Raw genomic sequence first — 142,467 nt, 5'->3', positions numbered from 1 at the left:
GGGGGGGGGGACTAGAGTATAGTAGGTAGATGGATGGATATTTTTATTCCCTATAACAATCCCCACTGCTGCTGCCGAAGGCAGTATTACTCACATTGTCTACAGAAAGTGACCTGTGTGTGTGCGTGTGTGTGTGTGTGTGCGTGTGCGTGTGCGTGTGCGTGTGCGTGTGTGTGTGTGTGTGTGTGTGTGTGTGTGTGCGTGTGTGTGTGTGTGTGTGTTGCACTGGAGTTGAGTCAGAGCATTACATCAACGTGCGTGTCACTGGCAATCAGTGGGCACTGTGACAGACGTTAACCACTTTCAGCCTGGCGTTCGTCCCTATTTTGGGCTTTCAAAGAAAATGTACCCGAAAAAAAGCAAAACTCTGACATGAGACACGCTCGTCATCCACTGCTGATGATGTGAGGAGATGAGCTGATAAGAGAGAACTGTGTGTGTGTGTGTGTGTGTGTGTGTGTGTGTGTGCTTGTATTACTATACTTGCGAGGACCAAGTATAGTAGAATTTGAAGAAATCTACATTGTGAGGACCGTTTTCCTGGTCCTCACAAGACAAATGGTTGTTTTATAGTTAAAAAAAACATTTTTAGAGATACCTTTACAATTAGAAAAACATTCAGGTTAGGATTAGACATTTAGAAGGCTAGGTTTAGGGATTGGAATTAGAGTTAAACATGATTTATACTTAGTTGCGCGCCAGTGTCATGCACTGAAAAACAGCCGATCTATAAGCCCACAACGCGTCGCAGCGCGACGCGTTGTGAGCTTATAGATCTGCTGTTTTTCGGCTTTAGGCTTACGGTTAAAAATGGCAAAATAATATATATTTTTTAAATTACATTCATAAAATGGCTGTCCTAAAGCGTTGATGTACTCTCAAGTATAGTAATACAAACGTGTGTGTGTGTGTGTGTGTGTGTGTCCATCCCACAGTGCCCGTGGCAGACATCAAGGCTGTGGTCACTGGAAAAGACTGTCCCCACATGAAGGAGAAGGGAGCCTTGAAGCAGAACAAGGTACGTGGTGTGATTGATTGATTTTTTTATTAGGCAAAAAGAATGTAAAACAACACAGTTACATTTATAATACTTTTGTCTAAAAGGTCCGACCAAAAAAAGTCCTTGCGGACTTGTTTCCGTGGTATTCATTTCATAGGCATATATAGTAGCAACCAAACAGTTGAAATATCGACATAAAAATACAGAGAAAAAATACCACTATGTACAAAAAAAAGCATGAAAAAAAAAAAAAAGAAATATATATATATATATATATATATATATATATATACAAAAAAGGGGAGGGGGGTCGTCTGTCTACCGGGAAACTGGTACTACCTCCTCTTTTGGTGTGTGTGTGTGTGTGTGTGTGTGTGTGTGTGTGTGTGTGTGTGTGTGTGTGTGTGTGTGTGTGTGTGTGTGTGTGTGTGTGTGTGTGCGTGTGCGCGTGTGTTGTTTACAGCATGACCATAGAGCCCAAGCCATCTAGTACAGGCCGGGTGTGTATGCATGTACTGTATGTGTATATGTATTAATATGTATGTCCCTTCAAAAGCAGACCAATCACAGATCATCATGACCAGTGAAGTGAGATGTTGTGAAAGTTGGGATGTAGTTTAAAATCTGTAAAAAAAAAAAAAAAAGATAATACAAAAAATGATAATACATTTAGCAAATCTCCTAGTTACACAGCTCCTTGGGAAGCACTTCAGTTGTTATTGGTGAAGTAGAGTAGGTATACAGAGATGGTTTCAGAGCCTGTGTGCGTGCTTGTGCAGCGCTGCCGTCCCGTTTGTGTTGTAATCACCTGCAGGTGCTCATGGAGACAGACAGACAGACAGACAGACAGACAGACAGACAGGCAGGCAGGCAGGCAGGCAGGCAGGCAGGCAGACAGACAGACAGACAGACAGACAGTACAGCTGGTGGCCAGTGACTTTGACCAGTTTCACTTTCAAAACCTTTGCATCATGCACGTCACACAAACAGAATGCGATGCGTTTTGCTGATGTAACACGTTTGTTCATAATAGAGTCCTATATCCACCATTTATAATCCACATTATCGAAACACCATTGGTGTTGTGTGTGTGCTGGATTGGAACCGACATCATCTCGGGTCACGGGCTCCATGCAGGAGGCGTGTGGAAGGAACATGGCCAAAGTGTCACTACACACCTACTGGACATTACACACACATAGTCAGGTGTAGAAGCGACCGGGCACCGCTTAACCATTAAGACCTGGAACGCATCTGTGTCACTGTAGATTTCTTTGGCTATTCAAAAATAGCAGATCTACAAGCTCATAGCGCGGCACCGAGTGCCGCACTATGAGCTTGTGGATCTGCTATTTTTGTAAAATCGTGAAAATGTGTGCAAATCTTTGAATATATATATATATATATTTTTTTAAAGCGTTAGGATTTAGAATTTTTCAGGTCTTAATGGGTTAGAAAAAATCCAAGTAACACATGAGTGTAACCAGAAAGAACAAGCCCTTTGCCTCTGTGTATGCAAGCATGTCTTTCCTTCCCTACCTTCCCTCTCCTCCTTCCCTGTCCTCCTTCCCTCCCTCCATTCCTCTCCTTGCTCCCCTCGTCTCCTGATCTCCTCTGAACCGCGGGCCTCCAGGCTGACACACTGATATATTGGATCATGTATAAATAGCCCGCAAGACAAAGGAGCGTGACTCCTCCCTGGGTCTGTACCTTTATTACTCTGTCGATAAACGCGGGATCTAGAAGAATGGCCTGGGTGTGTGTGTGTGTGTGTGTGTGTGGGGGGGGGGGTCTGTGTGGGCCGGCTTTTTCGAGCTGTACGGCCGTGAATGGAAACAAAAGGCAGATTTCATTAAGCCAAGTGTTACAGGGGCGCTCAAAGTCACCTCTATGGGGGCTCCGAGCAGAGCCGGGAACGTTTGCTGTATTTGAGAGAGGATATACAGTAGTCTCTGAGCAAAATCCTGAGTGGTAATTTAACTTTAGGAGCCCTTAACTCTTTGACTGCCAGAGTGATGGTGTAATATTGTCACTCACTGCCAGCGAAAAAGAGCGATTTTACTGTACTGCCTTTGAAAAATCATAGAATATAGACCGGTAACGCATCTGTGTGACATTTTTAGATTTCTTTGGCTGTTAAAAAATAGCAAATCTACAAGCTCATAGCGCCGGACTCGGTGCCGCGCTAGGAGCTTGTAGAAAATCTTGAAAATATCTTGAATATATACATTTTTAACTCAAATCTGCTTTGCTTTTGGGGTCTCGGGAACTAAATATGTTGAGATGGGGGTCCGCGGCCAAATACATATCATTTTGGGGGTCCTTGACTTGAAAAAAAGTTTGAGAACCACTGATATTATTGCAACATAGGTTTTTTCAAAAAACTGTTAGGATTTGGAAGACATTTGTAGAATCCCCAGAAGCAAAGATTTGAGTTAAAATGTTCACTTTAAAAAATGTATATTCAAAGATTTGCACAAATTTTCAAAACATTTAAAAAAATAGCTGATCTACAAGCTCATAGCAGAGTCCTGCACGGGTCCAATTTTGAGAACCCGCGCCCTGTCAATAATCAGATCCGTAGACCGACCCGTCACCCGTGATTATTTCAAAATACGAACCAGACCCGCCCGCCCGTCAAATAAATGACCCGTTGTCCGCCCGTTGAACCGTGATTGCATGCAGAGTAAAATGTAAATCCTATTGAAAAGTGTGTTGAAAAAGATAGCAGCCTTCAACAACAGCGCTACATTCAGTCAGGTTCGTACAGAAATCAAGTGAAGACGGAGGAGCGAGCTTAAGCCACGCGCGCGAACACGCATCTACGCAGCACACATGTGTCGTTGTTTATCTGACACATGCGTCGTCAGATGGTTTTAATTTGAAGGTTTAACAGGATGTTCAATGTGTTTTCGTGAGTTAAGGTAACTGACCAGCGTGCTCCATGCAGTTGTGCTGTGTAAAGTTACACAAGTGATGTTGTTTGGGCGGAAACTGTGCTCACTGATTTTCACAATAAAATGATACCCGCCCGCGATTAGTTCAGTACCGCCCGTCCCCGTACCCGTGATCTTATCAAAGTACAATTTTCACCCGTCAAACGCGGGTACCCGTTGGGTATCCGCGGGTACCCGGCCCGTTGCAGGGCTCGGTGCCGCGCTATGAGCTTGTGTATCTGCTATTTTTCAATAGCCAAAGAAATCTTAATCACACATATGCGTTCCGGGTCTTAATGGGTTAAAAAAAGTTTTGGACCAAGATACTGCCTGCACAATAATTCTCACATTGCATGCAGGTGTGCATTATCGTGGCGGTACCGCACGGTATCTCTGCCATATGGAGAGCGTCGCCTCAAAGCACCTCAGGTGTTTGTCTCCGTCTCCCCGTCTCCCCGAACATGGCAGACGTTCCCCCTTCGTCTGCGGGAACGCGAAGCCCCTTCCCTCCCCTGTGATTTGATGAAAGTGAATAATATGTATGGCTGACAGGAGAGGCAGGGAAGGATTCTATTAGCACGGTGTGGTGCATCAGCTGTGTTTGTGTCGAATCAATCAGGGATGGATGTGTCCCGCAACCGTCTCTTTTCCTAGCACTCTCCTCCCGTCTCTCCATTTATTTAGTTTTTTTTTTACTGTTTATTTGTTCTTTTTTTTTGCACAGTGTGGTCATGTGTTTATTTTATTTTTTCAATAATTGAGGAAAAGCTGCATAATGGAGTGCACGATACACAACGACACAACACAACCAAATCGCAGTAACTCCCATTCACTCAGTCGACTCAACTCAACTTTCCACCCGCTTAAAAACCCTTGAAATTGCACTCAGGTGAAATGTTTGAGGTGCCAGGAGGTGAAAAGATACTTGAGTAAATGTGCAAGGGATATTCAATGGGGAGCAGGTCATTATTGAGAAATAAACCTCTTCAGGGTGATTAACTAATCACCCTCCCCATTGATTATCCCACTTATTACAGTATATGGCTACTAAATAAAGAAATGAGTAAATTGACCCAAAAGTAACAACAAAACAAAGGATTTCATTGCTTACGGTAATGAAAGTAATCCGTTAATTTATGCCAGGTGCGTCTAGTGCAACGTGACGCCTCGGCAAACAACGGGAAGTGTTGATCAAACAGAATAAATATTCGGTTGAGAGCAATGTTTAGCTGTAAATGACATTGGCCACAATTCACTAAGACATTTACGACCATATTTTGATCTTACCGGCATTTAAGACAACATTTTGCATGAAGAAAATTGTCTTAAATGCCGGTAAGATCAAAATATGGTCGTAAATGGCTTAGTGAATCGGGGGCCATTGTGTGTTACGTTGGATACGGCATAAAATCAAGCAGCGCAGATTGATATGATGTTATCTGTTTAAGAAAGTAGGTAGCTGATATATTGCACTTTTACCTTAGCGCTAGGTATGCTCTTAGTTGCTTTTTTTTAAAAGAGAATGCACTTAAGACTTCCGGTGATTAGTAGCTTCCTTGCCTACCTATGTTGAATGCACTTATTGTAAGTCGCTTTGCATAAAAGCATCTGCTAGATGACCTTAATGTAATGTAACTTCTCTCTCTCTCTCTCTCTCTCTCTCTCTCTCTCTCTCTCTCTCTCTCTCTCTCTCTCTCTCTCTCTCTCTCTCTCTCTCTCTCCAGGAGGTGTTAGAGTTGGCCTTCTCTGTCCTCTACGAGTCCGACGAGTATTTAAACTTCATCGCTCCTGACAAGCATGAGGTGATTGTTACGACTAGAGACCACTCAATACATAATCGTTGTTGTCGGGCAGAAATGTAACCTCTTATCTCCATATTCTAACTTTTTCTTTTGTAAATTAACGCCCTACTTGATCACACTACAGCGTCACACAAAAGCATCAAAATTAGCAGATCCACAAGCGACGCGTTTCGAGCTCGTGGATCTGCTTCTTTTGATGCTTTTTAATTTGAATCCTGAAAAGTCAAGAGTTTTGTAACACACATTCTTGAAAAGCTGTGTTTGGGACAGCTGATTCGTTCATAAACGCAAAGGACTTTTTGTTTTATTTGTTGACGATGTTGGACAGAAAGCTTTAAGTTGAACAGCTCTGTGTACTCCCAGATAAATGTGCATTTTAATCCATTAAGACTGGGAACGCATCTGTGTCTTTTAAGATTTCTTTGGCTATTAAAACAAATTAGCAGATCTACAAGCTCATATAGCACGGCACCGAGTGCCGTGCTATATGAGCTTGTACATCTGTTATTTTTTTTTTTAATTGTGAAAATGAGTGCAAATCTTTAGTTTGTATATATATATTTTTTTAAAGCGAACATTTGTAACTCAAATCTTCGCTTTTGGGGTTCTACAAATGTCTTCTAAATCCTAACTGTTTTTTGAAAAAAACGTATGTTATAATCAGTGGTTCTCAAACTTTTTCATGTCAAGGACCACTCAAAATTATATGTATTTGTCCGATTGTGTCCAAAAATGTTCAAAAATACTGCATATAATCAAAGATTTGCACACATCTTCACGATTTTTCCAAAATAGCAGATCTACGAGCTTGTAGATCTGCTATTTTGGATAGCCAGTATAAAATAATGGTTGAAGTGGTTACACCGATGCGTTCCCGGTTTCTTAATGGGTTAAGTGTACCAAAACATTCATTGTGTTCTGTCTGTCTGTCTGTCTGTCTGTCTGTCTGTCTGTCTGCCTGCCTGTCTGTCTCTCTCCCTGCAGTACTGTGTGTGGACGGACGGTCTGAACGCCCTCCTCGGCAAGGAGATGACCAGCGAGCTGACCAAGTCCGACATGGACACCCTGCTCTCCATGGAGATGAAGCTCCGCCTCTTAGACCTAGAGAACATCCAGATCCCCGAGGCCCCGCCCCCTATTCCCAAAGAGCCAAGCAACTATGACTTTGTCTACGACTGTAACTAAAGCCCCTCCCACCACCCACCCCCTCCGACCAATCACGATCCCCCTTATGTACCCCACCACCACCACCACCGTCACCTACTGTACTCCACAAGGACCAATTTATCTTTCTTATTAAGAACTGGAATGACAAAAGAATAGTTACGAAAAAAATAAAACTCCTTTGTTGAAAAATGAACTGTTATAAAACGATGTATTCACCCCCCTTTTTGCTTCACGCTAGACTTTTTTATGCCGAAAAAAAAGAAGAAAAGAAATGGGGGGGGGGGTGTTTTTAATACACCGTTTGTCGACGTTTTGGTCCGGGGGCCCACCAGAGGTCCAAATTAATGGACCCTTCACGGGTCTGTAACTGTTGAGAGTGTACAAATTGAACTTTAAAAAAAATATTCTCAGTGTTAGTTTAACTCTGAGAGCGTACCCTGTAAGGGTCCATTTGGTTCCATTTGCACGTTCTCAGAGTTACAGACCTGTAGAGGGTCCATCCGGTCTGCCCCCTGGTGGTTAAGCCTGGAATCCAGACTGATTCGTTGCATTCAGCGGATTTGTTTTTTTCTCACTTTGCTTCTCAGTCCGGAAATCATGCTATTTCCAAGGGGCGGTAGGACCAGGACGGGGCCTCTGATTGGTCTGTGGTGCGGGGGGAGGCGGGACCAGTGGCTTCCAATGTAAAAAAAATTCCAGTCACTTCCTGACTTGCCTGCGTAATCGGTGACGTTTTGGAAAATCCGGCTCAAACAGGATGACAGCCAGACGGAGAAGCAAAGTGAGAAAGAAAAAGAAACGCTGAACGAGCGCCTCCGTCTGGATTCCAGGCTATACCCTTACGGGTCCATTTGGTTCCATTTGTGCTGCTCTCAGAGTTACAGACCCGTAAAATGTCCATCCGGCCCCCCCCCTCCCTGGTGGTGGTCCCCCCACCCAGACTTGGATGTTAAGAAACAGTGTTTTGATAGGTTGGATGCACTCGAGGCGCTCGGGGGGAGTGGGGGGGGGGGGCAGACCGCCGCGTGGGCGTGGCTGCAGCGCTGCGGACCCCTTTGCCACGTCATTCCGATGCCATTGGATGGAGGGCAGGGAGAGGGGGACCAAGGAAGTGTATACGTTCGTCTTTTCGTCATTCTCTTTTCCCCACATCGTGTGTACGGCCGTCACGGATCTCCAAACCCGCTCCTCCTCCTCCTCCTCCTCCTCGTTCGCCTGAGGTTCGCCTGCTGTTTGTTGCGCTCGCTTTGACGGTCGACAAAGAAGGGGGGGAAGAGAAAAAAACAATTTAATAAATAAAATAGACTGCTTAGAGATTCTGTTTGATTTCAGCTTTTTTCTGGTTCTGTCCTAATTTTTTGTTTTTATGTTTATTTTATTATTACAGTCCCTTCAGGCTGTTTCTGTTGGAAGGGATGAGGGAGGGGAGGCGAGTGGAGAAGTAATGGGGAGTGTTTTTTTGTTTTGTTTTTTGCTGCAGGGGGGCAGATTGTCATTTCATGCATACTGTAAGTCTTCATCTCTCTGGCAATTTTCTTGTAAGTCTTCACACTTATTTTGCGGCAGCTTATAGATGGTCTCCCCGAAAGGAACGCAGGGAAATGAGGGGTGGTTTCGAGAGAGAGCCAGTTGTACAAGTACACACCTTTTTTTTTGTTTTTTTTTGTAAACACCGGTGGTTTTCAATCTGGGCTCAAATGTAGCTAATATAGCGTCTAAATCAGTTTAACCACGTTTAACCCATTCAATCCGGGAACACATCTCTGTCATTTTTAGATTTCTTTGGCTATTCAAAAATAGCAGATCTACAAGCTCATAGCGCGGCACTCGGTGCCGCGCTATGAGCTTGTAGATCTGCTATTTTTGAAGAAATCGTGAAAAGTTGTGCAAATCTTTGCGTATATGTATTTGTAAAGCGAACAAATACATATCGATCTAAAGGGTCCTTGACATGAAAACGTTTGCGAACCACTGCTCTGCTACACACGTACCGGTCCCTGCGTCCCGCTGTGTCCCCCACGCTGCGTCCCCACACATACCCAAGACTGTTAAAATAAGTGTGTCCACCTCTAAGACGATCAGGCACTGTAATACAGTAGTTCTCAAACTTTTTCATTAAAATGTTTGCTTTAAAAAGATATGTATTCGAAGACTTGGCACAAAATGTTCCCGGTTTTTGAATAGCCAAAGTATAAAATAATGGTTAAAATGGTTAAGAGAAGACCCCACTTTTTTGGAAACCACTGCTGTAACAAACAGGGAAACTGCCTTTTCCTGCTGTTTCTCCTTAATGTTGATATTATTGTCGCACACAGCTGCTTTGTGCGTTATTGTACACGCATACGTACACACACACTGGCTTTGCCAAAAAAAACTAAACAAAACCTGTAGAAACGTCACCCTAACACACCCACACACACACACACGCACACGCACACACACACACACACACACACACACACACACACACACACACACACACACACACACACACACACACACTCTATTCCCCATTATGATTATCTCCCCTCGTATTGACTGCTGTACACGACATTCCAAAGCAATATTTGAGCTTTCTTTTTGTTCTCCTTTTTTTGTATTTTTTTTGTTCGCTTGTCATTTGAAAAATGGAATTGAGTGTTTTATTTTTTATTTTATTGTGATACTGCCAACTGCTGAGTAGTCAGTATTATAGAGGTAAAGGGAAACTGTTTTTTTTTTTTTGTGTGTTCCGGATTATATGGCCACAAAATTGAAGGTTTATATATTGTTTTCTCTCTTTTTCTTTCTTATAATTTAAAAGCAGATCATGGATGTTTCTATAGTATGATTTCGTATATATATATTTTTTCCCCTCCCTATTTAATGCCTTCAGATGTTTGTCTTTAGGTTTTTTCAAAGCCCCTCAAACTGCTGTTTACATTAAAGATTTAATGACCATACTGCTTTTCTCTGGCCATGTGTTTCTTTCAGAAAAAACAATTGTTCCCCCAAAAACCTGTTAAGAGCACGTTTCAGGCAATTTAAAGTTGATTGGTGGTGACTTTTTTGTGATTTTTTTTTCCCGTTTCGGTAGTGACGAAAAGTGACGAGTGACGAAAACAGAAAAAAAATTGTTCCCCCAAAAACCTGTTAGGAGCACGTTTCAGGCAATTTAAAGCTGATTGGTAGTGATTTTTTTGTGATTTTTTTTTTCCCGTTTCGGTAGTGACGAAAAGTGACGAGTGACGAAAACAGAAAAAAAATTGTTCCCCCAAAAACCTGTTAGGAGCACGTTTCAGGCAATTTAAAGCTGATTGGTAGTGATTTTTTTGTGAATTTTTGTTTCCGTTTCGGTAGTGACGAAAAGTGACGAGTGACGAAAACAGAAAAAAAATTGTTCCCCCAAAAACCTGTTAGGAGCACGTTTCAGGCAATTTAAAGCTGATTGGTAGTGATTTTTTTGTGATTTTTTTTTTTCGTTTCGGTAGTGACGAAAAGTGACGAGTGACGAAAACAGAAAAAAGATTGTTCCCCCAAAAACCTGTTAGGAGTACGTTTCAGGCAATTTAAAGCTGATTGGTAGTGACTTTTTTGTGAATTTTCTTTTCCGTTTCGGTAGTGACGAAAAGTGACGAGTGACGAAAACAGAAAATAAATTGTTCCCCCAAAAACCTGTTAGGAGCACGTTTCAGGCCATTTAAAGCTGATTGGTGGTGACTTTTTTGTGATTTTTTTTTTTCCGTTTCGGTAGTGACGCTAACGAAACGAAAAAAAAAATGTTCCCCCAAAAACCTGTTAGGAGCACGTTTCAGGCAATTTAAAGCTGATTGGTAGTGATTTTTTTGTGATTTTTTTTTTCCGTTTCGGTAGTGACGAAAAGTGACGAGTGACGAAAACAGAAAAAAAATTGTTCCCCCAAAAACCTGTTAGGAGCACGTTTCAGGCAATTTAAAGCTGATTGGTAGTGATTTTTTTGTGATTTTTTTTTTCCCGTTTCGGTAGTGACGAAAAGTGACGAGTGACGAAAACAGAAAAAAAAATGTTCCCCCAAAAACCTGTTAGGAGCACGTTTCAGGCAATTTAAAGCTGATTGGTAGTGATTTTTTTGTGAATTTTTGTTTCCGTTTCGGTAGTGACGAAAAGTGACGAGTGACGAAAACAGAAAAAAAATTGTTCCCCCAAAAACCTGTTAGGAGCACGTTTCAGGCAATTTAAAGCTGATTGGTAGTGATTTTTTTGTGATTTTTTTTTTTCGTTTCGGTAGTGACGAAAAGTGACGAAAACAGAAAAAAGATTGTTCCCCCAAAAACCTGTTAGGAGTACGTTTCAGGCAATTTAAAGCTGATTGGTAGTGACTTTTTTGTGAATTTTCTTTTCCGTTTCGGTAGTGACGAAAAGTGACGAGTGACGAAAACAGAAAATAAATTGTTCCCCCAAAAACCTGTTAGGAGCACGTTTCAGGCAATTTAAAGCTGATTGGTAGTGACTTTTTTGTGAATTTTCTTTTCCGTTTCGGTAGTGACGAAAAGTGACGAGTGACGAAAACAGAAAATAAATTGTTCCCCCAAAAACCTGTTAGGAGCACGTTTCAGGCTATTTAAAGCTGATTGGTGGTGACTTTTTTGTGATTTTTTTTTTCCGTTTCGGTAGTGACGCTAACGAAACGAAAAAAAAAATGTTCCCCCAAAAACCTGTTAGGAGCACGTTTCAGGCAATTTAAAGCTGATTGGTAGTGATTTTTTTGTGATTTTTTTTTTCCGTTTCGGTAGTGACGAAAAGTGACGAGTGACGAAAACAGAAAAAAAATTGTTCCCCCAAAAACCTGTTAGGAGCACGTTTCAGGCAATTTAAAGCTGATTGGTAGTGATTTTTTTGTGATTTTTTTTTTCCCGTTTCGGTAGTGACGAAAAGTGACGAGTGACGAAAACAGAAAAAAAATTGTTCCCCCAAAAACCTGTTAGGAGCACGTTTCAGGCAATTTAAAGCTGATTGGTAGTGATTTTTTTGTGAATTTTTGTTTCCGTTTCGGTAGTGACGAAAAGTGACGAGTGACGAAAACAGAAAAAAAATTGTTCCCCCAAAAACCTGTTAGGAGCACGTTTCAGGCAATTTAAAGCTGATTGGTAGTGATTTTTTTGTGATTTTTTTTTTTCGTTTCGGTAGTGACGAAAAGTGACGAGTGACGAAAACAGAAAAAAGATTGTTCCCCCAAAAACCTGTTAGGAGTACGTTTCAGGCAATTTAAAGCTGATTGGTAGTGACTTTTTTGTGAATTTTCTTTTCCGTTTCGGTAGTGACGAAAAGTGACGAGTGACGAAAACAGAAAATAAATTGTTCCCCCAAAAACCTGTTAGGAGCACGTTTCAGGCTATTTAAAGCTGATTGGTGGTGACTTTTTTGTGATTTTTTTTTTCCGTTTCGGTAGTGACGCTAACGAAACGAGAAAAAAAATGTTCCCCCAAAAACCTGTTAGGAGCACGTTTCAGGCAATTTAAAGCTGATTGGTAGTGATTTTTTTGTGATTTTTTTTTTCCGTTTCGGTAGTGACGAAAAGTGACGAGTGACGAAAACAGAAAAAAAAAATGTTCCCCCAAAAACCTGTTAGGAGCACGTTTCAGGCAATTTAAAGCTGATTGGTGGTGATTTTTTTGTGAATTTTTTTTCCCGTTTCGGTAGTGACGAAAAGTGACGAGTGACGAAAACGGAAAAAAAATTGTTCCCCCAAAAACCTGTTAGGAGCACGTTTCAGGCAATTTAAAGCTGATTGGTAGTGATTTTTTTGTGATTTTTTTTTTCCGTTTAGGTATTGACGAAAAGTGACGAGTGACGAAAACGGAAAAAAAAATGTTCCTTCAAAAACCTATTAGGAGCACGTTTCAGGCAATTTAAAGCTGATTGGTAGTGATTTTTTTGTGATTTTTTTTCCCGTTTCGGTAGTGACGAAAAGTGACGAGTGACGAAAACGGAAAAAAAAATGTTCCCCCAAAAACCTGTTAGGAGCACGTTTCAGGCAATTTAAAGCTGATTGGTAGTGATTTTTTTTTTCCGTTTCGGTATTGACGAAAAGTGACGAGTGACGAAAACGGAAAAAAAATTGTTCCTTCAAAAACCTATTAGGAGCACGTTTCAGGCAATTTAAAGCTGATTGGTAGTGATTTTTTTGTGAATTTTTTTTTCCGTTTCGGTAGTGACGAAAAGTGACGAGTGACGAAAACGGAAAAAAAATTGTTCCCCCAAAAACCTGTTAGGAGCACGTTTCAGGCAATTTAAAGCTGATTGGTAGTGATTTTTTTGTGATTTTTTTTTCCCGTTTCGGTAGTGACGAAAAGTGACGAGTGACGAAAACAGAAAAAAAATTGTTCCCCCAAAAACCTGTTAGGAGCACGTTTCAGGCAATTTAAAGCTGATTGGTAGTGATTTTTTTGTGATTTTTTTTTTCCGTTTTGGTAGTGACGAAAAGTGACGAGTGACGAAAACAGAAAAAAGATTGTTCCCCCAAAAACCTGTTAGGAGCACGTTTCAGGCAATTTAAAGCTGATTGGTAGTGATTTTTTTGTGATTTTTTTTTTTTCGTTTCGGTAGTGACGAAAAGTGACGAGTGACGAAAACAGAAAAAAAGATTGTTCCCCCAAAAACCTGTTAGGAGTACGTTTCAGGCAATTTAAAGCTGATTGGTAGTGACTTTTTTGTGAATTTTCTTTTCCGTTTCGGTAGTGACGAAAAGTGACGAGTGACGAAAACAGAAAAGAAATTGTTCCCCCAAAAACCTGTTAGGAGCACGTTTCAGGCTATTTAAAGCTGATTGGTGGTGACTTTTTTGTGATTTTTTTTTTCCGTTTCGGTAGTGACGCTAACGAAACGAAAAAAAAATTGTTCCCCCAAAAACCTGTTAGGAGCACGTTTCAGGCAATTTAAAGCTGATTGGTAGTGATTTTTTTGTGATTTTTTTTTTCCGTTTCGGTAGTGACGAAAAGTGACGAGTGACGAAAACAGAAAAAAAAATGTTCCCCCAAAAACCTGTTAGGAGCACGTTTCAGGCAATTTAAAGCTGATTGGTAGTGATTTTTTTGTGAATTTTTTTTCCCGTTTCGGTAGTGACGCTAACGAAACGAAGAAAAAATTGTTCCCCCAAAAACCTGTTAGGAGCACGTTTCAGGCAATTTAAAGCTGATTGGTAGTGATTTTTTTGTGATTTTTTTTTTCCGTTTCGGTAGTGACGAAAAGTGACGAGTGACGAAAACAGAAAAAAATTGTTCCCCCAAAATCCTGTTAGGAGCACGTTTAAGGCAATTTAAAGCTGATTGGTAGTGATTTTTTTGTGAATTTTTTTTTCCGTTTCGGTAGTGACGAAAAGTGACGAGTGACGAAAACGGAAAAAAAATTGTTCCCCCAAAAACCTGTTAGGAGCACGTTTCAGGCAATTTAAAGCTGATTGGTAGTGATTTTTTTGTGATTTTTTTTTTCCGTTTAGGTATTGACGAAAAGTGACGAGTGACGAAAACGGAAAAAAAAATGTTCCTTCAAAAACCTATTAGGAGCACGTTTCAGGCAATTTAAAGCTGATTGGTAGTGATTTTTTTGTGATTTTTTTTCCCGTTTCGGTAGTGACGAAAAGTGACGAGTGACGAAAACGGAAAAAAAAATGTTCCCCCAAAAACCTGTTAGGAGCACGTTTCAGGCAATTTAAAGCTGATTGGTAGTGATTTTTTTTTTCCGTTTCGGTATTGACGAAAAGTGACGAGTGACGAAAACGAAAAAAAAAATGTTCCTTCAAAAACCTATTAGGAGCACGTTTCAGGCAATTTAAAGCTGATTGGTAGTGATTTTTTTGTGAATTTTTTTTTCCGTTTCGGTAGTGACGAAAAGTGACGAGTGACGAAAACGGAAAAAAAAATGTTCCCCCAAAAACCTGTTAGGAGCACGTTTCAGGCAATTTAAAGCTGATTGGTAGTGATTTTTTTGTGAATTTTTTTCCCGTTTCGGTAGTGACGAAAAGTGACGAGTGACGAAAACAGAAAAAAAATTGTTCCCCCAAAAACCTGTTAGGAGCACGTTTCAGGCAATTTAAAGCTGATTGGTAGTGATTTTTTTGTGATTTTTTTTTTCCGTTGTGGTAGTGACGAAAAGTGACGAGTGACGAAAACGGAAAAAAAATTGTTCCCCCAAAAACCTGTTAGGAGCACGTTTCAGGCAATTTAAAGCTGATTGGTAGTGATTTTTTTGTGATTTTTTTTCCCGTTTCGGTAGTGACGAAAAGTGACGAGTGACGAAAACAGAAAAAAAATTGTTCCCCCAAAAACCTGTTAGGAGCACGTTTCAGGCAATTTAAAGCTGATTGGTAGTGATTTTTTTGTGATTTTTTTTCCCCGTTTCGGTAGTGACGCTAACGAAACGAGAAAAAAAATTGTTCCCCCAAAAACCTGCTAGGAGCACGTTTCATGCAATTTAAAGCTGATTGGTAGTGATTTTTTTGTGAATTTTTTTTTCCGTTTCGGTAGTGACGAAAAGTGACGAGTGACTAAATCAGAAAAAAAAATGTTCCCCCAAAAACCTGTTAGGAGCACGTTTCAGGCAATTTAAAGCTGATTGGTAGTGATTTTTTTGTGATTTTTTTTTTCCGTTTCGGTAGTGACGAAAAGTGACGAGTGACGAAAACAGAAAAAAAATTGTTCCCCCAAAAACCTGTTAGGAGCACGTTTCAGGCAATTTAAAGCTGATTGGTAGTGATTTTTTTGTGAATTTTCTTTTCCGTTTCGGTAGTGACGAAAAGTGACGAGTGACGAAAACAGAAAAAAAAATTGTTCCCCCAAAAACCTGTTAGGAGCACGTTTCAGGCAATTTAAAGCTGATTGGTAGTGATTTTTTTGTGATTTCTTTTTTCCGTTTCGGTAGTGACGAAAAGTGACGAGTGACGAAAACAGAAAAAACATTGTTCCCCAAAAACCTGTTAGGAGCACGTTTCAGGCAATTTAAAGCTGATTGGTAGTGATTTTTTTGTGATTTTTTTTTCCCGTTTCGGTAGTGACGCTAACGAAACGAGAAAAAAAATTGTTCCCCCAAAAACCTGTTAGGAGCACGTTTCAGGCAATTTAAAGCTGATTGGTAGTGATTTTTTTGTGATTTTTTTTTTTCGTTTCGGTAGTGACGAAAAGTGACGAGTGACGAAAACAGAAAAAAAATTGTTCCCCCAAAAACCTGTTAGGAGCACGTTTCAGGCAATTTAAAGCTGATTGGTAGTGATTTTTTTGTGAATTTTTTTTTCCGTTTCGGTAGTGACGAAAAGTGACGAGTGACTAAATCAGAAAAAAAATGTTCCCCCAAAAACCTGTTAGGAGCACGTTTCAGGCAATTTAAAGCTGATTGGTAGTGATTTTTTTGTGATTCTTTTTTTCCGTTTCGGTAGTGACGAAAAGTGACGAGTGACGAAAACAGAAAAAAAATTGTTCCCCCAAAAACCTGTTAGGAGCACGTTTCAGGCAATTTAAAGCTGATTGGTAGTGATTTTTTTGTGAATTTTTTTTTCCGTTTCGGTAGTGACGAAAAGTGACGAGTGACTAAATCAGAAAAAAAATGTTCCCCCAAAAACCTGTTAGGAGCACGTTTCAGGCAATTTAAAGCTGATTGGTAGTGATTTTTTTGTGAATTTTTTTTCCCGTTTCGGTAGTGACGCTAACGAAACGAGAAAAAAAAATGCTGTTAGGAGCACGTTTCAGGCAATTTAAAGCTGATTGGTAGTGATTTTTTTGTGATTTTTTTTTTTCGTTTCGGTAGTGACGAAAAGTGACGAGTGACGAAAACAGAAAAAAAATTGTTCCCCCAAAAACCTGTTAGGAGCACGTTTCAGGCAATTTAAAGCTGATTGGTAGTGATTTTTTTGTGAATTTTTTTTTCCGTTTCGGTAGTGACGAAAAGTGACGAGTGACTAAATCAGAAAAAAAATGTTCCCCCAAAAACCTGTTAGGAGCACGTTTCAGGCAATTTAAAGCTGATTGGTAGTGATTTTTTTGTGATTCTTTTTTTCCGTTTCGGTAGTGACGAAAAGTGACGAGTGACGAAAACAGAAAAAAAATTGTTCCCCCAAAAACCTGTTAGGAGCACGTTTCAGGCAATTTAAAGCTGATTGGTAGTGATTTTTTTGTGATTTTTTTTTTTCGTTTCGGTAGTGACGAAAAGTGACGAGTGACTAAATCAGAAAAAAAATATTCCCCCAAAAACCTGTTAGGAGCACGTTTCAGGCAATTTAAAGCTGATTGGTAGTGATTTTTTTGTGATTTTTTTTCCCCGTTTCGGTAGTGACGCTAACGAAACGAGTGACGAAAACAGAAAAAAAATTGTTCCCCCAAAAACCTGTTAGGAGCACGTTTCAGGCTATTTAAAGCTGATTGGTAGTGATTTTTTTGTGAATTTTTTTTTCCGTTTCGGTAGTGACGAAAAGTGACGAGTGACTAAATCAGAAAAAAAATGTTCCCCCAAAAACCTGTTAGGAGCACGTTTCAGGCAATTTAAAGCTGATTGGTAGTGATTTTTTTGTGATTCTTTTTTTCCGTTTCGGTAGTGACGAAAAGTGACGAGTGACGAAAACAGAAAAAAAATTGTTCCCCCAAAAACCTGTTAGGAGCACGTTTCAGGCAATTTAAAGCTGATTGGTAGTGATTTTTTTGTGAATTTTTTTTTCCGTTTCGGTAGTGACGAAAAGTGACGAGTGACTAAATCAGAAAAAAAATGTTCCCCCAAAAACCTGTTAGGAGCACGTTTCAGGCAATTTAAAGCTGATTGGTAGTGATTTTTTTGTGAATTTTTTTTCCCGTTTCGGTAGTGACGCTAACGAAACGAGAAAAAAAAATGTTCCCCCAAAAACCTGTTAGGAGCACGTTTCAGGCAATTTAAAGCTGATTGGTAGTGATTTTTTTGTGATTTTTTTTTTTCGTTTCGGTAGTGACGAAAAGTGACGAGTGACGAAAACAGAAAAAAAATTGTTCCCCCAAAAACCTGTTAGGAGCACGTTTCAGGCAATTTAAAGCTGATTGGTAGTGATTTTTTTGTGAATTTTTGTTTCCGTTTCGGTAGTGACGAAAAGTGACGAGTGACTAAATCAGAAAAAAAATGTTCCCCCAAAAACCTGTTAGGAGCACGTTTCAGGCAATTTAAAGCTGATTGGTAGTGATTTTTTTGTGATTCTTTTTTTCCGTTTCGGTAGTGACGAAAAGTGACGAGTGACGAAAACAGAAAAAAAAATGTTCCCCCAAAAACCTGTTAGGAGCACGTTTCAGGCAATTTAAAGCTGATTGGTAGTGATTTTTTTGTGAATTTTTTTCCCTGTTTCGGTAGTGACGAAAAGTGACGAGTGACGAAAACAGAAAAAAAATTGTTCCCCCAAAAACCTGTTAGGAGCACGTTTCAGGCAATTTAAAGCTGATTGGTAGTGATTTTTTTGTGATTTTTTTTTTCCGTTTCGGTAGTGACGAAAAGTGACGAGTGACGAAAACAGAAAAAAGATTGTTCCCCCAAAAACCTGTTAGGAGCACGTTTCAGGCAATTTAAAGCTGATTGGTAGTGATTTTTTTGTGAATTTTTTTTTCCGTTTCGGTAGTGACGAAAAGTGACGAGTGACGAAAACAGAAAAAAAAATTGTTCCCCCAAAAACCTGTTAGGAGCACGTTTCAGGCAATTTAAAGCTGATTGGTAGTGATTTTTTTGTGATTTTTTTTTTCCGTTTCGGTAGTGACGAAAAGTGACGAGTGACGAAAACAGAAAAGAAATTGTTCCCCCAAAAACCTGTTAGGAGCACGTTTCAGGCAATTTAAAGCTGATTGGTAGTGATTTTTTTGTGATTTTTTTTCCCGTTTCGGTACTGACGAAAAGTGACGAGTGACGAAAACAGAAAAAAAATTGTTCCTGCTGCGAGGCGTTGTGAGCTTGTAGATCGGCTATATTTTGGCAAAGAGGTATAGGTGTAGAGGGAAAAAAGAGCGGCAAAAGTTTAGCTGAAACACAATTTTATACAATATAGAGGGGGTCCCTGCTTCATCTCTCTCTCAGCTAGGGGGTCCTTGATCTGAAAACGTTGAAGACCCCTGAGTTATGGAAAACCAAAGGATATACAGTGACGTATGGGTACCAGTGACTGTAAAAGGATAGCCAATTATGCAGCAAGGTGCCCGGCTGTCCCTAGTGCCCAACAACCCTGTATCCCCAGTGACAGCTGTGATGGGTGCACTGGTTGAGAGGAGCACCGTGAACATACTGTAATATCATATGCGATGGCAGATTCGTCTGGTTCCAGTCTACCGTAAACACCTTGTGTTTCAGATCCTTTTGGGAGGCCAAGCGAGAGCCTGCATGAGAGAGTCTCCGAGAGCTCTCGTTTAAGGTATAATAAATACATTGATTCATTCCACTCTACCCTCTGTTGGAATTATTTCCTTTATACTGAAGTAGAGTTAATATTTCCATAGCAAGCATCAAGCAAAAAAAAAAAAAAAACCTATCACACAAAGATTTGGAGGCCCCCCCTGTAGTAACCCTGAGAACCCCCTGGGGGTCCCGCCGTCCGGACCCCCTGTTGAAGACCCCTGCAGTAACCCATGGCCTCAGTGATGTGACAGTCAACTGGGCAGGACCTCGGTACCTCCTAGGTTTGTTGTGTCAAAGTGTCCTTGAGCAAGACACTGAACCCACTGAACTGCTTCTGATGAGCAGGTTCAGGTTTGCATGATTTCCTCAGACAGTTGTTTACCCTGCAGTCTGCTGTCCTCCAAGGCTCTGACTGTTTGGATTCAGACACAGCGGGATGCTTCACCATCTCTCTGATAACAGGAAGTGAGTGTGTGTGTGTGTGTCTGTGTGTGTGTGTGTGTGTGTGTGTGTGTGTGTGTGTGTGTGTGTGTGTGTGTGTGTGTGTGTGTGTGTGTGTGTGTGTGTGTGTGTGTGTGTGTGTGTGTGTGTGTGTGTGTGCGTGCGTGCGTGCGTGCGTGCGTGCGTGCGTGCGTGCGTGCGTGCGTGCGTGCGTGCGTGCGTGCGTGCGTGCGTGCGTTTCTTTGTGTGTGTGTGTGTGTTTGGATTACTATACTTGTGAGGACCAAATATGGCCACAAGTAGTAGGATTGGAGAACATTGTGAGAACCATTTTCCTGGTCCTCGTTGTTTTATGATTTAAAAACAGTTGGGAGGCTTAACATTTGGAAAAGGTTCAGGATGGGGTTAGGATTATTATTAGACATTTAGAGGTTAGGTTTAGAAGTTATAAATGGTACATTTATATAGTGCTTTTATCCAAAGCGCTTTGGTAGCACTTTACAATAATGACCCGTTATAAAGCATTTATAAACGCTTATAAGTAGTTTTTAGACTATTAACAAATCATTAACAACCTGTTTGTTGACATTTGTAAATGATTACTAAAACCTTTATAACTACAGTTACAAATCATTTGTAAAGTATTAGTAAGTAGTGAACTATTCATGAATAAGCCATTTATATACATCTGTAAAAGATTATTAAATAATTTGTAACGACCCATTCTAAAGCATTTATAAACGTTTATAAGCAGTTTGTAGACTAGTAACAAATCATTAACAACCTGTTTATTGACATTCGTAAATGATTACTAAAACCTTTATAACTACGGTTACAAATCATCTATAAAGGTATTAGTAACTATTCATGAATAAGCCATGTATAATACATCTGTAAATGATTATTAAATCATTTGTAACTGATGTTACATAATATATACAAGCTATTGGTAGCTTGTTCATGTTTAACATATGCTTTGTTAAACATTCCTAAAGTATCTATAAATCCTTAGTACATGTTATTATGTGCCCTATAGTAAAGTGAAGACAGTTCATCATTTACAACTGTCTGTTAATGTGTTTGTTCATGTTTAACATGCTTTGTAAAACATTCCTAAAATATCTATAAATCCTTTGTACATGTTATTATGTGCCCTACAGTAAAGTGAAGACAGTTCATCATTTATGACTGTCTGTTAATGTGGACTTTCTCCTTACCTGTTGCAAACTACCTGGCTTTCATGAATGCAGACACCAAACAATTACTAGAATTATCATTCATGTTAAGCAAATGATGCGTAAGACATTCGTAAAGAGTATGTAAACCATTTGCAGACGTTATCATGAGCCTGAGCCTAGTTGCTTCTTTTGGGCTTGTTTTCATAGACCTGTCCGCTTGTTTCTTTTGCAAAATCTGGCAACACACTGATTACCTGCATTACACCTGCAGTAGCCTACTAGGGAGGAAGTGAACAGTGATGCAGTTGCAGACTGAACAGAAATATGTCTAATTCATGTTTTATGTGTTTTAACTGTCTTGTTGCAGGTGATCGAGGTAACATAAAATGGCTAATCTTACACACATGAAGTAGCATTATGACTAGGGGGTATTTTGATGGTGGCTGTTTGTATCCACAATGTTTGTTTTGATGTGTAGGCTAGTAATGTCCTCCATGCTTAGCAGTTTAGCTTAGCAGCTAAAGCTAACTTGCACTGGGAGGTGGTGACTGCAGAGGCTCCAAGCTGCTACTCTGTGATTCTGTTGTGATTAATTTCTTTGTTTAAATGTCAGTGTGTGTGCTGTGGCCAAGAGTTGCTACATTTTATATCTTAATAAATTGTTGTATACTTGTATACTATATAACGTTACTTTTGCCACTTTTTGATGTCACATGTTTTACTAATCACTGTTAAACATGAAATAATAATGCATAGTCTTCACTTTACAACAAGGCCCATGATAACGTTAGCAAATGGTCAACACACTCTTTACGAATGTCTTACGAATCATATATTAAACATGAAAGATAATTCTTGTAATTGTTTGGCATCTGCATTCATGAAAGCCAGGTAGTTTGCAACAGGTAAGGAGAAAGTCACATTAACAGACAGTTGTAAATGATGAACTGTCTTCACTTTACTATAGGGCACATAATAACATGTACTAAGGATTTATAGATATTTTACTCTACTCAGAGTCATAAGTTTACAAAATGTACTAAAGTACAGTGAACGTCTGTGCGGTTTGTCTTCATCACTGAAAATAACGTACATGTAAACTGATATAAAACTGCTGTCATGTGCAGTTGGGGTGAAGAAACACAACCATTTCACTCCTAATAATACCTATTTGATTTGACATCCTGACTTGCTGCTGTAGCTGAGGCTTGAACCTGTTACCTGCGGCTCACTAGTCAGTGACTCTATCCATTCACCTACAGCTGTTTCCTTGGAATCTGTGGTTCTGAAACGTTTTGTTGTCAACCCCCCAAATTGACATGTATTTGGGCAGTGGACCCCAATGTGAAAAGATGTAGTGTCAGGGCCCCCCACGAAAAATTTATATTTATGCTGTAACACATTTTTTTAAAGTTATTTGTCTTGTTTGTTGTTCAAGTCAAAGCACCAGGAAGGCTGTACTTGTCAGCCATCTGTTAGCTCAATGGGTTGAGACGCAGTATTCATGATCCAGAGGCCATGAGTTCAAATCCCATTGATGTCTTTCCTATGATTCTTTCCTTTGCAGACTGGCTTCCAGAAGATCAACTGAAAACTACCAGGAAGGCTGTACTTGTCAGCCATCTGTTAGCTCAATGGGTTGAGACGCAGTATTCATGATCCAGAGGCCATGAGTTCAAATCCCATTGATGTCTTTCCTATGATTCTTTCCTTTGCAGACTGGCTTCCAGAAGATCAACTGAAAACTACCAGGAAGGCTGTACTTGTCAGCCATCTGTTAGCTCAATGGGTTGAGACGCAGTATTCATGATCCAGAGGCCATGAGTTCAAATCCCATTGATGTCTTTCCTATGATTCTTTCCTTTGCAGACTGGCTTCCAGAAGATCAACTGAAAACTACCAGGAAGGCTGTACTTGTCAGCCATCTGTTAGCTCAATGGGTTGAGACGCAGTATACATGATCCAGAGACCATGAGTTCAAATCCCACTGGTGTCTTTACTGTGATGCTTTCCTTTGCAGACTAACTTCTAGAAAAACAAGTTAAAACCACCAGGAAACCTGTAACTCTCAGCCAACAGCTTAGCTCAACTGGGAGAGCGTCTGTCCAATAACATGACTTGACTTGACTTGAGTGGGTTCGATTCCCACTCGAGTCAAGTGTCCCCGGTAACTTGGGGCAACGGATAAATTGACTGATATCCTTAGTGATGCTTCCCTTTGCAGACTAACTTCTAGAAAAACAAGTTAAAACCACCAGAAAACCTGTAACTCTCAGCCAACAGCATAGCTCAACTGGTAGAGCGTCTGTCCAATAACATGACTTGACTTGACTTGAGTGGGTTCGATTCCCACTCGAGTCAAGTGTCCCGGTAACTTGGGGCAACGGATAAATTGACTGATATCCTTAGTGATGATTCCCTTTTTTTTTTTTTTTTTTTCAAAAAAATCAGTCAATTTATCCGTTGCCCCAAGTTACCAGGGACACTTGACTCGAGTGGGAATCGAACCCACTCAAGTCAAGTCAAGTCAAGTCATGTTATTGGACAGACGCTCTACCAGTCGAGCTATGCTGTTGGCTGAGAGTTACAGGTTTCCTGGTGGTTTTAACTTGTTTTCTAGAAGTTAGTCTGCAAAGGGAAGCATCACTAAGGATATCAGTCAATTTATCCGTTGCCCCAAGTTACCAGGGACACTTGACTCGAGTGGGAATCGAACCCACTCAAGTCAAGTCAAGTCATGTTATTGGACAGACGCTCTACCAGTTGAGCTATGCTGTTGGCTGAGAGTTACAGGTTTTCTGGTGGTTTTAACTTGTTTTTATAGAAGTAAGTCTGCAAAGGGAAGCATCACTAAGGATATCAGTCAATTTATCCGTTGCCCCAAGTTACTGGGGACACTTGACTCGAGTGGGAATCGAACCCACTCAAGTCAAGTCAAGTCATGTTATTGGACAGACGCTCTACCAGTTGAGCTAAGCTGTTGGCTGAAAGTTACAGGTTTCCTGGTGGTTTTAACTTGTTTTTCTAGAAGTTAGTCTGCAAAGGAAAGCATCACAGTAAAGACACCAGTGGGATTTGAACTCATGGTCTCTGGATCATGTATACTGCGTCTCAACCCATTGAGCTAACAGATGGCTGACAAGTACAGCCTTCCTGGTAGTTTTCAGTTGATCTTCTGGAAGCCAGTCTGCAAAGGAAAGAATCATAGGAAAGACATCAATGGGATTTGAACTCATGGCCTCTGGATCATGAATACTGCGTCTCAACCCATTGAGCTAACAGATGGCTGACAAGTACAGCCTTCCTGGTAGTTTTCAGTTGATCTTCTGGAAGCCAGTCTGCAAAGGAAAGAATCATAGGAAAGACATCAATGGGATTTGAACTCATGGCCTCTGGATCATGAATACTGCGTCTCAACCCATTGAGCTAACAGATGGCTTACAAGTACAGCCTTCCTGGTAGTTTTCAGTTGATCTTCTGGAAGCCAGTCTGCAAAGGAAAGAATCATAGGAAAGACATCAATGGGATTTGAACTCATGGCCTCTGGATCATGTATACTGAGTCTCAACCCATTGAGCTAACAGTTGGATGACAAATATAGCCTTCCTGGTAGTTTTCAGTTGATCTTCTGAAAGCCAGTCTGCAAAGGAAAGAATCATAGGAAAGACATCAATGGGATTTGAACTCATGGCCTCTGGATCATGAATACTGCGTCTCAACCCATTGAGCTAACAGATGGCTGACAAGTACAGCCTTCCTGGTGCTTTGACTTGAACAACAAACAAGACAAATAACTTTAAAAAAATGTGTTACAGCATAAATATAAATCTTTTTCGTGGGGGGCCCTGACACTACATCTTTTCACATTGGGGTCCACTGCCCAAATACATGTCAATTTGGGGGGTTGACAACAAAACGTTTCAGAACCACAGATTCCAAGGAAACAGCTGTAGGTGAATGGATAGAGTCACTGACTAGTGAGCCGCAGGTAACAGGTTCAAGCCTCAGCTACAGCAGCAAGTCAGGATGTCAAATCAAATAGGTATTATTAGGAGTGAAATGGTTGTGTTTCTTCACCCCAACTGCACATGACAGCAGTTTTATATCAGTTTACATGTACGTTATTTTCAGTGATGAAGACAAACCGCACAGACGTTCACTGTACTTTAGTACATTTTGTAAACTTATGACTCTGAGTAGAGTAAAATATCTATAAATCCTTAGTACATGTTATTATGTGCCCTATAGTAAAGTGAAGACAGTTCATCATTTACAACTGTCTGTTAATGTGACTTTCTCCTTACCTGTTGCAAACTACCTGGCTTTCATGAATGCAGATGCCAAACAATTACTAGAATTATCTTTCATGTTTAATATATGATTCGTAAGACATTCGTAAAGAGTGTGTTGACCATTTGCTAACGTTATCATGGGCCTTGTTGTAAAGTGAAGACTATGCATTATTATTTCATGTTTAACAGTGATTAGTAAAACATGTGACATCAAAAAGTGGCAAAAGTAACGTTATATAGTATACAAGTATACAACAATTTATTAAGATATAAAATGTAGCAACTCTTGGCCACAGCACACACACTGACATTTAAACAAAGAAATTAATCACAACAGAATCACAGAGTAGCAGCTTGGAGCCTCTGCAGTCACCACCTCCCAGTGCAAGTTAGCTTTAGCTGCTAAGCTAAACTGCTAAGCATGGAGGACATTACTAGCCTACACATCAAAACAAACATTGTGGATACAAACAGCCACCATCAAAATACCCCCTAGTCATAATGCTACTTCATGTGTGTAAGATTAGCCATTTTATGTTACCTCGATCACCTGCAACAAGACAGTTAAAACACATAAAACATGAATTAGACATATTTCTGTCCAGTCTGCAACTGCATCACTGTTCACTTCCTCCCTAGTAGGCTACTGCAGGTGTAATGCAGGTAATCAGTGTGTTGCCAGATTTTGCAAAAGAAACAAGCGGACAGGTCTATGAAAACAAGCCCAAAAGAAGCAACTAGGCTCAGGCTCATGATAACGTCTGCAAATGGTTTACATACTCTTTACGAATGTCTTACGCATCATTTGCTTAACATGAATGATAATTCTAGTAATTGTTTGGTGTCTGCATTCATGAAAGCCAGGTAGTTTGCAACAGGTAAGGAGAAAGTCCACATTAACAGACAGTCATAAATGATGAACTGTCTTCACTTTACTGTAGGGCACATAATAACATGTACAAAGGATTTATAGATATTTTAGGAATGTTTTACAAAGCATGTTAAACATGAACAAACACATTAACAGACAGTTGTAAATGATGAACTGTCTTCACTTTACTATAGGGCACATAATAACATGTACTAAGGATTTATAGATACTTTAGGAATGTTTAACAAAGCATATGTTAAACATGAACAAGCTACCAATAGCTTGTATATATTATGTAACATCAGTTACAAATGATTTAATAATCATTTACAGATGTATTATACATGGCTTATTCATGAATAGTTACTAATACCTTTATAGATGATTTGTAACCGTAGTTATAAAGGTTTTAGTAATCATTTATGAATGTCAATAAACAGGTTGTTAATGATTTGTTACTAGTCTACAAACTGCTTATAAACGTTTATAAATGCTTTAGAATGGGTCGTTACAAATTATTTAATAATCTTTTACAGATGTATATAAATGGCTTATTCATGAATAGTTCACTACTTACTAATACTTTACAAATGATTTGTAACTGTAGTTATAAAGGTTTTAGTAATCATTTACAAATGTCAACAAACAGGTTGTTAATGATTTGTTAATAGTCTACAAACTACTTATAAGCGTTTATAAATGCTTTATAACGGGTCATTATTGTAAAGTGCTACCAAAGCGCTTTGGATAAAAGCACTATATAAATGTACCATTTATAACTTCTAAACCTAACCTCTAAATGTCTAATAATAATCCTAACCCCATCCTGAACCTTTTCCAAATGTTAAGCCTCCCAACTGTTTTTAAATCATAAAACAACGAGGACCAGGAAAATGGTTCTCACAATGTTCTCCAATCCTACTACTTGTGGCCATATTTGGTCCTCACAAGTATAGTAATCCAAACACACACACACAGACACACACACGCATACAAACACGCACGCACGCACGCACGCACGCACGCACGCACGCACGCAACACACACACACACACACACACACACACACACACACACACACACACACACACACACACACACACACACACACACACACACACACACACACACACACACACACACACACACACACACACACACACACACACACACACACACACTCTCTCTTCCTGTTATCAGAGAGATGGTGAAGCATCCCGCTGTGTCTGAATCCAAACAGTATGTCTTAAGTTTTCAACTACAGTTCCTCAAACAGTGCTGTATTATGACCACAGATCCTCTATGATTAACTGAATTAAGTTTTAGAAAATACCACTTCGCACTCATGGCATGCAGCATATCAATCAAAACAATGATCAATTATAGGCCGAGCTCCATACTTCGTTTTGAGGTATTCTAGTGACTCAGGGATAACAAATTACATAAATTCAACCACTTAAATGTAATGCATTTATTGCAACAACCAACCAAGAGTGTTGCAAACGGCTGAGTTTGTAACAAAATGAGGAAACTCACACAAACAAAGAACGTTTAAATTATTTTATTAAAACTAACTTAACCCCATATGGGTAACTGGTGAGCCTCAGGGCTCAATACTAGTGTATTTTCTGTTTTGTGTTATTATGAGGAAAGTTTTGACTGAAAATAGCCGATCGACAAGCTCACAACGTGTCGCAGTGAGCTTGTCGATCGGCTATTGTCTGCTAAAGCTATACCCACAATACGGATACTGGGGTGGATAACAGTGCTTAAAGGGCAAGACCACTTTGGTAGAGGTTTGGGTTGTGTAGTTACCTTGCCATGATGCATCTCCAAAGGTGGGCAAGAAATCTAAAATAATTGCTCCATTGATAATAAAAAAATATGCTCCTCATTGAATTAAATTGTAGGCTGAAACAGCTCTCAAAGCCACTCTTTTAGCACAAACGAACGCAAATAAAGTTGATTCAGACTATATAGAACATCACCAAACCCAGTACCGTTTGTTTTTTAAATAAAAATGCTAACATCCTGTTGATTTTGCTATTTTTATTAAAAAGAACTCGGACTGGATCCGCGGATCTGGATCTTCAAATAGTAAAATCAACAGGAAGTTGACATTTTTATTTAAAAAAAAAAACAGTACTGGGTTTGGTGATGTTCTATATTGACTGAATCAGCTTTGTTTGTGTTCGTTTACGTGCTAAAAGAGTGACTTTGAGAGACGTTTCACCGTACAATGTCAATGAGGAGCATATTTTGAATGATCAATTTCTATTCAATTATTATACAGCAATTATTTTAGATTTCTTGTTCACCTTCGGAGTTACATCATTACAAGGTAACGGCTGGAGTGCTCCCAGTGAGCTTCACGGTGAGAAAGAGAACAAGAATGAAGTCCAGCCACCTCTTTTATAGAGGACAATCCAGGTGGGCCAGATCTCCAATGATGACACACTCCGCCCTCCAATCATTCTGACACACATGACACATGGTTAGTAACCATGACAACCACACCAGTCACCCTGACAACTCCTCCAAGGAACAGGCCATATGGTGTAGTTGGCAGGGCTTTATTGAAGAAAAGGTGACATTAAAAACAAACAATTAGACAAATAATCAGACATTGATGATGATAATGAAGTGTAAGTCCAGAGCTCGATGAATGTTAGGGACCAAAAAAAAAGTCACTATAAAGTACTACCAATCAACTTTAAATTGCCTGAAACGTACTCCTAACAGGTTTTTGGGGGAACAATTTTGGCCTCCACACTTAGTGATTTTTTCGGATTTAACTTTGTTTCGGTAGTGACACAATGGTGTCACTACCGAAACGAAAAAAAAAAATTACTAAGTCCAGAGTTCGATGAATGTTAGGGACCCAAAAAAAAGTCAATACAAAGTACTACCAATCAACTTTAAATTGCCTGAAACGTACTCCTAACAGGTTTTTGGGGGAACAATTTTTTTTTCGTTTCGGTAGTGACACCATTGTGTCACTACCGAAACGGAAAAAAAATTACTAAGTCCAGAGCTCGATGAATGTTAGGGACCAAAAAAAAAGTCACTACCAATCAACTTTAAATTGCCTGAAACGTACTCCTAACAAGTTTTTGGGGGAACAATTTTTTTCCCGTTTCGGTAGTGACACTACCGAAACGGAAAATAAATTACTAAGTCCAGAGCTCGATGAATGTTAGGGACCAAAAAAAAAGTCACTACCAATCAACTTTAAATTGCCTGAAACGTACTCCTAACAGGTTTTTGGGGGAACAATTTTTTTTTCGTTTCGGTAGTGTCACTACCGAAACGGAAAAAAATTACTAAGTCCAGAGCTCGATGAATGTTAGGGACCAAAAAAAAAGTCACTAACAATCAACTTTAAATTGCCTGAAACGTACTCCTAACAGGTTTTTGGGGGAACAATTTTTTTTTCGTTTCGGTAGTGTCACTACCGAAACGGAAAAAAAATTACTCAGTCCAGAGCTCGATGAATGTTAGGGACCAAAAAAAAAGTCACTACCAATCAACTTTATATTGCCTGAAACGTACTCCTGACAGGTTTTTGGGGGATCAATTTTTTTTTCGTTTCGTAGTGACACCATTGTGTCACTACCGAAACGGAAAAGAAATTACTAAGTCCAGAGCTCGATGAATGTTAGGGACCAAAAAAAAAGTCACTACCAATCAACTTTAAATTGCCTGAAACGTACTCCTAACAGGTTTTTGGGGGAACAATTTTTTTTTCGTTTCGGTAGTGACACCATTGTGTCACTACCGAAACGGAAAATAAATTACTAAGTCCAGAGCTCGATGAATGTTAGGGACCAAAAAAAAAGCCACTACCAATGAGACATTTGTAGAATGGGCTTCAGGTCTTAATGGGTTAAGTGCTGGAAGGCAAGAAGGCAACAGCTTGTTACCAAGTCATCCATCAGGAAGCTGGTGAAATTCTCACAGAAAACTCCAAGGGTTCACTGGTGAAGACATCAGGTTCAAATTACTCTGTTATGTTTGTACTTTACCTTGTAAGGACCAGAACGGGGGTGAACCTTTCAAAAATATTCCAAGGGCTCTAGGCTCATATGAGCCTCATGCCATACATACATGGCTTATACAGTAGATTAAATTCTTAATAAATATTGGCTATTACAGTGTAAAGTATGCCGTTTAACATAAATAACGATTATTAATATGTTAAAGCTGCACTAGGTAACTTTCCTCTTCTATCCCGGATTTGAACCTGGTTTCCTGCGCAAGTGCTGATATTTTTTTTACCATTGAGCTAATAGAGCCTGCCTGCTTGCTCAGGGGATAAATTGAATCTTGACCATTTCAAAATTGGTGTCAGATCCTGTGTCTAGGTGAGACATGACCTTTGACACGATCTAAATGTCTCAATAAGAGCAGGGAGATCAATCAAAGTTATATTATCATACTCTACCATACAGATTGGACAAAGACATATGAAGATAATAGGGTTAATATAATTTGCACTGAAGTGACATAATGTAATTAAACATTAACTAGTGCAGTGTCTGTTCGGGGCACTCACTTTGGGTACTCAGCAATACACCCGTTAAGTGTGAAGTGAGCGTATAAACGATTGACATATATGAAGTAAGAATAATTAATTTAGTCCCCACTCCTTTGGGGTATCAAGTGTCTTGCCCAGGGAACACATGGTCCAGGGGTCGAACCTTCTTATACCCAGACAGCCTCTCCACCCACTCAGCTATGGCCACACAGTCATACATTTATACATTAATACAATGGTTCCCAAACCTTTTCTGATCCAGAAAAGGTTGTGAACCGCTGTTACAGGAGGTACAGTAAGCAGCCTCAGGCATCAATCACATCCAACATTTAGCCAAGGTTGTTGTAATTACATAGATTAAATGTACTGTCATCACCAACTAATATATGAATGGATATACTGTACATCTATCACCAATTCATATACAGTATCAATGTATATATGTACAGACTATCAACAGTGAATATGAACATGAATATTATGTACAGTATCCACATGCCTTCTGGGTAATATATGTACAGTCTATTAAAAAAAGCAATGCATATATGACTTAACATAAAGTAACACTAGTTAGGAAAGAGGGTTAATATAAAAGATGAAGTTTAATCATAATCATCACCATAACATGAATTAGAAAAAACTGCAAAAACTATTTACAAGCAATATTTACAGACTGTTTGTTTAAACTTTTTTTAATTTTTTTTTTTTTTTAATTTACCCTGGGTAGTAGCTGAGCACAAGTGCTCATTTTCAGCAACGCCCTGCACATAAAAACACACAGACAGACAGACAGACAGACACATTAAAACCTGGGAGCTGACTAGTACAACCACAGTCTTATACTGTTGGCCACTACGCAGCTCCACTGGAGCAGTTGGTGTTCAGTGCCTTGCTCAAGGGCACTTCAGCGGTGTTGGGGAAGTGGTGAACATTCACTTCACCACCCAGATTTTTCCTGCCGGTCCGGGGATTCGAACCGGCAACCTTCCGGCAACGAGGGCGCTCCTCTAAGCTTTAGGCCACTATACCCTCTATAAAGTTAACTACCGGGATTAAGACCACTATAATAAAAGGTGTATGTCTTGTAAGATATTACATGTACTTAAAGGACGACTTCACCCGTTTTCAACCTATCTTCATATAATAGATCCTCACTAATGCTCCTCATAAAATTGTGTCATTTTTTTGTGTCTGTGGGCACTTAAGAAACCCGTCTACCAGTGACATAATTGTTAGGATTTGTTTAATTATCAACACGAGAACAATGGCTTCCATTATAGCATGCTAACTTTCCAGGAATAGAAAGCCTGTAGTTTCTATTACCTTGGATTCCCCATTGATGATATCACTGGTAGGCGGGTTTCTGAACTGTCCACAGCCCTCCTCTGACACACAGACTGAGTAAACAAAAATGGTGCCATATTATAATGAGCATTAGTGAGGACCAATTATATAAAGATTGAAAATGGGTGAAGTCGTCCTTTAAGATTAAATAGTCAAGTTACCAAGTAGATATCGTATCTACTCATACCACCACAATTCATTTCCAAATTGGTAAGCTAACAATGGCTCTCAATGTCTGTTACCATGACAGTAGGAGGACCGTCATTGTTTTGTTAAGAGACAATACAGTTTCATATTTAAAAAAAGATTGTTGCTCTTCCAAACCGACATAGGCTGACTGTTCTGTACAGCAGATAAAAATAAAATCTCCTGAACCCCGCTTCTGCTCTCCTTTCTTCCCCCTCACAAGTACTCCCCTTCACTTCCTGATGGCAGTTTTCCCAGTAACTTCAGGCGTTTGTCCAGTGAGTCTTGATACAACTCGTCCAGCACTAAATAACGGCTGTGGCTCTCCTTTAATGTTTGTCTCAGTGTTGTCATCTCTCTGTTCTTCTCCCCCAGCTGTCTGTTAAACTCTCTCTGCATCTTTGTGTTTGAGATCATGATGTTCCTCTGGATCTCAGGCAGGAGAACCTTCATCAGGTTTCTCTCTGCTTCCACTCTGGCCTCTGCTTCGTAGGTCTCTCTCATCTCCTCTATGTCCTGTGTGTGTCTCTCTTCCCTCTCTCTCCTCTCATTCTCTCTCTTTGCTCTAAACCTATCAAGCTTTCCCTCCATCTCCTCTCTTCTCTCAGACTCCCTTCTCAGCTCTCCTTCCAGCTCTCTTTTCTTCTCTTCATCCCTCTCCTCCTTCATTTGTCTCTCTAGTTCACTCGTTCGATGGTCGATCTTCCTGATGTCTCCCTCATGCTCTTGGATGGATCCCTCTATCTTCCTCAGAGAGTCCTTAAGCTCCTTCTCAAACCTCTCCCTCATCTCCTGCTCCTCCATGTGTCTCCTCTCCTCCAAGTCTCTCTGAATCTTTCTCTCCATCTCTCTGACCTGGGCCTCTGCCTCCTGGTAGGTCTGAGTGTTGTAGAAGCTCTCTGTGTTTCGTGCCACCATGCTCTCCATCTTCTCCAGCAGCTGTGAAACCTGACCAGCATTGCTGCTGTCTGTAATGTTGAGGACGTGGCATCTGTTCCCACATTTATCTACAAGCTGCTGATGTTCCTGACTGCCTGCTTGGAGAAACTTCTCAACATTCTGCTTCTTCACACTGTCAGTGTGGATAATGATGACAATGCTGTGTTCCCAGCAGCTCTCTCCAAACGCCTCCTGCATCTTCTCCATCATCCCTCTCACCTCTCCTTCAGAGGACTCTGCTGGTATGACCAGGAGGAAGGCATGGGGACCCGGGGCAGACAGACGTACACACAGCCCCACATCCTGCCTTGTGTCCTCCAGTGAGCGTCCAGAGAAGTCTGGAGCGTCCACCAGCACCAACCGTCTCCCACAGACGTCACCCTCTCTCCTCCTACTCCTCTGGCTCAGTTCAGAGGAGCTGGCCTCAGCACCAAACACCTCCCTGCCCAGGATGGTGTTTCCTACTGCGTTCCTCACAGCTACAGTCCTCCCCAGTAGCACCAGTCTCAGCTCAGACACAGAGGGAGACACTGGTGAGTCAACAATGTTGTCTGCTGCCACTGAAACACAACACAATGGAAGAATAGAGTGAAAATGTCACATCATAAGCGTTGTTCAGAGACTATGTGCATAGTGTTAAAGATTCAATTGCTGTCCTGGTTCTGGTCATCTTCAGACATGTTTGATAACCCTTACCCGGCCTTAATTTTGTAATACTATAAATGAATCAATCAAGTAATTAGTAAAGAAGCGGTTGGTGACATTTCTTGTCAGAGGAAACACATGGTAATCTACACCACCAGACCAACAGTGGGGGACTTGGCAGCAACAGGGAACACAATGCAGATTTGAGAATTGGTAATTACAACATTGGAAGAGAAAATGTGAACAAATAGCAAGAGAAAAAGACTGTAGACATATTCCACTGTCTCTCAACCCATTTAGGGTGGGAACACCTATACCTTTCAAGACGGGAACCCTTTTTGGGGTTCTTGTTGCTATGTACAGTATATAGCATCATACATTTTGTGTAATTCTTGAACAAATATTTGAAATTTTCTAGAAAGCTTAGGTGGTGTTTATGATGGTTAGCTTAATGTTGGTTATATATTTTTCTTTATTCACTATGTTTAAACCTTGTGCACTAATTTCACCTAAACGTTTGTGAAAGCAGCATAGACTCACTATCTGGAGCTCGAGCCTTACTGCGTCTCCTCTTCCTCACTGGTAGAGAGGAGTCTTCATCTGTGGTCTCTCCACCCACTGCAACACAACACAGACACCAATCAAACAGTCCAGGTGGATTAAATACCAAGGAGAGTGAAAGAGCTTTAGCCATGTTCTATAGCTACACAATCTGCACATATATATGCTCTAATCTGTGATGTCATGATGAGATGCTATGGTGTGGTTCTGACATCAAATAGAAAGACTTGCACTGTTTGACCATTCACAATTACCTTCTTTTCTTTTGTGTTACTCTTTACTGGTAATGTTCATGTGTTTTTACACCCTTGACAGTCTTAAGGTCTGACTATACTTCTATAAGGTCTGACTACACTTCTACACTGACTACACTTGAGATTATACTACAATTTGGTGAGAAGATGTTTACTGTAGTTTTACTCTAGGCCTATCTTGTGTCAGTTATTTCTGTGCATTCCTGTTATACTCTGACGGCCAGAAATTCAAATACATTTCCTCAAAAAAGCTTTGAGAAGTATTTTTTATTAACCGTTTTTATTCTGCTCGGGTGTATTAGATATTACAAACCTGGCAACGAACATCACGTCGATTTCAAGTCCTTTATCGTCACATAATATAATACAGCAGGTATAGTGATGAATATCCTTTCATTATCTCCTCAAACAGAGCGTCTATTTTTCTTTTCTAACACATTAGCAGTCAGTGGGCTTGTTCGCATATAAAGTACACACAATCACACAATCTGAGATGCACAGACATGAGCTGGTGATGACATTTACATCATTATGTAGATTTCCTATTTCTTGTCAATAGAACAAGTAGAAGCATAGAAAGTTAAGAGTTTCATTTATAACACATTTTAAAGGCAGGATATGAAACTGAATGCATGACCAGAATGAATAGTGTAACATAATGAAGTTCAACAGAGATGGAAAGAGTAACATGGACTCACAGTTTGGAGGAAGATATCCCATACTGCGTGTCCTCCTCAGTGGAAGAGTGGAGTCTGTGTTCTCTCCATCCTCTGCAACACAACATAAATAGTCAATGTATTGGCAATAGTAAGAAAAAAAGAAAGGGGCTACTGGGCTATTAAATGACACTGGATGTAGTTTACAGTACATTTGCACTTTTGATTACTAACTTTGTGGAGGAATGTTGATGCTCCATCTCCTGATTGGTAGCTTGGGGCCTGCTGTAGAGGTAAACCCACTCTCTATAAGACAAGACAACTATTTATCAACTTACTAATGTTGACGACACACATAAAGGAAATATATTTCAGATTACTGACCAGTCTTTTTGTCTGACTCAGTCCTCAGTTTCTCTAATTCAGTCTTCAGATCACAGATCTGCTGAGCTGCAATGACAGGTTGAAGATATACTTCTTATATTGTATATGATTCATTATTTAATGAACCACTGATAAAAATAATCAGGAGAGATGAATTTGTTTTAAAAATCCAATCCTCACTAAGCTGTTTGTTTTCAGTGATGACATCATCCCATTCCTTTTTCATCGTCTTCAGCTCTTCATCTTTCTGATTCAGTTGCTGGTCTCTTTCTACCAGTAGTTTACTACTTGTTTTCTGTTGAATGTCTGTTTCTGTTAGTAGTTTATTACTTCTATCCAATTCTTGGACTTTTTCTGTCTGTAGTTTATCCAATTCTTGGACTTTTTCGGTCAGTAATGTATTACTTTTCTTCAGTTCTTTGTCTTCTTCTGACAGTCGTTTATTACTTCTATCCAATTCTTGGACATTTTGTGTCAGTAATGTATTACTTTCCTTCAGTTTTTTGTCTTCTTCTGTTAGTAGTTTATTACTTCTATCCAATTCTTGGACAGTTTGTGTCAGTAATGTATTACTTTTCTTCAGTTTTTTGTCTTCTTCTGTTAGTAGTTTATTACTTCTATCCAATTCTTGGACAGTTTGTGTCAGTAATGTATTACTTTCCTTCAGTTTTTTGTCTTCTTCTGTTAGTAGTTTATTACTTCTATCCAATTCTTGGACAGTTTGTGTCAGTAATGTATTACTTTCCTTCAGTTCTTTGTCTTCTTCTGACAGTAGTTTATTACTTCTATCCAATTCTTGGACAGTTTGTGTCAGTAATGTATTACTTTTCTTTAGTTCTTTGTCTTCTTCTGACAGTAGTTTATTACTTCTATCCAATTCTTGGACAGTTTGTGTCAGTAATTTATTACTTTCCTTCAGTTGTTTGTCTTCTTCTGTTAGTAGTTTATTACTTCTATCCAATTCTTGGACAGTTTGTGTCAGTAATGTATTACTTTTCTTCAGTTCTTTGTCTTCTTCTGACAGTAGTTTATTACTTCTATCCAATTCTTGGACATTTTGTGTCAGTAATGTATTACTTTCCTTCAGTTTTTTGTCTTCTTCTGTTAGTAGTTTATTACTTCTATCCAATTCTTGGACAGTTTGTGTCAGTAATGTATTACTTTTCTTCAGTTCTTTGTCTTCTTCTGACAGTAGTTTATTACTTCTATCCAATTCTTGGACATTTTGTGTCAGTAATGTATTACTTTTCTTCAGTTCTTTGTCTTCTTCTGACAGTAGTTTATTACTTCTATCCAATTCTTGGACAGTTTGTGTCAGTAATGTATTACTTTTCTTCAGTTCTTTGTCTTCTTCTGACAGTAGTTTATTACTTCTATCCAATTCTTGGACAGTTTGTGTCAGTAATGTATTACTTTTCTTCAGTTCTTTGTCTTCTTCTGACAGTAGTTTATTACTTCTATCCAATTCTTGGACATTTTGTGTCAGTAATGTATTACTTTTCTTCAGTTTTTTGTCTTCTTCTGTTAGTAGTTTATTACTTCTATCCAATTCTTGGACATTTTGTGTCAGTAATGTATTATTTTTCTTCAGTTCTTGGTATTTCTGGCAGGTCAGTAGGAACTTCTGATCGTGGGTCATATGCAGGAACAGTTGTCTCTGATCCTGGGTCATATCCTCGGCCAAATCCAGTTGTGTCGCTTTTGTAGAACATAAAGAACACACATAAGTTTAAAGGAACCACAGACATCTTCAATGTGTGTGTGTGTGTGTGTGTGTGTGTGTGTGTGTGTGTGTGTGTGTGTGTGTGTGTGTGTGTGTGTGTGTGTGTGTGTGTGTGTGTGTGTGTGTGTGTGTGTGTGTGTGTGTGTGTGTGTGTGTGTGTGTGTGTGTGTGTGTGCTTGTATAACTCAACTTGTGAGGGCCAAACATCCCCACAAGTATAATATGATTTGAGTTATAGACATTGTGAGGACCATTTTCCAGGAGAAAATAAAATGGTTGTTTTATGGTCATAAAATATTTTTTAGAGTAGGCATACAATTAGGAAAAGATTATAGGTTTTGTTTAAGGTTAGGATTAGACATTTAGAGGTTAAGTTTAGGGGTTTAAGATTTAAATGTAATCGCACGCCGGTGTCGTGCACTGAAAATCACCAATGTACAAGCTCACTAAGTGTCACAGCACAACACGTTGTGAGCTTGAAGATTTGATATTTTCGGCTTTGCGGTTAAACATGATTGTGTAAAATCACTGTCCTAAAACCTTTATTGTCCTCACAAGTATAGCAATACAAACGTGTGTGTGTGTGTGTGTGTGTGTGTGTGTGTGTGTGTGTGTGTGTGTGTGTGTGTGTGTGTGTGTGTGTGTATAATTGTTTCATTGATAAATGTACAGTATAATAAAGTTGAATGTATAGTTTTCGTTAAGTCTATTGTTATCCTACTTACCAAACACATGAGCTGAATCCTTTCTTCTATTCTTCTGCTCTGCTGTCTCCTTGCTGAGATAAGCTTCAGCTACAGCTTTAGCTCGAACTACATAAAGAGAGTTAAACTGTGTTTTAATAACAACTATTCATCATGTTATACTGACTGGATAATAAATACATTTAACATTAAATCAACTTCAGTCTTGAATACATGTACATGAAGAAAAACAGGCGTGCAAGAATCTGAACACATCAGATAAAAACAGACGTTGTATACCTATTGTAAATATTATTATATTATAGTATTATATACATTACTATTATGTAAATATAAGCTGAATTACTGATTTGTGTGCATAATTATGTCACTCTCCTCCCATGGGTCCTGGGCTGAGACTTCAACATAACTCAACTAAATAAATAAATACAGAAGTGCCATAATGTTAATTTACATCTAATTATAGGATGGGGAATGACTGATTTAAGCAGTCATACCTGCCTGAGTCTAATTGTACTCAGAGCTATAGGTGTAACTAAGGATAAATCAGTCATCTCCACAAACATTCAGAGAGAGACACTGTCCAGACAGAAGTTATCATCTGCTCTCCACTGTAACAGATGTTTCGTTTCCTTGTGGCTTTGTACCACAGTACAGTCAACACTAAAGACACAGCCAGCAGCATGTATCTCCGCGAAGGTATTCAAAATATACGAAGGGGTCCTTGGGGCCAAAAAGCACTGTTTATTCACACTGGGTGAGTTGTTGAGATTATTTTTTTCTTGCACAGACTTTCATTTTCTGTTAGATAACAACCGACTTCATAGAAGACTGTTGTGATATCTGATCATGCCTGTGACCTTTGAACTCTCTCTTGCAGGACAATTTAACCAATCCAGATCCCATTGGCCTTTTGAAACACTCCTACTCTAAGACGATGACTTTGTCAACTTTGTATCAGGTCAGATACATTTCTTCATAACACTAATGTCACACCAGGTGTTTCAGCCTATGAGAGATGTTTACATATTCTATTAGAGGACAAATTATATCATACTATAGTTTCTGAAGCAACGCATGAAATGCACTGCTCTTATTACAAGGCTAAATAATGAATTCCCTCCAGATATCTCTTAATTCTGAAGGTTATTTGATACACTGGTTGGTATAACAATCAGAATCTATGTTATTAAAATGCAATCATACTCTATCTGAGTCAGTTATTCAGCTCGTGCCAAATTGTCAGGACCAGAGAAGGGTGCATATCTGGTACAGTGGTGAGATGGATTGGATTATGCTGAATATTGTCTATGGGTGTGTTGCAGGTGGATTCAATCATGGTCAATCAAATGATCACTTTGTATTACAGTGCATTGTGCATTTACACAGTGTTATGGAAGAAGAGGCCTAGACATTTCTCCCAAGAGCAAACTGATATAACATAAAATTAGTTTGGGGTTAGTGATGTCTGGCGATGAGCCAAAGAGAAACTGTCAGTTTGTGTAATAATCTATCTAGTTGACTAATCAGTAAAACTTTTATGAAGGAGAAACCTATATGGATATATGCCTTCAATATTCTGTGTGAGTCATGATGATGCAGTTTTGTTGGACAAATCTTTGACCTTGTTGACACCACAATTGCTGGATGCTGCTGATTTGTAAACCACACCCCCTGCTGCACCTCTCCTCCCACACAGTGTACAGTGATTGAATGCCCAAAACACCAAATACAGGCAGTGGTTAAGAACTCAGAGCCACTGCAAAATGGGGAATGGTCAATTCATCTGAAGTCAGTGCAACTGTTCACAGTGCTCGTGCTCCAAAATAAAGCCCTTAAACCCACCCTTACTCCATTGGAGTCATTTTTTTCTGCATGAGCCTCTCTTCTTCTAACTTTGAATTCTTTCATACCCATTTCTTCAAAATCCACACTCTCTGTGGTTCCTGTTGTTCAGGCCACACACACACACACACACACACACACACACACACACACACACACACACACACACACACACACACACACACACACACACACACACACACTCACACACACACACACACACACACACACACACACACACACACACACGTTTCCACTGAGTAGCCACAGTATTTATTGCATCACTCATGCCACTATTCTCTGCCTGCTGATCAGACCAGTTCAACTCTAGTCTAGCTCGCTTCAACCTGTTATTCGGAACCTGTAATTCTGCCTGTTTATGACCTCTGCCTGTATCTGGATTTTACCCTTATGCGACACGTTGTGAGCTTGTCGATCAACTATTTTCTGTGAAAGCCTTCCCCACGATAAGGATGCTGAGGTTTAAGTGGTTAAATAACCTAGACATGACATAGAAGTATTAAATAAATGAATCTGCTATCTTATAATTGTGTATGATAATCTGTCAATAATATAAATCAGCTTGGCTGTTAACTTAAATGACACTATTTTGTACTGTTTGGACCAGGACCGGACCCACAGACCACGGCTAGCCTTACCCCTCTTGGACCAGGCACCATGCAGACTGCCCCCTCAGAACTCTGACCCACGCTCCCCCTTTGACTATGTCTCTGTCTGGTCCCTTTGCCCCCGGTTGCTTCTCCCCCCCAGCCTTTGTTCAATAAAACCCGTAAACCTGTTTAAATAAATAATAATGTGAAAAGGTCTTGTAGGTTTTGTATTTAAACTAAAAACATTAGTAGGCTACAAGAGGTGATTTGGGAATCTCATGACCTTAAATGTTTTAGACCTGAAACAATATAAGATACAATGGCTGTTTAGAAAATAATATATTTTGTACATAAAGATGACAGATTATTATTATTAATTTAATTGTTTAAACTACTTAAACTCTATGGTTGGTTAAAACTGCAAACATTAGTACAAGAGGTGATTTGGGAAGCTCATGACCTTAATAACAACTTATATTTGTATTCATATGCAAATTACAACATCCTTGTATTAAAATGTTAGACTTGAAACATCAAGCAATGTAAAATACAATGGACATTCACTGTGCAGACTTATTAGATCCATTTAAAATAATTTGTATTCTATTATCGTGAGAACTTATTAATATGAAAACACATCAGAGAACATGAAGTAGAATATGTTTGATACTCACCCCAATCTTCATATTCATGATGCATAAAAAAAAAAACACATTTGTTTAGAAAACTGATATTTTATACATAAAGATGACAGAGTGTTTTCTTATAAGTTGTTAAATAACCTGGAATAAGAAATGTAATTAGTAAATAAATGAGTCTGTGAGTTTGTACATCAGCTATTTTTAATGAAGATATTTGGTATAGAGGGGAAAAGTGATCCAAGTACAGAGTTAACTAAGGTCTGTTTCACTAAGTATAGAGGGTTTAATTGGTTAAGACTCCTTCAGTTTGTATTCTGCTGATGATAAGATGACAGATTATTATTATTATTATTTCCATTGTTTAACTATTTTAACCCTATATGGTTGACCGGGGTCTCTCAGGGCTCTATACTAGTGTCTTTTCTGTTTTCTGAGGGGAAAGCTTTCGCTGAAAATAGCTGATCGACAAGCTATCTCAATCTGCTATCTCATAATTGTGTATGATATTCTGTCAATAATATGAATCAGTTTGGCTGTTAACTTAAATGACACTATTTTGTACTGCAGTGGTTCTCAACCTGTGGGTCAGGACCCCCAGGTGGGTCCCCATATTATTTTGGGGGTTCCCCAGATGATTAGCTTAATGTGCAACATTGTCTTCTCACTCAACAGTAAACAAACCAACATACAGTATAAGAGTATACAGGGTATCTTCACATTTCTAAAGTGACAATTTAAGGACTTTTAAGACCTTTTTAATACCTCTAAAATGAAAAGGGAAAAAAAGAACATTAGGCTACTGTGTGAAAAGTAATCAACAAACTATTCTATTAAACATAAAGGCCAAATGGTCAAATATTACCAAAGAACGATGCAAACATTGTAGAAATAGCCGATCTACATGCTCACAACGCAAGGCATTGTGAGCTTGTAGATCAGCTATTTTCACAATATTTACCTGTGGAACCGAGTCAATTAAAATTGAATGCCTCAACTCCCACAATTCCAAGAGCTTGTCAGGGTGGGGGGTCCCCAATTCAAATATGATTATTTGGGGGGTCCCCAATTCAAATATGATTATTTGAGGGGTCCCCAGTTCAAATATGATTATTTTGGGGGGTCCCCAGCTCAAATATGATTATTTTGGGGGGGTCCCCAGCTCAAATATGACTATTTTGTGGGGTCTTGACCTGAAAAGGTTGAGAACCACTGTTGTACAGTAGATGGTATGCAGTAAGGTCTGCTACTGTTTCTGTTCATCTTTAGATAGTGTTTATCTGTAACATTTACAAACAGGTCAACTCTTCAACACATTAACACATAGACACAACATGTAGATCAAATATGTGAAGTGATTAAATGTCAGCTTAACCACTTGAACCCCAGCATCCCTATTCTGAGGGGAAAGTTTGTGAAAAAGAGCTGATCTACAAGCTCACAACGCATCACGATGCGTTGTGAGCTTGTAGATCAGCTATTTTTGCAAAGAGATGAGTGTAGGCTGGGGGAAAAGGGCATACCTAGTTTAGAGGGTTTAAAATATCAATAAAGTAATTGTTTTCTACGGTATGTATAGTAAAACCATCCTCTGTCAAGATGATAAAAAGTCTTCTGATTGTGAGATCATTATTGTTAACGTTTTGATTTTTACACTCATCTTTTAATTATTATCATTACAAACTAATAAAATAACCTTTGTTGTAAGTGATCTACTTGTAGATCAGCTATTTTCACAATATTTATCTAATGAACTACTAATAGACTTTTAGATCCATTCAATTTGTGTTCTATTTCTGTGAGAACGTGATATTAATCTGAAAACACATCAGAGAACATGAAGTAGAATAATGTTTGATACTCACCAGTCACTTCATATTCATAATGCATGAAAAGAAAAAGAAAAACACATTTGTTTAGAAAACTGATATTTTATACGCAAAGATGACCGAGTGTTTTCTTATAAATCATTAAATAACCTGTAATAATAAATTAAATTATTAAATAAATTAATCGGTGAGGTTGTACATCGACTATTTTCAATGAAAATATTTGGTATAGAGGAGAAAAGTGGTCCAAGTACAGAGTTAACTCAGGTCTGTTTCACTAAGTATAGAGGGTTTCATTGGTTAAGACTCCTTCAGTTTGTATTCTGCTATGGTGAAAACTTGATGTCAATCTGAAAACATATTGGAGGCCATGAAGTAGAATTGATTTAATACTCACATCGCGCTAATTCACGTTCACATTCATCATTCATGAAAAGAGAAAACACATGGTTGGAATGGTTAGAAAACTGACACTTCACAAACAGAAAGATTACTAATAATTAGCAAATTGTTAAGGAACCTGAAATATGGAATGCAATAATAGAATGGGTTAAATTAATCGACTATCTCAATTATTTTACAAAGTAATATCTTGCTTCATTAATCATAATGATTCAGCATTCTAATTACAACATTCTAATTTCATTTGTGAAGTGACTACATGTCAGCTTAGAGATACCATTCTACACTATAGTATATATTAAGAGTGAAACATTTTCATCTGTTATGATAGATTGGTTTATAGTAAATTGATCAGTTTCATACAAAAAATTAAAGTGTTCAGTACTTGAATAAATCTATTGTCTGATGTCAAGAGTTTTTGCTATTCATGTCAACTGTTTCTGCAGTCCATGCCATTTATTATTAACCAGCCTTGTGGGCACCAACTTGTCATATTTTTAATGTTTGCACAAAACGTTCACCTCCACACTACTCAGGAATCAAGTTTATCCTCCAAAATAATCTTCTGATTCATTCATTTAATCTTCCTCAGTATGCCATCATTTATAGACCCCTTAACAGACGACGTCACACTGATAAGAACCAGTATGCGTGCAACCAGTATGCGCTAAATGAAACCCATTCTATCAGGTCTCGCCAGGGACATGCCACACTAGCCAACACACAAGAGGGGGTTGGGGTGTGCTGAAACTAGCGCACCCCGAAACAACAGGTTGGAAATTGATTGCGTGAAACAATCACCTGCGCATCCAGTCTCAATGTTAGTAAACAATTAATTGGTCTATATCTGGTATTAACATGCATTCTTGTTTTTGTATATGTTAACCCTTTAAGACCGGGAAAGCATCTCTGTCATTTTAAGATTGTTTTGGCTATTCAAAAATAGCAGATATACAAGCTCATAGCGTGGCACCGAGTCCTGCGCTATGAGCTTGTAGATCTACTATTTAAAAAAAAACTTGTGAACATTTGTGCAAATCCTTGAATATGTATTTTTCTTTAAGCAAACATTTTTAACTCTGTTACAACTTCTGGGGGTCCCTGGGACAAAATATTTTGAGATGGGGGTCCACAGCCAAATACATTCTGCATAATGAGTACTTTACATATTGAGTACTTTTACTTTTGGTACTTTAAGTACATTTCAATACCAATACTTTTGTACTTTTACTCAGGTAGATTTTGAATTCCGGACTTTTATTTGTAACAGAGTATTTCTACTTTGCAGAATTGATACTTTTAAAGTTAACACTTATGGCCGTTATATGAAAGCACAGTGTAATTTATACATGGAGAAATAAACATGATTACATAATTATATATACATATCGTTGCTGTCGGGCAGAAACCTTGTATCTCCGTATTTTAACTTTTATGTTTGTTATTTCGTAAGAATGCCTTACTGCATCATACTACAATGTCACACAACAATTGCAAAAATAGCCGATCTACAAGCTCACAACCCGTCGCACCGTGACACGCTTGCAGATCGACTATTTTTGCTATGTGGTCAAGTTTGGGGTTTTATATTTGATGAAGAGTATTAACAATAGCTTGTGACTAATTAATTATAATTAACTTATTAACTAATTAATTATAGCTTGTGACTAAATAATAACTACATTAGATCCTTTAGAACACAGTCATGTTAGTTTTTTCCCATTTCCTGAAAAGTAACAGTTTTGGACATACAGTACAAGGTTTCCACCTGACATCTACAATATCACGGTTAATGATAATTAATGATGTGAGTTTGTGCATCGGCTACTTTTAATGAAGATATTTGGTATAGAGAAGATAAGTGGTCCAAGTACAGAGTTAACTCAGGTCTGGTTCACTAAGTATAGAGGGTTTCATTGGTTAAGACTCCTTCAGTTTGTATTCTGCTATGGTGAAAACTTGATGTCAATCTGAAAACATATTGGAGGCCATGAAGTAGAATTGATTTAATACTCACATCCAGCTAGTTCACGTTCACATTCATCATTCATGAAAAGAGAAAACACATGGTTGGAATTGTTAGAAAACGGATACTTCACAAACAGAAAGATTACTAATAATTAGCAAATTGTTAAGGAACCTGGAATATGAAATGCAAAAATAGAATGGGTTAAATTAATCAACTATCTCAATTATTTTACAAAGTAATAGCTTGCTTCATTAATCATAATGATTCAGCATTCTAATTACAACATTCTAATTTCATTTGTGAAGTGACTAAATGTCAGCTTAGAGATTCAATTCTACACTATAGTATATATTAAGAGTGAAACATTTCATCTGCTATGACAGATTGGTTTATAGTAAAATGATCAGTTTTATAGTAAAAAAAAAAGTGTTCAGTACTTGAATCAATCTATTGTCTGATGTCAAGATGATTTGCTATTCGTGTCATCTGTTTCTGCAGTTCTGGCCATTTATTATTAACCAACCTTGTGGGCACCAACTTGTCATATTTTTAATGTTTGCACAAAACGTTCACCTCCACACTACTCAGGAATCAACTTTATCCTCCATAATAATCTTCTGATTCATTCATTTAATCTTCCTCATTATGCCATCATTTATATCTGGTATTAACATGAATTCTGTATCTGTACATGTTAACCCTTTAAGACCGGGAACCAATCTCTGTCATTTTAAGGTTGTTTTGGCAGATATACAAGCTCATAGGGCGGCACCGAGTGCCGCGCTATGAGCTTGTAGATCTGCATGTTTTGAAAAAACGTGAACATTTGTGCAAATATTTGAATATGTATTCTTTTTAAGCAAACATTTTTAACTCCGTTACAACTTCTAGGGGTCCCTGGAACAAAATATTTCGAGGTGGGGGTCCATGGCCAAATACATATCATTTTGGGTGGTCCTTGACATAAATGTTTGCTTTAAAAAACCTATATATTGAAAGATTTGCAGAAATTTTCACGAAAAATAAATAAATATATATATATAAAAAAATGGCAAATCTACAAGTTCATAGCGCGGCACTCGGTGCCGCGCTATGAACTTGTACATCTGCTATTTTTGAATAGAAATCTGAAAGTGACACAAATAAGTTCCCGGTCTTAATGGGTTAAGGGAGAGCACATGTTAGTGTAATATGTAAACACATAGGATGGATTGTGATGATTGGAATGTAATCACATGTCAGACCACATCAGAAACTGCTCTGACACACAGAGTGATGTGAGTGGGACGTAATGAGTCCAAGAAAATATGTGTTGTTGTTCCTGAGGTTGTGTGTATGCATTTGTCTTTAACACTTTATTTATAGTTTGTGGATACAATAATTATAATATGTTTTATTTAATGATCATGTGTGAGCCTAACTACCATTTAACTGGGTCTGGAAGATCCTATAGCACAGTGTCATACAAACATACATGAGAGATTAACATGATCACATTATTGTAGGATACATGGTTACATTCTGAGCTGAATCTATGTTCTGCCACGTAGACCTGTAAGCTACACTATGTAACTTTCATGGTGAATAAATTGTTATTTTGACCAATCTGTATGGTAGAGTATGTTAATACAATATAACTGGTGGTTATAAACACAATGGTGGTGGTTGTATTTGGTCTCCCTGCTCTTCTGTTGAGAAATGGTTAAGGTCTGACTTACTGGTAGACATGTGGTACTGCATGAAGGTCAAAATTCAATCTCTCTCCTGTGTAAGAAGACATGCTCTATTAGCTCTGTGGTAAAAATGTCAGCACTTGTACAGGTGACCTGGGTTTGAATCTCGGATAAGACATGAAAGTTACAGAGTGCAGCTTTAATGTATCCTTTAATATGATTGGATGACTTGTCATCAATGAAGTCATCATCAGGTGTGAACTGGAGCCAAATCACACTGTGATCATTATGTTTATGATCAAAATGCCTCAAATCAAATCAGAAAGACCAATAAGCTATCAGAAAGTGACTATATGGAAAATAATGAAGACTTAGATTACAGTAAACACTTATAGACATTATATGAAAGCACAGTGTAATTTATACATGGAGAGATAAACATGATTACATAATTATATATACATATTGTTGCTGTCGGGCAGAAACCTTGTATCTCCATATTTTAACTTTTATGTTTGTTTGTTATTTTGTAACTGAATGCCTTACTGCATCATACTACAATGTCACACAACAATTGCAAAAATAGCCGATCTACAAGCTCAAAGCGCGTCGCACCATGACTCATTGTGAGCTTGCAGATCAGCTATTTTTGCTAGTGAAATTTTTTCTTTAAAAAGTGGTTAAGTTTGGGGTTTCATAAATATTTGAAGAAGAGTATTAACCACAGCTTGTGACTAAATAATAACTACATTAATGAGTCTGTGAGTTTGTACATCGGCTATTTTTAATGAAGATATTTGGTATAGAGGGGAAAAGTGGTCCAAGTACAGAGTTAACTCAGGTCTGTTTCACTAAGTATAGAGGGTTTCATTGGTTAAGACTCCTTTAGTTTGTATTCTGCTATGGTGAAAACTTGATGTCAATCTGAAAACATATTGGAGGCCATGAAGTAGAATTGATTTAATACTCACATCCCCCTAGTTCACGTTCACATTCATCATTCATGTAAAGAGAAAACACATGGTTGGAATGGTTAGAAAACTGATACTTCACAAACAGAAAGATTACTAATAATTAGCAAATTGTCAAGGAACCTGAAATATGGAATGCAATAATAGAATGGGTTAAATTAATCGACTATATCAATTATTGTACAAATTAATAGCTTGCTTCATTAATCATAATGATTCAGCATTCTAATTACAACATTCTAATTTAATTTGTGAAGTGACTAAATGTCAGCTTAGAGATACAATTCTACACTATAGTATATATTAAGAGTGAAACATTTGATGATGTCAAGATTATTTGCTATTCATGTCAACTGTTTCTGCAGTCCATGCCATTTATTATTAACCAGCCTTGTCGGCACCAACTTGTCATATTTTTAATGTTTGCACAAAACGTTCACCTCCACACTACTCAGGAATCAACTTTATCCTCCATAATAATCTTCAGATTCATTCATTTAATCTTCCTCAGTATGCCATCATTTATATCTGGTATTAACATGCATTCTGTATCTGTATATATTAACCCTTTAAGACCGGGAACGCATCTCTGTCATTTTAAGATTATTTTGGCTATTCAAAAATAGCAGATATAAAAGCTCATAGCGCGGCACCGAGTGCCGCGCTATGAGCTTGTAGATCTGCCATTTTTTTTTAAATTGTGAACATTTGTGCAAATCTTTAAATATGTTTTGTTTTTAAGTGAACATTTTCAACTCTCTTACAACTTCTGGGGGTCCCTGGAAGAAAATATTTTGAGGTGAGGGTCCACGGCCAAATACATATAATTTTGGGTTGTCCTGGACATGAAAAAGTTTGGGAACCACTGATATTATAGCAACATACCTTCAAAGATTTGAGATAAAAATGTTTGCTTTGAAGACATTTATTCAAAGATTTGCACAAATTTTCACAAAAAATAAATAAATATATTTATATATTAAAAAATGGCAGATATACAAGCTCATAGCGCGGCACTCTGTGCCACGCTATGAGCTTGTATCTACTGTAGCTTGCAGCTAGCTTGTATCTGCCATTTTTTAATGAGCTTGTAACTTGTATATCTGCTATTTTTGAATAGCCAAAGAAATCTGAAAGTGACACAAATGCGTTCCCGGTCTTAATGGGTTAAGGGAGAGCACATGTTAGTGTAATATGTAAACACATAGGATGGATTGTGATGATTGGAATGTAATCACATGTCAGACCACATCAGAAACTGCTCTGACACACAGAGTGATGTGAGTGGGACGTAATGAGTCCAAGAAAATATGTGTTCTTGTTCCTGAGGTTGTGTGTATGCATTTGTCTTTAACACTTTATTTATAGTTTGTGGATACAATAATTAGAATATGTTTTATTTGATGATCATTTGTGAGCCTAACTACCATTTAACTGGGTCTGGAAGATCCTATAGCACAGTGTCATACAAACATACATGAGAGATTAACATGATCACATTATTGTAGGATACATGGTTACATTCTGAGCTGAATCTATGTTCTGCCATGTAGACCTGTAAGCTACACTATGTAACTTTATTGGTGAATAAAATGTTATTTTGACCAATCTGTATGGTAGAGTATGTTAATACAATATAACTGATGGTTATAAAACACAATGGTGGTGGTTGTATTTGGTCTCCCTGCTCTTCTGTTGAGAAATGGTAAGGTCTGACCTACTGGTAGACAAGTGGTACTGCATGAAGGTCAAAATTCTATTTCTCTTGCTCTATTAGCTCTGTGGTAAAAATGTCAGCCCTTGTGCAGGTGACCTGGGTTTGAATCTCGGGTAAGACATGAAAGTTACAGAGTGCAGCTTTAATGTATCCTTTATTATGATTGGATGACCTGTCATCAATGAAGTCATCATCAGGTGATACTGATACTATATGGAAAATAATGAAGACTTAGATTACAGTAAACATGTATAGCCATTATATGAAAGCACAGTGTAATTTATACATGGAGAGATAAACATGATTATATAATTATATATACATATTGTTGCTGTCGGGCAGAAACCTTGTATCTCCATATTTTAACTTTTATGTTTGTTTGTTATTTCGTAACTGAATGCCTTACTGCATCATACTACAATGTCACACAACAATTGCAAAAATAGCCGATCTACAAGCTCACAACGTGTCACGCCGTGACGTGTTGTGAGCTTGCAGATCAGCTATTCTTGCTAGTTTAAAACATTTGGAAAGTGTCTAAGTTTGGGGTTTTATAAATATTTGATGAAGAATATTAACAATAGCTTATGACTAAATAATAACTACATTAGATCCTTTAGAACACAGTCATGTTCTTTTTTTCCCCTGAAAAGTAACAGTTTTGGACATACAAGGTTTCCACCTGATATCTACAGTACAATATTAAGGTTAATGATAATGCACAGTGATAGGAAATCACTTACATGTTAATCCCACAGCAATCTCCTCCTCCTGTTCTCCATGTTTGACCTGACAGATGTAAACTCCATCATCTGTACGTCTGTAGTCTCTCAGTATCAGAGACACATTGCCTTTCTGCAGATCCTGGATGTTCAGGGTCAATCTGCCCTCGTAGCCCCTCCCCTCTATCACCTGACCATTCTTATAAAGGTAAATACACTCTGACTCCTTAAACCACCTGATTGTCATGGAAGACACGCTGGTCTGAGAGAGGTGACAGGGGAGGGTGACATTATCACCTCCCCAACCCCGAGCACAGCCTTCAGTGACGAGTTTAAAGACACCTGGAGTGAAGAAAAGACACAGTTAGTGAAGACTGAATTACACACACACACGCACACAACACACACACACACACACACACACACACACACACACACACACACACACACACACACACACACACACACACACACACACACACACACACACACACACACACACACACACACACACACACACACACACACACACACAAAAAATAGCAGATCTACAAGCTCAGAGCGCGGCACCGAGTGCCACGCTATGAGCTTGTAGATCTGCATTTTTTTAGGGGAAAAAAAATGTTGAAAAAAGCATATGTTGCTCTAATCAGTGGTTCTCAAACCTTTTCATGTCAAGGACCCCCAAAATGACATGTACTGTATTTGGCCGCAGACCCCCATTTCAAAATATGTCGTTCCAGGAACCCCCCATGGAAGCAAAGATTTTTCTTTTTTTTTTCAAAAATAGCAGATATACAAGCTCATAGCCGTGCTATGAACTTGTATATCTGCACATTTTTTAATAGCCAAAGTATGAAATATGGATAAAGTTGTTACACAGATGCGTTCCCGGTCTTAATGGGTTAACACAGTGTTTTCTTATTTATTATATTTGACCTCTCTTTGATTTCTGCCTTTTTATCTGACACCTGGCCTAAATACAGACACAAGCCTCAAAGCTGGCACAAGCAGACTGAAGAACACTTTCCTCCCCCAGGCTATAAGACTGATAAATAAGAAACAACAATGAACATCTTCTGTGGTATTACAGCCTTGTATGCTGTTTGTTTTTAACTGTTTTTAACCTGTTACTATGAATGACATCCTGTCACATACAGGGAATGTTTTGGAAAAGTGGATATATTTTACACATTTTCTGCCAAAACTTTCAAAGGGATTTGATACTATATGACATGACCTCCAATTACAGCAATTAATTATTGGCTGAGTACACATAGAGGATGAAAATGTTGAGTGTGCAGGCACACACACACACACACACACACACACACACACACACACACACACACACACACACACACACACACACACACACACACACACACACACACACACACACACACACACACACACACACACACACACACACACGCCAAATAGCATCTTTAATCCACTGACCCAAAGCATATTTTTCATATGCATTGGCCCTCATTTATAAACCGGCGTATATTTTTCCATATATTCGGCGAACGTCGAAGTCACATTTATCAACGAATCCTACACAGCTGATCCGAGCGTACATTTGGTCCCAGCCTTGATAAATCTCACGTCTGAAAAAGAGCGTCATTTAAATAACACGCCCTTAAATATTCTCGAAAAACCCCGATTTTACGACATGAAGAACCAGAATACGACCAAAGAAAGAGTTTCACTGGCTCACCTCGCCTCGCTGCCTGTCAAGTCACACGCACGCACATCTCTCTCTCTCTCTCTCTCTCTCTCTCTCTCACACACACACAAACACACGCGCCCAACTGTGTCTTTCATAATCCGTTACGGTACAATCTTTGTCCGTCACGTAGGCTTGTAGCCTACATGAATGACATATTATGATACCAATCACATCGCCATGAATGGAATACGTTTGTATATTTATTTACCCCATACCGAGCAGTGCGCGTTGAAGTTACACTAAAGCAGTCATGTAGGCTATATTCCCCATGAGACTCGGGCGGCCTGCAGACTGCAGTGATCCCGTGCCACCACCCACGTCATAATAGATTGGAGCGTCAGGTTTATATCCTTAACCCAGCCATGTTGTAGCCTATATAACTCTCTATGTCTATGACATAACTCCATACCATAGGACAAGCTACTGTAAGTTTGTAGACCTCACTGTCCATGAAAAGATGGTCGACTCCCGACACAAAAGCGCTCGTATATTTTGAAAATAGCAGATCTACAAGCTCACAACGCGTCGCGATGCGACGCTGTCTTGTGAGCTTGTAGATTTGCTATTTTCAATGCAGCCAGATCTACAATCTTATCTGAATGGCTGTTAAAGCAGTTTATTTAAATTACTTATAAAATGTTATATTTTCACAGGGATTATTTATTAGTGTAGATATACTTTTAGGAGTGGATTAAGTGTCTAGATGCCTGTCAGACAATGTTGCTCCGCAGGTCTAGAATGGAATAAACGGGCGCAGCCAAAGTCAACAACTGCTCCCGACCAGACGTGAGATTTCAGCCTACGGTAGGATGAAGCCCACGTCAGGATATATTGATAAATGCCGAAAGGTGCGGTGATCTCGCCATACGCCCATTATTTGGGCTGCACAGCGTGCTCACGTGAACCCCCTGCCCTGAATTTTAAAAAGTAAATATTTAGTAATGTAAATGTAAGCAAAGGTCTGGCTTGTCTGTCTGTGAATGATAATGTTTATGTATTATTGCTTGACGTGTGAACCACATATCTCCCTCCTCCTCATATCACTATATGATGGTTCATCTATCAGGAAAAAAACAATAAACTGTGTTGTGACCTACCTTGACCTCCGGCCTCTGCCATGTCTCCTGTATAGAAGAGAAATAACACACCTAACATTCATCACATTTATCTGTACATAGTTTGTGATTTGTGAGCTGCAATCTTCTTCATGAGAATGGAGATTACTTTCTTTGCATTTGGTTACAAGCAGTGGTGTAAAGTAACTTAAGTGCATTTACTCAAGTACAGTACTTAAGTACAGTTTTGAGGTATTTAATCCACTAGAATTACTTAACAGCTTTAGTTACTTGTTACTTTGCAGATTTAAATTAATATCACAAAACATACATTAACAAATTCAGCCCTATATATATATATATATTTTGGGCATTTGAATAGCCGATCTACAAGCTTGCGACGCATTGTGAGCTTGTAGATCTACTATTTTCAATAGATTTTCATATATTTTGAGCTTGTAAAATCGGACATTAAGCACAATGAGTACTTTTACTTTTGGTACTTTAAGTATATTTTGATGCCAATACTTTTGTACTTTTACTCAAGTAAATTTTGATAACCAGACTTTTTACTTGTAACAGAGTATTTCTACACTGCAGTATTGACACTTTTACTTAAGTAAAACATTTTAGTACTTTTTCCACCACTGGTCACAAGTAACCAACAGTTCATACAGACTGTTGTTTCCTGCTCACAAAGCCTGAAACCTACAGTGGTTCTGCAGACACATTTCTTCATCATTAAAGGTTGATAAATGTTAAGAGAATCTCTTACCTTTCACTGCTTGGCATACGCTTTAGACTTGAAAAACTAATTCATACAAATCCTCACACATTACTGACTCCTATACAACTAACCAGCGTGAACACAAGTGAAAGTATTAATGTCAGTTCCTCACTGACACTGGCCGCCGGGAGGGGCGGGACAATCCCCGGTGGCCTGCCGTCTGATTGGCCTGCCTGGCCTGTCTGTCAGGCCAGGCAGGCTCCAGGCAGCGCTTAACCTCACGTCACTAGACGTTCCACCCACTGGCTGTGCCTGAGGAGCAGCATTCCTGATGGGACCTGGCAGTGAGAGAGACAAGACTTAGTCCATGAGCCAGACAAGATTTCATTATCGAAAGAGTGGGCAAAACCATACCAAACCATACATAATGTTTATAGGGTCAATATAAGGCCATGTTTACATGACAGTGATCAGAACAGAAAATGACAAAGTGCCGTTGCGTTGTCCCTTCTTATTATGCATTTACACAATGACAAAATTAAAAAAATAGTTATCATAATGCAACTTCCACAGTTGATTACTTACATCCTGAAATTTTATATGTAAATATGCAAATTAAGCATTAGGAAAATATGCCCGAATTTGCATAACTTTCCAGAATCAACGCTGGACAAAGCCAGACTCAACATTCTTATTTAATTTTGTTAAGATGTTGGAGTCAAAGGTTTTTAACGAGGGAATATTCAATATCTGGCTCAATTTTGGGGCTCTGGCTCATGGACTAAATGCCTAATTTGCATATTTAAGTATACAATTTCAGAAAACTTGTAATACGATAAATAAATCATTATGATAACTCTTTTTTTAATGTTGTTATTTTTTCACCTTTCATACGTACGTATGGGGAAAACAATAAAATGTGTGATAAATATGAAAAAGCTGCTCCTGTGGAAAGGTTATCATACATTTATTTACTTATATTGACCCTATAAACAATTTAATATAGGTATGGTTTTGCCCACTCTTTCGATAATCATTGCTTAATTTTGGGGCTCTGGCTCATGGACTAACTAGACAAGAGCCCACAGTAAGGAAAGAACTGCAAGCACAATGTTAAGATCACTGATGGAAACACTTAACACAGGGTGGCATGTGGTTCACAAACTTTTGTATCAGGGCCCACTTGAAAATCTCAAAAGCCATTACTGCCGCCGTGTTAAGTGGTCAGATTGGGCCGTGTGCATTTTCAGTGCACAATTATTTTAATGATCAATCAATCAATCAAATCGTGTTCTGGCTTGGATCGATAGAACTTACTAGTATGCTTTAAGTTCCAATTTATCAGGTTTTCAAGAAAACAAGAAATTACCAAAGTCATAATAAAGCCGCATGCGGCAGGCTTTTTTTGCCCCAATCTTTTCATAGACCTGATTACTTGTTTTTTGGATTGCTTGTTTCTCTCGCCAAACCTGGCAACATTTAGTGTCACAGAATCTGCGACGCTAAACGCTCTAATGTTTTTTATATAAGTGGTGGCAACATTTTGTGACACCACACGGGTCTTCCCAACAATAGCTAAGATTGAAGTCAGTGTGAACATGGCCAAATAATAACTTAATAGCCAAACTAGGTCTAATGAAGCACGCTAGCATTTAGGCTAACCCTCCTGCCTGAGGCTGCAGTAAAAGTTGCACTGTCTGTGAATGAGGGGAGGCAGCGGAGCAGGGTTACTGCGGGGGGGCGGACCGTCTCCCCATTCGTGTCGCCATTGGCTTAAAGGAGTGAAGGACAGCCAGGACAGCCAATGACACTTAGGTGTCACTCAGGTGTCGCTTGGGTGTCGCTTGGGTGTCGGACTAGGTCTTAGTCTGTCTGTAGAGCCGCCAGCTTTCAGCATGCGGCTAAAAATACCATCATTGTTTTTTTCACAGTAATCTTTTAATATTGATGATATTATCTTCTTAGTGTTTTGACAGTTATGCAATACCCTTGTGGCTCACCTGTGGGAGGTTGGGAATCGCCGGACTATAGACATCCTTCATCATTCTCCTTTTGCAGGTTTTGGTACCATGTCCCAAATGAGGAAAGAAATAAGGAGATGTGTGGCCGTCTGTCCCCCAGGAGCTACCAGAGGAGCTGGTACACATCCAGGTGCACCAACCATCTGAAGAGCATCTGCCAGAGAACCCAGGGAACCCTGCAGTGATGGACAGAGGAAGATGGAGGACACCTAGCTCTGGTCCATAGCGTTATGAGAACTCCTAACGCTATGGACCAGAGCTAGAGGACACCTAGCTCTGGTCCATAGCGTTATGAGAACTCCTAACGCTATGGACCAGAGCTAGAGGACACCTAGCTCTGGTCCATAGGCGGCGGGTAATGAAGGCTAGGGTAGGCTAAGCCTTCCCAAATGTTATGCTGGGAAATTCTGTGAATTGTGCAAATTATATATAATATATGTGCGCAGCATTATTTAGTAATTTTTGTTATAATAAATCAGTAAAATCAGGCAAACATACGAATTAAAAAACCTAACCCTAACCCTAACCGAAATAAAGTAACCAAAAACCCCAAATAAACAGAATCCGCCCAGAAAACGCATTTGTTTTGCGCACTTAAATTTTGTACTTAAGTAGAATACTTGAGTAGATGTACTTAGTTACTTTACACCACTACACACGGCCCACCCATCTGAGCACTGAACACTTAGTGGTCAGATGGGTGGGCTATCACTATCAACATTTTCAAGTGGGACCTGATCTATAAAAGGTTGGGAACCACTGCTCTAGTAGTTGATTGACTCAGCTCTTCATACTGTAGGTTTACCACAATACTGAAGACAAATCCATTACACTTAAACTGTATTTTGAGGCTGTTTGTTTACATTAGTAACGATATCGACATTTTGATTTACGGTATGTTAAGAAAGTTCCAAATAGCATATTACATCCACAAATCAAAATCTGTAGGACTGTACAGTATGTGAATATCCTACTATAATTCTAGTAACCTCTGTTTGTCCGTCTGTTTGTCTGTAGTGGTGTCACTACCCGGTTCTCCTCACTGGCTGGAGCAATTGCTCTGATTTTGCACACAGCCATTGACCATTACCATCTGAACTTAACTGTGAAGCCCGTGTTTCAATTTCATCAAATCTCAGCTTCTTATTAGCGTTTATGTGTCAAACAATGTCGCCTCCCGGGTTGCCAGATCATGTGCGCATATCCCCCCACGGATGCGTCGACCGGGTATGGTCTAGTAATCCTAATTTACGGTTATTCAAAACAATCCCGGATTGGGCCTTTAACCATTTATGCTCTTTATTATACATTGTAGTATGATGGTGTCGCAAGGCGAAAATAGCAGATCAACAAGATCTACTTGTGATCTGCAAGCTCACAACACGATGTGACACGTGTGCAGATCTGTTTTTTCCCCCGCCTATGATGACCCCTGAATTAAACTATAGCTGAGATACCTGAAATACTAATCAATTCAATGAACCAAATCAGGAATCTGCACACTTGCTGCAGATTACCCTGAAGGATTGCATGAATATCAATGAACAGAATGCTTGCATGAAGTTAATATGAACATTAAACATTCTTCAAATGTGTGTGTTTTGTAGAAGGTCATTAGTTTGTTACTTCCTTTTAAGCCCAAACAAAAGCAATCAAAGAGACACCTTTTCTGAGGTTGAAATGGTTAAAATGGAGTATAAAGTGAAATAACTAAGGTTACAATAAGTAGATCTACATATCTGATATCAAAGTGCTGCTTTAGGAGGCTCTAGATGCACATACTTAGAAGTGGAGTGAATGTGAGGTAGTTGTGATGCTGTTACTATTGGCTTGCTTATGGTGGTGGTGTGCATACGTGCATGTGCACATGTGTGCATGCGTGCGTGCGTGCATGAATGCTTTGACCCAAATATTCTCTCTCTCTCTGTCTGATATGTGGAAAAACAGGAAAGACCGCCCAGATGCGACAAGTTGACGGCGCTGATGCACGTATCCGGGTTCAGCACTGTTGAACTATCACCCGGCAGTGATAGCGCACCAACCAAGAGGACAGATACGTCCTGTGTTCACTCCACTGGGCGGGTTTGTCACTTGTAGTTTTCTTGCAGGGGGAATGCAAGGCAGACGATCCAGAACAAACATAATATAACACACGCACTCGTACTTCGATAAATGTAAACATCCTTATTTATCTGTGGTGAATGGCCTGAATACTTTGCACTGTTTAGTTTACCCCATCTGAATAGCTTATGTGAGCATAATAAAGAATAGCAGAATAATACATTAAATTATTATCCAAAATAAATGAGAAGTTAGCCTACTTGAACCCTCTATTCTCAGTAAAAAACTGCCCTACATTTCTCGGACGCTTTTTTTTCTGTTAACACCAAATATTTTTTGCCAAATCTAGCCGATCTACAACCGACGCGTGAGCTTGTAGATCGGCTATTTTTGGCTCATGTTCCCCCTATGTTGAGGTTAATGCTATTCATAATAATGTAATGGTGTTTTCATTTTGTCAAGGTGCACTAATGTTTTCATATTGCTGGATAATATTAATATCTTATATTGCACGTGTATAATGTTTTCATGTTGAATAGTGTACATTCCTCTGTCCTCACTTGTATAATAGCTCTAGTCAAAGAACTACACATCCGTAAAACCGGCACTTTGTTGAAACTGCCGACCCATTTCGGACCAATTAAATGTCGGTAGGTCAGTATCTCACCTACTTAGACCAATCAATAGTCTGATTAAACGTGATAATGTCCCATTCAGTGCATTGACAGCATCCGAAGCCAGTGAACTGCCCACCAGCTACTCAAAGCCCCAGAAGATATCAAAGGAAGGGCCGGAAATGCAACCAGCTGGCTCAACTTGTCGGTCGCGCATGTGTGGACATTCTCTCTCTCTCTCTGAGAGAGAGAACGTCTCTCTCAGAGAGAGAGAACGTCAGACAGAGAGACAGAGACAGAGACAGAGACAGAGACAGAGACAGAGACAGAGACAGAGAGAGAGACAGAGACAGCGAGACAGAGAGAGAGAGAGAGAGAGAGAGAGAGAGAGAGAGAGAGACACAGAGAGACAGAGAGACAGAGACAGAGACAGAGAGAGAGAAAGAGCTAAATCCTAGCAGTATGTTGCAATAATATCAGTGGTGCTCCAACTTTTCCATGTCAAGGTCCATCCAGAATGTTATGTATTTGGCCGCGAACCCCATCTCAAAATATGTTGTTCCAGGGACCCCCAGAAGAAAATGTTTGCTTTAAAACACAAAAAAAATGTTTTTTTTTTTTTTTTTTAATGTCGAGATTTTTCAAAAATAGCAGAGCTACAAGCTCATAGCATGGCACTCGGTGCCGCGCTATGAGCTTGTAGATCTGCTATTTTTGAATGGCCAAAAAAAATCTAAAGTGACACAGATGCGTTCACGGTCTTGATGGATTACATATAAAGTTATAGAACCACAGTGTGTAGAACAGTGTATTGTACTCACAGGCTGCTGTATATGAGCTCCAGTCAGCCTTGCTGAGAGAGGCTCTGGTGGTCAGCAGAGCTGAGGTCAGAGGTCAGATGAGACTGACTGAGCAGCAGGCATGATCCACTGAGTCAACTGACCTCTGACCTGATGACCCTGAACACACACACACAACACAGTTACACACTGTCCTGATGACACTGAACACACACACACACACACACACACACACAACACAGTTACACACTGTCCTGATGACACTGAACACACACACACACACACACACACACACACACACACACACACACACACACACACACACACACACACACACACACACACACACACACACACACACAGTTACACACTGTCCTGATGACTACCTTTTTTTCACTGTAGAAAACTAAATAAAAACTAAATAAAAACTATGCTCTGATAACTAAAACTAAGACTAAGACTAAATATATTGACAATTTCGTCAACAAAGTAATGGACCCTTCGCTAAGCCCCACCCACTCCACTCTGTGACTGGTGGTGCGGAGTTAGTCACACCCAGGCCTGGCAGCGCCTGGCAAACTTTGCTTCTCACCCATTGACTTGCATGTTAAATGACGGCTTTTCCCATTAAGAATAATTGATCATTTCAACAGCAAGAGCTTCAAAATCTCTTCTAAATCTAATCAACAAGGCCTGCAGTAGGCTATGCACTGGACAAATGTGCATGACATCTTATCACTCAAACAGAGAGCGTCTCCTTTCAAACCCCAATGGTTCTAATCAGCCCCCCGCCCACAGGAGTGGCCCAATTCTCTCACAACTTGCTACAAAAATCCCTCATGAAAAACTATATAATCTCCTACCTTTCATTTTCAACCTTCACATGTGTCTCCTTCTCTAATAATCACAAAGTGCTATATATTTCATCTCGCAATTTACTTCCGGATGGTTCGTTTTGCACTTTTTTTGCCACATCGGTCACGGGAAAGAAATAAGCGCTGCCGTGGTCTATGGAAACGAGCCCAAAAGTGCACCCAACTAAGCCCAAAATCGCTTATACAAACAGTCAGACCTGGCAACGCAGCCTACGCCAATCATGCGTGAGAGATCTACAAGCTATGGGGCAGAGACGCCACCGTATCTTAGCAACAACTACAGCGCTCACTCTCATTGGTCGTGTCACGCTAAGAGCAGTCTCCAGACAATGGCATCGCAGACAGCTTGCTGTTACTGCTGTAGCCATCACAGTTAGTCCCAGCGACGACGGACAGGGCGCTGTGATAGCTGCCATGTCGCTAACGTGGTTGTCATGCCTGCAGCGGCTGTGCAATCACTTTGTCAACAATGCACGTTCGTGTGGTGAATGTCAATATTGCTGCTCAGTTAGTCCATTGTACATGGTGTATGTTTGTGTGTGTCTTCTGGAGAACTATGTAGCTCCACAGCAACTACAGTAACTAACGTAATGGCAGGACCGCCCCGTGCAACGCATGTTAGGCTGCATTATGGTCATGTAGTAATTTCAGATAATTTCGCTCCGATTACAGCAGTGCTTATCAACCCTTTCACGCCGCCGCCCCCCCCCCCCCCAAATAAACGTACTTGATCTGGGGACCCCCCCATTCTGTTTGACTCCGTTCCACAAGTACATATTGTGAAAATAGCCGATCTACAAGCTCAAAACGCCTCACGTTGAGAGGCTTTGTAAGCTTGTAGATCGGCTATTTTCTACATGACTGCCTCTTTCTTACATTCTTTGACAATGTGGCCCATGTTTTCATAGTATAGTTTGTTGACTACTTTTGTTGCAGAAATGCTCATTTCCTTTACTTTCCTTTTTTTATTGTCTCCGCCAGGCCGAAAGGCATGGCGCAAGACTATGTTTCACCCCCTGTCCGTCCGTCTGTGATAGCTAATCTCTCACATCGTTGACTTGATCGCAGCAAAATAACAGCCCTATGAGTCAGTGAGAGCTGGATAAACGAGGTAAAATGTGTCAAAAGGAGTCTGTACGGCTGTCGATAAATGAACACATGACGTCGGTGGGAGAGGAGATATTGTGTCTTTTGGACAAACAGCAGCGCTGTGCTGATGTTTGTTGTGTGAAGCAGCTTAATGTCAGAGTGTTTGTGTTGGAGCGCCTCAGTGCGGCTGCAGAGTTCATGTGCAACCTCTTCCAGAGAGAGACAGAGACACTACAAACTCTGCTGGGGAAAAAAAAAACTGCTGGCCATTGACTTTCATATGGACATTGATCTACACACTGCAGGTATATCTGCTACACACACAACATCAAACTACACACTGCAGGTATGATGCAGCGTTTGCATTACAGCCAGCATGCCAGCGTAGTTCCCATATGGTTTCAAGGTGGGCTAAACCATATGGACCCCATGTCAGCAATGTCAGCGGCATCCACTTCAGTCCCAACTGCGATGCCCATGCAGGCTATTAAGTAGCTTCTACCTGGCCCTTAGGTGGGCCCCAACTACCCATGTTTATGTGGGACCAAGGCGGGTCCTACCTGGGTTTGCCCATGCAGACTTTAACTGGGTTCTACCTGGGCCCTAGGTGTACCCTAACCAACCACAGTGCAGTGCCCATCGCTCCAATTGTTGTGACGTCAGGGCTCTCAATACTGCACATTGGTGGAGGAGGAGGGGCCGCAGGGCGACCGCACACATCGCTGAACCAATGGTAGCCCACGGATGTTTCCTCTGGGGATTTACAATCTGCCCCTCTATGCCACATATCATCCGCACTACAGGGTCTTCACTGACCGAGCCACGGCCCCACTGACCCTCATGACGCTACGCCACTTATATGAGTTGCCAAGTGGCCGCGGGCGCTACGTGGGCGTGGCCGCGGGCTAGACGCGAGCCCCCGCGTAGCGGGGGCGAGCTTCTAGTTATTTCAATGAACTAAAAACACGGGAAATGTTAGAGGGAGTAATAGCCATGGATACACGACGGTCGACTGTCTCGACCGTCATGGATGAACTTCAACCTGGTGTTTGCACTTTCTCCATTTATGGCCCGTACATCTACAGACACGTTCATATTTCAAATATAAAGTGCTTATCCCATGGCCACGGATGTTACATTTATGTACGGGTTCTCAAAAGTACCCGTATCATCCGTATTGTTCAATAAAAAGCATTTTAATCTGATCGGTGGCCATTTTCTCCATATGCGTTCAACTAAGCGACCCTATCGGTTGGTAGGTGTATTGCACTCTGATACATTATAACTCTATGAGAAAATGGCCACCGATCGGATTAAAATGCTTTTTTATTGAACAACACAGAATATACGGGTACTTTTGAGAGTCCCGTGCATAATTTTAACATCCGTGGCCATAGCATAAGCAATTTATATTTGAAATCTGAACGTTTATATAGATGTACGGACCGTAAATGGAGAAAGTGCAAACACCAGGTTGAAGTTGATCCATGACTGTAACAGGAGTTTTCATGTACCGCAGGGTAAGACTACAGTAGCAGTTAATAAATAGACAAACAAATGAATGAATATACTTTAATATGCGGAATTCGAAACAGGCAGCGCTGGGATTCTGAATTGTGTTACGATTACGGTGATTAGTATCATTGACACCACCTGGGCGAGTGAGTCGTGTAATAGGCTACTTTCCCATTCCCAAAGTTAAACTGTGTTCAACAACACAGGCACAGCCATAGTCTTCCAGTTTAAGGGCAGATTTCAGCTTGGGAAAAGAACCCTCCAGTTGTGGGTTAATGGAATCTGTTGCTGGTTCATAGTCACCATTGCGTTATCGTGGTATTCCTGTTCTTGCTATTATGTTGCAAATGATTGTGTGTGTGTGCGGGCGAAATAACATTGACAGCTATGGCAGGTGACGAAAGTTTGCCAGACCTGTGCCAGGCTAACAACGGTTGCTAAGCTGGCATTGGACAATCGCTTTTGGGGTGGGGTTTAGCGAAGGGTCCATTGTATGTTGGCTGCACTCGGGTGTTGCTCACTGAAAATAGCGGATCTACAAACTCACAACGCATCACGCTGCAACGCATTTGTAGATCGGCTATTTTCAGCATGCAACCAAGTGTAAAATCAGCCATTACGATGCCATCAAGGCACCGCCACAATACATTATAGTCGACTATATCTAGATCATCTACCTTGGAGGTAGAAGAGCAGCAGAGACCCGGGTACGGATCCCAGGGCATTACACACATCTTACATACAATATGTCATGTCAGAACTTGTCAGAATTGGACTCCCAAATTGATATGTATTTGGCATAAAATATGGATAAAGGGGTTAAAATGATGGTGATGCTACATTTAAAAAAATGCTTTCCGGGACTGGAAATTCCAAGATGGTGGATTTGAATTAGACGAAAAAGTGTCTTGAAAACGTGTCTGTAGAAACCAATGGGTGACCTCACTGTTCCCTTCGTCCATATTGTTTTACAGTCTATGGGTGTAACTCACATTGTCTCTCCTGTGGCTGCTCTTGATGGTTCTGATCTCCTGTAGGAGGCGCTCCATCTGCTCCTGGTTCAGCTCCTCAAAGCCCCTCTGGATGGAAGGCATGTAGGCCGGGGGGAGTCGTACCGACAACCCTGTGAGGTCCTGGCTCATGGAGTTTGGACCAGAGACGCACTGAGAGTTCTGGGGTTTTTACAACAAAAGAAGTTGTGTTACAGTGCCATCTAGTGGCTTTCTGGTATACGTGTGGTGCCTCTATGTATTCTAAAGGAGATGATAGTCAGTAATAGTTGCAGTGGTGGAAGAAAATAGCAGATATACAAGCTCATAGCGCGGCACCAAGTCCTGCACTATGAGCTTGTAGATCTGCTATTTATTTTTATTCTTTATCGTGAAAATGTGTGCAAATATTTGAATATATATAAGTGAACATTTGTAACTCAAATCTTTGCTTCTGGGGATTCTACAAATGTCTTCTGAATCCTAACAGTTTTTTGAAAAAACGTATGGTGTTATAATCAGTGGTTCTCAAACTTTCATGTCAAGGACCCCCAAAATGATGTGTATTTGGCCACAAACCCCCATCTCAAAATATGTTGTTCCAGGGACCCCCGAGAAGCAAAGATTTGAGTTAAAAATGTTCGCTTTAAACAATATATATATTCAAATATTAGCACAGATTTTCACTATTTTTCAAAAATAGCAGATATACAAGCTCATAGCGCGGCACCGAGTGCCGCGCTATGAGCTTGTAGATCTGCTATTTTTGAATAGCGAAAGTATAAAATAATGGTTAAAGTGGTTACACAGATGGTTTTAATGGGTTAAGTAAAAGTGTCAGTACCTCAATATAGAGATACACTGTTAAAAGTAATATGCCTGCATTCAAAATCATTCAAAAATGGTAACCGAGAACTTTTAAATCCATGTGTTCACAAATGCAGTGGTGTAAAGTAACATAAAGTACATTTACTCAAGTCTGTACTTAAGTACAATTTTGAGGTACTTTTAGTTTAGTGGAGTTTTTGCAATTTTCAATACTTTTACTGCACTATATCTCAGAGGCAAATATTGTACTTTTACTCCATTACAATTATTTGAAAAACTTTACTTACTAGTTACTTTGCAGATATCCCTCTAAAGTGGTTAAAATATAAAAAAATGTCCCGGTCTTAATGGGTTAAGAGGGAATGGTAGGAAGGAAGCAGAACCCAACCCCCAGTAGTACTGACATGTGTGGTGCTGGCCGCCAGGCTGCCGTGTGCCGCCTCCAGCTGTCCGTTGTACAGCAGGGCTCTCAGGTCGGCTCCGGTGAAACGCTCCGTGGCGGCGGCCAGCTGCCCCAGGTCCACGTCATCGGCCAGGGGCAGGCCCGCGCTCAGAGCCCTGAGGATCTCCACACCATCCTCCTGAACCCGCCGCCAGAGGAAGAGACACACAGAGAGAGAGAGAAGGTTTTAAGGTGGTTATAGATCCACACCGAAGGCACTTCATTTACATTAACCACTGACTTGAACCCTATAGCGTCCCTATAGAGGCTATGCGCGTGACATCATCGTACCCGGAAGTTATGCGGGAACGCCTACTGAGTGGCAAAAACAAACGTTCTGGCCTTTACAGCCCCATACATCCAAACAGAAAAGTCCTATCTGATTGTATTAAACGACATTAAACTCACCAACATGGCAGCTGTACAGAAAGCTTGAATTATCCTCTTTCTATCTGCAAAGTTTATGTTTCATAAAAATCCACCGTAGAGACATGTTATGAGATACTTTCTGTCAATGAATTCCGTGCAGGTGATTATTTTTCTAAGTGTCAGAGTTTGGAAGCGCTCGTTTTACAACAACGCAACGTCCCGCTGCCTCCTGCATTATGTGACATTTAGAAACAGGTGGTACGCAGGACCGTTGAGTGATTTCCAACGAGCGCTTCCAAACTCCAACGCTCCATGCTGCTCAATGTTTTACCACTCAGTCTAGATGAGGGGGGAGGGGGGCGTGTTCCTTACTTCCTTCACAGGTTTTACCAATGATACTAATGAAGGCTCTGTTCCATTTAGTGTAGCACAGTGGTTCTCAAACCTTTTAATTTTAAAGGATACCCATAACACTGAGAGTGTACAAATGGAACGGGTCCATTTGGTTCCATTTGTACACTCTCAGAGTTACACACCTTTTAAGGGGCCATTTGGAACCCCCTCAACTTGTAACCATGAGGGTCCCTGGACCACACTTTGAGACCCACTGGTGTAGCAGAGTGTTTCCAGTGAGCCAACATGCAACAATATCAGCACCCTGACTCTGTTTGACCAGAATGGAACAGAGCCTTCATTAAGTATCATTGGGTAACACCTGTGAAGGTAAAGTAAAGAAGAGGCCCAATTTCTCTCCAAAATGGCTGCTGTGCATAGAGCTTATTCTGGGAGGCGCGAACAGTTGCTGATCTATAAGCTCACAACAATCTATAAAACTCACGATCTACAATCTATATAAGATCTATAGGCTCACAAAGCTTGTTAGGCGTGGCGATGCGTCTCGTTGTGAACTTCTAGATGGGCTATAGCTTGGGCAAAGAGATGTGGTGTACAGGGGAAGTCCTGGGGGACAGCGGTCCACTAAGTATAAAGGGTTCATTATGTTTTAAGTTGTCTTCCACCTACTTTTTAAAAGTGTTCTACTATACCAACTGTTTTGTCTTTGTGAATCACTGTGTGACCTTACATGGTTTCTATGTTTCTGTCGGGTGGAAACTTCATCATTATGTCCAAAACTGTTACTTTTCAGGATTCACATTCAAAAGCATCAAAAGTAGCAGATCTACAAGCTCACAACGCGTTTTGTGTGACGCTGTAGTACAGATCAAGTAGGGTGTTAAAATAATGGACGATAAGAGGTTTCTGCCCGACAACAACGATATAATAAGTATGTTAAATGGTTGACATATTAGTGTGTTAAAACAGTGATCATTATGAGTGGGTGTATGATATTAAACAGTACAGACCAGGTCCTGGGGAGGGCAGTAGAGGGACTTGTCCAGTCTACCAGGTCTCAGCAGGGCCGGGTCTATCAGGTCTGGTCCACTGCTGGCTGCGAGCACATACACACCTGATAGCAAAACACAACACAAATATTTTACCTCAAATTATCTGTATTGTGGGCTGGACCGCTGGCGTAGCGGTCCGGTCCAGGCAACTATATAGGCTCCAAAGTAGCCTGACAGCACGTTGCGGGTTCGAGTCCCAAATCCCGATGGCCTTTTGCTGCATGTCACTCCTCCCATCTCTCTACCCATTTCCTGTCAGACTACTATCCTATCAATAAAGGCATTAAAGCCAAAAAATGCATCTTAAAAAAAATAAAAATAATGATATATATTACTGGGGATGCCTGGTGGCTCAGCCAGTTAATACACTGTTTCCCAAACCATGGGTCGGGACCCACATTTTAATGTCCAATTTTCTGTCCCTGTTTGCCAAGGTGTGATCCCGGTATGACCCCCCCCTATTTGGTCTATTTTTTATACTTTCAGAGTTAAATAAATACTCATGATTTTGCTAGCAGACCATGGTAAACAGTATGTGAAGTGTGTAGTGCATTGGTTCTCAAAGTGAACCAGGGGTCCTTGGGGGGGGGGGGGGGGGGGGGGGGGGGGGGTAACAGGGGGTCCCCCAGCAAAACTAGTTAATATGGCGTCAAAATCATTTTAACCACTTTAACCATTATTTTATACTGTGGAAAATTTGAGACAGCAGCCACAAAAAAAAAAGAAACCATCATTTTGGGGGTCCTTGACATGAAAGAGTTTGAGAACCACTGGTGTTACAGTACCTTGCAGACCCTCCACCCCGTCCAGCTGTGTGAGGAGCTGGTTGACCACGCGGTCCGTCACCCCCGTGTTGTCATGACCCCTCCTGGGGGCCAGCGAGTCAAACTCATCAAAGAACAGGATGCAGGGCCTGGCTGCCTGGACCCTGAGGGGGGGGGGGGGGGGGGGGGGGGGGGGGGGGGGACAGCACCGTCACCACCACGTCACTGCTACCAGTTTATACAGTTACAGACACTAAAATAAAGCCTTGTTTGATTGATTGATTGATTGGGTGTGAAAGAAAAGCAAACACATAAAATCAAAAGGAATCAAAAAGCTATAATACAAATGAATAAGCAGTCTGTCAGCATGACACCTGCATTCAAAATCTTACTTGAGTAAAAGTATAAAGGTATGGTCTGCTAAATGCCTACATTGTGGTATTGGTATCAAAATATGCTTAGAGTTAAAGTAATCGACAATAGCAGATCTACAAGCTCACAACGCGTGAGCTTGTTCTACAAACAGCTAAGCAGTCTGCAAGACATTTCAGATTGAGAATTTAACCTTTGCTTTTATGAAATTATCAGAGAATAATAGGGTTTTATGGCAGATGATTCTGAACCTGCTAGTTTGACCTAATTCTCTTTAATCTTATTAAAAATGACAGTAAAGGGTTAGAAATCAGTAGTGACGACGAGGCTTGTCACAATTATTACATAATCGTCTAAACACAATTATTTTTGCATAATCGTCATAATCATTTCCATGTTGAAAAATGTTCATGCATTTTCAAATATAAAAACATTTTTAAAGTATAAAATAATTAAATATGTCAGTAATGTCTTGTATATTTAAGTTTAAGTGTTCAGTAAGCAGATGTACTAATTTTAAAGTACATTTGTAGAACCCGCACACAGATCCTAATTAAAACATGTTTTTCATTCATGACCTGTCCATTATTATAAACATAATTATGTTGTTACTTTGCTGTGTCCCGTAGTTAAATAAAGCAGACCTTAATCAAAAAAATTCATAGCATACAGTATGCTTGGTTGTAAAGGAAGCTAATGGTTATGGAAACACTTCATATGGTGAATAATAATAATAACTAGAAAAAGTGCTCCTCAGAGCACAAGTCTCCGCCAGCAGACTTGTGTTGGGAATGTTGGGAATGTTCTAATTCTTATGTTCTAATTAGAACATGTTACTGTGTCATAGTAACATGACACAAGTGTCCTATCCGTGTCCTATCCGTCTGTTTTATCCAAACCTTAGTTGGATAAAACTGGTATCCCCACCTGGAGTTACTGTATAACTGTCCTATCCGTCCTGTCTGTATACGTGTCCTATCCGTCCTGTCTGTATAAGTGTCCTATCCGTCCTGTCTGTATAAGTGTCCTATCCGTCCTGTCTGTATAAGTGTCCTATCCGTCCTGTCTGTATAAGTGTCCTATCCGTCCTGTCTATGTAAGAGGCCCTATCCGTCCTGTCTGTGTAAGTGTCAAATGTTTTGTTTCTAATGAAATCTAAACTTTTCTAGAACCTGATGGATGCCACTATGGAGCCAAAACAACAGCCAGCTTCCAACAAGTCTGGTCTCTATTTAGATCTGATATTACACAAATTCAGCATTTTATAAACGCTTTAAATGTCAACATAATTGAAAAGCAAGTCTGTTTATACTCTATCATGAAGTTAAGTGCATTCAGTGGCTCAAAAATTCAAAGGCATCTCAAAGGCATCTCTCTGGGTTGACAGGAATGCAATAAATATGCAATCATTTATGTTTAAGTTTTTGATTGTTTAGTTTGCAGTCGTTTCTAAACGTTTACCATGGAGGGCCAAGAGTATTGCAGGTCCTATGCATATCATATGAATTCACTGAATAGTTGAACTCCTCTGTAATGACATAAACTCCTGTAGTGTTGGGTTGAGATGAGGACAACACTGTTTATTGCATTGCTTTATGATGATAGTTTGTACTCTTCCTGTCTGTTTCAGGCTGGTGTCACAGGCAGCTGGCTTATTACTACTTACAGTAGCAGTGCACTGGTTCTCAGCTTTTTTAATTGCAAGGACCCCCAGTTTGATATACAATAGGCTGTGGACCCTCTTTTGATAAAAGTTTAGTTACAGACCCATAAGGGTCCATTTGGACCCCTGGTGGTCCCCGGACCGGATGTTGAGAACCAGTCTTAAACATCTTATGTCAGTACACTGAACATTAGACAGCACAAACATTCACTCTCAGCCTAGAGGCAGAGCAGAGCAGAGCAGCAGTTTATCCACCATGCAGTGTGAACATTGACCTACAGTATTCCATCCATCATATTGACAGTTGAGGTTTCTACAGTGTCTTATTTTACCTTTAGGCTTTTAGCTGACAACATGTCCAAACACAGAGTCATCTTCATTTCATAAGTTGACAACATTACAAGCAGTAGTAAGTAGAACAAGGTTCAGAACCATAGCAGCACACAGCAACATCTCTCCAGTGTTCATTTAACATACTGTAGGATCATCCATTTCTACACAATCAGTAGGTTGTAGAGTAAGATATCTGAAAAGTCTCTGTTGTTACTTGGTGTTTGTTTTTGACCTCCTTTGTGTCTGTCTGTCTGTCTGTCTGTCTGTCTGTCTGCTTTGTTTTCAACGGCACACATCACACCGGATGCTGGCCCTTTATTGTCCTGTATCCATGGCAACGGCTGTACCTGTGTCTATCTGATGTCTGTAATTCCACAAAATTCACTTAAAAAAGAATAGCAGATCTACAAGCGCTGCAAGCTTGTAGATCTGCTATTTTTGAATAGCCAAAGTATCCTGGATAAAGGGGTGAAATGTATTAACACCTTCTGCTGGGGACCCCCCGGAACCCCCTCAAGGACCACTGAAGACCACTAAAGGGAGCAACAACAACACTGTAAGTGAAACACATTACAGGACAGGTGTGTGAGCAGCAGTAATGGCTGCCATGAATCTGACTGCCTAGGGCCAGATTTCACTACACACAACAAACTAATACAAAATCACCACATTTCAGGTATAAAACCAAGACAAACTTTGTTTTACATTACAAGGTGCTCATATTGAACATGTTTAACGTTCTAATACTTCATTTACCTGAACAAACAGGGAACAACGGGAGACAGAGTCAGTTTTGGTGTTGTTCTTTCTCTCTTCCTTGTTCATCTGAAGAAAGATGTCACGTGACCACCTAGAACTACCTGTCTCACAGGCGGATGTGCCACCTTGTGGCGAAAAGTGGGATAGGTCTGTTCCTAAAATATAAGTTCCCTGCTCATTCTAATACACAATAAGGCTCTTAAAAATACAAAGAACACGTTCATAATAAACAAAACTGTGACTATACATGTGTGTATGTCACACGTGTCACCTTGATGTTCCAGTCTCAGTCTAGCTTGCAGCAGTCCAGACTGACAGAGCTGACTCACAGACTGGACTCTGTGCAGCAGACCTACCAGCTGCTGTTCTCCAACTACCTGCTGACCTCAACCTCTACTGTCCTGATACCAACACTATACCAGCAACCTGTCCTCAACCTCTACTGTCCTGATACCAACACTATACCAGCAACCTGTCCTCAACCTCTACTGTCCTGATGCCAACACTATACCAGCAACCTGCCCTCAACCTCTACTGTCCTGATACCAACACTATACCAGCAACCTGCCCTCAACCTCTACTGTCCTGATACCAACACTATACCAGCAACCTGCCCTCAACCTCTACTGTCCTGATACCAACACTATACCAGCAACCTGTCCTCAACCTCTACTGTCCTGATACCAACACTATACCAGCAACCTGCCCTCAACCTCTACTGTCCTGATACCAACACTATACCAGCAACCTGCCCTCAACCTCTACTGTCCTGATACCAACACTACCAGCCAGGGTGGGTAAATACACTGACATAATCTGACACTTGACATCTGCACTGTGTCTCACTGAATATTCTGTCAATAAATGTAAATATAAATCTATCTTCAGTGCATGAATATACATGTATATGAACAGTGAGGAAGATCAGGTGTCGCTTCTAAGTGTGCTGGCACTACTAAAACTCCTATAATGTCACCAACACTACCAGCAAGGGGTGGGTGCTCTGTTCCTGTCCGTCCGTCCGTCCGTCCGTCCGTCCGTATGTCCATACATTTGACAGACCGGCCATTGTGTGTGAGGTAGTTTGTCGGTTATTGTAGTTCTGTTCTTATGGCCACATATCTTTCCAAGGAGATAAGATAAAACTGTATTGATCTCAGTAGATAAATTCAGGTGTCGGAGCAGTGATATCATTAAATGTAACACGGATAATAAACATGACATGACTAGACATCTGTGTCTGACTATATCTTAGATATCTGACTGAGTTCATGAATATTCTATCAATAAATGAGTATAAATGTAAATCTATCACCATTCTATAAATGCATGGATATACATCTACAGTATCACCAATGGATATATCAGTGGTTCTCAAAGTGGGGCTTGGGGACCCTGCGGGGTCCGTGAGGGGCTTCCTCAGAAAAAAAGAAGAACTATTGTTAACCAGAATCAGTTTAATCACTTTAACTTTATACATGGGCTATTTTTTATTTATTTTTGTAATCTTGAGACATGTTTTGGGGGGTCCCTGGCAGAAAATGTTTTCAGATGGAGGTCTGTATTAATACATTAATTTGGGGGTCCTTGACATGAAAATATTTGAGAACCACTGGGATATATTAATAAATATGTAGACTATTACTATCAGTAGTGAGTATAACAATGAATATACAGTATGTACAGTATCAGCCAGCCTTCAGTAGTAAGTATAGATAATACAGTCTTGAATGGTGAACAGTGAGGAAGATCAGGTTTGCTGGCACTACTAAAACTCCTATAATGATTTATGAAACACTAGAGTTTCGGGGGGCTACGCCCCCCTCAACCCCAGCCGCGCACGGGGCCCAGCGTGGCCGTGTGTAGATTGGGGGACCCAAATCGCCGGAGTAAAACTGTGGAAAAGTTTTTTTGAAAAAGGAAAAAATTTGAAGAAATTATATTTGTTATGTTTCAGGGGGTCCACAGGGGGTCCGCGGACCCCCTGCTGGTCCACTGACCCCCTGTGGAGTGTTGGGACGCGCGGGGACACCCCTGGAACATTGCGGACCATTTGGGTGTTTTTTTTTTTTTTCATGAAGGTGGTTGCTTGTTTCTGGCGCTGGCTGTGCAAACCTGGCAACCCAGCGCATGCTGCCGGTGGCGTTACAGCAGAAATGGTTCCTGGAGAAAATGGTGACCAAAAAATGTTTTGGGAAAAAAAGGAAAAAGCCCCCGCACCGGCTGGCTGCTGTTGTGGTGATTAGGTCGTGCGCACGGTAAACGGTACGAAGCTGCCTCCCCTTCCGTTTTGTCCGACATAGGCTAGGAAAGGTGATTAAAAAGAAGATGCAGGCAGCGCCATCTTGTGGTCGCACAGTGTTTGTCACATGTGTTATGCATGGAATAGTACAGTGTATGAATGCATTAAAATCTGTATTCATTTAACTCTGAAGAGTATATATGGATTTGGTTTGTACACACTTAAGAGTTGAATATATATATATATATATATATATATATATATATATATATATATATATATATATATATATATATATATATATATATATAATATCCGGTCTGCCCACATTCATTTGTCTATTAAAGCATTTTTGGTAGGATTATGTCTAATCTATTCTATTCTACTGCTGGTCCTTTCTGTGATAGAACACATTCTGTACCTGTCTCACTGCTGGCCCTGTGATAGAACTCCATTAGATAATGTATCTGTCTCACTGCTGGCACTGTGATAGAACTCCATTAGATAATGTATCTGTCTCACTGCTGGCCCTGTGATAGAACTCCATTAGATAATGTATCTGTCTCACTGCTGGCACTGTGATAGAACCCCAGCAGAGAATGTACCTGTCTCACTGCTCTCATAGAACCCTTTCAGAGAATGTACCTGTCTCACTGCTTTGATAGAACCCTTTCAGAGAATGTACCTGTCTCACTGCTCTGATAGAACCATTTCAGAGAATGTATCCGTCTCACTGCTGTGATAGAACCCTTTTAGAGAATGTACCTGTCTCACTGCTGTGATAGAACCCTTTCAGTGGATGTATCTGAATGTATCTGTCAACACCGTTGTGAGCTTGTAGATCTGCCATTTTCACAATATTTAACTGTGGAACCGAGTCAAACTAAATGTAATGCCTCGACTCCTACAGTTCCAAGTGCTTGTCAGGGTGGGGGGGGGGTCCCCTGTTCAGATATGATTATTTTAGGGGGTTTAGGCCTGAGAATCATTTAGCATTGTGATAGAACCCTGTATAGATGTACCCGTCTCACTGCTATGATGATAGAACCTTATCATTTTCATTATTATACTGTAGGTCCTTCAGACTCTGAGCTCTATGAGCTGATCATTATTACTCTCCGCCAGGAGAGTTTTGTTTTCACTTTCTAAATATGACACACCGATTGGTCAAGCCTCACGTGACACGTGACAATACGGTGAAATACTGTGATCTGATTGGCTAGTGACGCATAGCGGCCTATAAATACATGGCGTCACTTTGACAGTGTCTGTGCCACTGTCAAAGTGAGGTAAGACAGGAACCATCACGAAATGGCTGATACTGTAACAATTAGATAGGATACATAATTGGACAGATAGGACAGATAGGACACTCATATAGACAGGAGGGACATGACACTTACACAGACAGGACGGATAGGACACTTATACAGACAGGAGGGATATGACACTTACACAGACAGGACGGATAGGACACTTATACAGACAGGAGGGATAGGACACTTATACAGACAGGACGGATAGGACACTTATACAGACAGGACGGATAGAACACTTACACAGACAGGACGGATAGGACACTTACACAGACAGGACGGATAGGACACTTACATAGACAGGACGGATAGGACACTTATACAGACAGGAGGGATAGGACACTTACACAGACAGGACGGAAGAGGACACTTACACAGACAGGACGGATAGGACACTTACATAGACAGGACGGATAGCGGCTAGGTAAGACAGGAACCATCACGAAATGGCTGAGAAATGGTGGATACTGTAACAATTAGATAGGATACATAATTGGACAGATAGGACAGATAGGACACTTATATAGACAGGAGGGATATGACACTTACACAGACAGGACGGATAGGACACTTATACAAACAGGACGGATAGGACACTTATACAGACAGGACGGATAGGACACTTATACAGACAGGACGGATAGAACACTTACACAGACAGAAGGGATAGGACACTTACATAGACAGGACGGATAGGACACTTATACAGACAGGAGGAAGAGGACACTTACACAGACAGGACGGATAGGACACTTACAAATACATGGCGTCACTTTGAAAGAGTCTGTGCCTCTTTCAAAGTGAGGTAAGACAGGAACCATCACGAAATGGCTGAGAAATGGTGGATACTGTAACAATTAGATAGGATACATAATTGGACAGATAGGACAGATAGGACACTTACATAGACAGGAGGGATATGACACTTACACAGACAGGACGGATAGGACACTTATACAGACAGGACGGATAGGACACTTATACAGACAGGACGGATAGGACACTTATACAGACAGGACGGATAGGACACTTATACAGACAGGACGGATAGAACACTTACACAGACAGGACGGATAGGACACTTACATAGACAGGACGGATAGGACACTTATACAGACAGGAGGGATAGGACACTTACACAGACAGGACGGATAGGACACTTATATAGACAGGACGGATAGGACACTTACATAGACAGGATGGATAGGACACTTACATAGACAGGACGGATAGGACACTTAGACAGACAGGACGGATAGGACACTTACATAGACAGGACGGATAGGACACTTACATAGACAGGACGGATAGGACACTTATACAGACATTGTGTCATGTTAAATGACACAGACAGGACGGATAGGACAGTTATACAGACGGATAGGACACTTGTGTCATGTTACTATGACACAGTAACATGTTCTATTTGTTGTTAGAATTAGAACATAAGAAGTAGAACATTCCCAGAAGTAGAACATTCCCAACATCTCCAACACAAGTCTGCTGGCGGAGAGTTGTGCTCCGAGGAGCACTTTTTCTAGTATTATTATTATTATTACATTATTATACTGTAGGTCCTTCAGACTCTGAGCTCTATGAGTTGATCAGTCACAGCTGGACTTGATTGTACAAACAGGGTGAACGTAGGGCTGTTAGGATCCTGACATTTTACTTGGCAATTAATTGTCACACAAATTATTGTGGTTAACGGTTTAATTGTGTTTATGGCATTGAACAATTACCATTACTGTATCAAAAGTAATCAACAAGCTATACAAACTGTTCAAATATTGGCCAAATTGTCAAATATAGAAAGAGGCAAAATATAAAACCTAAAGTTAAATCATCATCGTTATAACATGAATTAGCAGAAATAAGCAGAAACATTTACTCTGTTTTGTGCTTCCTTAATTTGACATTTAGCAAAGAAAGATAAAGCAGGTGAGATGTGTTAATGAGATCTACTCTATATGGAAATAACTGTACAGGGATTAACAACACTATGTTAAAATGCTTACCCATGAGTTTTATATAGTATGTAATCATATATAATATAATACTTAGATAAAAAGAATGTTACACATATGTTACACATACTCAAGTTACCAGGTAGATTATATCTACTCAAACACCATAGTTAATTTTTGAGCATACTGGTATTATAAGCTAACAATAGTGATCAACGTCTGTTACCATGACCTTTTTATAGGTGGATCATGTAAACAATTTCACATTTCGTTTTGCTCCTCCAAACTGACGGTTCTGTACTGTTCTGTACAGCAGCTAAAAATTAAGCAGCATCGCTCTCTTCTCCTCTCATGTGTACTCCCTTCAGGTTCTGATGGCAGTTTTTCCATTAAAGGAGAATTTTGGACTAAAGTTTTATTTTTTCAGGTGTTTTTCCAGTGAGTTGTGATACACTCCAGCACTGAATTAGTTAATTAATTAATTAATTCCTTTAACTTTTGTTTCAGTGTTGTCATCTCTCTGTTCTTCTCCTCCACTTGTCTCTTCAACTCTCTCTGCATCTTTGTGTTTGAGATCATGATGTTCTCCTCCAGCACTGAATAACGGCTGTGGCTCTCCTTTAATGTTTGTCTCAGTGTTGTCATCTCTCTGTTCTTCTCCCCCAGCTGTCTGTTAAACTCTCTCTGCATCTTTGTTTTTAAAATCACAATGCTATGGATCTCAGGCAGGAGAACCTTCATCAGGTTTCTCTCTGCTTCCACTCTGGCCTCTGCTTCGTAGGTCTCTCTCATCTCCTCTATGTCCTGTGTGTGTCTCTCTTCCCTCTCTCTCCTCTCATTCTCTCTCTCTGCTCTAACACTATCTAGCTTTCTCTCCATCTCCTCTCTTCTCTCAGACTCCCTCCTCAGCTCCCCTTCCAGCTCTCTTTTCTTCTCTTCACCCCACTCCTCCCTCATTTGTCTCTCCAGTTCACTTATTCGATGGTCGATCTTCCTGATGTCTCCCTCGTGCTCTTGGATGGATCCCTCTATCTTCCTCAGAGAGTCCTTCAGCTCCTTCTCAAACCTCTCCCTCATCTCCTGCTCCTCTATGTGTCTCCTCTCCTCCATGTCCCTCTGAATCTTTCTCTCCATCTCTCTGACCAGGGCCTCTGCCTCCTGGTAGGTCTGAGTGCTGTAGAAGCTCTCTGTGTTTCGTGCCACCATGTTCTCTATCTTCTCCAGCAGCTGTGAAACCTGACCAGCATTGCTGCTGTCTGTAATGTTGAGGACGTGGCATCTGTTCCCACATTTCTCTACGAGCTGCTGATGTTCCTGACTGCCTGCTTGGAGAAACTCCTCAACACTCTGCTTCTTCACACTGTCAGTGTGGATAATGATGACAATGCTGTGTTCCCAGCAGCTCTCTCCAAACGCCTCCTGCATCTTCTCCATCATCCCTCTCACCTCTCCTTCAGAGGACTCTGCTGGTATGACCAGGAGGAAGGCATGGGGACCCGGGGCAGACAGACGTACACACAGCCCCACATCCTGCCTTGTGTCCTCCAGTGAGCGTCCAGAGAAGTCTGGAGCGTCCACCAGCACCAACCGTCTCCCACAGACGTCACCCTCTCTCCTCCTACTCCTCTGGCTCAGTTCAGAGGAGCTGGCCTCAGCACCAAACACCTCCCTGCCCAGGATGGTGTTTCCTACTGCGTTCCTCACAGCTACAGTCCTCCCCAGTAGCACCAGTCTCAGCTCAGACACAGAGGGAGACACTGGTGAGTCAACAATGTTGTCTGCTGACACTGAAAGACAACACAATGGAAGAATAGAGTGAAAATGTCACATCATAAGTGTTGTTCAGAGACTCTGTGCATGCATAGTGTGAAAGATAATTGCTGTCCTGTTCTCGGACAAATTGGTCATCTTCAGACATGTTTGATAACCCTAACCCTTCATTTTATCGTAATATAAATGATAAAATCAAGTAATTAGTAAAGAAGCGGTTGGTGACCCAATGTGTGTCAGAGGAAACACATGTAGTCTACACCACCAGACCAACAGTGGGGGATTTGGCAGCAACAGGGAACACAAAGCACATTTAGAATTGGCAATGACAAAATTGGAAGAGAAAATGTGAACAAATAGAGAAAAAGACTGTTGACATATTCCACTGTCTCTTAACTCCATACATCAAGGTTATATATTTTTCTGTATTCATTATGTTTAAACCTTGTGCACTAATTGCACTTAAATGTTTTGAGATTAACACATTCTCTATAATGTTCCTTGTTAGACTATTTGTAAAAGCAGCAAAAACTCACTATCTGGAGGTCGAGCCTTACTGCGTCTCCTCTTCCTCACTGGTAGAGAGGAGTCTTCATCTGTGGTCTCTCCACCCACTGCAACACAACACAGACATCAATCAAACAGTCCAGGTGGATTAAATACCAAGGAGAGTGAAAGAGCTTTAGCCATGTTCTATAGTCACACAATCTGCACATATATATGCTCTAATCTGTGATGTCATGATGAGATGCTATGGTGTGGTTCTGACATCAAATGGAAAGACTTGAACTGTTTGACAATTCACAATTACCCTCTTTTCTTTTGTGTTACTCTTTACTGGTAATGTTCATGTGTTTTTACACCCTTATTGACAGTCTTAAGGTCTGACTACACTTGCTATATGTGAGAGGGTCCATGGACAGCAGATGGTTGAGATTAGACTACAATTTGGTGTCTGCAGACACACATGCATTCAAGAGCAAGCCTCAAGAGCAATACAGGCAACACTCAATACTATAATACTCATAATCTAACAACTTTCTTCCAGAAAACTGAAGGATTTGTGCATTCCTGTTATAATCTGACGGCCAGAAATTCTAATAAATTCCCTCAACTAAGCTTTCAGAAGTATTCTTATTTACTTTTTTATTCTGCTTGGGTGTATTCGATATTACAAACTTGGCAACAAACATCAAGTCAATTTTAAGTCCTTTATCGTCACATAATATAATACAGCAGGTATAGCGATGAATATCCTTTCATTATCTCCTCAAACAGAGCGTCTATTTTTCTTTTCTAACACATTAGCAGTCAGTGGGCTTGTCCGCACATTAAGTACACACAATAACACAATCTGAGATGCACAGACATGAGCAGGTGATACAATTTACGTCATTATGTAGATTTCCTATTTCTTGTCAATAGAACAAGTAGAAGCATAGAGAGTTGAGAGTTTCATTTATAACACATTTTAAAGGCAGGATATGAAACTGAATGCATGACCAGAATGAATAGTGTAACATCATGAAGTTCAACAGAAATTGAAAGAGTAACATGGACTCACAGGTTGGAGGAAGCCATAGCATACTGCGTGTCCTCCTCAGTGGAAGAGTGGAGTCTGTGTTCTCTCCATCCTCTGCAACACAACATAAACAGTCAATGTATTGACAATAATAATAAGGAAAAAAAGGGGGTTCCTGGGCTATTAAATGACACTGGATGTATTTTACAGTACTTTTGCACTTTTGATTACTAACTTTGTGGAGGGATGTTGATGCTCCATCTCCTGATTGGTAGCTTGTGGCCTGCTGTAGAGGTAAACCCACTCTCTATAAGACAAGACAACTATTTATCAACTTACTAATGTTGACGACACACATAAAGGAAATATATTTCTGATTACTGACCAGTCTTTTTGTCTGATTCAGTCCTCAGTTTCTCTAATTCAGTCTTCAGATCACAGATCTGCTGAGCTGCAACGTTGAAGATATAATTATTATATTAAATAGTATTCATTATTTAATATAAAAATAATCAAGAGAGATGAGGTCTTTATTTTTAAATCCATTTCTCACCAAGCTGTTTGTTTTCAGTGATGACATCATCCCATTCCTCTTGCATCGTCTTCAGCTCTTCATCTTTCTGATTCAGTTGTTGGTATGTTTCTGTTAGTAGTTTATTACTTTCATCCAATTCTTGGCCTTTCTTTGTAAGTAGTTTATTACTTTCATCCAATTCTTGGCCTTTCTTTGTAAGTAGTTTATTACTTTCATCCAATTCTTGGCCTTTCTTTGTAAGTAGTTTATTACTTTCATCCAATTCTTGGCCTTTCTTTGTAAGTAGTTTATTACTTTCATCCAATTCTTGGCCTTTCTTTGTAAGTAGTTTATTACTTTCATCCAATTCTTGGCCTTTTTTTGTAAGTAGTTTATTACTTTCATCCAATTCTTGGCCTTTCTTTGTAAGTAGTTTATTACTTTCATCAAATTCTTGGGCTTTTTTTGTAAGTAGTTTATTACTTTCATCCAATTCTTGGCCTTTCTTTGTAAGTAGTTTATTACTTTCATCCAATTCTTGGGCTTTTTTTGTAAGTAGTTTATTACTTTCATCCAATTCTTGGCCTTTCTTTGTAAGTAGTTTATTACTTTCATCCAATTCTTGTTTTTTTTCTGTCAGTAGTTTGTTACTTTTCTCCAGTTCTGTCCAGACCTGCAGATCTACAGAACATATACGTTTAGATGAAGCACAGACATTGTAACGTGTGTGTGTGTGTGTGTGTGTGTGTGTGTGTGTGTGTGTGTGTGTGTGTGTGTGTGTGTGTGTGTGTGTGTGTGTGTGTGTGTGTGTGTGTGTGTGTGCGTGCGTGCGTGCGTGCGTGCGTGCGTGCGTGCGTGCGTGCGTGCGTGCGTGCGTGCGTGCGTGCGTGCGTGTGTGTGTGTTTGTTTGTTTCATTGATAAATGTACAGTATAATAAAGTTGAATCTATAGTTTTCATTGAGTCTATTGTTATCCTACTTACCAAACACATGAGCTGAATTCAGTCTTCTATTCATCTGCTCTGCTGTCTCCTTGCTGAGATAAGCTTTAGCTTCAGCTAGAGCTTTACCTACATAAAGAGAGTTAAACTGTGTTTTAATAACAACTCTTCATCATGTTATACTGACCTGTGTTTTAATAACAACTCTTCATCATGTTATACTGACTGGATAATAAATACATTTAACATTAAATCAACTTCATTCTTGAATACATGTACATGAAGAAGAAAAGGCATGCAAGAATCTGAACACATCAGATAAAAACAGACTTTGTATACCTATTGTAAATATTACTATATTATAGTATTATATACATTACTATTATGTAAATATAAGCTGAATTACTTAGTTCTGTGAATAATTATGTCACTCTCCTCCCATGGGTCCTGGGCTGAGAGTTCAAGGTAACTCAACTTAATTAATAAATACAGAAGTGTCACAATGTTAATTTGTACATCTAATTGTAGGATGGGGAATGACTGATTTAAGCAGCCAAACCTGCCTGAGTGAAACTACAGTAATTGCACTCAGAGCTATAGGTGTAACTAAGGATAAATCAGTCATCTCCACAAACATTCAGAGAGAGACACTGTCCAGACAGAAGTTATCATCTGCTCTCTCCTGTAACAGATGTTTAGTTTCCTTGTGACTTTGTACCACAGTACAGTAAACACTAAAGGCACAGCCAGCAGCATGTATCTCCGCAAAGGTATTCACAATGTTGGAAGGGGTCCTTGGGGCCAAAAAGCACCGTTTATTCACACTGGGTGAGTGGGTGTGATAATTTTTTTTTTTGCAGAGACTTTCATTTTCTGTTAGATAACAACCGACTTCATAGAAGACTGATATCTGATCACGCCTGTGACCTTTGAACTCTCTCTTGCGGGACAATTTAACCAATCCAGATCCCATTGGCCTTTTGATTCACTCCTACTCTCAGACGATGACTTTCTCAACTTTGTATCAGGTCAGATACATTTCTTCATAACACTAATGTCACACCAGGTGTTTCAGCCTATGAGAGATGTTTACATATTCTATTAGAGGACAAATTATATCATACTTTGGTTTCTGAAACAATGCATGAAATGAACTGCTCTTATTACAAGGCTAGATAATGAATTCCCCCTCTCCAGATTTATATCTCTTAATTCTCAAGGTTATTTGATACACTGGTTGGTTGCATAACAAGCAAAATCTATGTTATTAAAATGCAATCATACTCTATCTGAATCAGTTATTCAGCTCATGCAAATAGTACAGTATGTCTCATCTAACTAACTTGCCTAACACCTACCTGGTTCCTTTCATCCAGATACAATTTCTGCAGATTAAAGACATGTTTTAGAGAACCCAATTTCAGAAGCTAGTTGACCAATCAGTAAGACTTTTATGGAGGAGAAACCTATATGGATATATGCTTTCAATATTCTGTGTGAGTGATGATGACGCTGTTTCACTGGGCAAATCTTTGACCTTGTTGACACCTAAATTGCTGCTGATTTGCAAACCACACCCCCTACTTCACCTCTCCTCCCACCCCAGTGTACAGTGAATCCCCAAAACACCAAATACAGGCAGTGGGTAAGAACTCTGAGCCACTGCAAAATGTGGAATGGTCAATTCATCTGAATTCAGTGCAACTGTTGACAGTGCTCCTGCTCCAAAATAGAGCCCTTAAAACCCACCCTTACTCTATTAGAGTCATCAGCCTCTCTTCTAACTTTGAATTCTTGCCTACCTATTTCTTCAAAATCCACACTCTCTGTGGTTCCTGTTGTTCAGGCCACCTTCAGAATTTATGCACAACTTTGTAGACATTTCTGTACCAGACAATTCCACTGTAAATCAACCTTCATAATAATCCTTTGTTTCCTCTCTTACAACATGATCTGAACAGTTCATTGTTTTTATGAATGGATATTACACCTATGAGATATGAGACTGACTGTCAGTCACTGTTATTGAGAACGATAAAGTCCCAATAGTTGTTGGTGTCACGCCCACGGGAGCACACACACACACACACACACACACACACACACACACACACACACACACACACACACACACACACACACACACACACACACACACACACATACACACACACACACACGGTTATTACGATTATGCATGCACTTCATGGTATCACAACACCTCCAAGGCCTTAAAAACAAGGCTCCAAATGTCCCAACACAAACTAGTAAGGCTACTTCTTGGCCTCAATCACAAAACCCATCTAACCCCTGCTCATTTTGCTAGGATTGGATGGCTTGGTTGAGGACAGAGCTCCACAAATCATGTTCAACACAGATTTTGCTCAACAAAGGGAATGAACTCGTTCTCATGCTATTCATCAAAAATGTGGAATGCCCTACCAAAAGGTGTAAGGAGTGTAAAACCCTACTCACTTTCAAAACTGCCCTAAAGATACACCTTCAGGAGGCTGCAATTCGAAAATGGCCCCTGTCTAAGTCTTAACCTACCCCGCTACCCCCCCTCCCCCTTTTTCTTCTTCTCTTGTGCATATCTTTCACTCTTCATACCAGTAACCTGTAAACTGATTGTATGACGTTCTGTATAGTAGTGTGTATATCTGTCTGTCTCTTATATGTCATCATGATTTGTGTGCATGGGGATCTCATCTTAAACAAGCTCAGTGCTTAATGAGTCTTCCAGTTTAGTAGTAACCTGACTCAGCCAGATAACCTGACTCAGCCATTTGGCGAAGTCAGGTTAGTTTAGTAGACCTTGTATTGTGAATTTGTACTTCCATGTACTGTTGTTCTCATGTCTTACTAAATAAAGTACATCAATCAATCAATCACTTCCACATCTGTGCCTTTTTCCACTGAGTAGCCACAGTTTATTGCCACTATTCTCTGCCTGCTGATCAGACCAGTTTAACTCTAGTCTAGCTCGCTTCAACCAAATTATTGTGAGGGATCCCCAGATGATTAGCTTAATGTGCAACATTGTTTTCTTACTCAACAGTAAACAAACCAACATACAGTATAAGAGTATACAAGGTATCTGCACATTTATAAAGTGACAATTTAAGGACTTTTAAGACCTTTTTAATACCGCTAAAATGAAAAGGGATAAAAGACTGTTTGGCTACAGCGTGAAAAGTAATCAACAAACTATTCTATTAAACATAAAGGCCAAATGGTCAAATATTACCAAGGAAAGAGGAAAAAATTGGAGAAATAGACGATCTACATGCTTGTAGATCATCTACTTTCTGTGGAACCGAGTCAATTAAAATTGAATGCCTCAACTCCTACAATTCCAAGAGCATGTCAGGATGGGGGGTCCTCAGTTCAAATATGATTATTTTGGGGGGGTCCTCAGTTCAAATATGAATATTTTGGGGGGGTCCTCAGTTCAAATATGATTATTTTGGGGGGGTCCTCAGTTCAAATATGATTATTTTGGGGGGGTCCTCAGTTCAAATATGATTATTTTGGGGGGTCCCCAGTTCAAATATGATTATTGTGGGGGGTTGTGGCCTGAAAAGGTTGAGAACCACTGTTGTACAGTATATGGTATGCAGTAAGGTCTGCTACTGTTTCTGTTCATCTTTAGATAGTGTTTATCTGTAACATTTACAAACAGGTCAACTCTTCAACAAATTAACACATATACACAACATGTAGATCAAATATGTGAAGTGATTAAATGTCAACTTAACCACTTGAACCCCAGCATCCCTATTCTGAGGGGAAGTTTGTGAAAAATAGCTGATCTACAAGCTCACAACGCATCGCGATGCGTTGTAAGCTTGTAGATCAGCTATTTTTGCCAAAGAGATAGTGTAGACTGGGAAAAAAGGGCATACCTAGTACAGTTTAGAGGGTTTAAAATATCAATAAAGTAATTGTTTTCTACAGTATGTATAGTAAAATCTTCCTCTGTTAAGATGATAAAAAGTCTTCTGATTGTGAGTCAGATCATTATTGTTAACGTTTTGATTTTTACACTCTTCTTTTAATTATCATCATTACAAACTAATAAAATAACCTTTGTTCTAAGTGATTTACTTGTAGGTCAGCTCTTTTCACAATATTTATCTGTGGAACTGCTAATAGACTTATTAGATCCATTCAATTTGTGTTCTATGATTGTGAGAATGTGATATGAAAACACATCAGAGAACATGAAGTAGAATATGTTTGATACTCACCATCATCTTCATATTCATAATGCATAAAAAGAAAAAGAAAAACACATTTGTTTAGAAAACTGATATTTTATACATAATGATGACCGAGTGTTTTCTTATGAATTATTAAATAACCTGGAATAAGAAATTACATTATTGAATTAATTAGCCTGTGAGGTTGTACATCGGTTATTTTTAATGAAGATATTTGGTATAGAGGGGAAAAGTGGTCCAAGTACAGAGTTAACTCAGGTCTGTTTCACTAAGTATAGAGGGTTTCATTGCTTAAGACTCCTTCAGTTTGTATTCTGCTATGGTGAAAACTTGATGTTAATCTGAAAACATATTGGAGGCCATGAAGTAGAATTGATTTAATACTCACATCCAGCTAGTTCACGTTCACATTCATCATTCATGTAAAGAGAAAACACATGGTTGGAATGGTTAGAAAACTGATACTTCACAAACAGAAAGATTACTAATAATTAGCAAATTGTTAAGGAACCTGACATATGGAATGCAATAATAGAATGGGTTAAATCAATCGACTATATCAATTATTATACAAAGTAATAGCTTGTTTCATTAATCATAATGATTCAGCATTCTAATTACAACATTGTAATTTAATTTGTGAAGTGACTAAATGTCAGCTTAAAGATACAATTCTACACTATAGTATATATTAAGAGTGAAACATTTTCATCTGCTATGACAGATTGGTTTATAGTAAAATGATCAGTTTCATAGTAAAAAAGTGTTCAGTACTTGAATCAATCTATGTCTGATGTCAAGATTATTTGCTATTCATGTCAACTGTTTCTGCAGTCCATGCCATTTATTATTAACCAGCCTTGTGGGCACCAACTTGTCATATTTTTTATGTTTGCACAAAATGTTCACCTCCAAACTACTCAGGAATCAAGTTTATCCTCCATAATAATCTCCTGATTCATTTTTTTAATCTTCCTCAGTATGCCATCATTTATATCTGGTATTAACATGCATTCTGTATCTGTACATGTTAAGGGAGAGCACATGTTAGTGTAATATGTAAACACATAGGATGGATTGTGATGATTGGAATGTAATCACATGTCAGACCACATCAGAAACTGCTCTGCCACACAGAGTGATGTGAGTGGGACGTAATGAGTCCAAGAAAATATGTGTTCTTGTTCCTGAGGTTGTGTGTATGCATTTGTCTTTAACACTTTATTTATAGTTTGTGGCTACAATAATTAGAATATGTTTTATTTGATGATCATTTGTGAGCCTAACTACCATTTAACTGGGTCTGGAAGATCCTATAGCACAGTGTCATACAAACATACATGAGAGATTAACATGATCACATTATTGCAGGATACATGGTTACATTCTGAGCTGAACCTATGTTCTGCCATGTAGACCTGTAAGCTACACTATGTAACTTTATTGGTGAATAAAATGCTATTTTGACCAATCTGTATGGTAGAGTATGTTAATACAATATAACTGGTGGTTATAAACACAATGGTGGTGGTTGTATTTGGTCTCCCTGCTCTTCTGGTGAGAAATGGTAAGGTCTGACCTACTGGTAGACAAGTGGTACTGCATGAAGGTCAAAATTCTATTTCTCTTGCTCTATTAGCTCTGTAGTAAAAATGTCAGCACTTGTGCAGGTGACCTGGGTTTGAATCTCCGGTAAGACATGAAAGTTACAGAGTGCAGCTTTAATGTATTCTCTAACATGATTGGATGACTTGTCATCAATGAAGTCATCATCAGGTGTGAACTGGAGCCAAATCACACTGTGATCATTATGTTTATCATCAAAATGCCTCAAATCAAATCAGAAAGACCAATAAGCTATCAGAAAGTGACTATATGGAAAATAATGAAGACTTAGATTACAGTAAACACTTATAGCCGTTATATGAAAGCACAGTGTAATTTATACATGGAGAGATAAACATGATTACATAATTATATATACATATTGTTGCTGTCGGGCAGAAACCTTGTATCTCCGTACTTTAACTTTTATGTTTGTTTGTTATTTTGTAACTGAATGCCTTACTGCATCATACTACAATGTCACACAACAATTGCAAAAATAGCCGATCTACAAGCTCACAACGTGTCGCAGCGTGACGCGTTGTGAGCTTGCAGATCAGCTATTTTTGCAATTTAAAAAAATTGTGAAAGTGGTTAAGTTTGGGGTTTCATAAATATTTGATGAAGAGTATTAACAATAGCTTGTGACTAAATAATAACTACATTAGATCCTTTAGAACACAGTCATGTTCGTTTTTTCCATTTCCTGAAAAGTAACAGTTTTGGACATACAAGGTTTCCACCTGACATCTACAATATCACGGTTAATGATAATTAACGATGTGAGTTTGTACATCGGCTATTTGTAATGAAGATATTTGGTATAGAGGGGAAAAGTGGTCCAAGTACAGAGTTAACTCAGGTCTGTTTCACTAAGTATAGAGGATTTCATTGGTTAAGACTCCTTCAGTTTGTATTCTGCTATGGTGAAAACTTGATGTCAATCTGAAAACATATTGGAGGCCATGAAATAGAATTGATTTAATACTCACAGTCAACTAGTTCACGTTCACATTCATCATTCATGAAAAGAGAAAACACATGGTTGGAATGGTTAGAAAGCTGATACTTCACAAACAGAAATATTACTAATAATTAGCAAATTGTAAAGGAACCTGAAATATGGAATGCAATAATAGAATGGGTTATATTAATAGACTATCTCAATTATTTTACAAAGTAATATCTTGCTTCATTAATCATAATGATTCAGCATTCTAATTACAGCATTCTAATTTCATTTGTGAAGTGACTAAATGTCAGCTTAGAGATACAATTCTACACTATAGTATATATTAAGAGTGAAACATTTTCATCTGCTATGACAGATTGGTTTATAGTAAAATGATCAGTTTCATAGTAAAAAGAAAGTGTTCAGTACTTGAATAAATCTATTGAGTATGATGTCAAGATTATTTGCTATTCATGTCAACTGTTTCTGCAGTCCATGCCATTTATTATTAACCAGCCTTGAGGACACCAACTTGTCATATTTTTTTATGTTTGCACAAAACGTTCACCTCCACACTACTCAGGAATCAACTTTATCCTCCATAATAATCTTCTAATTCATTAATTTAATCTTCCTCAGTATGCCATCATTTATATCTGGTATTAACATGCATTCTGTATCTGTATAAGTTAACCCTTTAAGGCCGGGAACGCATCTCTGTCATTTTAAGATTGTTTTGGCTATTCAAAAATGGCAGATATACAAGCTCATAGCGCGGCACCGAGTGCCGCGCTATGAGCTTGTAGATCTGCTATGTTTGAAAAATCGTGAACATTTGTGCAAATCTTTGAATATGTATTTTTTTTAAGCGAACATTTTAAACTCTTTTACAACTTCTGGGGGTCCCTGGGACAACATTTCACGAAAAAAATAAATATATATATATATATGTATATTAAAAAATGCCAGATGTACAAGCTCATAGCGGGCTCATACTGGGTGCAGCGCTATGAACTTGTATATCTGCTATTTTTGAATAGCCAAAGAAATCTGTAAGTGACACGAATGCGTTCCCGGTCCTAATGGGTTAAGGGAGAGCACATGTTAGTGTAATATGTAAACACATAGGATGGATTGTGATGATTGGAATGTAATCACATGTCAGACCACATCAGAAACTGCTCTGACACACAGAGTGATGTGAGTGGGACGTAATGAGTCCAAGAAAATATGTGTTCTTGTTCCTGAGGTTGTGTGTATGCATTTGTCTTTAACACTTTATTTATAGTTTGTGGATACAATAATTAGAATATGTTTTATTTGATGATCATTTGTGAGCCTAACTACCATTTAACTGGGTCTGGAAGATCCTATAGCACAGTGTCATACAAACATACATGAGAGATTAACATGATCACATTATTGAAGGATACATGGTTACATTCTGAGCTGAATCTATGTTCTGCCATGTAGACCTGTAAGCTACACTATGTAACTTTCTTGGTGAATACAATGTTATTTTGACCAATCTGTATGGTAGAGTATGTTAATACAATATAACTGGTGGTTATAAAACACAATGGTGGTGGTTGTATTTGGTCTCCCTGCTCTTCTGTTGAGAAATGGTAAGGTCTGACCTACTGGTAGACAAGTGGTACTACATGAAGGTCAAAATTCAATTTATCTCCTGTGTAAGAAGACATGCTCTATTAGCTCTGTGGTGACCTGACAGGTGACCTGGGTTTGAATCTCGGGTAAGACATGAAAGTTACAGAGTGCAGCTTTAATGTGTCCTCTAATATGATTGGGTGACTTGTCATCAATGAAGTCATCATCAGGTGTGAACTGGAGCCAAATCACACTGAGATCATTATGTTTATGATCAAAATGCCTCAAATCAAATCAGAAAGACCAATAAGCTATCAGACAGTGACTATATGGAAAATAATGAAGACTTAGATTACAGTAAACACTTATAGTCATTATATGAAAGCACAGTGTAATTTATACATGGAGAGATAAACATGATTACATAATTATATATACATATCGTTGCTGTCGGGCAGAAACCTTGTATCTCCGTATTTTAACTTTTATGTTTGTTATTTCATAACTGAATGCCTTACTGCATCATACTACAATGTCATACAACAATTGCAAAAATAGCAGATCTAAAAGTTTGCAACGCTTTGTGAGCTTGTAGATTGGCTATTTTTGCTAATTAATTATTTTTTTGAAAGTGTCTAAGTTTGGGGTTTTATAAATATTTGATGAATAGTATTAACAATAGCTTGTGACTAAATAATAACTACATTAGATCCTTTAGAACACAGTCATGTTCTTTTTTTCATTTCCTGAAAAGTAACAGTTTGGGACATACAAGGTTTCCACCTGACATCTACAATATCACGGTTAATAATGCACAGTGACAGTAGATCACTTACATGAAAATAATCCCACAGCAATCTCCTCCACCTGTTCTCCATGTTTGACCTGACAGATGTAAACTCCATCATCTGTACGTCTGTAGTCTCTCAGTATCAGAGACACATCGCCTTTCTGCAGATCCTGGATGTTCAGGGTCAGTCTGCCCTCGTAGCCCCTCCCCTCTATCACCTGACCATTCTTATAAAGGTAAATACACTCTGACTCCTTAAACCACCTGATTGTCATGGAAGACGCGCTGGTCTCAGGAGAGAGGTGACAGGGGAGGGTGGTATTATCACCTGGCCAACCCAAAGCATAGCCTTCAGTGACGAGTTTAAAGTCACCTGGAGTGAAGAAAAGACACAGTTAGTGAAGAAATAATTACTGTTCATTTAAATGTAACCATAATTAAGAAGACATGCAGTGAAGTAACCAACACTTTACAATGACACCCCCAACACACACACACACACACACACACACACACACACACACACACACACACACACACACACACACACACACACACACACACACACACACACACACACACACACACACACACACACACACACACACACACACACACACACACACACACAGTTTGCCTTCTATATCTTCATGAATTAATTTCCAAAAGGATTCAACAGGTTATAAGGTCAAAGCAGCTCTTTGCTACAAGGAACATAAACATAATTATGATCAAGGCAGAGTTTTGCTTTAGTTAATTAAACACTGAATAGAACTGAAATGATTAGAACATCTGATAAGCTTCTGTCTTGGTCTTTATGACTTGAACCAAGTTATGTTATAGTTACTAATGGAGCTCAGCACCTTCTCATATCCTCACTGTCTGACAGAAACCTTGTATGTCCAAGTAGTTATCATTCAGTCACAAGCTCTTGTTAATACTTTATAAACACGTAACAGATCTACAAGTTCACGTTGTGAGCTTGTAGATCAGCATTTTTTTCGCTACCTTTGTGTGACACTGTAGTATGATGAAGTAGGGCATTGATTTAGGAAAAAAACATAAAAAGTTTAAGTATAGAGATACAAGGTTTCTGACTCAACAGGGAGGATATATTAGTGGACGTTATGGTGTTCATTTAATCCATTTGCCTAATGAAGACCTACATGGTCAAAACGTTGCCCTTATAATACACTTGTTATGGGAGCTTTAACCCATTAAGACCGGGAAAGCATCTGTCATTTTAGATTTTCACCACTTTAATCATTATCTTATACTTTGGCTATTCAAAAATAGCAGATCTACAAGCTCATAGCACGGCACCGAGTGCCGCGCTATGAGCTTGTTGATCTGCTATTTTTTTTGGGAAAAATCATGCACATTTGTGCAAATCTTTGAATATATATATTTTTAAAGTGAACATTTGTAACTCAAATCTTTGCTTCTGATGATTCTACAAATGTTTTCTAAATCCTTTTTTTTTTTTTGAAAAAGCGTATGTTGCTCTAATCAGTGGTTCTCAAACCTTTTCATGTCAAGGACCCCCAAAATGACATGTATTTGGCTGCGGACCCCCATCTCAAAATATGTTCTTCCAGGGACCCCCCATGGAAGCAAAGATTTGAGTTAAAAATGTTCGCTTTAAAAATATATATATTCAAAGATTTGCACCAATTTTCACGATGTTTCAAAAATAGCAGATCTACAAGCTGCACTCGGTGCCGTGCAATGAGCTTGTATTATTTGCTAATTTTTGAATAGCCAATGTATAAAATATGGATAAAGTGGTTACAAAGATGCGTTCCCGGTCTTAATGGGTTAACTCAGTGTTTTCTTATTTATTATATTTGACCTCTGCCAAATATAATTTTTAATCCACTAACCCAAAGCATATTTTTCATACAACAATATACAGTCATTGTGTTTATTTGTCTAATTGCCAAGCAGCATCTTAACCCATTAAGACCGGGAAGGGAACGCATCTGTGTCATTTTAAGATTTCTTTGGCTATTCAAAAATAGCAGATCTACAAGCTCATAGCACGGCACAGAGTATATATATGCAAATCTTTGAATATATACATATATATATATATTGTTAACTAATATTTTTGCTTCTGGGGGTCCCTGGAACCAAATATTTTCAGATGGGGGTCAGAGGCCAAATACATAATTTTGAGGGGTCCTTGACATGAAAAGTTTGAAAACCACCGATATTATAGAAACATACCTTCTTTTCCCCAAAAAACTGTTAAGATTTAGAAGACATTTTGTAAAGTAAAAAAGTAAAGATTTAGTAATGTAAATTTAAGCAAAGGTCTGGCTTGTCTGTCTGTGAATGATAATGTTTATGTATTATTGCTTGACGTGTGAACCACATATCTCCCTCCTCCTCATATCACTATATGATGGTTCATCTATCAGGAAAAAAACAATAAACTGTGTTGTGACCTACCTTGACCTCTGGCCGCTGCCATGTCTCCTGTATAGAAGAGAAATAACCAAATTACCACACCTAACATTCATCACATTTATCTGTACATAGTTTGTGATTTGTGAGCTGCAATCTTTCTCATGAGAATGGAGATTACTTTCTTTGCATTTGGTCACACGCAGTGGTGTAAAGTAACTAAGTACATTTACTCAAGTACTGTACTCAAGTACGATTGAGGTATTTTTATTTCCAATTTCCAGTACTTTTACTTCTACTCCACAACATCTCAGAGGCAAATAGTGTACTTTTGCTCCACTACAATTACTTGACAGCTTTAGTTACTAGTTACTTTGCAGATTTAAATTAATATCACAAAACATACATTAACACCTTCAGCCCTATATATATTTTTTTGGGGGGCATTTGAATAGCCGATCTACAAGCTTGCAATGCGTCACAATGCGACGCATTGTGAGCTTGTAGATCTGCTATTTTCAATAGATTTTCAGACATTTTAAACTTGTAAAATGCACAGTGAGTACTTTTACTTTTGGTACTTTAAGTATATTTTGATGCCAATACTTTTGTACTTTTACTCAAGTAAATTTTGATAACAGGACTTTTTACTTGTAACAGAGTATTTCTACATTGCAGTATTGACACTTTTACTTAAGTAAAACATTTGAGTACTTTTTCCACCACTGGTCACAAGTAACCAACAGTTCATACAGACTGTTGTTTCCTGCTCACAAAGCCTGAAACCTACAGTGGTTCTGCAGACACATTTCTTCATCATTAAAGGTTGAAAAATGTAAATAGAATCTCTTACCTTTCACTGCTTGGCATACGCTTTAGACTTGAAAAACTAATTCATACAAATCCTCACACATTACTGACTCCTATACAACTAACCAGCGTGAACACAAGTGAGAGTATTAATGTTAGATTCTTATCCCTAGTTAATCATTAACTTCCAAGTAGTCAAGTCATAAAGTGACTGAGGGTTTAAGTCCACTGCTCCATCGTTAGAGCAGTAAAAGGTGATAATTATGATTTATGTGGAGATTCCAGTTTCAACACAACAGACCAGAAATCATTCAATCATCCCCACACACAAGGAACATTCCTATTCGTGAATTAATCAACTGCAAATCGACATAATGTGATTTACATGTTGTTATGTCCCTGTGGTCTAGCATACGTAGGACAAACTAAACGACCCCTCAAACAAACAATATCAGAGCATAAAACTGCGATCCGTACAGGAAATATGGATTATGCAATTGCAAAACATTATGCTGAAGCAAATCATGGTTCACCCTCTTCATTAAAATTCTGTTGGATTGAGAACATCGTGATGCCTATGAGAGGGGGGATATTCTAAAGAAACTGTCCCCGAGAGAAATGCAGTGGATATATACACACTCAACACTATGACACCTGATTATAGCTTAAAAATGCTTCTTAAGACTATCTTTGATGTGTTACTTTATGTTACTCTATGATATATGCCTCAAATTGCCTGTAATTGCCTGTGTTCTTGCATACAAGTGATTGGATCCTGGCGATTGACTTGAGATTTCAGCTGTAGGTGAACTCTGACCTTGTGTATGAAGTGAGTTGAATCTATGTGATATGAATGCTCTGAGGAAGGCTCACAGCCAAAACTTGTACTTAACCTGAGTAGACCTATGCCATTTTCTTTCTATACTAAATACTTCATCTCAGAGGCAAATATTGTACTTTTGGGGTTTTGAACCAAGAGCCAATTCAACTAATCTACTTATACCTCTTGTGCCACAGAGGCATGAAAGACAAAAGTGAGAATGATAAACTTAACTTTATAGACTTTAGATGGAGATTGTAAATGGTCAAAGGGAGGTCTTGAACCAAGAATCCTCTGCTTACAAACCCCTGACATATCTCTTGTGTCACAGTGTCATGAAAGATATGAGTGAATACCACGTTTTTACTGTAACTTCTTCCATTTAAATGGAGAGTGAAGATGTTCCTAACAGTAGTGTTGAACTGCAGACCGCCTGCATTGTCACGCCTGCAGCAGGCCTTGGGTTCATTTTGAGACGGGGGTCCGCGGCCAAATACATAATCTAGACATGTTTTCTAAATCCTAACAGTATGTTGCTATATCAGGGGGGCTCCAACTTTTCCATGTCAAGGACCCCCAAAATGATATGAAAAAGTGTCTTTAAAACGTGTCTGTAGAAACCAATGGGTGACCTCACTGTTCCCTTCGTCCATATTGTTTTACAGTCTATGGGTGTAACTCACATTGTCTCTCCTGTGGCTGCTCTTGATGGTTCTGATCTCCTGTAGGAGGCGCTCCATCTGCTCCTGGTTCAGCTCCTCAAAGCCCCTCTGGATGGAAGGCATGTAGGCCGGGGGGAGTCGTACCGACAACCCTGTGAGGTCCTGGCTCATGGAGTTTGGACCAGAGACGCACTGAGAGTTCCTGGGTTTTCACAACAAAAGAAGTTGTGTTACAGTGCCATCTAGTGGCTTTCTGGTATACGTGTGGTGCCTCTATGCATTCTAAAGGAGATGATAGTCAGTAATAGTTGCAGTGGTGGAAGAAAATAGCAGATATACGCTATGAGCTTGTAGATCTGCTATTTACTTTTATTTTTATCGTGAAAATGTGTGCAAATATTTGAATATATACAAGCAAACATTTGTAACTCAAATCTTTGCTTCTGGGGATTCTACAAATGTCTTCTAAATCCTAACAGTTTTTTGAAAAAACGTACAGTATGTTGATAATCAGTGTTTCTCAAACTTTTTCATGTCAAGGACCCCCAAAATGATGTGTATTTGGCCACAGACCCCCATCTCAAAATATGTTGTTCCAGGGACCCCCGAGAAGCAAAGATTTGAGTTCAAAATGTTTGCTTTAAACAATATATATATATTCAAATATTAGCATAGCTCATAGCGCGACACCGAGTGCCGGGCTATGAGCTTGTATATCTGCCATTTTTGAATAGCCAAAGTATAAAATAATGGTTAAAGTGGTTACACAGATGGTTTTAATGGGATAAGTAAAAGTGTCAGTACCTCAATATAGAAATACACTGTTAAAAGTTTCAAAATCATTCAAAAATGGTAACTGAGAACTTTTAAATCCATGTGTTCACAAATGCAGTGGTGTAAAAAAGTAACTAAGTACATTTACTTGAGTCTGTACTTAGTACAATTTTGAGGTACTTTTACTTTAGTGGAGTATTTCCAATTTTCAATACTTTCACGTCTACTCCACTATATCTCAGAGGCAAATATTGTACTTTTACTCCATTACAATTATTTGAAAACTTTAGTTATAGTTACTTTGCAGATATCCCTCTAAAGTGGTTCAAATATAAAAAATGTCCCGGTCTTAATGGGTTAAGAGGGAATGGTTAAAGGGACACTTCACCCAAATCCTTTTTTCATGAAGTCTAGGACCCCATAAACATGATCCTGGTGTTTTTTTTGTGTTGTATCTGTGTTTTTAGATTTTTGATCCGTTTGATCCGTGAGACACGGCTGAAAGCGTCAAATGACGCGTGAAATGACGTTTTCAGCCGTGTCTCACCTTATGTCCGCACTACATACTGCAGGTGACTACAGGTGTAGTTCAAACCCAAACCAACCCCCATGGTTCAAAGGACCGGCCCCTGAGGGTGTCTCCCAAACATTTCCCCACTCGGCAACTCCCATTAGCTACCTCACACATGTACTGTCATGGCGTGTGTAAACATATCAGAGTTATACTTTAGTACCCGGACCCACACGCAGCTAAGGCGGGCAGTGAGGAGCAACAACCCGTCGGGGATGTTTCTTAGTGGAACTGACAGAATGTACACGGACCGTGGACGGTGGACGCTTGTCTCTCGAGTAAGTAAACATGCTGTAAAGTTGCCACTATCACTATAATCTCATGTTGTATCCCTTGGGTAGACTAAACTAGCTTGTGGAGCCTGGCGTGAACGGAACGTTTGTTATTGTTGACTTTGATGTAGCCTCGGAAAACCATGTCTTTTTTTGGGAACATGACTGTCATGGCGGAACTTCAACCTGGTGTTGGCACTTTTTCCATTCACAGCCCTTTCATCTACATAAACGTTCATATTTCAAATATGAAATTCTTACCCCGTGGCCACAGATGTTACAATTGGAATCGGATGGGTCTAAGTACATGTATCTTCCATATTGTTAAATAAAAAAACATTTAAATCCGAACGGTGGCCATTTTCTCATAGATGTATAATGTATCAGAGTGCAATACACATCCCAACCGATAGGGTCGCGTCATTGAAAGCATAAGGAGAAAATGGCCACCGATTGGATTAAAATGCTTTTTATTAAACAATACGGAAGATACTGGTACTTAGACCCACCCGATTCAAATTGTAACATCCGTGGCATGAGGTCAGGACTTTATATTTGAAATCTGAACGTTTATGTAGATGTACGGTCTGTACATGTAGAAAGTGCAAATACCAGGTTGAAGCTCCGCCATGACTGACATGTTTCAGAGCTACTGAGTACATGACGCCGTCGCATCCCGAAAATAGCAGATCTACAAGCTCACAACGCGTCGCGGACTCAACACTTTGTGAGCTTGTAGGTCTGCTATTTTCGGTGCGCATGCAACTAAGAATAAATTAGGTATCACGTCGGATGATATCCATGTAAACTACAAGTCTAATCTCATGTGTTCTTTCCAATGACAGGACAGAAATTGTCATCAGCCTGCAAAAATGGAACTGCTGTTGAAGATCTGGGACTACAGCCATTTATATTATTTTTCTAAATAAAACGGTTACATTTACACACTGCTTGCTCTACTCATTGATCATGGTATATTCTACATTGTGTAAGCATTTATAATGACAAAATATGAACACCCAATTCTATAAGGGTTCTTTTGAACTGTTTCATGATATAGGAGATGGTCTTTCATTTGGCAGAATGGCACATAATTACATGACTGTAAGCATTACAGATATAATGGTGAAAAACTCTTGTTCATTCTGTTAGTATTTACTTCTACATGTAATCATTATTTTTCTGGGGACCCCAGCACATTGGATTCAACTTTACTGGTCTTAGATACAATAGGCTATAGTAAAACCTAATATTATCCATACACCAATTGAAAGCATGAAACGGTTTAGTTTAGTCCAAAGAATATAACTGGAAATGACAGTGAAACATTATGCTCTCAGATATACGGAGTCACACATGACATGAGTATGAAACGTTTTGTTTTATTATTATATTGTTGACTATGCCGCATCTCCATGTCCCGACTCCCAAGTAGAAGATGGACGTCACGTCACCAGCACCGGACTGTAGATGGTGGGATGGAATGTTGAAAAAAATATGATGCACGCGCGCGCACACACACGTTTAGTGTTACTATGCTAATTTATACATGATATATTTAGTTTACTATAAGATACAATCAAATCAATACAGAACACAATACAACAGCAGCCATTAGTTTCAGATTGCTGGCGCAACAAAGACACGGTGATGATGGGACTGTTACGGTTTACATCCTGGTAGATATAGCAAACTTGCAGGTCCAACTGTACTGGTTCAACAGAGGCAGATTTCACGTGGTCCAAGAAAGAACATGGCTTCGATGTCGTGTTTTGTGATCCAAAGGTAGACAAAAAACTCGGAACGTAACATTCATCATTCTAAACTTAGTATTCGGTGTTGCCAGATCTTGTGACAGAAATAAGCAACCAGGTATATGAAAACAAGCCCAAAAGAAAATACTTAGCCAAGAGCACTTTAAACCTAGACATGGGCTATTTGAAAATTGCCGATCTACAAGCTCACAACGTGTAACGATGTGACGCAGTGTGAGCTTGTAGATCTGCTATTTTCCAAAAAATCTTGAGGGGAAAAAAGTGCAAAATGTGGAATATTTCTAAAACATTTTAACAACACATTTTTGGTAGGGTCTCCCTGGCAAATATGTTGGCGCTCAGTGCACAGATGAGGGTCCGTGGAAAAGTACATGAACATGTTTGAGAACTACTGGTTTAAACAACAATCAAAACATTTGGAAACGAGCCCAAATATCAACTACATTTCAGAAACCAGCCGCTTATAATAAGCAGACATGGCAACACTTGTTGATGTTGTTGTAGTGAGAACTGGGAGGGGAAAGTTACAATGTAGACCACGCCCCCACGCAGCCTCCTCCTCACAAGGAAGTGAAGTGCCCCAAAGCATTGTGGTCATTGTAGTAATGCAGCCAAACCCCAGTCATCCAGTCAAACACACAGACTTCTATATTTTTCTGGCTATAGGGTGCAAATTTGAAATTTTGCTACTGTTATCTACTACAAATAATATTAACATTGAGTGACTGGGACTTCTTCCAGGGGTGAAGTGCTCCTTTAAGGAAGCAGAACCCAACCCCCAGTAGTACTGACATGTGTGGTGCTGGCCGCCAGGCTGCCGTGTGCCGCCTCCAGCTGTCCGTTGTACAGCAGGGCTCTCAGGTCGGCTCCGGTGAAACGCTCCGTGGCGGCGGCCAGCTGCCCCAGGTCCACGTCATCGGCCAGGGGCAGGCCCGCGCTCAGAGCCCTGAGGATCTCCACACCATCCTCCTGAACCCGCCGCCAGAGGAAGAGACACACAGAGAGAGAGAGAAGGTTTTAAGGCGGTTATAGATCCACACCGAAGGCACTTCATTTACATTAAACACTGACTTGAACCCTATAGCGTCCCTATAGAGGCTATGCGCGTGACATCATCGTACCCGGAAGTTATGCGGGAACGCCTACTGAGTGGCAAAAAAAAACGTTCTGGCCTTTACAGCCCCATACATCCAAACAGAAAAGTCCTATCTGATCGTGTTAAACGACATTAAACTCACCAACATGGCAGCTGTACGGAAAGCTTGAATTATCCTCTTTCTATCTGCAAAGTTTATGTTTCATAAAAATCCACCGCAGAGACATGTTATGAGATACTTTCTGTCAATGAATTCTGTGCAGGTGATTATTTTTCTAAGTGTCAGAGTTTGGAAGCGCTCGTTTTACAACAACACAACGTCCCGCTGCCTCCTGCATTATGTGACATTTAGAAACAGGTGGTACGCAGGACCGTTGAGTGATTTCCAACGAGCGCTTCCAAACTCCAACGCTCCATGCTGCTCAATGTTTTGCCACTCAGTCTAGATGAGGGGGGGGGGGGGGGCGTGTTCCTTACTTCCTTCACAGGTTTTTACCAATGATACTAATGAAGGCTCTGTTCCATTTAGTGTAGCACAGTGGTTCTCAAACCTTTTAATTTTAAAGGTCCCCCATAACTCTGAGAGTGTACAAATGGAACCAAATGGACCCGTAAGGGTCCATTTGGTTCCATTTGTACACTCTCAGAGTTACACACCTTTTTAAGGGGCCATTTGGAACCCCCTCAACTTGGAACCAATGAGGGTCCCTGGACCACACATTGAGACCCACTGGTGTAGCAGAGTGTTTCCAGTGAGCCAACATGCAACAATATCAGCACCCTGACTCTGTTTGACCAGAATGGAACAGAGCCTTCATTAGTATCATTGGGTAACACCTGTGCAGGAAGTCAGGAAGAGGCCCAATTTCTCTCCAAAATGGCTACTGTGCATAGAGCTTATTCTGGGAGGCGCGAACAGTTGCTGATCTATAAGCTCACAACAATCTATAAAACTCATGATCTACAACCTATATAAGATCTATAGGCTCACAAAGCTTGTTAGGCGTGGCGATGCGTCTCGTTGTGAACTTCTAGATGGGCTATAGCTTGGGCAAAGAGATGTGGTGTACAGGGGAAGTCCTGGGGGACAGCGGTCCACTAAGTATAAAGGGTTCATTATGTTTGAAGTTGTCTTCCACCTACTTTTTAAAAGTGTTCTACTATACCAACTGTTTTGTCTTTGTGAATCACTGTGTGACCTTACATGGTTTCTATGTTTCTGTCGGGTGGAAACTTCATCATTATGTCCAAAACTGTTACTTTTCAGGATTCACATTCAAAAGCATCAAAAGTAGCAGATCTACAAGCTCACAACGCGTTTTGTGTGACGCTGTAGTACAGATCAAGTAGGGTGTTAATAATAAAAAAAAATAATGGACGATGAGAGGTTTCTGCCCGACAACAACGATATAATAAGCATGTTAAATGGTTGAAATATTAGTGTGTTAAAACAGTGATCATTATGAGTGGGTGTATGATATTAAACAGTACAGACCAGGTCCTGGGGAGGGCAGTAGAAGGACTTGTCCAGTCTACCAGGTCTCAGCAGGGCCGGGTCTATCAGGTCTGGTCCACTGCTGGCTGTGAGCACATACACACCTGATAGCAAAACACAACACAAATATTTGACCTCAAATTATCTGTATTGTGGCCTGGACCGCTGGCGTAGCGGTCTGGTGCAGGCACCTGTATAGGCTCCAAAGTAGCCTGACAGCAAGTCGCAGGTTCGAGTCCCAAATCCCGACGGCCTTTTGCTGCATGTCACTCCCCGTCTCTCTACCCATTTCCTGTCAGACTACTATCCTATCAATAAAGGCATAAAAGCCTAGAAAATCATCTTAAAAAAAATAATTATATTACTGGGGATGCCTGATGGCTCAGCCAGTTAATACACTGTTTCCCAAACCATGGGTCGGGACCCATTATCGGGTCGCGGCGGACCCACATTTTAACGTCTAATTTTCTGTCCCTGTTTGCCAAGGTGTGATCTCAGTATGACCCCCCCCCCCCCCCCCCCCATTGGGTCTATTTTTTATACTTTCAGAGTTAAATAAATACTCATGATTTTGCTAGCAGACCATGGTAAACAGTATGTGAAGTGTGTAGTGCATTGGTTCTCAAAGTGAACCAGGGGTCTTTGGGGGGGGGGGGGGGGGGTACCAAGGGGTCCCCCAACAAAAGTAGTTAATATGGCGTCACAATCATTTTGACCATATTTTATACTTTGGCTATTCAAAAATAGCAGATCTACAAGCTCATAGCGCGGCACCGAGTGCCGCGCTATGACCTTGTAGATCTGCTATTTTTGAGAAATTTGAGACAGCAGCCAAAAAACAAAAAACAAAACATCATAATTTTGGGGGTCCTTGACATGAAAGAGTTTGAGAACCACTGGTGTTACAGTACCTTGCAGACCCTCCACCCCGTCCAGCTGTGTGAGGAGCTGGTTGACCACGCGGTCCGTCACCCCCGTGTTGTCATGACCCCTCCTGGGGGCCAGCGAGTCAAACTCATCAAAGAACAGGATGCAGGGCCTGGCTGCCTGACATTAAAGCTAAAAGGAGAACACAAAATAAAAGTCCTGGGGACATGTTTCCATTGTGGTCCTATGTGTTCAATTCATCAACATAGCATAGCATACAGAATTAGCACAATAATACATGTCATCAACAAATACAAAAGAGATGGGAAATGACATTTAGCTCCCCTTGTGGTCTCCTGATAGTTTTTTTTTTCAGGCCAGTTTTTGAAAGAAACCAGTGTTACACATCCTTTAATGGATGGTGTTTCAGGACATTCCACATGTTGGTGGCAGAGCAGTAGAATGAGAACTTTCCCATGTTTGTTCTAAGTGTGGGTGCTACCGGATCATGGTGGCTCCCTCTAGTGGTGTGGCTGTGGGAGTCACTCACTTTGGAGAAGTAACTTCAACAGGTATGAGGGTATTGAGGACGTTGAGGACACATTAAGACCAGGAACACATCATTTTGACCACTTAAGCCATTATGTTATACTTTGGCTATTCAAAAATAGCAGATCTACAAGCTCATAGCGCGGCACCGAGTGCCGCGCTATGAGCTTGTAGATCTGCTATTTAAAAAAAAAAACTTTAACATTTTGTGCAAATCTTTGAATATATATTTTTTTAAAGCGATTTTCTAAAAACCCAAATCTTTGCTTCTGGAGATCCCTGCCACAAAACATTTTCAGATGCGGGTCTGCGGACAAATACATATCATTCTGGGGGTCCTTCACCAGAAAAAGTTTGAGCACCACTGATATGGCAACACAGGTTTTTCAGAAAACTGTTAGGATTTAAGAAGACATTTGTAGAATGGGCTTCAGGTCTTAATGGGTTAAGTGCTGGAAGGCAAGAAGGCAACAGCTTGTTACCGAGTCATCCATCAGGAAGCTGGTGAAATTCTCACAGAAAACTCCAAGGGTTCACTGGTGAAGACATCAGGTTCATATTACTCTGTTATGTTTGTACTTTACCTTTTAAGTACCAGAACGGGGGTGAACCTTTCAAAAATATTCCAAGGGCTCTGAGCTCATATGAGCCTCATGCCATACATACATGGCTTATACAGTAGATTAAATTCTTAATAAATATTGGCTATTACAGTGTAAAGTACTGTATGCCGTTTGTTAACATAAATAACGATTATTAATTTGTTAAAGCTGCACTAGGCAACTTTCCTCTTCTACCCCGGATTTGAACCTGGTTTCCTGTGCAAGTGCTGATATTTTTACCATTGAGCTAATAGAGCCTGCCTGCTTGCTCAGGGGATAAATTGAATCTTGACCATTTCAAAATTGGTGTCAGATCCTGTGTCTAGGTGAGACATGACCTTTGACACGATCTAAATGTCTCAATAAGAGCAGGGAGATCAATCAAAGTTATATTATCATACTCTACCATACAGATTGGACAAAGAAATATGAAGATAATAGGGATAATATAATTTGCACTGAAGTGACATAATGTAATTAAACATTAACTAGTGCAGTATCTGTTTGGGACACTCAACATTGCACATTGGGTACTCAGCAATACACCCGTTAAGTGTGAAGTGAGTGTATAAACGATTGATATATATGAAGTAAGAATAATTAATTTAGTCCCCACTCCTTTGGGGTATCAAGTGTCTTGCCTAGGGAACACATGGTCCAGGGGTCGAACCTTCTTATACCCAGACAGCCTCTCCACCCACTCAGCTATGGCCACACAGTCATACATTTATACATTAATACAATGGTTCCCAAACTGGGACACAACCTTTTCTGATCCAGAAAAGGTTGTGAACCGCTGTTACAGGAGGAACAGGAGGTACAGTAAGCAGCCTCAGGCATTAATCACATCCAACATTTAGCCAAGGTTGTTGTAATTACATAGATTAAATGTACTGTCATCACCAACTAATATATGAATGAATATACAGTACATCTATCACCAATATATCAATGAATATATGTACAGACTATCAACAGTGAATATGAAAATGAAAATGATGTAGAGTACAGGCCTTCTGGGTAATATATGTACAGTCTATTAAAAAAAGCAATGCATATATGACTGAACATAAAGTAACACTAGTTAGGAAAGAGGGTTAATATAAAAGATGAAGTTTAATCATAATCATCACCATAACATGAATTAGAAAAAAATGCAAAAACTATTTACAAGCAATATTTACAGACTGTTTGTTTAAACTTTCTTTTGTTTTTTTTGTTCTTTATTTACCCTGGGTAGTAGCTGAGCACAAGTGCTCATTTTCAGCAACGCCCTGCACATAGAAACACACAGACAGACAGACAGACAGACAGACAGACAGACACAATTAAAACCTGGGAGCTGACTAGTACAACCACAGTCTTATACTGTTGGCCACTAAGCAGCTCCACTGGAGCAGTTGGGGTTCAGTGCCTTGCTCAAGGGCACTTCAGTGGTGTTGGGGAAGTGGTGAACATTCACTTCCCCACCCAAATTTTTCCTGCCGGTCCGGGGATTCGAACCGGCAACCTTCCGGCAACGAGGGCGCTCCTCTAAGCTTTAGGCCACTATACCCTCTATAAAGTTAACTGGATTAAGACCACTATAATAAAAGGTGTATGTCTTGTAAGATATTACATGTACTTAAAGGACGACTTCACCCGTTTTCAACCTACAGTATCTTCATATAATAGATCCTCACTAATGCTCCTCATAAAATTGTGTCATTTTTTTGTGTCTGTGGGCACTTAAGAAACCCGTCTACCAGTGACATAATTGTTAGGATTTGTTTAATTATCAACACGAGAACAATGGCTTCCATTATAGCATGCTAACTTTTCAGGAATAGAAAGCCTGTAGTTTCTATTACCTTGGATTCCCCATTGATGATATCACTGGTAGGCGGGTTTCTGAACTGTCCACAGCCCTCCTCTGACACACAGACTGAGTAAACAAAAATGGTGCCATATTATAATGAGCATTAGTGAGGACCAATTATATAAAGATTGAAAATGGGTGAAGTCGTCCTTTAAGATTAAATAGTCGAGTTACCAAGTAGATATCGTATCTACTCATGCCACCACAATTAATTTCCAAATTGGTAAGCTAACAATGGCTCTCAATGTCTGTTACCATGACAGTAGGAGGACCGTCATTGTTTTGTTAAGAGACAATACAGTTTCACATTTAAAAAAAGATTGTTGCTCTTCCAAACTGACATAGGCTGACTGTTCTGTACAGCAGCTAAAAATAAAATCTCCTGAACCCCGCTTCTGCTCTCCTTTCTTCCCCCTCACAAGTACTCCCCTTCACTTCCTGATGGCAGTTTTCCCAGTAACTTCAGGCGTTTGTCCAGTGAGTCTTGATACAACTCCTCCAGCACTAAATAACGGCTGTGGCTCTCTTTTAAAGTTTGTCTCAGTGTTGTCATCTTTCTGTTCTTCTCCCCCAGCTGTCTGTTAAACTCTCTCTGCATCTTTGTGTTTGAGATCATGATGTTCCTCTGGATCTCAGGCAGGAGAACCTTCATCAGATTTCTCTCTGCTTCCACTCTGGCCTCTGCTTCGTAGGTCTCTCTCATCTCCTCTATGTCCTGTGTGTGTCTCTCTTCCCTCTCTCTCCTCTCATTCTCTCTCTTTGCTCTAAACCTATCAAGCTTTCTCTCCATCTCCTCTCTTCTCTCAGACTCCCTTCTCAGCTCTCCTTCCAGCTCTCTTTTCTTCTCTTCATCCCTCTCCTCCCTCACTTGTCTCTCTAGTTCACTCGTTCGATGGTCGATCTTCCTGATGTCTCCCTCGTGCTCTTGGATGGATCCCTCTATCTTCCTCAGAGAGTCCTTCAGCTCCTTCTCAAACCTCTCCCTCATCTCCTGCTCCTCCATGTGTCTCCTCTCCTCCATGTCCCTCTGAATCTTTATCTCCATCTCTCTGACCTGGGCCTCTGCCTCCTGGTAGGTCTGAGTGCTGTAGAAGCTCTCTGTGTTTCGTGCCACCATGTTCTCTATCTTCTCCAGCAGCTGTGAAACCTGACCAGCATTGCTGCTGTCTGTAATGTTGAGGACGTGGCATCTGTTCCCACATTTATCTACAAGCTGCTGATGTTCCTGACTGCCTGCTTGGAGAAACTCCTCAACACTCTGCTTCTTCACACTGTCAGTGTGGATAATGATGACAATGCTGTGTTCCCAGCAGCTCTCTCCAAACGCCTCCTGCATCTTCTCCATCATCCCTCTCACCTCTCCTTCAGAGGGCTCTGCTGGTATGACCAGGAGGAAGGCATGGGGACCCGGGGCAGACAGACGTACACACTGCCCCACATCCTGCCTTGTGTCCTCCAGTGAGCGTCCAGAGAAGTCTGGAGCGTCCACCAGCACCAACCGTCTCCCACAGACGTCACCCTCTCTCCTCCTACTCCTCTGACTCAGTTCAGAGGAGCTGGCCTCAGCACCAAACACCTCCCTGCCCAGGATGGTGTTTCCTACTGCGTTCCTCACAGCTACAGTCCTCCCCAGTAGCACCAGTCTCAGCTCAGACACAGAGGGAGACACTGGTGAGTCAACAATGTTGTCTGCTGACACTGAAAGACAACACAATGGAAGAATACAGTGAAAATGCTACATCACAGGCATTGTTCAGAGACTATTTGCATGCATAGTGTGAAAGACTCATAATTGCTGTCCTGTTCTGGGACAAATTGGTCATCTTCAGACATGTTTGATAACCCTAGCTCTTAATTGTATCGTACTATAAATGATAAAATCAAGTAATTTGTAAAGAAGCGGTTGGTGACCCAATGTGTGTCAGAGGAAACACATGGTAGTCTACACCACCAGACCAACAGTGGGGGATTTGGCAACAACAGGGAACACAAAGCACATTGAGAATTGGCAATGACAAAATTGGAAGAGAAAATGATAATGAATGAATGAATAAATAGGTAGACATATTCCACTGTCTCTTAACTCCATACATCAAGGTTATACATGTATCTTTATTCACTAAGTTTAAACCTTGTCCACTAATTGCACTTAAATGTTTAGAGATGAACACATAGTGTATAATATTCCTTGCTAGACTATTTGTAAAAGTAGCATAGACTCACTATCTGGAGGATGACCTTTACTGCGTCTCCTCTTCCTCACTGGTAGAGAGGAGTCTTCATCTGTGGTCTCTCCACCCACTGCAACACAACACAGACATCAATCAAACAGTCCAGGTGGATTAAATACCAAGGAGAGTGAAAGGAGAGCCATGTTCTATAGCCACAAAATCTGCACACACATCACTAATGTGGTGTGTATACGTGCTCTAATCTGTGATGTCATGATGAGATGCAATGGTGTGGTTCTGACATCAAATAGAAATACTTGCACTGTTTGACCATTCACAATTACCTTCTTTTCTTTTGTGTTAGTCTTTAATGGTAATGTTCATGTGTTTTTACACCCTTATTGACAGTCTTAAGGTCTGACTACACTTCTATAGGTGAGAGGACAGCAGATGGTTGAGATTATACTACAATTTGGTGTCTGCAGACACACATGCATTCAAGAGCAATACAGGCAACGCTCAATACTATAATACTCATAATCTAACAACTTTCTTCCAGAAAACTGATGGATTTGTGAGAAGATGTTTACTGTGGTTTTACTCTATCTTGCGTCAGTTATTTCTGTGCATTCCTGTTATACTCTGACGGCCAGAAATTCAAATTAATTCCCTCAACAAAGCTTCGAGAAGTATTTTTTATTTACTTTTTAATTTTGCACGGGTGTATTCGATATTACAAACCTGGCAACGAACGTCACGTCAATTTCAAGTCCTTTATCGTCACATAATATAATACAGCAGGTATAGTGATGAATATCCTTTCATTATCTCCTCAAACAGAGCATCTATTTTTCTTTTCTAACACATTAGCAGTCAGTGGGCTTGTCCGCACGTAAAGTACACACAATAACACAATCTGAGATGCACAGACATGAACTGGTGATGAAATTTACATCATTATGTAGATTTCCTATTTCTTGTCAATAGAACAAGTATAAGCATAGAAAGTTAAGAGTTTCATTTATAACACATTTTAAAGGCAGGCTATGAAACTGAATGCATGACCAGAATGAATAGTGTAACATCATGAAGTTCAACAGAAATTGAAAGAGTAACATGGACTCACAGTTTGGAGGAAGATATCCCATACTGTGTGTCCTCCTCAGTGGAAGAGTGGAGTCTGTGTTCTCTCCATCCTCTGCAACACAACATAAATAGTCAAAGTATTGACGATAGTACAAAAGAAAGGTGTTACTGGGCTATTAAATGATACTGGATGTATTTTACAGTACTTTTGCACTTTTGATTACTAACTTTCTGGAGGAATGTTGATGCTCCATCTCCTGATTGGTAGCTTGGGGTCTGCTGTAGAGGTTAACCCACTCTCTATAAGACAAGACAACTATTTATCATCTTACTAATGTTGACGACACACATAAAGGAAATATATTTCATTTTACTGACCAGTCTTTTGGTCTGATTCAGTCCTCAGTTTCTCTAATTCAGTCTTCAGATCACAGATCTGCTGAGCTGCAACGTTGAAGATATACTTAATATATTAAATAGTATTCATTATATAATAATAATAATAATCAAGAGAGATAAGGTCTATTTTTAATTATCCATTTCTCACCAAGCTGTTTGTTTTCAGTGATGACATCATCCCATTCCTCTTGCATCGTCTTCAGCTCTTCATCTTTCTGATTCAGTTGTTGGTATGTTTCTGTTAGTAGTTTATTACTTTCATCCAATTCTTGGCCTTTCTTTGTAAGTAGTCTATTACTTTCATCCAATTCTTGGCCTTTCTTTGTAAGTAGTTTATTACTTTCATCCAATTCTTGGGCTTTTTTTGTAAGTAGTTTATTACTTTCATCCAATTCTTGGCCTTTCTTTGTAAGTAGTTTGTTACTTTCATCCAATTCTTGGCCTTTCTTTGTAAGTAGTTTATTACTTTCATCCAATTCTTGGCCTTTCTTTGTAAGTAGTTTATTTCTTTCATACAATTCTTGGCCTTTCTTTGTAAGTAGTTTATTACTTTCATCCCATTCTTGGCCTTTCTTTGTAAGTAGTTTATTACTTTCATCCAATTCTTGGCCTTTCTTTGTAAGTAGTTTATTACTTTCATTATTACTTTCATCCAATTCTTGGCCTTTCTTTGTAAGTAGTTTATTACTTTCATCCAATTCTTGGCCTTTCTTTGTAAGTAGTTTATTACTTTCATCCAATTCTTGGCCTTTCTTTGTAAGTAGTTTGTTACTTTCATCCAATTCTTGGCCTTTCTTTGTAAGTAGTTTATTACTTTCATCCAATTCTTGGCCTTTTTTTGTAAGTAGTTTATTACTTTCATCCAATTCTTGGCCTTTCTTTGTAAGTAGTTTATTACTTTCATCCAATTCTTGGCTTTTTTTTGTAAGTAGTTTATTACTTTCATCCAATTCTTGTTTTTTTTCTGTTAGTAGTTTGTTACTATTCTCCAGTTCTGTCCAGACCTGCAGATCTACAGAACATATATGTTTAGATGAACCACAGACATTGTAACGTGTGTGTGTGTGTGTGTGTGTGTGTGTGTGTGTGTGTGTGTGTGTGTGTGTGTGTGTGTGTGTGTGTGTGTGTGTGTGTGTGTGTGTGTGTGTGTGTGTGTGTGTGTATAATTGTTTCATTGATAAATGTACAGTATAATAAAGTTGAATGTATAGTTTTCATTAAGTCTATTGTTATCCTACTTACCAAACACATGAGCTGAATTCAGTCTTCTATTCTTCTGCTCTGCTGTCTCCTTGCTGAGATACGCTTTAGCTTCAGCTTTAGCTTTAGCTATATCTACATAAAGAGAAAACTGTGTTTTAATAACAACTCTTCATCATGTTATACTGACTGGATAATAAATACATTTAACATTAAATCAACTTCAGTCTTGAATACATGTACATGAAGAAGAACAGGCATGCAAGAATCTGAACACATCAGATAAAGACAGACTTTGTATACCTATTGTAAACATTATTATATTATAGTATTATATACATTATTATTATGTAAATATAAGCTGAATTACTGATTTGTGTGAATAATTATGTCACTCTCCTCCCATGGCTCCTGGGTTGAGAGTTCAAGGTAACTCAACTAAATAAATACATAAGTACAGAAGTGCCATAATATTAATTTGTACATCTAATTGTAGGATGGGGAATGACTGATTTAAGCAGTCATACCTGCCTGAGTCAAACTAATTGGACTCAGAGCTATAGGTGTAACTAAGGATAAATCAGTCATCTCCACAAACATTCAGAGAGAGACACTGTCCAGACAGAAGTTATCATCTGCTCTCCCCTGTAACAGATGTGTAGTTTCCTTGTGGCTTTGTACCACAGTACAGTAAACACTAAAGGCTAGGGATGTTCGATATTATCGGCCGATATTAGCATAAAAATCGATATCGGAAAATATCGGTATCGGTTTAAACCCGCCCCCCCCCTTTTTTTTTTTTTTTTAATAATTTACAGGAGTTCTTACTGTATGATATGTGTGATATGAAATTTGAGCTTACCCTAATCAAAGTAATCCCCGCATATATCGGTATCGGTTGATATCGGTATCGGTAATTAAGAGTTTGACAATATCGGTATATCGGTTATCGGTAAAAAAGCCAATATCGGACAACCCTACTAAAGGCATAGCCAGCAGAATGTATCTCCACGAAGGTATTCAAAATATACGAAGGGGTCCTTGGGGCCAGAAAGCACTGTTTATTCACACTGGGTGAGTGGGTGTGATTCCTTTTTTTCTTGCAGAGACTTTCATTTTCTGTTAGATAACAACCGACTTCATACAAGACTGTTGTGATATCTGATCATGCCTGTGACCTTTGAACTCTCTCTTGCAGGACAATCAAACCAATCCAGATCCCACTGGCCTTTTGATTCACTCCTACTCTCAGACCATGACTTTCTCAACGTTGTATCAGGTCAGATACATTTCTTCATAACACTAATGTCACACCAGGTGTTTCAGCCTATGAGAGATGTTTACATCTTCTATTAGAGGACAAATTATATCATATGGTTTCTGAAGCAATGCATGAAATGAACTGCTCTTATTACAAGTCTAGATAATGAATTCCTCCTCTCCAGATATCTCTTAATTCTCAAGGTTATTTGATACACTGGTTGGTATAACAATCAGAACATATGTTATTAAAATGGAATCATACTCTATCTGAGTCAGTTATTCAGCTCATGCAAATTGTCAGGACCAGAGAAGGGTGCATATCTGGTACAGGGATGAGATGGGTTGGATTACGCTGAATATTGTCTATGGGTGTGTTGCAGGTGGATTCAATCATGGTCAATGAAATTATCACTTTTTATTACAGTGCATTCTGCATTACACAGTGTCATGGAAGAAGAGGCCTAGACATTTCTCTAAGAGCAAACTGATGTAACATAACATTAGCTTGGGGTTAGTGATGACTGGCAATGAGCCAATGAGAAACTGTCAGTTTGTGTAATAATCTAGTTGACCAATCAGTAAGGCTTTTATGAAGGAGAAACCTACAGTATATGGATATTTGCCTTCAATATTCTGTGTGAGTCATGACGACAAAGTGGTTGACACCACAATTGCTGGATGCTGCTGATTTGCAAACCACACCCCCTACTGCACCTCTCCTCCCACACCAGTGTACAGTGAATCCCCAAAACACCAAATACAGGCAGTGGGTAAGAACTCTGAGCCACTGCACAATGGAGGATTGCCAATTCATCCTAAGTCAGTGCAACTATTGACAGTGCTCCTGATCCAAAGAAGAGCCCTTAAAGTTTACCCACCCTTACTCTATTGGAGTCATTTCTTTCTGCACCAGCTTCTCTTCTAACTTTGAATTCTTTCCTACCTATTTCTTCAAAATCCACACTTTCTGTGGTTACTGTTGTTCAGGCCACCTTTAGAATGTATACACAACTTTGTAGACATTTCTCTATCAGACAATTCCACTGTAAATCACCCTTCATAATAATCCTTTCTTTCCTCTCTTACACCATGATGGGGTGTTTGATGCCTGTCACTGTTATTGAGAATGATAGAGTCCCAATAGTTGTTGGTGTCACGTCCACACCCATCGAAGCACGCACACACTGAGTAGCCACAGTATTTATTGCCTCACTCATGCCACTATTCTCTGCCTGCTGATCACACCAGTTCAACTCTAGTCTAGCTCGCTTCAACCTGTTATTCGGAACCTGTAATTCTGCCTGTTTGTGACCTCTGCGTGTATCTGGGTTTTACGCTTATGCGACACGTTGTGAGCTTGTCGATCAACTATTTTCTGTGAAAGCCTTCCCCACGATAAGGATGCTGAGGTTTAAGTGTTTAAATAACCTAGACACGACATAGAATTATTAACCATGCAGACTGCCCCCTCAGAACTCTGACCCACGCTCCCCCTTTGACTATGTCTCTGCCTGGTCCCTTTGCCCCCGGTTGCTTCTCCCCCCCAGCCTTTGTTCAATAAAACCCGTAAACCTGTTTAAATAAATAATAATGTGAAAAGGTCTTGTAGGTTTTGTATTCAAACTAAAAACATTAGTAGGCTACAAGAGGTGATTTGGGAATCTCATGGCCTTAAATGTTTTAGACCTGAAACAATATAAGATACAATGGCTGTTTAGAAAAAAATATATTTTGTACATAAAGATGACAGATTATTATTATTAATTTAATTGTTAACTACTTAAACTCTATGGTTGGTTAAAACAGCAAACATTAGTACAAGAGGTGATTTGGGAAGCTCATGACCTTAATAATAACTTATATTTGTATTTAAATTAAATTAATTTGATTAATTTAACAAGAAAATTACACTATCCTTGTAATAAAATGTTAGACTTGAAACATCAAGCAATGTAAAATACAATGGTCATTCACTGTGAAGACTTATTAGATCCATTCAACTTGTGTTCTATGATTGTGAGAACGTGGGTGTTCACTCTCCATTCCGACATCTCACCACTCCGACTAGTGGCTTCCGCGTGCGGTTAGGGTTAGGGTTAGGGTTAGGTATAGGGTTCGTCAACGTCGGAAAGGCGACATGTCGGAAAGGAGAAATGCACCCGAGAACGTGATATTAATATGAAAACACATCAGAGAACATGAAGTAGAATATGTTTGATACTCACCACCTTCATATTCATAATGCATAAAAAGAAAAAGAAAAACACATTTGTTTAGAAAACTGATATTTTATACATAAAGATGACCGAGTGTTTTCTTATGAGTTGTTAGATAACCTGGAATAAGAAATGTAATTATTCAATATATTAGTCTGTGAGGTTGTACATCAGCTATTTTTAATGAAGATATTTGGTATAGAGGGGAAAAGTGATCCAAGTACAGAGTTAACTCAGGTCTGTTTCACTAAGTATAGAGGGTTTCATTAGTTAAGACCCCTTCAGTTTGTATTCGGCTGATGATAAGATGACAGATTATTATTATTATTATTTCCATTGTTTAACTATTTTAACCCTATATGGTTGACCGGGGTCCCTCAGGGCTCTATAGTAGTGTCTTTTCTGTTTTCTCTGGGGAAAGCTTTCTCTGAAAATAGCTGATCGACAAGCTCACAACGCATCACAGTAGGTACAGTAGGACACTTTGTGAGCTTGTTTATCAGCTATTTTCTGTGAAAGCCTTCCCTATAATAAGGAGTCTGGGGTTGAAGTGGTTAAATAACCTAGACACAACATAGTTATTAAATAAATGAATCTGCTATCTCATAATTGTGTATGATAATCTGTCAATAATATGAATCAGTTTGGCTGTTAACTTAAATGACACTATTTTGTACTGCAGTGGTTCTCAACCTGTGGGTCAGGACCCCCAGGGGGGTCCCCATATTATTTTGGGGGATCCCCAGATGATTAGCTTAATGTGCAACATTGTTTTCTCACTCAACAGTAAACAAACCAACATACAGTATAAGAGTATACAGGGTATCTGCACATTTCTAAAGTGACAATTTAAGGACTTTTAAGACCTTTTTAATACCTCTAAAATGAAAAGGGAAAAGAGACCATTAAGGAGGCCCAGTTCAAATATAATTACAAATATCTTCATTTTGAATGAAGATATTTGGTATAGAGGGGAAAAGTACAGAGTTAACTCAGGTCTGTTTCACTAAGTATAGAGGGTTTCATTGGTTAAGACTCCTTCAGTTTATATTCTGCTATGGTGAAAACTTGATGTCAATCTGAATTGATGTAATACTCACCCAACCCTAGTTCACGTTCACATTCATCATTCATGTAAAGAGAAAACACATGGTTGGAATGGTTTACAAAACTGATACTTCACAAACAAATAATAGAATGTGTTAAATTAATCAACTATCTCAATTATTTTACAAAGTAATAGCTTGCTTCATTAATCATAATGATTCAGCATTCTAATTACAACATTCTGATTTCATTTGTGAAGTGACTAAATATCAGCTTAGAGATACAATTCTACACTATAGTATATATTAAGAGTGAAACATTTTCATCTGCTATGACAGATTGGTTTAAAGTAAAATGATCAGTTTCATAGTGAAAAGAAAAGTGTTCAGTACTTGAATCAATCTATTGTCTGATGTCAAGATTATTTGTTATTCATGTCAACTGTTTCTGCAGTCCATGCCATTTATTATTAACCAGCCTTGTTGACACCAACTTGACATATTTTTAATGTTTGCACAAAACGTTCACCTCCACACTACTCAGGAATCAAGTTTATCCTCCATAATAATCTTCTGATTCATTCATTTAATCTTCCTCAGTATGCCATCATTTATATCTGGTATTAACATGCATTCTGTATCTGTATATGTTAACCCTTTAAGACCGGGAACGCATCTCTGTCATTTTAAGATTTCTTTGGCTATTCAAAAATAGCAGATATACAAGCTCATAGCGCGGCACCGAGTGCTGCGCTATGAGCTTGTAGATCTACTATTTAAAAAAGAAACTTGTGATAATTTGAGCAAATCCTTGAATATGTATTTTTCTTTAAGCAAACATTTTTAACTCTGTTACAACTTCTGGGGGTCCCTGGGACAAAATATTTTGAGATGGGGGTCCACAGCCAAATACATATCATTTTGGGTGGTCCTTGACATGAAAAGGTTTGGGAACCACTGATATTTTAGCAACATACAGTACGTTCAAAGATTTGAGATAAAAATGTTTGCTTTAAAAACATATATATTCAGAGATTTGCACAAATTTTCACGAAAAAAATAAATATATATATATATATATATATATATATATATATATATATATATATATATATATATATATATATACATATATATTCAAAAATGCCAGATGTAAAAGCTCATAGCGGGCTCATACTGGGTGCAGCACTATGAACTTGTATATCTGCTATTTTTGAATAGCCAAAGAAATCTGAAAGTGACACAGATTCGTTCCGGTCCTAATGGGTTAAGGGAGAACACATGTTAGTGTAATATGTAAACACATAGGATGGATTGTGATGATTGGAATGTAATCACATGTCAGACCACATCAGAAACTGCTCTGACACACAGAGTGATGTGAGTGGGACGTAATGAGTCCAAGAAAATACGTGTTCTTGTTCCTGAGGTTGTGTGTATGCATTTGTCTTTAACACTTTATTTATAGTTTGTGGATACAATAATTAGAATATGTTTTATTTAATGATCATTTGTGAGCCTAACTACCATTTAACTGGGTCTGGAAGATCCTATAGCACAGTGTCATACAAACATACATGAGAGATTAACATGATCACATTATTGTAGGATACATGGTTACATTCTGAGCTGAATCTATGTTCTGCCATGTAGACCTGTAAGCTACACTGCAGGTTTGAATCTCGGGTAAGACATGAAAGCTACAGAGTGCAGCTTTAATGTATCCTTTAATATGATTGGATGTCATCAATGAAGTCATCATCATCAGGTGTGAACTGGAGCCAAATCACACTGTGATCATTATGTTTATGATCAAAATGTCTCAAATCAAATCAGAGAGACCAATAAGCTATCAGAAAGTGACCATATGGTAAATAATGAAGACTTAGATTACAGTAAACACTTATAGTCATTATATGAAAGCACAGTGTAATTTATACATGGAGAGATAAACATGATTACATAATTATATATACATATCGTTGCTGTCGGGCAGAAACCTTGAATCTCCATATTTTAACTTTTATGTTTGTTTGTTATTTTGTAACCTGGAATAAGAAATTAAATTATTAAATCAATTAGTCTGAGTTTGTACATCGACTATTTTTAATGAAAGTCTATATCTATTTGGTATAGAGGGGGAAAGTGGTCTAAGTACAGAGTTATCTCAGGTCTGTTTCACTAAGTATAGAGGGTTTAAATGGTTAACACTCCTTCAGTTTGTATCAGGGTTGCATTGCTCATGGGACGGCCTTGCACGCCGTGCAAGAACCTATTTGAACAGGAACACGCGCAGGCGCATGCATACATTTAAAACTACTTTAAATTCACACCTCAACAAAGTTAACAAAGGCTGCCGACAGCCGGTTGTCACACCAGCATTAATTAACATAGGATTCACATAGGAATGAGTCTAGATGCATATCAATTGTCCATTGTGTGACCTGTTGTGTAGGTGTTAAGCGACGTGTGTGTTACGTCATTAAAGTAGAGTGCAACCATTTACCAAATCAGCAATGCAACACTGGTTTGTATTCTGCTATGGTGAAAACTTGATGTCAATCTGAAAACATATTGGAGGCCATGAAGTAGAATTGATTTAATACTCACATCCGTCTAGTTCACGTTCACATTCATCATTCATGAAAAGAGAAAACACATGGTTGGAATGGTTAGAAAACTGATACTTCACAAACAGAAATATTACTAATAATTAGCAAATTGTTAAGGAACCTGAAATATGGAATGCAATAATAGAATGGGTTAAATTAATCAACTATCTCAATTATTTTACAAAGTAATAGCTTGCTTCATTAATTATAATGATTCAGCATTCTAATTACAACATTCTAATTTAATTTGTGAAGTGACTAAATGTCAGCTTAGAGATACAATTCTACACTATAGTATATATTAAGAGTGTCACATTTTCATCTGCTATGATAGATTGGTTTATAGTAAAATGATCAGTTCCATACAAAAAATTAAAGTGTTCAGTACTTGAATAAATCTATTGTCTGATGTCAAGATTATTTGCTATTCATGTCAACTGTTTCTGCAGTCCATGCCATTTATTATTAACCAGCCTTGTGGGCACCAACTTGTCATATTTTTAATGTTTGCACAAAACGTTCACCTCCACACTACTCAGGAATCAAGTTTATCCTCCATAATAATCTTCTGCATTCATTTAATCTTCCTCAGTATGCCATCATTTATATCTGGTATTAACATGCATTCTGTATCTGTATATGTTAAGGGAGAGCACATGTTAGTGTAATATGTAAACACATAGGATGGATTGTGATGATTGGAATGTAATCACATGTCAGACCACATCAGAAACTGCTCTGACACACAGAGTGATGTGAGTGGGACGTAATGAGTCCAAGAAAATATGTGTTCTTGTTCCTGAGGTTGTGTGTATGCATTTGTCTTTAACACTTTATTTATAGTTTGTGGATACAATAATTAGAATATGTTTTATTTGATGATCATTTGTGAGCCTAACTACCATTTAACTGGGTCTGGAAGATCCTATAGCACAGTGTCATACAAACATACATGAGAGATTAACATGATCACATTATTGAAGGATACATGCAGTGGTGGAAAGTAACTAAGTACATTTACTTAACTGTACTTAAGTAATATTTTGAGGTATTTGTACTTTACTTGAGTATTTCCAATTTCCAATACTTTTACTTCTACTCCACTACATCTCGGATCAAAATATTGTACTTTTACTCCACTACATTAGTTTGAAGACTTTAGTTACTAGTTACTTTGTAGATTTTGATTATTATTATTACAAAACCTACATTAACCACTTCAGCTCTGTATACATTTCGGCCATTTGAAAATAGCCGATCTACAAGCTCACAATGCGTCACAATGCAACACATTGTGAGCTTCTAAATCTGCTATTTTCAAAATATCTTTTTTAAATTTAAAAAATCTGAAATGGGACATTCTGCATAATGGGTACTTTTACTTTTGGTACTTTAAGTACATTTTGATACCAATACTTTTGTACTTTTACTCAGGTAGATTTTGAATTCCGGACTTTTATTTGTAACAGAGTATTTCTACATTGCAGAATTGAGACTTTTAAAGTTAACACTTATGGCCGTTATATGAAAGCACAGTGTAATTTATAAATGGAAAAATAAACATGATTACATAATTATATATACATATTGTTGCTGTCGGGCAGAAACCTTGTATCTCCGTATTTTAACTTTTATGTTTGTTATTTGGTAACTGAATGCCTTACTGCATCATACTACAATGTCACACATCAATTGCAAAAATAGCCGATCTACAAGCTCACAACGCGTCACACCGTGACACGCTTGCAGATCGACTATTTTTGCTAGTTTTTTTTTTTTTTTAAGTGGTTAAGTTTGGGGTTTTATATTTGATGAAGAGTATTAACAATAGCTTGTGACTAAATAATAACTACATTAGATCCTTTAGAACACAGTCATGTTAGTTTTTTCCCATTTCCTGAAAAGTAACAGTTTTGGACATACAGTACAAGGTTTCCACCTGACATCTACAATATCACGGTTAATGATAATTAACTTTGTGAGTTTGTACATCGGCTATTTTTAATGGAGATATTTGGTATAGAGAAGAAAAGTGGTCCAAGTACAGAGTTAACTCAGGTCTGTTTCACTAAGTATAGAGGGTTTCATTGGTTAAGACTCCTTCAGTTTGTATTCTGCTATGGTGAAGACTTGATGTCAATCTGAAAACATATTGGAGGCCATGAAGTAGAATTGATTTAATACTCACAGTCCACTAGTTCACGTTCACATTCATCATTCATGAAAAGAGAAAACACATGGTTGGAATGTTTAGAAAACTGATACTTCACAAACATAAAGATTACTAATAATTAGCAAATTGTTAAGGAACCTGAAATATGGAATGCAATATTAGAGGTTAAATTAATCGACTATCTAAATTATTATACAAAGTAAGCTTGCTTCATTAATCATAATGATTCAGCATTCTAATTACAACATTCTAATTTAATTTGTGAAGTGACTAAATGTCAGCTTAGAGATACAATTCTACACTATAGTATATATTAAGAGTGAAACATTTTCATGACAGATTGTTTTTTAGTAAAATGATCAGTTTCATAGTAAAAAGGTGTTCAGTACTTGAATCAATCTATTGTCTGATGTCAAGATTATTTACCATTCATGTCAACTGTTTCTGCAGTCCATGCCATTTATTATTAACCAGCCTTGTGGGCACCAACTTGTCATATTTTTTTATGTTTGCACAAAACTTTCACCTCCACACTACTCAGGAATCAAGTTTATCCTCCATAATAATCTTCTGATTCATTCATTTAATCTTCCTCAGTATGCCATCATTTATATCTGGTATTAACATGCATTCTGTATCGGTATATGTTAACCCTTTAATACCTGGAACGCATCTCTGTCATTTTAAGATTGTTCTGGCTATTCAAAAATAGCAGATATACAAGCTAATAGTGCGGTACAGAGTGCCGCGATATGTGCTTGAAGATCTGCTATTTTTGAAAAACGTTTGAACATTTGCGCGAATCTTTGAATATGTATTTTCCTTTAAGCGAACGTTTTTAACTCTGTTACAACTTCTGGGGGTCCCTGGAACAAAAAGTTTTGAGGTGGGGGTCCACGGCCAAATACATATCATTTTGGGTGGTCCTTGACATGAAAAAGTTTGGGAACCACTGATATTATAGTAACATATGTTCAAATATTTGAGATAAAAATGTTCGCTTTAAAAAACATATATATTCAAAGATTTGCACAAATATTCACACAACTTTTATGTGTGTTTGTTATTTCATAACTGAATGCCTTACTGCATCATACTACCATGTCACACAACAATTGCAAAAATAGCAGATCTAAAAGTTCGCAACGCTTTGTGAGCTTGTAGATTGGCTATTTTTGCTAATTAATTATTTTTTTGAAAGTGTCTAAGTTTGGGGTTTTGTAAATATTTGATGAATAGTATTAACAATAGCTTGTGACTAAATAATAACTACATAAGATCCTTTAGAACACAGTCATGTTCTTTTTTTCTTTTCCTGAAAAGTAACAGTTTGGGACATAAAAGGTTTCCACCTGACATCTACAATATCACGGTTAATAATGCACAGTGACAGTAGATCACTTACATGAAAATAATCCCACAGCAATCTCCTCCTCCTGTTCTCCATGTTTGACCTGACAGATGTAAACTCCATAATCTGTATATCTGTAGTCTCTCAGTGTCAGAGACACTTTGCCTTTCTGTAGATCCTGGATGTTCAGGGTTAATCTGCCCTCGTAGCCCCTCCCCTCTATCACCTGACCATTCTTATAAAGGTAAATACACTCTGACTCCTTAAACCACCTGATTGTCATGGAAGACGCGCTGGTCTCAGGAGAGAGGTGACAGGGGAGGGTGACATTTTGACCTGGATAACCCCCAGCACAGCCTTTAGTGACAAGTTTAAAGTCACCTGGAGTGAAGAAAAGACACAGTTAGTGAAGAAAGAATTACCGTTCATTTAAACTTAACCATAATTAAGAAGACATGCAGTGATGTAACCAACACTTTACAATGACACCCCCCCAACACACACACACACACACACACACACACACACACACACACACACACACACACACACACACACACACACACACACACACACACACACACACACACACACACACACACACACACACAGTTTGTCTTCTATATCTTCAATAATTAATTTCCAAAAGGATTCAACAGGTTATAAAGTCGAAGCAGCTCTTTGCTACAAGGAACATAAACATAATTATGATCAAGGCAGAGTTTTGCTTTAGCTAATTAAACACTGAATAGGACTGAAATGATTAGAACATCTGATAAGCTTCTGTCTTGGTCTTTATGACTTGAACCAAGTTATGTTATAGTTACTAATGGAGCTCAGCACCTTCTCATATCCTCACTGTCTGACACAAACCTTGTATGTCCAAGTAGTTATTATTCACTCACAAGCTCTTGTTAATACTTTATAAACACGTAACAGATCTACAAGTTCACGTTGTGAGCTTGTAGATCAGCAATGTTTTGCTACCTTTGTGTGACACTGTAGTATGATGAAGTAGGGTATTGATTTATGAAAAAACATAAAAAGTTTAAGTATAGAGATACAAGGTTTCTGACTCAACAGGGAGGATATATTAGTGGACGTTAGGGTGTTCATTTAATCCATTTGCCTAATGAAGACCTACATGGTCAAAACGTTGCCCTTATAATACACTTGTTATGGGAGCTTTAACTCAGTGTTTTCTTATTTATTATATTTGACCTCTCTTTGATTTCTGTCTTTTTATCTGACACCTGGCCTAAATACAGACACAAGCCTCAAAGCTGGCACAAGCAGACTGAAGAACACTTTCCTCCCCCAGGCTATAAGACTGATAAATAAGAAACAACAATGAACATCTTCTGTGGTATTACGGCCTTGTATGCTGTTTGTTTTTAACTGTTTTTAACTGTTTTTAACTGTTTTTAACTGTTTTTAACTGTTTTTAACCTGCTACTATGAATGACATCCTGTCACATACAGGGAATGTTTTGGAAAAGTGGATATATTTTACACATTTTCTGCCAAAAACTGCCAAGGGATTTGATACTATATGACATGACCTCCAATTACAGCAATTAATTATTGGCTGAGAGTACACATAGAGGATGAAAATGTTGAGTGCGCTCGCACACACGCGCACGCACGCACGCACGCACGCGCACACACACACACACACACACACACACACACACACACACACACACACACACACACACACACACACACACACACACACACACACACACACACACACACACACACACACACACACACACACACACACACTTAATCCTCTAACCCAAAGCATTTTTTTCTTCATACAACAATATACAGTCATTGTGTTTATTTGTCTAATTGCCAAGCAGCATCTTAATCCACTGACCAAAAACAGCGTGCTCACGTGAACCCCTTGCCCTGAATTTAAAAAAAGTAAAGATTTAGTAATGTAAATTTAAGCAAAGGTCTGGCTTGTCTGTCTGTGAATGATAATGTTTATGTATTATTGCTTGACGTGTGAACCACATATCTCCCTCCTCCTCATATCACTATATGATGGTTCATCTATCAGGAAAAAAAACTATAAACTATGTTGTGACCTACCTTGACCTCCGGCCTCTGCCATGTCTCCTGTATAGAAGAGAAATAACCAAATTACCACACCTAACATTCATCACATTTATCTGTACATAGTTTGTGATTTGTGAGCTGCAATCTTCTTCATGAGAATGGAGATTACTTTCTTTGCATTTGGTCACAAGCAGTGGTGTAAAGTAACTAAGTACATTTACTCAAGTACTGTACTTAAGTACAATTTTGAGGTATTTTTTATTTTACTAGAGTATTTCTAATTTCCAGTAGTTTTTCCTTCTACTCCACAACATCTCAGAGGAAAATATTGTACTTTTAATCGACTAGAATTACTTGACAGCTTTAGTTACTAGTTACTTTGCAGATTTAAATTAATATCACAAAACATGCATTAACACCTTCATTCCTATATATTTTTTTTTTTGGGGCATTTGAATAGCCGATCTACAAGCTCACAATGCGTCGCGATGCAACGCATTGTGAGCTTGTAGATCTGCTATTTTCAATAGATTTTCATACATTTTTAACTTGTAAAATGGGACATTATGCACAATGAGTCCTTTTACTTTTGGTACTTTAAGTATATTTTGATGCCAATACATTTGTACTTTTACTCAAGTAAATTTTGATAACCAGACCTTTTACTTGTAACAGAGTATTTCTACACTGCAGTATTGACACTTTTACTTAAGTAAAACATTTTAGTACTTTTTCCACCACTGGTCACAAGTAACCAACAGTTCATACAGACTGTTGTTTCCTGCTCACAAAGCCTGAAACCTACAGTGGTTCTGCAGACACATTTCTTCATTATTAAAAGGTTGAAAAATGTAAAGAGAATCTCTTACCTTTCACTGCTTGGCATACGCTTTAGACTTGAAAAACTAATTCATACAAATCCTCACACATTACTGACTCCTATACAACTAACCAGCGTGAACACAAGTGAGAGTATTAATGTTAGATTCTTATCCCTAGTTAATCATTAACTTCCAAGAAGTCAAGTCATAAAGTGCCTGAGGGTTTAAGTCCACTGCTCCATCGTTAGAGCAGTAAAAGGTGATAATTATGATTCATGTGGAGATTCCAGTTTCAACACAACAGACAAGAAATCATTCAATCATCCCCACACACAAGGAACATTCCTATTCGTGAATTAATCAACTGCAAATCGACATAATGTGATTTACATGTTGTTATGTCCCTGTGGTCTAGCATACGTAGGACAAACTAAACGACCCCTCAAACAAACAATATCAGAGCATAAAACTGCGATCCGTACAGGAAATATGGATTATGCGATTGCAAAACATTATGCTGAAGCAAATCATGGTTCACCCTCTTCATTAAAATTCTGTTGGATTGAGAACATCGTGATGCCTATGAGAGGGGGGGATATTCTAAAGAAACTGGCCCCGAGAGAAACGCAGTGGATATACACACTCAACACTATGACACCCGATTATAGCTTAAAAATGCTTCTTAAGACTATCTTTGATGTGTTACTTTATGTTACTCTATGATATATGCCTCAAATTGCCTGTAATTGCCTGTGTTCTTGCATACAAGTGATTGGATCCTGGCGATTGACTTGAGATTTCAGCTGTAGGTGAACTCTGACCTTGTGTATGAAGTGAGTTGAATCTATGTGATATGAATGCTCTGAGGAAGGCTCACAGCCAAAACTTGTACTTAACCTGAGTAGGCCTATGTCATTTTCTTTCTATACTAAATACTTCATCTCAGAGGCAAATGTTGTACTTTTGGGTTTTGAACCAAGAGCCTTCAACTAATCTACTTATACCTCTTGTGCCACAGAGGCATGAAAGACAAAAGTGAGAATGATAAACTTAACTTTATAGACTTTAGATTGTAAATGGTCAAAGGGAGGTCTTGAACCAAGAATCCTCTGCTTACAAACCCCTGACATATCTCTTGTGTCACAGTGTCATGAAAGATATGAGTGAATACCACGTTTTTACTGTAACTTCTTCCATTTAAATGGAGAGTGAAGATGTTCCTAACAGTAGTGTTGAACTGCAGACCGCCTGCATTGTCACGCCTGCAGCAGGCCTTGGGTTCATTTTGAGACGGGGGTCCGCGGCCAAATACATAATCTAGACATGTTTTCTAAATCCTAACAGTATGTTGCTATATCAGGGGTGCTCCAACTTTTACATGTCAAGGACCCCCAAAATGATATGAAAAAGTGTCTTGAAAACGTGTCTGTAGAAACCAATGGGTGACCTCACTGTTCCCTTCGTCCATATTGTTTTACAGTCTATGGGTGTGACTCACATTGTCTCTCCTGTGGCTGCTCTTGATGGTTCTGATCTCCTGTAGGAGGCGCTCCATCTGCTCCTGGTTCAGCTCCTCAAAGCCCCTCTGGATGGAAGGCATGTAGGCCGGGGGGAGTCGTACCGACAACCCTGTGAGGTCCTGGCTCATGGAGTTTGGACCAGAGACGCACTGAGAGTTCTGGGGTTTTTACAACAGAAGAAGTTGTGTTACAGTGCCATCTAGTGGCTTTCTGGTATACGTGTGGTGCCTCTATGCATTCTAAAGGAGATGATAGTCAGTAATACTTGCAGTGGTGGAAGAAAATAGCAGATATACGCTATGAGCTTGTAGATCTGCTATTTATTTTTTTATTGTGAAAATGAGTGCAAATATTTGAATCTATATAAGCGAACATTTGTAACTCAAATCTTTGCTTCTGGGGATTCTAAAAATGTCTTCTAAATCCTAACAGTTTTTCAAAAAAACGTATGTTGCTATAATCAGTGTTTCTCAAACTTTTTCATGTCAAGGACCCCCAAAATGATGAGTATTTGGCCACAGACCCCCCATCTCAAAATATGTTGTTCCAGGGACCCCCGAGAAGCAAAGATTTGAGTTAAGAAATGTTGCTTTGAACAATATATATATTAAAATATTAGCACAAATGTTCACAATTTTACAAAAATAGCAGATGTACAAGCTCATAGCGCGGCACTAAAATCATGTCTGCATTCAAAATCATTCATTCAAATTCATTCAAAAATGGTAACTGAGAACTTTTAAATCCATGTGTTCACAAATGCAGTGGTGTAAAGTAACTAAGTACATTTACTCAAGGCCGTACTTAAGTACAATTTTGAGGTACTTTTACTTTAGTGGAGTGTTTGCAATTTTCAATACTTTTACTTATACTGCACTATATCTCAGAGGCAATTATTTGAAAACTTTAGTTACTAGTTACTTTGCAGATATCCCTCTAAAGTGGTTCAAATATAAAAAATGTCCCGGTCTTAATGGGTTAAGAGGGAATGGTTAAGGAAGCAGAACCCAACCCCCAGTAGTACTGACATGTGTGGTGCTGGCCGCCAGGCTGCCGTGTGCCGCCTCCAGCTGTCCGTTGTACAGCAGGGCTCTCAGGTCGGCTCCGGTGAAACGCTCCGTGGCGGCGGCCAGCTGCCCCAGGTCCACGTCATCGGCCAGGGGCAGGCCCGCGCTCAGAGCCCTGAGGATCTCCACACGATCCTCCTGAACCCGCCGCCAGAGGAAGAGACACAAAGAGAGAGAGAGAAGGTTTTAAGGTGGTTATAGATCCACACCGAAGGCACTTCATTTACATTAACCACTGACTTGAACCCTATAGCGTCCCTATAGAGGCTATGCGCGTGACATCATCGTACCCGGAAGTTATGCGGGAACGCCTACTGAGTGGCAAAAAAAAACGTTCTGGCCTTTACAGCCCCATACATCCAAACAGAAAAGTCCTATCTGATTGTATTAAACAACGTTAAACTCACCAACACGGTAGCTGTACGGAAAGCTTGAATTATCCTCTTTCTATCTGCAAAGTTTTTGTTTCATAAAAATCCACCGTAGAGACATGTTATGAGATACTTTCTGTCAATGAATTCCGTGCAGGTGATTATTTTTTCCAAGTGTCAGAGTTTGGAAGCGCTCGTTTTACAACAACGCAACGTCCCGCTGCCTCCTGCATTATGTGACATTTAGAAACAGGTGGTACGCAGGACCGTTGAGTGATTTCCAACGAGCGCTTCCAAACTCCAACGCTCCATACTGCTCAATGTTTTGCCACTCAGTCTAGATGAGGGGGGGGGGGGGGGGGGGGGGGGCGTGTTCCTTACTTCCTTCACAGGTTTTACCAATGATACTAATGAAGGCTCTGTTCCATTTAGTGTAGCACAGTGGTTCTCAAACCTTTTAATCTTAAAGGACCCCCATAACTCTGAGAGTGTACAAATGGAACCAAATGGACCCGTACGGGTCCATTTGGTTCTATTTGTACACTCTCAGAGTTACACACCTTTTAAGGGGCCATTTGGAACCCCCTCAACTTGGAACCAATGAGGGTCCCTGGACCACACATTGAGCCCCACTGGTGTAGCAGAGTGTTTCCAGTGAGCCAACATGCAACAATATCAGAACCCTGACTCTGTTTGACCAGAATGGAACAGAGCCTTCATTAGTATCATTGGGTAACACCTGTGAAGGAAGTGAGGAAGAGGCCCAATTTCTCTCCAAAATGGCTGCTGTGCATAGAGCTTATTCTGGGAGGCGCGAACAGTTGCTGATCTATAAGCTCACAACAATCTATAAAACTCACGATCTACAATCTATATAAGATCTATAGGCTCACAAAGCTTGTTAGGCGTGGCGATGCGTCTCGTTGTGAACTTCTAGATGGGCTATAGCTTGGGCAAAGAGATGTGGTGTACAGGGGAAGTCCTGGGGGACAGCGGTCCACTAAGTATAAAGGGTTCATTATGTTTTAAGTTGTCTTCCACCTACTTTTTAAAAGTGTTCTACTATACCAACTGTTTTGTCTTTGTGAATCACTGTGTGACCTTACATGGTTTCTATGTTTCTGTCGGGTGGAAACTTCATCATTATGTCCAAAACTGTTACTTTTCAGGATTCACATTCAAAAGCATCAAAAGTAGCAGATCTACAAGCTCACAACGCGTTTTGTGTGACGCTGTAGTACAGATCAAGTAGGGCGTTAAAATAATGGACGATAAGAGGTTTCTGCCCGACAACAACGATATAATAAGCATGTTAAATGGTTGAAATATTAGTGTGTTAAAACAGTGATCATTATGAGTGGGTGTTATGATATTAAACAGTACAGACCAGGTCCTGGGGAGGGCAGTAGAGGGACTTGTCCAGTCTACCAGGTCTCAGCAGGGCCGGGTCTATCAGGTCTGGTCCACTGCTGGCTGCGAGCACATACACACCTGATAGCAAAACACAACACAAATATTTTACCTCAAATTATCTGTATTGTGGCCTGGACCGCTGGCGTAGCGGTCCGGTCCAGGCACCCATATAGGCTCCAAAGTAGCCTGACAGCACGTCGCGGGTTCGAGTCCCAAATCCTGACGGCCTTTTGCTGCATGTCACTCCCCATCTCTCTACCCATTTCCTGTCAGACTACTATCCTATCAATAAAGGCATAAAAGCCAAAAAATAATAATGATATGTATTACTGGGGATGCCTGGTGGCTCAACGAGTTAATATACACTGTTTCCCAAACCATGGGTCGGGACCCATTATTGGGTCGCGGCGGACCCACATTTTAATGTCCAATTTTCTGTCCCTGTTTGCCAAGGTATGATCTCAGTATGACCCCCCCCCCCTATTGGGTCTATTTTTTATACTTTCAGAGTTAAATAAATACTCATGATTTTGCTAGCAGACCATGGTAAACAGTATGTGATGTCCTTGGGGGGGGGACCAGGGGGTCCACAGCAAAACTAGTTAATATGGCGTCACAATCATTTCATCACTTCATTTCATCAATCACCACTTTAACCATATTTTATACTTTGGCTTTTCAAAAATAGCAGATCTACAAGCTCATAGCGCGGCACCGAGAGTGCCGCGCTATGAGCTTGTAGATCTGCTATTTTTGAAAACTTTTAGACAGCAACCCTTAAAAAAAAACAACAACATCTTGTTGGGGGTCCTTGACATGAAAGAGTTTGAGAACCACTGGTGTTACAGTACCTTGCAGACCCTCCACCCCGTCCAGCTGTGTGAGGAGCTGGTTGACCACGCGGTCCATCACCCCCGTGTTGTCATGACCCCTCCTGGGGGCCAGCGAGTCAAACTCATCAAAGAACAGGATGCAGGGCCTGGCTGCCTGACATTAAAGCTAAAAGGAGAACACAAAATAACGTCCTGGGGACTTGTTTCCATTGTGGTCCTATGTGTTCAATTCATCAACATAGCATAGTAGGGGTGTCACGATTCACTTACCTCACGATTCGATTCAAAATCGATTCCTAGGGTGCCGATTCGATTAAAATTGCGATTCTGCGATTAATTGATATTCGATTAGATTCTGTGATTTATTGCGATTTTCTAGGGTGCCGATTCGATTAAAATTGCGATTCTGCGATTAATTGATATTCGCTTCTGCGATTTATTGCGATTTTCACCATGAAAAGTTGAATCATACACTTCAATGCAGCCAGATCATGTCAGGCAGTCTTTCTGACATTGATTTCAGACAAATTGCCAGTGAAAAAGGTACTAACTTATAAAAAAAAAAAAAAAAAAAGTTTTTTTTTTTTTTTTTTTTTTTTTTCAAAAAATCGATTTTAATATTTTGATTCGATTTTTAAAATCGTGGCATTAAGAATCGCGATTTATTCATGAATCGATTTTTTTTGACAGGCCTATAGCATAGCATACAAAATTAGCACAATAATACATGTCATCAACAAATACAAAAGAGATGGAAAATGACATTTAGCTCCCCTTGTGGTCTCCTGATAGATGTTTTTTTTTCAGGCCATTTTTTTTAAAGAAACCAGTGTTACACATCCTTTAATGGATGGTGTTTCAGGACATTCCACATGTTGGTGGCAGAGCACATAGATATATATAAAGGCTAGATGACTCACCCGCGCTGCTGGCCAATGGAGTACGACGTCGCCACATGGCAGCCATCTTGGGACGGTCATTCATAACATTATGTCTATGGTGCATATACTTTGAAATAACCATAGCGTGCTCAATTTTCATCCGATTTTCAAACGGTTTGGTGTTTTGTAAACACCAAAGATGTAGTTATGATATTATTGTATTTTTAAAAAAAAACATGATTATAATTATAAGTATGCAGTATCATAACTACATCTTTGGTGTTTACAAAACACCAAACCGTTTGAAAATCGGATGAAAATTGAGCACGCTATGGTTATTTCAAAGTATATGCACCATAGACATAATGTTATGAGTGACCGTCGCAAGATGGCCGCGGTTGAGCTACGCTTGCGCCGCCCCTTGAGCCATCTAGCCTTTATATATATATCTATGGCAGAGCAGTAGAATGAGAACTTTCCCATGTTTGTTCTAAGTGTGGGTGTTACCAGATCATGGTGGCTCCCTCTAGTGGTGTGGCTGTTAGGAGTCACTCACTTTGGAGAAGTAACTTCAACAGGTATGAGGGTATTGAGGACACTGAGGGAAATGTCTCTTTGTCTATCTGAACCCATTAAGACCAGGAACACATCTGTGTAACCACTTAAACCATTATGTTATACTTTGGCTATTCAAAAATAGCAGATATACAAGCTCATAGCGCGGCACCGAGTGCCGCGCTATGAGCTTGTAGATCTGCAATTTTTTTGAAAGATCTTGAACATTTTGTGCAAATCTTTGAATATGTATTTTTTTAAAGCGATTTTCTAAAAACCCAAATCTTTGCTTCTGGAGATCCCTGGCACAAAACATTTTCAGGTGGGGGTCTGTGGACAAAATACATATCATTCTGGGGGTCCTTCACAAGACAAAGTTTGAGCACCACTGATATGGCAACACAGGTTTTTCAGAAAACTGTTAGGATTTAAGAAGACATTTGTAGAATGGGCTTCAGGTCTTAATGGGTTAAGTGCTGGACGGCAAGAAGGCAACAGCTTGTTACCAAGTCATCCATCAGGAAGCTGGTGAAATTCTCACAGAAAACTCCAAGGGTTCACTGGTGAAGACATCAGGTTCATATTACTCTGTTATGTTTGTACTTTACCTTGTAAGGACCAGAACGGGGGTGAAACCTTTCAAAAATATTCCAAGGGCTCTGAGCTCATATGAGCCTCATGCCATACATACATGGCTTATACAGTAGATTAAATTCTTAATAAATATTGGCTATTACAGTGTAAAGTACTGTATGCCGTTTGTTAACATAAATAACGATTATTAATTTGTTAAAGCTGCACTAGGTAACTTTCCTCTTCTACCCCGGATTTGAACCTGGTTTCCTGCGCAAGTGCTGATATTTTTACCATTGAGCTAATAGAGCCTGCCTGCTTGCTCAGGGGATAAATTGAATCTTGACCATTTCAAAATTGGTGTCAGATCCTGTGTCTAGGTGAGACATGACCTTTGACACAATCTAAATGTCTCAATAAGAGCAGGGAGATCAATCAAAGTTATATTATCATACTCTACCATACAGATTGGACAAAGAAATATGAAGATAATAGGGATAATATAATTTGCACTGAAGTGACATAATGTAATTAAACATTAACTAGTGCAGTATTCGTTTGGGACATTCAACATTGCACATTGGGTACTCAGCAATACACCATTACGTGTGAAGTGAGTGTATAAACGATTGACATATATGAAGTAAGAATAATTAATTTAGTCCCCACTCCTTTGGGGTATCAAGTGTCTTGCCCAGGGAACACATGGTCCAGGGGTCGAACCTTCTTATACCCAGACAGCCTCTCCACCCACTCAGCTATGGCCACACAGTCATACATTTATACATTAATACAATGGTTCCCAAACCTTTTCTGATCCAGAAAAGGTTGTGAACTGCTGTTACAGGAGGAACAGGAGGTACAGTAAGCAGCCTCAGGCATCAATCACATCCAACGTTTAGCCAAGGTTGTTGTAATTACATTGATTAAATGTACTGTCATCACCAACTAATATATGAATGGATATACTGTACATCTATCACCAATTCATATACAGTATCAATGTATATATGTACAGACTATCAACAGTGAATATGAACATGAATATTATGTACAGTCTCAACATGCCTTCTGGGTAATATATGTACAGTCTATTAAAAAAACAATGCATATATGACTGAACATAAAGCAACACTAGTTAGGAAAGAGGGTTTAATATGAAAGATGAAGTTTAATCATAATCATCACCATAACATGAATTAGAAAAAACTGCAAAAACTATTTACATACAATATTTACAGACTGTTTTTTTTTTTTTTTTGGTTCTTTATTTACCCTGGGTAGTAGCTGAGCACAAGGGCTCAGCAACGCCCTGCACATAGAAACACACAGACAGACAGACAGACAGACAGACAGACAGACAGACACATTAAAACCTGGGAGCTGACTAGTACAACCACAGTCTTATACTGTTGGCCACTACGCAGCTCCACTGGAGCAGTTGGGGTTCAGTGCCTTGCTCAAGGGCACTTCAGTGGTGTTGGGGAAGTGGTGAACATTCACTTCCCCACCCAGATTTTTCCTGCCGGTCCGGGGATTCGAACCGGCAACCTTCCCGCAACGAGGGCGCTCCTCTAAGCTTTAGGCCACTATACCCTCTATAAAGGTAACTACCGGGATTAACACCACTATAATAAAAGGTGTATGTCTTGTAAGATATTACATGTACTTAAAGGACGACTTCACCCGTTTTCAACCTATCTTCATATAATAGATCCTCACTAATGCTCCTCATAAAATTGTGTCATTTTTTTGTGTCTGTGGGCACTTAAAAAACCCGTCTACCAGTGACATAATTGTTAGGATTTGTTTAATTATCAACACGAGAACAATGGCTTCCATTATAGCATGCTAACTTTCCAGGAATAGAAAGCCTGTAGTTTCTATTACCTTGGATTGCCCATTGATGATATCACTGGTAGGCGGGTTTCTGAACTGTCCACAGCCCTCCTCTGACACACAGACTGAGTAAACAAAAATGGTGCCATATTATAATGAGCATTAGTGAGGACCAATTATATAAAGATTGAAAATGGGTGAAGTCGTCCTTTAAGATTAAATAGTCGAGTTACCAAGTAGATATCGTATCTACTCATACCACCACAATTAATTTCCAAATTGGTAAGCTAACAATGGCTCTCAATGTCTGTTACCATGACAGTAGGAGGACCGTCATTGTTTTGTTAAGAGACAATACAGTTTCACATTTAAAAAAAGATTGTTGCTCTTCCAAACTGACATAGGCTGACTGTTCTGTACAGCAGCTAAAAATAAAATCTCCTGAACCCTGCTTCTGCTCTCCTTTCTTCCCCCTCACAAGTACTCCCCTTCACTTCCTGATGGCAGTTTTCCCAGTAACTTCAGGCGTTTGTCCAGTGAGTCTTGATACAACTCCTCCAGCACTAAATAACGGCTGTGGCTCTCCTTCAATGTTTGTCTCAGTGTTGTCATCTCTCTGTTCTTCTCCCCCAGCTGTCTGTTAAACTCTCTCTGCATCTTTGTGTTTGAGATCATGATGTTCCTCTGGATCTCAGGCAGGAGAACCTTCATCAGGTTTCTCTCTGCTTCCACTCTGGCCTCTGCTTCGTAGGTCTCTCTCATCTCCTCTATGTCCTGTGTGTGTCTCTCTTCCCTCTCTCTCCTCTCATTCTCTCTCTTTGCTCTAAACCTATCCAGCTTTCTCTCCATCTCCTCTCTTCTCTCAGACTCCCTTCTCAGCTCTCCTTCCAGCTCTCTTTTCTTCTCTTCATCCCTCTCCTCCTTCATTTGTTTCTCTAGTTCACTCGTTCGATGGTCGATCTTCCTGATGTCTCCCTCGTGCTCTTGGATGGATCCCTCTATCTTCCTCAGAGAGTCTTTAAGCTCATTCTCAAACCTCTCCCTCATCTCCTGCTCCTCCTTGCATCTCCTCTCCTCCAAGTCCCTCTGAATCTTTCTCTCCATCTCTCTGACCTGGGCCTCTGCCTCCTGGTAGGTCTGTGTGCTGTAGAAGCTCTCTGTGTTTCGTGCCACCATGCTCTCTATCTTCTCCAGCAGCTGTGAAACCTGACCAGCATTGCTGCTGTCTGTAATGTTGAGGACGTGGCATCTGTTCCCACATTTATCTACAAGCTGCTGATGTTCCTGACTGCCTGGTTGGAGAAACTCCTCAACACTCTGCTTCTTCACACTGTCAGTGTGGATAATGATGACAATGCTGTGTTCCCAGCAGCTCTCTCCAAACGCCTCCTGCATCTTCTCCATCATCCCTCTCACCTCTCCTTCAGAGGACTCTGCTGGTATGACCAGGAGGAAGGCATGGGGACCCGGGGCAGACAGACGTACACACAGCCCCACATCCTGCCTTGTGTCCTCCAGTGAGCGTCCAGAGAAGTCTGGAGCGTCCACCAGCACCAACCGTCTCCCACAGACGTCACCCTCTCTCCTCCTACTCCTCTGGCTCAGTTCAGAGGAGCTGGCCTCAGCACCAAACACCTCCCTGCCCAGGATGGTGTTTCCTACTGCGTTCCTCACAGCTACAGTCCTCCCCAGTAGCACCAGTCTCAGCTCAGACACAGAGGGAGACACTGGTGAGTCAACAATGTTGTCTGCTGCCACTGAAAGACAACAGAATGGAAGAATAGAGTGAAAATGCCACATCATAAGCGTTGTTCAGAGACTCTTTGCATTACATAGTGTAAAAGACTCATAATTGCTGTCCTGTTCTGGGATTAATTGGTCATCATCAGACATGTTTGATAACCCTAACCCTTCATTTTATCGTACTATAAATTAATCAATCAAGTAATTTGTAAAGAAGCGGTTGGTGAAATTTCTTGTCAGAGGAAACACATGGTAGTCTACACCACCAGACCAACAGTGGTGGACTTGGCAACACAATGCATATTTGAGGATTAGCAATGACAAAAAGAGAAAGAGAAAATGTGAACAAATAGCAAGAGAAAAAGACTGTAAACATATTCCACTGTCTCTTAACTCCATTCATCAAGGTTATATATGTTTCTTTATTCACTATGTTTAAACCTTGTGCACTAATTGCACTTAAATGTTTTGAGATTAACACATACTGTATAATGTTCCTTGCTAGACTATTTGTAAAAGCAGCATAGACTCACTATCTGGAGGATAATCCTTACTGAGTCTCCTCTTCCTCACTGGTAGAGAGTAGTCTTCATCTGTGGTCTCTCCACCCACTGCAACAAAACACAGACATCAATCAAACAGTCCAGATGGATTAAATACCAAGGAGAGTGAAAGAGTTTTAGCCATGTTCTATAGCCACACAATCTGTGATGTCATGATGAGATGCTATGGTGTGGTTCTGACATCAAATGGAAAGACTTGAACTGTTTGACCATTCACAATTACCTTCTCTTCTTTTGTGTTAAGCTTTACTGGTAATGTTCATGTGTTTTTACACCCTTATTGACAGTCTTAAGGTCTGACTACACTTGCTTTAGGTGAGAGGGTTCATGAACAGCAGATGGTTGAGATTATACTACAATTTGGTGTCTGCAGACACACGTGCATTGAAGAGCAAGACTCAAGAGCAATACAGGCAACGCTCAATACTATAATACTCATAATCTAACAACCTTCTTTTAGAAAACTGAATGATTTGTGAGAAGATGTTTACTGTAGTTTTACTCTATCTTGCGTCAGTTATTTCTGTGCATTCCTGTTATACTCTGATGGCCAGAAATTCTAATAAATTCCCTCAACAAAGCTTTCAGAAGTTTTCTTATATACTTTTTTATTCTGCTTGGGTGTATTAGATATTACAAACCTGGCAACGAACGTCACGTCAATTTCAAGTCCTTTATCGTCACATAATATAATACAGCAGGTATAGCGATGAATATCCTTTCATCAGCTCCTCAAACAGAGCGTCTAGTTTCATTTTCTAACACAATAGCAGTCAGTGGGCTTGTCCTCACATAAAGTACACACAATCACATCATCTGAGATGCACAGACATGAGCTGGTGATGAAATCTACATAATTATGTAGATTTCCTATTTCTTGTCAATAGAACAAGTAGAAGCATAGAAAGTTAAGAGTTTCATTTATAACACATTTTAAAGGCAGGATATGAAACTGAATACATGACCAGAATGAATGGTGTAACATCATGAGGTTCAACAGAACTTGGAGTTCCCCTTTCAGGCTTCCTTTCATCTATGATTAGTTTTTTACTTCGTAAGCACATCTTTACCACCTGGACTGAAGTTGTCACCTTATGAACTCTAAACGAGAGTTTAGTTCAATGCCTTAATTTGTTCTATAACCATACAGTTTAGTTTTTTTTTTGTAACATAATTTTAACGTCATGACATGCATCACCAGAATTAATAGAAATAACATCATGATCACCAATTGAAAGAGTAACATGGACTCACTGTTTGGAGGAAACATCATGCTCTTTGTCCTCCTCAGTGGAAGAGTGTTCTCTCCATCCTCTGCAACACAACATAAACAGTGATTTTATTGACAATAGAAAAAAGAGAGGTGTTACTGGGCCATTTAATGCCCCGGAGAAAACTGTACTTTACAGTACTTTGTACTTTTGATTACTAACTTTCTGGAGGAATGTTGATGCTCCATCTCCTGATTGGTAGCTTGGGGCCTGCTGTAGAGGTAAACCCACTCTCTATAAGACAAGACAACTATTTATCAACTTACTAATGTTGACGACACACATAAAGGAAATATATTTCAGATTACTGACCAGTCTTTTTGTCTGACTCAGTCCTCAGTTTCTCTAATTCAGTCTTCAGATCACAGATCTGCTGAGCTGCAATGACAGGTTGAAGATATACTTATTATATTAAATAGTATTCATTATATAATATAAAAATAATTAAGAGAGATGAGGTCTATTTTTGATTATCCATTTCTCACCAAGCTGTTTGTTTTCAGTGATGACATCATCCCATTCCTCTTGCATCGTCTTCAGCTCTTCATCTTTCTGATTCAATTGTTGGTATGTTTCTGTTAGTAGTTTATTACTTTCATCCAATTCTTGGCCTTTCTTTGTCAGTAGTTTATTACTTTCATCCAATTCTTGGGCTTTTTTTGTAAGTAGTTTATTACTTTCATCCAATTCTTGGCCTTTCTTTGTAAGTAGTTTATTACTTTCATCCAATTCTTGGCCTTTCTTTGTAAGTAGTTTATTACTTTCATCCAATTCTTGGCCTTTCTTTGTAAGTAGTTTATTACTTTCATCCAATTCTTGGCCTTTTTTTGTAAGTAGTTTATTACTTTCATCCAATTCTTGGCCTTTCTTTGTAAGTAGTTTATTACTTTCATCCAATTCTTGGCCTTTCTTTGTCAGTAGTTTATTACTTTCATCCAATTCTTGTTTTTTTTCTGTCAGTAGTTTGTTACTTTTCTCCAGTTCTGTCCAGACCTGCAGATCTACAGAACATATATGTTTAGATGAACCACAGACATTGTAACGTGTGTGTGTGTGTGTGTGTGTGTGTGTGTGTGTGTGTGTGTGTGTGTGGTGTGTGGTGTGTGGTGTGTGGTGTGTGGTGTGTGTGTGTGTGTGTGTGTGTGTGTGTGTGTGTGTGTGTGTGTGTGTGTGTGTGATAATATGAGGAAGAGACATTGTGAGGACCATTTTCCAGGTCCTCAAAAGAGAAATGGTTGTTTCATGGTTAGAAAAGATTTTTAGAGAAAAGGCTTACAATTAGGAAAAGATTATAGGTTGAGTTAAAGGTTAGGATTAGACATTAAGAGGTTAAGTTTAGGGGTTAGGATTTAATCACACGCCGGTTTCGTGCACTGAACATATCAGATCTACAAGCCCATGACGTGTCTGTAGATCTGATATTTTTGGCTTTACGGTTAAAATGGCAACAAAGAAAATGTCATTCGTAAAATCACCGTCCTACAACCCTGTGTGTGTGTGTGTGTGTGTGTGTGTGTGTGTGTGTGTGTGTGTGTGTGTGTATGTATGTGTGTGTGTGTGTGTGTGTGTGTGTGTGTGTGTGTGTATAATTGTTTCATTGATAAATGTACAGTATAATAAAGTTGAATGTATAGTTTTCGTTAAGTCTATTGTTATCCTACTTACCAAACACATGAGCTGAATTCAGTCTTCTATTCTTCTGCTCTGCTGTCTCCTTGCTGAGATAAGCTTCAGCTTCAGCTATAGCTTCATCTACATGAAGAGAAAACTGTGTTTTAATAACAACTCTTCATCATGTTATACTGACTGGATAATAAATACATTTAACATTGAATCAACTTTAGTCTTGAATACATGTACATGAAGAAGAAAAGGCATGCAAGAATCTGAACATATCGGATAAAAACAGACTTTGTATACCTATTGTAAATATTACTATATTATAGTATTATATACATTATTATTATGTAAATATAAGCTGAATTACTGATTTGTGTGAATAATTATGTCACTCTCCTCCCATGGGTCCTGGGCTGAGAGTTCAAGGTAACTCAACTTAATAAATACATAAATACAGAAGTGCCATAATATGAATTTGTACATCTAAATGTAGGATGGGGAATGACTGATTTAAGCAGCCATACCTGCCTGAGTCAAACTAATTGGACTCAGAGCTATAGTTGTAACTAAGGATAAATCAGTCATCTCCACAAACATTCAGAGAGAGACACTGTCCAGACAGAAGTTATCATCTGCTCTCCCCTGTAACAGATGTTTAGTTTCCTTGTGGCTTTGTACCACAGTACAGTAAACACTAAAGGCACAGCCAGCAGCATGTATCTCCACGAAGGTATTCACAATGTTGGAAGGGGTCCTTGGGGCCAAAAAGCACCGTTTATTCACACTGGGTGAGTGGGTGCAATTCTTTTTTTCTTGCACAGACTTTCATTTTCTGTTAGATAACAACCGACTTCATAGAAGACCACTGCTCTTATTACAAGGCTAGATAATGAATTCCTCCTCTCCAGATTTATATCTTTTAATTCTCAAGGTTATTTGATACACTGGTTGGTTACATAACAATCAGAATATAAGTTATTAAAATGCAATCATACTCTATCTGAGTCAGTTATTCAGCTCATGCAAATAGTACAGTATGTCTCATCTAACTAACCTGCCTATAACACCTACCTGGTTCCTTTCATCCAGATACAAATGTCTACTATTTCTGCAGACTAAAGATATTTTTTAGAGAGAGAACCCAATTTCAGAAGCAGAACTTACTATAGACATTAGTACAATGCAGAGCGGGTCAGATGGTCAATGGTGTGGCAAGTGGGGCGTGGCAACAGACTTTTTGAATTGTCAGGACCAGAGAAGGGTGCATATCTGGTGCAGTGGTGAGATGGGTTGGATTACGCTGAATATTGTCTATGGGTGTGTTGCAGGTGGATTCAATCATGGTCATTCAAATGACCACTTTTTATTACAGTGCATTGTGCATTTACACAGTGTCATGGAAGAAGAGGCCTAGATATTTCTCCCAAGAGCAAACTGATGTAACATAAAATTAGCTTGGGGTTAGTGATGTCTGGCAATGAGCCAAAGAGAAACTGTCAGTTTGTGTAAAAATCTATGTCGTTGACCAATCAGTAAGACTTTTATGAAGGAGAAACCTATATGGATATATGCCTTCAATATTCTTTGTGAGTCATGATGACGCAGTTTCACTGGGCAAATCTTTGACCTTGTTGACACCAAAATTGTTGGATACTGCTGATTTGCAAACCACACCCCCTACTGCACCTCTCCTCCCACACCAGTGTACAGTGAATCCCCAAAACACCAAATACAGGCAGTGGGTAAAGGGGGGCGCACGCTACCATTTTCGGTGATCACCCTCTCACTGCGGTGGTTTGAAAACTACAACATGATGCCACTGAGCCGCGGTGATAAGCGACTCACCGCTCACCCCAACACATCTCTCTGCTTTTACTGACCGACATCACCGGCAAGGGCGCCGATAACGTGGGTGCCCGGGGGCTAAAGCACCCACTGTGGGTGAGGAGCACCCACTGGGTGCTGGTCAAAAAAAAAAAAAAAAAGTTTTTTTTTAAAATTATTTTTCAAAATCAGATCGCCTGGTTCAGATCGCCACTGAACAACCGAATTAACCGAAATAAAGTTACAAAACCCCCCCAAAAAAGTCGATTAACCGACCAAAACCCGCAATTTTTTTTCGCGCACGAGCTTTGCGCGTGCGCGAACAGGGCGCACGTGCACGCGCGTGCATGTGCGCCTTGTTGGGCACCCGCTAGAGCTTATAAATATCGGCGCCCCTGATCACCGGACTATGAAATGAGAGCCTAGTATCATAATAACCTTTTAGGTGAAAACGTTTCCACCAAAAAGGTGAAAGGGTGAGAACCTAAAATGATAGCATGCAGCCGCCTTAAGAACTCTGAGCCACTGCAAAATGAGGAATGGTCAATTCATCGGAAGTCAGTGACACTGTTGAAAGTGCTCCTGCTCCAAAATAGAGCCCTTAAAGTTTACCCACCCTTACTCTATTGGAGTCATTTCTTTCTGCACCAGCTCTCTTCTAACTTTGAATTCTTGACAACCTATTTCTTCAAAATCCACAATCTCTGTGGTTCCTGTTGTTCAGGCCACCTTTAGAATGTATACATAACTTAGTAGACATTTCTGTGTCAGACAATTCCACTGTAAATCGATAGTTACGTATGTAACTACGGTTCTATGAGTCCCGAATGACCGCCAGAGGCGGTGCTTAAAGCACTGAATGGTTCCCTTCGCGCATGCGCAGTTCGAGTACGTATACCAACGACGTCACTTGTGACCCCGGGATGAACCGGAAGAGGCTATATCTTCCGGTGTCGCCAGGGGGTCAGTCCCTACAGAATCTTCTCGCGTGAACACGAGGATTCTGAGCGACAGAGCGCTCTGGCGGTCATTCGGGACTCATAGAACCGTAGTTACATACGTAACTATCGTTCTATTTCGTCCCTGCTAACCGCCAGAGGCGGTGCTTAAAGCACTGAATGACTCATACCAAACGAGTCGCGAGGAATCCTGGTTACAAACCTTAGACGGTAGAACCGGACTCGGGCAAGAGGACCACGCCCAGTGGGTGGGGAGTGGCAACATTCACCCTATAAAATCTAGAGAACGTGCCCGATGATGCCCATGAGGCAGCGGCACAGATGTCCTCCAAGGATACCCCTCTCAGGGCGGCCCATGACGTGGAGACGCTCCTGGTGGAGTGGCACTGTATGCCAGGCGGGATGGGGCGGCCACTCGCCCCATAGGCGTGGCTGATTGTGTCCACAATCCAGTGGGACAGGCGCTGCTTGGAAAGCGCGCACCCTCTGTTAGGGCCGCCGTGACAGAGGAACAGCTGTTCGGACCGCCGAGTATGGGCGGTTGCTTCAATATAAACTCTCAGGGCCCGGACCGGGCACAGCAGCTCCATCCTGCCGGACCTCTCCCCAGGCGGAGGGTTGAACCGGGCCAGCCTTATGGGCTGGTTGAGGTGCGCAGTCGACAGTACTTTAGGGAGGAAGGCTGCGTTCGGCCACAGGGTGACACCTGACCCGTCTGAGTTCCACCTCAGACAGGACTCGCTAACGGACAGAGCGTGCAGCTCCCCGACGCGCTTCGCCGAAGTAATCGCCAGGAGGAATGCGGTCTTAAAAGAGACCCACTTCAGCCCTGCCTGCGCCAAAGGCTCAAAGGGAGGCCCGCATAGGGCATCCAACACAGTGGTCAGTTCCCATGCTGGGGCTCTCGGGGCTCTCGGAGGATGCAGCCTCCGAGCCCCCCTCAAGAAGAGGGACACCAGACTGTGGCTCCCTACAGTGGCATTGTCTATTCTAGCGTGTCGGCTCGAGATGGCTGCCACATAGACCCTTAGGGTCGAGGGAGACCGGCTCTTACCCAGGAGGGACTGTAGGAACTCCAGGATGGTAGGTATGGAGCAGTGCACGGGGTCATCGTTCCGACCGCTACACCAGTCGGAAAACAGCTTCCACCTGTTATCATATTGTAGCCTGGTAGAAGGCGCTCTAGCGTTCGCGATGGTGTGCCTGACCGGCCCTGCACAGCGGCTCAACAGCGGTTCGGGCCCTCCAGTAGCCAGACACACAGCTGAAGCCGTCGAGGATCGGGATGCAAAATCCGACCTCCTAGCTGTGAGAGCAAGTCTGTCCTGTCGGGGAGGCGCCATGGCGCCCCGCGGCAAAGCTTGTGGAGCAGGGAGAACCACGTCCTCCCTGGCCAGAAGGGGGCCACCAGCAGTATGGTGTGACCCTCCAGCATGACTCTCTGAAGGATCTGACGTATCAGAGGAAGAGGCGGGAAAGCGTACAGGAGAGCCTCCGGCCAAGGGTGCGCCAGCGCATCCTGGCCCAGAGGGCTGGACGTCTCCGCCAGGGAGAACCAGCGCGGGCAGTGGGTCGATGCCTCTGAGGCGAAGAGGTCCACCCCTGCCCTGCCAAAGCGGCCCCAGATGGTGTGCACTACCTCCGGATGGAGGCGCCACTCCCCAGGTGGAGGTTTTTGGCGGGAGAGGAAGTCTGCCACGTGGTTTCGCTCTCCCGGTATGTACATCGCCCGTAGGCTCGCCAGACGGGGGGCTGCCCACGTAAGGAGGTCCGTGGACACCCGTAGCAGCCGAGCGGATTTGGTCCCGCCCTGGTGGTTGACATGGTACACGGTCGAGGTGTTGTCCGACCGCACCAGGACGTGCCTGCCCCCTAGAAATGGCAGAAAATGCTGTAGGGCCAGGTGCACCGCTCGCAGCTCCAGCACATTTATGTGGTCGGCACGGTCTTCCGTGGACCACCGTCCTTGAGCCGTTCTGCCCTGCCACACAGCGCCCCAGCCCAAGGGGCAGGCGTCTGTGGCCACAGTCTCCCTGCGGAATGGGACAGACCCCATAGGGACACCCCTTGATAGGTAGGCCCTGTCCCTCCATGGGCGTAGGGCGAGGAGACACTGTTTCGACACGCTTATTTTTCTGTTTCTGTGACGCACGGGGTCCAAGTGAAAGCTGTTCAGCCACCTCTGCAGGGGGCGCAGTGACAGCAGACCCAGCGGAACAACGGCTGCGACGGAAGTTAGTCTGCCCAAGAGGCTGAGGAACATGAGG

The 142,467-nt window shown here is 39.8% G+C and overlaps 4 protein-coding genes across 18 annotated transcripts in view; 1 reads left to right on the top strand and 3 right to left on the bottom strand.

The window, feature by feature from the left end:
- The window catches only part of elmo1 (engulfment and cell motility 1 (ced-12 homolog, C. elegans)), a 151,109-nt gene extending 141,262 nt beyond the window's left edge, over positions 1 to 9,847 (top strand). Inside the window, 3 exon segments of the mRNA XM_084079644.1 lie at positions 936 to 1,018; positions 5,661 to 5,738; positions 6,723 to 9,847. Coding sequence (XP_083935770.1) covers positions 936 to 1,018; positions 5,661 to 5,738; positions 6,723 to 6,923 — 362 coding nt within the window. The 3' untranslated portion in view covers positions 6,924 to 9,847.
- A 21,221-nt stretch (positions 9,848 to 31,068) lies between these two features.
- LOC311062432 (uncharacterized protein) lies at positions 31,069 to 137,548 on the bottom strand. 15 transcript variants are annotated; one of them, XM_084081471.1, is made up of 12 exons: positions 137,463 to 137,546; positions 136,283 to 136,798; positions 136,110 to 136,175; positions 135,960 to 136,031; positions 135,781 to 135,840; positions 106,984 to 107,061; positions 79,953 to 80,018; positions 35,530 to 35,595; positions 35,380 to 35,451; positions 35,188 to 35,259; positions 34,215 to 34,292; positions 31,069 to 33,589 (listed from the first exon to the last, which is right to left on the bottom strand). In XM_084081471.1, exons 2-12 carry the CDS (start codon positions 136,326 to 136,328, stop codon positions 32,307 to 32,309), a joined length of 1,959 nt encoding a protein of 652 aa, XP_083937597.1. In that variant the 5' UTR covers positions 136,329 to 136,798; positions 137,463 to 137,546; the 3' UTR covers positions 31,069 to 32,306. The 15 variants fall into 15 exon arrangements, with proteins under 15 accessions (XP_083937597.1, XP_083937585.1, XP_083937592.1 ...); XM_084081459.1 differs by lacking the exons at positions 79,953 to 80,018; positions 106,984 to 107,061; positions 135,781 to 135,840; ... (2 more) ...; positions 136,283 to 136,798; positions 137,463 to 137,546 and adding exons at positions 35,710 to 37,227; positions 81,065 to 81,145; positions 90,247 to 90,573; ... (1 more) ...; positions 122,381 to 122,407; positions 123,217 to 123,313; XM_084081466.1 differs by lacking the exons at positions 79,953 to 80,018; positions 106,984 to 107,061; positions 135,781 to 135,840; ... (2 more) ...; positions 136,283 to 136,798; positions 137,463 to 137,546 and adding exons at positions 35,710 to 37,227; positions 81,065 to 81,145; positions 90,247 to 90,573; ... (1 more) ...; positions 122,381 to 122,407; positions 123,217 to 123,313 and having other exon boundaries at positions 35,380 to 35,430.
- On the bottom strand, positions 43,690 to 73,703 carry LOC311061213 (peroxisomal ATPase PEX1-like; the record flags this gene model as incomplete). Its single annotated transcript, XM_084079767.1, has 11 exons — positions 43,690 to 43,894; positions 50,355 to 50,675; positions 53,166 to 53,192; positions 53,899 to 54,188; positions 55,838 to 56,047; positions 63,818 to 63,997; positions 65,047 to 65,223; positions 66,818 to 66,921; positions 67,645 to 67,787; positions 70,748 to 70,807; positions 73,687 to 73,703. The coding sequence occupies 7 exons, from the start codon at positions 73,701 to 73,703 to the stop codon at positions 55,892 to 55,894; spliced, it is 837 nt and encodes a 278-aa protein (XP_083935893.1). The 3' UTR covers positions 43,690 to 43,894; positions 50,355 to 50,675; positions 53,166 to 53,192; positions 53,899 to 54,188; positions 55,838 to 55,891.
- On the bottom strand, positions 124,643 to 130,326 carry LOC311061212 (peroxisomal ATPase PEX1-like; the record flags this gene model as incomplete). Its single annotated transcript, XM_084079766.1, has 5 exons — positions 124,643 to 124,846; positions 125,717 to 125,893; positions 127,514 to 127,617; positions 128,391 to 128,526; positions 130,315 to 130,326. The coding sequence occupies 5 exons, from the start codon at positions 130,324 to 130,326 to the stop codon at positions 124,643 to 124,645; spliced, it is 633 nt and encodes a 210-aa protein (XP_083935892.1).
- Positions 137,549 to 142,467: the final 4,919 nt, after the last annotated feature.

Source organism: Gymnoscopelus microlampas (genome assembly GCF_963454915.1).
Source record: "Gymnoscopelus microlampas genome assembly, chromosome: 15".
NCBI lineage: Eukaryota > Metazoa > Chordata > Actinopteri > Myctophiformes > Myctophidae > Gymnoscopelus > Gymnoscopelus microlampas.
Note: the sequence above shows the minus strand (reverse complement) of the source record. Positions and strands in the feature narration are given on the sequence as shown.

Excerpts from the sequence above, each read along its gene's own strand:
- LOC311062432 (XM_084081459.1), bottom strand. The coding sequence starts at position 122,402 with ATGGCAGAGGCCGGAGGTCAAG. Across the intron at positions 92,682-122,380 it reads GGCAGAGGCCGGAGGTCAAG|GAGACATGGCAGCGGCCAGA; the intron begins GTAGGTCACAAC and ends TCTTCTATACAG. Across the intron at positions 35,260-35,379 it reads CATCAACATTCCTCCACAAA|AGGATGGAGAGAACACAGAC; the intron begins GTTAGTAATCAA and ends GTTGTGTTGCAG.